Source organism: Oreochromis niloticus, linkage group LG3 (genome assembly GCF_001858045.2).
Source record: "Oreochromis niloticus isolate F11D_XX linkage group LG3, O_niloticus_UMD_NMBU, whole genome shotgun sequence".
Classification (NCBI taxonomy): Eukaryota; Metazoa; Chordata; class Actinopteri; order Cichliformes; family Cichlidae; genus Oreochromis; species Oreochromis niloticus.
In genome coordinates this window covers 8,440,053-8,584,231 of record NC_031967.2, presented here as the reverse complement: position 1 = coordinate 8,584,231, position 144,179 = coordinate 8,440,053, and the positions used below count along the sequence as shown (strand labels likewise).

Below are 144,179 nucleotides of genomic sequence, written 5' to 3'. Positions count from 1 at the left end.
TCCTCACTGTTTGTCTCTTCATCCTCTTTTTCAGCTTTCCAATATGTCTCTTGAGACTGCTATCTCCTTTCCGTCTGCTTTCTCCTTTCTTTTTTCACTGTCTTCATTTTTCCTTCTATAGGGATGGGCTCTACAGATAACTGGGTGCTGATTCACTATGCTCCAAGTCCAACAAAGGAATATTTTAACTTTTCGTGCACGTCGTTACTAGCTGAGAGAAATGCACCGTGCAGGTACCTGGCAATGACTTTCACAAGTCAAGTGGCAAACCCAGGAGGAGCATTATTATTTTCCACATTTAAGAAACAAATTGGAGCAGCTTAAAAAAAAAAAAACAGGATTACTTTATATGTTTTAGTTAAAGATTTTTTTTGTTTTTTGAGTGAAACCTCGTATTTGGTGAGATGTAACAAATTTTGGGGAGGCCTGAGAGGGCAGAAGACCCTAATGCCTCCCGTTAGCATCTTCTTTTCAGCTTCTGTGAAGACTTCAGTTACATTCTGGCTGCTTTGTGAAGCTCACGTCTGTGTCTGAAATCCTGTACTTTCACACTTGCTATTTGGAGTGCATAAGTGCATGCAAACTCACAGCAATGCAAAGCTTGTATGGTAGTAGTAATGTGCAATATTAAAATTTTCCTTCTGATCTGATACCAAGTAAAATTCAGGATGGTATCAAAGATATTGATCTAATACTAATACTTGTGTTTGGAAAATTTTTAAAAAGTTGTGTCTGGGTCAGAAATCTTATTGTTTAATTATCATACAAGAAATAAAAAAGCTGAAAAGTCAATGCCTGCATTTTAAGATATTCAATTACTCACTCACTCAAAATAAATGTGACTAAATATAATTAATAAGCTGAGAAACATTTTATAGATCTATTTATCTTATTTATGGAATATTTTTGAGCTGTATTTTTATTTTTTACAGCCTACAATGTTTTTGTTTTTACTGCAAGTCCTCTACAATCTTACCTGACTAAATCTAGGCCAACTGATGTGAAATGATGTGAGGGACACATAAGCTTAACTCATACACTTATTTATTGTATAATGTATTTATTTCATTATTATTTCATAACCATGTTTTATTATTGCACATTTGAACTAAGGAGAATCTGTAGTTTTAAGGATGCAGGAATTCCCGTTTCAACATCGACATAAAAACCTAAGCCTAGACATAAGTCGCTTTCCAAAATTCAGCAACAGCTCTACATTTGCTTTCTCTGGACCTGGATCGTGCCTGCCTGCAGCACCAAAGGACTTGGTGAGACATCTGTCTTACCCCAGCAGCACCTGTCCCTCTTTCCTCATGAAACCATCATCACATTCAGTGTTACGAGTTACTTTTATTTGTGCTTGACAAGTTTTGTGGCCTTGCAACATGTGTCACAAGCTATTTGTGTCATTTTATAAATGGCTCCACACACACTTTGCTTACGATCAGCCATTACCTTCATGACAGGTTGAAAAAGTTGTTCCTACTAATCATTTAGACGGTCCCAGTAATATATGTACTTTCCACTGTGATCCTGTTAATGATAAACTACAAATTTACCCCCAAATTACTTACCACTGATGGGAAAGTTAGCAGAAGAAGGATACATTTCCAGTTCAGATCATCAGCTAGTAATGCCAGTGCTCACCAGCTGACAGATGCCAATGTTTTGAGGAATTGTGGGTAAAAATCACACATTGCAGGCTTATGTGTTACATTTTAATCTTCCCCACGAGAAGAATTTAATGGTCAAAAATACAAATGATTCAAAATGTTTCCAAAATGCAGTAGATAGCAGGACAGTCACAGTCAAATGTAACTTATAATGTAACTATATTCGATTTCAGGCAACACTATCCTGTCAAAATTCATGCACTACACAAATTTATAGTATACAGTGTGTCCAGATGAACATGGAGTATATATGTAATATACTCCTAATGTTCCTTTATCTGTAGGGATTGGATCAGATAAACTTCAGAACATGGGTGCTGTACAGTGGTATAACAGGTGTGATGGGTTACAAAGTAAAGTGTTACTGTAATTTTTACCTTCTTCAGTAACACAGTACAGTCACTAAATTACTTTAATTTAGTTACTGTCCTAAATTCAGTAATAACGTTACAGTTAAAATGATTTTGTTACTGGTTTTGCAAAGGTCGTTCACTTATCTGCACACCAGGGGGATAGAAAAGGGGTGGGGCATAAATCAAACATATTTTTTTCTATTTCTGTACATTTGTGCTAAAGTGAGCTGATTTCAGTTCAAATGAATGTTCTACAGATTTTCAGGAAAGGGGATACAGACAACAGTTTTAATTTTATTACACAAAAGGACAGATGCACAATGGTAATGTGGAAATTGCATCCAGGACAGAAACAGCTGCATTATGCTGCTAACACAGCTGGCTCTTTGCAACAATCTGCACAGACAGCATGCTAACGCAAAGCTAGCCGAGAACCCTGAGTGATGTTAATGAGGAGTGTGTGCTGACTCCAGCCCAGCAGCCAGAGCCTGATCTTCAACAGGTGGTTTTCAACTTTAGTTTATATTGTTAACTGGTAATTATGAGTAAATGAATTTCAGATCATGTTCAGAGTAATAAGAAAGAAATGTAACAAGCAATGCAAGAAACTTTTCAGTGAGTAATTACATAACATACTGCATTACTTTTCTTAAAAGTAATGAGTGATGTGTAATACAATATGTGTTTGGAGGAACAGCCTCAACAGTGTTTCTGTAGCACTAGCTCATCTCTCTTCTTCTTCTATTTTAAACGTACACGTCTGCATCTCCTGAAGTCTCCCGGTCTTCTGCAGGTAAATCATATTCTCTACACAACCGCTCATCAAATGGACTTCCAAATTCCTACTGTCTGCTTTACTATATGGAAAGAGTAATTCCCACATTTGCACTGAAAGTCAGCACTGAGAATTTATTAGCGCATCAAACGGCACTGTTATACCAGGAGCAGTGTGTGCCTGTTTTGCAGAAGAGGGAGAGTTATGACTCTGAAACATCTGAATGTTAAGCTGATCAACTTCTGAATCATATGCAGCGTTAAAACCATGTAGCCCATGAAACATGGTGTGCAAAATGAAGTGGGCTATGCTTATTCATCCAATGAGTCAAAGTCATATTTAATTACCACGTTACATCTGTTGTTCATCTGACTTTCAGGTTCGTGATGGAGGGAGGAGAGAGGACCCAAACGCAGGACAGCACAGATGGGTAAAAAGCCCGAATTCTGTAGCTTTAATACAAGGCTACTTTCACACATGCAGAGACAGGTGAGCCAAACTGGCGAGGAGCAAGAATGAAGGCAACCGTCCAAATACAAGCAAAAGGTCAAACAGTATGTGTTAGCTAGGAAAAGAAATAAAAATCCAAACTAGAAACAAACACGAGGACAGCTACTCAGAAAATGATATGCCATCAAAGCTCAAAATCAGATCAAATGTGATTGAAAAGTGAAAGTCAGAGGGTCACACTTATTTCTTGCTCCAAAAAATGCAACCACGTGTCTTTGTTTTTCCCTTATACAAAATTTGATTTACATTTTATTTGGTTGTGGAGCGCTTGTGATCAGGCAGTCACGCAATGTCCACTCTAGTTAGACAAGTATTACCAGAGGGCAGCTCTTCAAACCCTATTTCTGCCATTTATAGACATCTACATGTGTATTTTTTCTGTCTCGCTCTGTTGCATGGTGAGCTTATCAGTACAGGACTCTGGACAGTGTAAATGTACATACCAGGGCAATATGTAAGTGGTGCCGTGGTTAGCAGAAGCGTTTAGTTTAATTTTAAAGGTGCTGATTGTCTGAGGGATTTGCTGAGGTGTTGAGGAAGAAGAGATATCTGCTCGCTTTCAACCAAATTTGGACATAAAGAGTTGCATGTCCATGATTTTTTAACAAATCTCAATCTTTTTTAGATGCACTATATTCCCAATAGTATTTGCTCATCTGCCTTCACATGGATATCAGCCATTCTTAATGCACAGGGTTTAATATGATGTTAGCCACCCTTCCAAGTGTTCTAAGAAGACTGACCATTCTTCCATTAGCACATTTGTGAGGTCAGACACTGACTGTGAGAAGGTCTGGCTCACAGTCTCGGCTCTAATTCATTCCAAAGGTGTTCTGTCGGGTTGAGGTCAGCACTCTGTGTAGGTCAGTCAAGTTCTTCCACACCAAACTTGCTTAACTATGTCTATATTGACCTTGCTTTGTGCACAAGTGAAGTCATGTTGGAACAGGAAGGAGGCCATCCCCAAACTGTTCCCACAAAGTTGGGAACAAAATGCTAAAGCATTAAGAGTGCCTTTCACGCTCAGCATCCGCTAACCCCGCTCTGTGATTTTACGTGACCTACCAACTGTTCCCAAACTCTCCCACTCTGTTCTAATACCACCAACAGTTGATTGTGGAATTGCTTGATTTTATAAACCTTTGGCTATAGAAGTGATTGAAGCACCCGAATTCGATGATTTGGATGGGTTAATGATATCTATCAATACAGCGTATCTACGAAAACCATCCATCTTGAAAAGGTTTTTGCAGGGTGGGTAACAGGCTTACCATCTTCTCCACCCCAAATTAGCCTCCTCTCTTTTATACTTCTTTCTTTATTTCTGGTTCCTCTTCCTCTCCTCTCCATACGTAATACACTGACCTTCTTTCCAGGCCTGGGTCTATTGCGGGACTTACCTCACTACCTTCTGTTCCACTCTATCATATCGGCAGCAAGGGGAAGAAATGGGGCAGACACTGCATACATTTACTGCTCTGGCACACAACCATAAATACACACAGGAAGTGACAGACAAGGGAGGCATGGCCACAAGGGATAGGGAGAGAGAGGTGTGTGTGTGACTGTGCAAGGGAGAGCGAGAGGGAAAAGAAGAGGCAGTGAGCTGCTACCAATATGTCTGGCCAATGTGGCAAAAACATCACCTCATCTGACTTTAGCACTGTTCACAGCGACACGCAGAGCGCAATCGTGACACATCGTCCTGCATCTCGTGCCATTTTTTCCCAGCAGCGACCGCATGCACATCGCGTTACGCACACATACATGCAAATCTGTGTACAGACGCATTTCGGCAGAGAACAAAGAGCAAGTGCAGACACAAACACAGACACCCAACTGAACAAACAGACACATGCACGGTGACTCACGCAGACACACACAAGGGTGTCACACTTATCTCGCATTGTGTTTGCTTGCTGGCTTTGTTCCATCCATCACACCATGACAGCCAGTCACTGTGGATTACAGCCACATCAGCCTCAACAGAGAAATCAATGGTGAAATATATAAATAAGAACACAATTAAACCAATTGAGTGGAAGGCAACAAGTGGCCCGCTGAAGTGATGCTTCCCACCAGCAGAGGGAGCGGATGAGCTTCTCAGCCTCGGTGGAGGGAGTGAGGAGGGTGGTGTAATGTTTCCTTTGTTAGTTCTTCATCATTCTCCTCATTCCTTGAAATGCAAGCGTGACTATAGAGAAATATTCTTGTACGTGCACTGGCAGTGCTTTGGCTCGATGGTGACCTCACTCTCTCAAATTATTTTCATCTGAACTTGAAGATAGTTAGAGAACATCCTCTACACACAAAAACACAGGCCGGTTTCTCACCATCGATCACTGCATAGAGCTCAAATGCGCAGTTGGACTCTTGGGCCCCCAGCAGCATCATTCATAGGCCTGCCTGATCATGAATAAAAATGATTCATTTGTTTTTTTGGGAATGGCTAAAGAGGGGGGGAAGAAAGTGAAACGCCTGGCCTTGGAATTCAGACAAGTGGGTGAATTTTTCAAACCTGGGAAAACAGAAAAGAACAAGACGAAGAAAGCGAAAGTCATGGATAGAGCACAAGACAGGCAGACAGTGAGGATATAAACTGAGAAATGCACAAATGACTGCAGGAAACTAAAAATAGAGGAAGAGACTCGTGAAGAGGCATCGAGAGTGGCCTGAAAAGGAGAGAAGAAAAAGGAAAAGGAGAGAAAATGCCGCCAGCTGCTCCCGATTCTTCGGCTGGAGGAGCTGAGTGGCATTTTTATGAAGAAAAGCCGCAAAAGGCAGGACGCCGAACTGCGCCTACTTCACAACAGCCTGGCACACACACACATGGCCTGCACCACTGCACAGACTGCTGGTGTGGCTGTGTGCATGTGTGCGTGTTTTGCAAAACTGGGAGCAGGAATGCACTCAAAAATGCTAATTCAAACCACATCCCCATAGCCTGCGTTTGTGCGTGCTCGTTTCTGGCATTTCAAAGCTCCTTGTTTACGGCTCTTAACAATTTACTTTCAAATCAAATCTCAAACGGTCAAACACACAGACACACACACACACACTCAGTCACTAACACCCCAGCGTGATGTTGCTAATAGCACTAATTAATAGGCTAAATTCTGCTAATTGAACTCGCTTATGCTGAACCTCTCTCTTCCTCCTACTCCTCCACTCCTCTTTCATTCTCTCTGGACTTCAAGACCATGCTGTTAGCTTTAATTTAAATTTGCATGGTGATTACATTACTGTTCCACAGACTAATGCAATCTCCGTTCTTTCATCATTACCGTAAATAATTCCACAACACTAATCCCATATTCGCCTATTTTTAACCTTCTCTTGTTTTCATCATTTGCTCCCCCCTTTCTATGTGACTTACTATGTGACACACACATGCATGCAGACGCACACACACACACACACACCTGCTTCTGTTTGAAGCCTCGAGGAGAAGAGCAACAGCAGCAGCAGAAGAAAAAGATGAAGAAGAAGCAGTGTTCAGTTGAATGAGCATGGTATAGAGGAGAGGACAGGATCTGGGAGGAACGCGGGGAGGGACAGCCATTAGCCACGCCAGCTGTTTCCCTTGCATATTAATGCACAAGCAAGCAGGCAGGCAAACACACACACATTTACATGTACACATGCCCGCAATCATGCAAACTCATGCTAGCGAGACATGCAAAAAGAAAAATCTACTACATTAAACATGAAAGTCATGCGAAATATTTACAATAGAGACACATGCGGGCTGCCTCATGACAGTTATGCTGCACACACACCTGCACACACAAGCTGTAAAGGTGTATGAAAAAAATCTGAAAAGCATAAGAGAGATGGAAAGGCATGCAGTGGATTTAGCACCAATACTTCTACGTTCATAAGAAATTGTCTGGCATGCACGCACACACACACAAACAGTCTGTGAAGACCATCCCAGGAATCAGATGGATGGAAAACAGATGTTTTACAGTGTTGAGACATACGCTTCAGATTCTTAACAGATACAGTGGAAAGCATACATAAACACAGGCGTTAGCATAGATGGATAGCAAAGAGACCAAAGGCACACACTGAAGTGTAAGAGGTGAAATAAAGCGAGCAGTGCCGTATGATGGGCAGAGAAGGAAGAGAAACAAAGACAGGAGGCGAGAGAGAGGGCAGAGGGAGGCACTGACTGTGGCTGTGCCTCAAAGAATTCCCCGAGTGAGCATTATGTATTGAAAGGAGGATAAAGTGCAGAATTCCCTTCCTTCTCCCTCTGTTGTACTTCCAGTAGAACAAACAAATACTGTCACATCTCTGGCTGCTTTCATAGATTCTGTCTACTATATACTACCACTCAGTGTTAGGTGCTAGAAATACCAAAAGGGGGATAACGTTCGTTAAAATTTGATCTCAAACATCACGTTGGTTTGTAGATGTGGGAGTAGCATTCACCGAGAACGGGCTTACAGTTGCGCTTCATATAAAAGAGGGCTTTCCAATATATAATGCTGGTGTAGCATGTTGTGGAAAAGAGCACTAATAATTCATGAATGTTGACTTCAAAAAGTTTATGCAGCAAAGCGGCTCTAGTTCTATTGTTAATTCTATTAATTCTATTGTTTTTGCTGTCTGCAGCACGTACGGCAGAGTCAGCCTGTGTTGAGAAACAAGCGACATTTCTGGAAAGTTAATGAACAATTGCAATATTTAAATATGTACGGTAAATTTACTCCTTAAAATATAGCAACTGATTTACTGATACTGGACTTTTTTTCTCAATAAAACAAAATCAGCATTTACCCCAGAAATCTAACCCTGGCTAAGCACTAACTCACTGTTTTTGTTGCTGTTTTTAACACTGGATCCATTTTTCAGAAGCAAAGTGCCCGGCCACTCAACATATATCTTGGGGTAATACAAGCCATTTTTGTGCATAGGTACAACAAATATTTCTTATGTTTATAAAAGCACAGAGTTTTTAAAACCAATCAAGTGTCCCAGTCACAGTCTGGCAGGATTTGGAGTATTATGCCTTTGAAACTAAAGCTGCAAAATGGAATTTGCCTAAAATTACAGGTGCTGCGTTTCCACCTATGATTTTTCTACTGTGAAAGCTTTTAAAATTTCTGGACAGGAAGGCAGCCCCTAATGGCATTTGCCATATTCGCAGGGAACTACACATATGTCAAGATTTATTATTAAGCTTAACCACGCGTGGCAGCATAACGAGGCTATTAAGGTGCTCGGTGCCATGTTGAAATCTTCTAATCACCATACAGAGATGCTAAATGGTGTGCTTGAGATACTATCACCTTTTATATGGTTTAATTTAATGAGTCTTTGAACGTAAAACGCTCCAAAACAGACTAAATGATTCTCATCAAAAATGCTGAGGTTTTGTGTTGATTTTAATGGATGAAAAAAACACATACAGGTTCAGTCAGACTGGAATATATACATAAAAAGGCGCAAAGGAAAATCAGTAATGTGTTAGTAACATAAAGCTATAGCGAGATATAAAACAGAAGTTTCTGTCAGCCTCCTATCAGACCGTTCCTTGTGACTTCCGACAGCTGAAAAGAGGAAAGCCTGCCTGTTTTCAGGCAGCAGTTACTCGCGAGGATGGCACAAAAAGTGTTGCATTAGCTCAGATGTAATGCAGCAGATAGCATCAAGACCATGGAGACTGTGAACCCTAATGGCACAAATAACAAACAAGAAAAACATCTGGATAAAAGAGCAAAATGGGGAAAGATAGGCTGATAAATATGGTAAAATCACATGTCATCTCACTCCAGACACACACAAAACAAGAAAAAAGCAGCAGGCTTATGAGACAAAGGACAAACAGAGTGACGGAGAGAGGAATTCAAAAGAACACATATTAAGAGGCTTGAAGTATACTGTGTGACAGATGCATGCAAACACACACACACTCAAACATGTACACACATGCTGCAAGAAAGTAATAAGTGTTGCGACACAGGCACTGAAAGACTAAGACAGGCAGAGAGATGATCGTTATGTTAGTAGATATACTCCCACACACACACACACACACACACACACACACACGTCTCTAGTGTTAGCTTGACTTATGAAATCCTAACTGTGGCTCAACACTGCAATATTGTCTGAAAATGTCAAGGCTTAGATGGGAGCCCCACTGGGACAAAATGTACTGTCGACGCACACGGGCCTCAATCTGTTCTCGCAATGACATATGGCTTTCATTTATCACATTCTATGCTGAGACAAATTGTTTTCCCAAACCCTCGATGTGCAACACAACAAGAATGGTAAAGATGAGCTAAAGGACAAATGTCAAAACAATGGAAAGCAGAATGGCGAGCAAAGTCAGGGTTGGCAGATCAATACCTCAGGTACCTTCTTAATGTTGTGTTTAAAGGGGGTCTGTTATGCTTTTCCATAGTTGCTGTCATGTGTTTGCTGTTATTATGCTAGATGATCAAATTAAATGTGGTCAGAGTTTCAAATAATGAGGTCAGTGAGTGTTTTAGTGACATCTAACACCCAGTTTCACAGTTTCTTTTCCTACAGTTGGCTCTATGTGTTGTTGGTGAGGGCGCATGTCTCTGATATGATGGTTCATAGCAACTTGTTAGCCATCTTGAAACAGCTCCAGGTACTTATTTAAGCATGTTTAAGCATGTTTTGATGATCATAGTGACACAGTGGCTCTGCTTGAAGTGTGTGTGTGTGTGGGGGGGGGGGGGGGGGGGGTAGTAAGACTTGCTTCTGTTCATTAAAAAATCTTCAGCTGATTCAAAATGCTGCAGTGAGAATACCGACGGGGACTAGAAAGAAAGAGATTTGATTTGAGATTTTCTTAATTGGCTCCTTGTTGGATCCAGAATCAAATTTAAAGCCCTTTTCCCCACATGCAAGGTCTCATCTCACCTTAAAGATCTCATATTTACCGTATTACCCCAGTACAACACTTTGCTCTCAGGCTGCAGGCTTACTTGTGGTTCCTAGAGCATTAAAAGTAGAATGGGAGGCAGAGCCTTTAGCTTTCAGGCCCCTCTTCTGTGGAACCAGTTTGGATTTGGGACACACTTAAGATTAGACTTAAAACTTTTCTTTTTGATAAAGCTCATAGTTAGGGCTGGGTCAGGTGACTCTGAATCCTCCTTAGTTATGCTGTGATAGGTCTAGGCTGCTGGGCACTTCTCATCCTGCACTGAGCATATCTTCTTCACTCACCTTTTTTTCCACTCTCCGTCTGTTTATACACCACTATTACATTTAACCCTAACCCTCTCTCTTCCACAGTGTGTCCTTTGACCCATTTTCCTCCTCCCACCTGATCTCAGGAGATGGCTGCACCTAACTGACATTTCTTCCTGTTAGAAGTGAGCTTTTCACTGTCACCAAGCATTGGCTCATAGTTTGATTGCTGGGGTTTTCTCTGTATTATTTTAGGGTCTTTACATTACAATATAAAGCATCTTTAGGCAACCGTTGCTGTGATCTTGAGCTATATAAATGAAACTAAACTGGAAATAATCAGAGCAGGTGCCCTTTTGAAGTTTCTCAAGCTTGAATTTATATATACAGCTAAGCAAAAGATACTTTTGGCTGCTCCCATTTTTTTTTTCTCTAGATGGATTTGCTGCAGATGTTAATTCGACAACGATTTTACACCAGATGTCCTTCCTGATGCACCTGGGCATGGGACCAATACTAGGAGGCTGGGTTTGTGTCTCCTCCACATCTCAAATTTGGGATCTTTTGCATTTAAGGCGAATGTGTTGACCACTACAACAGTGCCGCTATGCATACTACTAAGCTATGACCTAATAATTGTTTTAATTGCTTTACTTGTGGAAAGTCGTGTGAGTGCGCTTTTAGGCGGAGAATGAGATTGGTGAAACCAGAAAATTCAAAACAGACCAATTGCACTGTGCTTTTGGCATTTGGCCCTTCAGACTGGGTTGCATATTTGTCCCTAAGGGAACACAAAACAAATGTGATTCTAGCCCAATAAACAGCTTAGCATAATGGTTTTGTGCTCTGGTGTATTAGCCTCCTTTGGTGTACAAACTGGTTAAAAAGTACATACAAAAAATAGAATCTAAGGATCAGCCCAGACTGCAATCTGCCCTTGGTTATTTTTTTTTCTGTTATGCTTTCCAAGCATCAGTGACTTGGCTTTAAGACGTTATAATCTGTCTCCATATTCCCATAAACCCTTGCATTCCGAAGCAATTTCCTGTTCGGATTATGTTCTCACTCCTACCACAACACGCTGCAGTTGTCTGGGACGCAGGGAGCCGCATTTTGAGGTATTTCTGCAAAGCTCGGTCTCACCTGGACAGATGAATAATGCATGAGCGAGTTCAAGAGTTCAGCTAAACTTTTGCACACATACTCGACGTGTGCTGAAATCATCCCTGTGATTCACTGCACCTGAAAAGAAGGCTTTAGGCTTACGCATGCACAGGAAATCTTTTAGTTTATTTCGGAGATGTGAGGTGTGGATAAAACATGTGCGGCACACTCTGACAGCAGTGATAGCTTTACCTGAAACACCGCGGGGATTCAGATATACATACTGTGAGAAAAACCCATCCATGTGTACCATGTGCAATACACACATCTTGATCCCTTACTTTAATTACAGTTGCCTATATTTTTCTACTGTGTTTCACACTAATTAGACAGAAGTGGTCTGTCGCGAGATAAACGATCCCATGTGGCAGCCTTATTTTGACTTTTATCACAGCACCACGCTCACACATGCGCACACAAACACACAGCCACTATTACAGAAGTCAGTTTGTGTGTCTGAGAAAGTGTGAACGCGTGCACGTGCGGACAGACAGCTGCGCACGAGCGTCTACGTAAGCACGGGCGCTCGGATACGCGCGGGGTGGATGCTAATTAGGACTCGCTGGTTTTGATGTTTATAAAAAGAAGGAAAAAAAATCCATCACCAAACCTCAGTTTCCTGTTGCGAAAGGCTGTTGGATTTTTAAAGCGTCTTTACGGGCTCTCGTGGCAGGGAGGTACGACACGCTGGGTGCACGACGCCAAGCTCGTAAGGCTCACCGCGGCGCTGCCACTGTCGCCACCGGCCTGTAACCTGTACCTTCTCTCGCTCCACGCACCACCCGGCACTGACCGCAGGACCGCACCCTATTCCAAGCGCTGCGTGTGTGTGTGTGTGTTTATAAAGGCTTTCACTTTGTCCCCTTAAGGCATAGTCTTACACTCTGACTCCCTGCTTGTGAAAGCCTGCGGTGTGGCAAATAGGACACCGGGGACCCAGAAATGGCCCTGGCACTCAGATTTTATTTGCCCTCAAATTGATCCAAGATGGCAGCACAGATTCCTCGCTAACAATGCAGATGTGGGCCACTGTTGTTCATTAGGAAAGGCCATATTAGCTTAGCCCAGGGTTAAAGCACAGGGGATGACGGGGGGATATTAACTCTGGCCTCCTTTTCAGAGGGGTATTAACCTACCTCCACCTCCTTTCTCCGTGGCGCGTATTCCCTTCTTTCCTCTCTCCTGACCTCGCCCTCTGCCCGTTTCACTTCACTCGACCTCTGACCTATCAGCTCCGACCAAGCCAACCACGGGGTCCTCCGTGTCAAACACCGTCTGTGAAAACACTGCTGTTCAGATAAGCTGAAGACAGAGCTGGGCCAAACAAGACACTGGGTTCAGAGACCCAACAGCCTTTTTTTGCTGCGGACAGCAGCGTAAGATAACGCTGCGGCAAAACCGATCCGATGTTGAGAAAACACTGCAGTAAGATAAGAGGAATAAAGTACAACACATTATGACTTTATTTTCACGTTGGAGATAACAAGATGCTGCTGGCTGGAAGATAAGCTAGTGCAAGTAGTCAGGCAAACATATAGCTCTGAGCGTGTGCGCAATACGAGCGGAGTACAACTGCAGGAGGAGCTCTGGGCCAGTCACATGACACGATACGCTTCATTACAGGGATTAATTAATACTTTCAATTTTACTCTCCTAATCTGAATTTTGCCAAAATGGGATGTGGAAATGTTGCCCGCTGTTGGCTATAGCGTTGCAAAGTGCCATCATGAAACGCTCTCGTTGTGGTTGTGCAGCACTAAACTGTTAAAGCTCTCTTCCTCCGTAGGAGACGTTTGCCCATTTGTGAGGGCTTCTGTTCTCTTGAGCATCCCAAGGGCATCCAATCTCCCCCTCAGAGATGGTCTTTTGATAATAATTTAGTCCTCAAGATATCAGAAAATGTTATGAAAATGCTCATCACAAATTCCGAGAAACCCAAGGCAATGGCCTCAAAATGCTCAAGGACCAAATTCCAAAAAATATTCAGAAATAATTACGAGGAAAAGCGGCACATCTTTACATTTGAGAAGCTGAAATAAGAGGATCTGACGCTCCGGCTTGTTAAACGCTTAAAATGATTAATACGTTAAAACTCTTTCGATCAATCTCCGATTGATCTGCTAATCTCCTAACAGACTCTTTGGGCACTGGTAATGCGTCTCAGCTGTTCGCTGATACAGGATTACTTTCACTGAACTAATATTAGATATCAGACCGAGGCTTAAATACAAATCAAACTCCTCTGGGTCGGGCAGTGTGGTATTAGAGTGTCATTTCATTAAGAGTCCATGGTAACCTTTCAACATGTTATACTCTGAGTGCTGCAAAGAGAAAGTCCTGGTCCTGGTTTCAGGCTTTAGAAACTAACCTGTGATATGAAGCCAATCAGGTGTGCGGGATGTGAGAAAATGCGTTGATATGATGCATTAAGCGACCTTCGAACCCTGCCAGTGCTCAGCACTTCACACCCATGCTTATTTGGTGGAGGGGCTGGGAGGGGAGGCTTCTCTCCTTTCAAATGTCTCATTTTGTTTGCTTACCTTGTCTAGATTTCTGCCTACCGCAGCCTTTAAGTTATAATAGAAATATTGCTGCTATGTTGCGTTGTGGAAAGAAATATTATCCCCGCTGAAATGAACAAACAGAACGAGTCGTGTGTCACTTTTTCAGCTTTACAAGCCCGACGCGGCTTCCAGCTATCCCCTTTAAAAAGGCAAAAACGTCCCACTCTTTCATTCTGAATAAGGAGGCTCCAACAGGTTTCTGTCACTGGGATGAAAAACCAAAGCTCAGACACTCGCTGCTCTCAAATAGAGAGCCTTTTAAATCCTCTGACAATGAGCGGGACAGATAAGGAGAGGGAGAAGAGAGGGGGGAGAAAGGGAGACGCACACAAACAGACAGAGAGAGAGAGACAGATAGAAAGGTGTAAAATAGAGAGGATAACGAATGAGTGCGCCGCTGAGAGGGAGCCTTAATGATGTCAATGTGATAAGTCTAAAACGAGGTGAAAATTGAAATGAGTGCTGCCACGGTGGTGGTCGGCGGGAAGAGTGAATAGGAGTTGCGCCCGAAGCCGCTGCCGGCGCCCGCCGCTGCATTCATTCGTTTAGATTAGCTGGGGGAGAAAATAGAGGAGAGGTGAGAATGGAGTGAGAAGGAGGAGAGAGGAGGTGGAGAGATCTGTGAAGCTGTAAACCGGGGGGAAAAAGAAAAAAAGAAAAAAAAAATTTTTTTTAAAAAGCAAGTGTCATGGAGGGGACAGAGCAAGGGCCAGAAAGCAGGCAAGAAGGAAAGTAAGAAAAGGGAAATGGAGGCAAAGGGAGAGTTGGAGCTAAGTTCAAGCCAAAGTCAATTGAACAACTAATGTGAATCGATTTGTTGCCTCTGCTTTTGCTCTTTCGGGAGCGAGTGACATTTTAAAGGCATATTTTATTATTGGGAGGAGGTGGGGCTGTTTGCCTGGCAACTGAACACACTGACAGCCCGCTGACAGCTGGACAGAATACACTGAATAGAAGAAATACTGCAAATGGCCCGTGTGTGCTTGGAGAGCCATTGTGCGTCTGGTGAAGTGTGAGCGCGTGCACGTGTGTGCGCGCGATACGTCAGATAACGTACAGCAGGAGTGAAAACGTGTCAACGCGCGCACTTGCTTCTGTACATTCATGCACGCATGCTTACATAATAAATACTCCATTAGGATTTATTTTAGCGGTGTGCAATGCGTTATGATATTTTTTTAATGCATGTGCAATGGTCATATTTCCTCAGGCCGGCGAGTGCATGTACTTCCATATGCCTACTGTGGCTTTCACATTGTTCTTGCATGCATGTGCCTGTGTACAGACGTGTATGTGAGTGTGAGAATAATTCATGGCAGTGAGTGAGTGAAATGTGGTGGCTGTCCACTGGCAGCCTGGAGTTGTGCCAGTTTGGAGGGCCAGCATTAATAATTAAAAACACTTTTACAGGGAGGATTTCTGCTGCAGCGTCTGTTGTCGGCTGCTCTCTTCAAGGGCACATTCGGGACAATCACACAGAGAAAAAGTTTGGAAACGTTGCAAAGGAGGGAAAAAAAAGCCAAAGATAGCAGTGTTCTAAAAAAAACCCAAATAAAAGGGTCATCACTGGGCAAGGCTACAAATCATCCCCCAAAAAACACTATTTGTGGCTTTTTTCTCCACAGCTATCTGGCTAACTGGGTAATCCAACTCCTGTATTTTGACTGTAGCTCGTTCAAGGTGCTTTTCTCTTCATATAATCATTTGTGCTTAAGGACAATGAAAACTAAAAGAGGCTCGTCTTCTCGGGATTTCTCTCAGTCGCACAGCCCACATCCAAAAGCAGCGCCAGAATAAATAATTGAATCAGAGTAGTCTTAGCAGACCTCAGCAGACCTCATCTCTCAGCAGTCTTTGGTTGGAATCCAGTGAGTGTAGTAATCTACTTTTCATGGTATATGTAATCCTGGGGAAAGTCTTCCAAACAGCATGCTGTGCAAAGGAGTGGATCAAAACAAACAAACCAACATAGCTGTTCACCAGCGTGGCCATGTTCCAACCCAAAGGAGTCATCCTTAAGCCCAAATGGCTGGCCAAGTATCAGCACTGGGCCAATCCGCGCTTTATTGGAAACGCTAATGACTAGCAAGGGAAATCAGCTTTTGCATATTACAAATTCTCAACCACACACATTATCACACATTGCGGATGCCGGCACATTATTATTTGATATGTAGCTAATCAAAAATGAGGACATATTCTCGTTAAAGTCATAAACAAACTGCATTTTAGTAGCGTCTCGCTTTTTTGATTCACCATACCTGCCTGCGGAACAAGATGGGGATTTAGCTTTGTTACAAGTAGATATAAGGGACACATAATGATGATCTTTAGTCAATTTCTACACCTTCTAAGTTAATTGAAAGATCAGGATCAATAAACCAAAACGCTTAAAATTTTGGATCGTACCAATCCTTCTCTTATAAAGTTCTCTAGCAGGTGATCATGAAACTCACGCGGCTTCCATCGGTACGATGTCTTTTCCAGGGAAGGCTTTGCTTATTTCAGCAGACCAATGTAGTGTAACAGCCCTGAGGGTCGTACTACGAAGCGTGATTAATGGATATGTCGGGTAAGTCAGGTATGCTGAGCCTAAAGCTAGAGTTGTCAATGTCATGAAGATAGCTTTCTTTTTACCCGGCTAGATCACCAAGGTTACTTATGCTGAACACACAACCTGCTCTACACAAGGTTAATGTGTCCAGCATAGATCAGACATTAGAGGTTAAAATAATCTATAAGAATGCTCTCAGACATGCTCAAAGTGGGCTATCAAGTCTCTGCATTTTATACTAATACTGCAAAACGAAGCCCTGCAGTAAAGTTATACCAGCGCAAACTGTGCGGTTTTTCTCGAGCCAGCTAGCACTGAACATCACCCTTCTGATGCTGAACTGGCCTTCCTGCCTTGTTTTCAGAGCTCTGACCCAACACAGTTGACTCAAATTCAAATCGTGCATGTATCTTTCAGCCAACAATAAAATGTGTCACTTTCCAAATCTGATATATTATCTTTGTGCCATTTTCTCCTAAACACGGGCTTTGAATTGTTCACCGGCTACCGCATTCTGTTTTATTAAGATTTTTACACAAGTCCCCAAACTTTTTGGCCACAGCGTTGTAAACTGCAGGCGGACTTTTACCTGCTTCTTGGCATCAGATCTTGAGAGCCCACCGAGGCATATTAACCTTCTGCGACCACGCTCACACTCGGGGCATAAAACTCAGGTCATGTTTAGCAGCTATTGACCACAGTTAAAGTTCAATTCATCAGAATTTAATGACGGGTCTTCTGTGACATTTTATACAGAACAGAGAGGTCAAGAGTCCAAAAGAACAAAAGAAAGCTAGTAGCCAAAAAGTTGAGAGCACTTTATGCAGCTAAACTTGTTTGCATTCTAAGTAGACAAGCTGCTAAAAATGGAGCTCATAACACAGTCGGGCAGGAACATGAGGCCATTAGTGCCACTCACAGGAGTTGATCAACAGCTGTTCATCATTAGCTTCACTCTTTGTACAGGGCCAACTATGCACCTACAATACACACACACATTAGCAAAACAGAGTGATGTATTTTACACATTAATCTCTGTGCATACACCGTTCGCTACTGCCGTTAGTATGACCTATTGATGCTGCTAACCGCAGTTATTCACCAGTGGCTGCCACGGCGCTATAAGCTGAAACACACTATCCATCATCCAGGACTTTAGTCATACTGCATATTACTCAGTTTAAAGTATTACTGCTGCAAATCACGTTTGCTGATAAATACACACTAGCCACCGGCTAGAAAACATAGCTGCCCCGCACTGAAAGTGGAGAAAAATCCAGCCACCACCCAAACCTCGAGTCATCGTATTCAATTTATGGCAGCGCCCCTCTTGCTAGCTGTTATTGTTGTTGCCAACCTTCTTTCAGCAGTGCACCGAAAGCTGATTCACATAACTCTGTCTGACCTTATCAGTAGATTTTATATTCCAGACATGTGGAGGAATATTTCATCAACTACTATGATGAGCAGCATATTAGCACAGAAGAAGCTCTATCACATCACAGTGCACAATGCAGTTCACTTTCTATATACACATATAGATAAATAGGTGCAGCTAATAATCATTTGAATTCTGTTTTGCACTTATCACTTCTCCGTCTTCTATGTTGTCTTACGACAAGCTGCGACATTCAGATGGATACTAGGATGCTCTGAAGCACATTTATTGGGCCTCATTCACTGCTATCCGTGTAGACTTGTTCTTACCCTGCACACAAAATAGGGCAGAAGAAGGCATAACAATAAAATCAAAGCACAAGCTCAATATCAATAATATGATATGGATGAAAACTCAAAGTTGGAATGACAACAAAACCCAAACAAGATACAAAGTAAAAAATATATCAAAAGCTCAACGTTAGTCGACTCCATCCATCCATTCGCATCCACTTATCCTTTTCAGGGTCCTTTTCAGGGTCGCAGAGGGCGGTGGAGCCTATCCCAGCTGTCATACAGCAAGAGTCAGGGTACACCCTGGACAGGTCGCCAGTCTATCGCAGGGCTAACACCCTGGAACCTGTTAAATCTCTTTTCCACTAGCACCCACTCGACTCGACTCAACTACACTTAGTTTCGGCTGTTTTCCATTAAGTTTTAGTTCCTGGTACCAGGCTCCAAAAAAGCTGACGGAAATGTGACATCAGCAGACTACGTGCCACCGATTGGCCCGGGAGTGACATCACTGGATGAGTCGTGAGAGCGACTCCTTCACAAGAATCAAACCTGTCAGTTTTGAAACCCAGCAACGAGGGAAATGGCCACACACACAACAACACCGCGGTCCAACGAAACGCACACATTTACCATCAGTCCAGCAGCAGGTATAACATCGCCTCGCTGTCCTCCATTGTTGTGTTGTCTTTGTGTCACATACAAGAGAAGTCATGGGACTTGCTATTTAATTGTAATGGAAAACGACCAAAACTGCGTCGAGTCATGTCACGTCAAGCCGAGTAGGTGGTAACGGGGAACTAGAACAGACCTATGTTATGCAAAGAGGGTAAGTATACTGAGTTAAAGCAAAGACAGTCTAAACTTTTTCTCATTAATACTTGTGTTGCACCCAAATTTAACTTATTTTTTCTAATGTTTTTGAAAACTTGAAGCAGGCTCACTCGTCCACGTGAACAACGGCTTCCCTAATATTGTTCGTAAAGATTGTATTGTTTGTTATCACAAAATGAAATCTCCTACAGCAGACTCCTTGGGCTTATTACTGCTCAGAGAAGAAATCTTTGCTCTTCTGGACGTCTGACCTTTATCATTTGTGCATATGTGCGTTCTGAAGTGGTTTGAAGCAGCGGCGGACGGTCTCCGCTGTTTTCTACCTGCTTCTTCTGCTTTATATTCACCGGAGGTCTTTGAGGTGAACTGGAGGAGTGGCTACATCAGCTTAACTTCATATTAACTTATTGTTATCAACACAAACTGAATTAAAGAAAATTTACATGCACCAACATCGTGGTTCATCATAATTAATGAAGAAACCGCCTCTGTCGGGTATCTATAGCTGTGTGTTGTCAATAACAGGCGCAGATGTTGATCTTGGAAAAAGAAAAAAAAACATGCAAACATGTCAGCGCTCAGAAGGGTGTGATATAAAAAAAACCCTTAAAATGAATCCTTTTGCTCCCTCTCTCTCTCACACACACACATACATGAACACGAGCACTCACATCCATTACCCGCCACCCAGTCCTCCCTCCTCCCATTCTCGTGGGTGTTGGAGTGAGAAATTAAATTTTTCTGATGAGAAAGTTTTTCCTGCCCCCATTCCTCTCCTCCCATTCTCTCCTCCCATCCATTCTTTAATTTATTCGCTTATTTATGAACTATTAATTTATTCACTGAGAGAGAAATTAACAGTTGTGCAGTTGAGTGTTCGGGCTGCTGCCGTGTTCGCGATGAAAGATCATCAGCGACGGACCGGCCTCGGTCTCACACTCGCGCAAACACAAACATGACACCACGGAGTCGCTCAAAGCGAGAGGAAGGCAGGCGATGCATATCAGCCGGTGCTGCAGTGACTGTCCATCAGCTTTGCGTAGGAAGCAGTGAAGTTTCATTTGGTTTTAATTGTTGCTTCTAGGTCTGATAACTCCCCGCTGTTATTCTGACAGCGCGAGAGCAGGAAGTGGGTAGCATTGTTATTGCGAGGAAAATTAAGTGAGCAGACAGATGTGTTACATTCTGCCAGTGTTAGCATTCACCATCACACTTAAAAACACTGCTATGCCAACATCTCCTATAGATAATTAAAGAGCAGGGAAACGGAGCAAACGCTGCTTTTCTTTGGTTTTGTAATCATTATTTTCTGAAAACAAACAAAAAAAAGATCTTTGAAACCTGTTGAACAGAATAAATCAGACATTTTCGCACCAAACCGCCAAAGGAGTGTGGAAGAAACGCCAACAGGGTGTTGAAGAATGCATACGCAGCAGCCACAAAGTACTCAGCAGTTGTTAGAAGATGCAGAAAAACAAATGATTCTGCATATAAAAATGTAAATGTTTTAGTGATGTGTGTTTGCCCAGTCTTTTAGCGATTGTGCTATCCATCCATTCACACTCCGGTCTACATCCCCCATGCTTTGCTTAAAGTTCCCACGCCCACGCCATCCCAGCATGCTACGTGTTTACCCAGTCAGTCATCCAGACGATCAGTCAGTCGGTAATTCAGGCCGACAATTAGGTGAAGAGGTCCATCGGGCAGTCAGCGTGGGCGGGAATAAAGCCAACGCGCCGACAGGTTGACCATCCCTAAGGAACGGGTGGGTGGATGTAGGGGGGACAGCAGAACACAACACCACCCGTGCCGCCTCATTAGAGGGTTAACTGGCACGTGTGGGTGGCCAATGACTGTGTTTGTGTGCGCGTGGGAATGAAAAGTAGCCGGGCGGAGCTACAAGTGAGTGACAGCGGCGTAGGCGGTGGGCTGTGTTTCCGTATCGGGGCACGTTGGCTGAAGAGCACCCTGGGGAAGGTGACAACGTACGTTTAAGTGTGTGTCTTGTGTGAAATTGAGTGTGCAGGGTTTAGTCCAGCTGCTGCGGCGTCTGCCACGAGGTTGTTGGTACAAACGCCCGTGGGTGGACAGGCTGTTTGTCGAACACTCTATTTCTATTTAGCTTGGACAGGAAGGCCACACAGAGCAGCAAAAGGGCAATTAGGAATGATGCCCACCCCTGTGACATGCTTAGGCCTGATGTGGGTTTCCGTTGGGATGACGTTTTAGTTTGAATTTGAATCTGACTGTATTGAAAAAAATAAATAAATAAAATGTGTGTGACGCCGATTGTCCCAAACTGCTGCAAACTGTCACAAACACAAATTTGTCACTGGTTATGAAAATCAGTCTTTAACGATTCCCAGATATTATCCAATTTCTCCTGTTAGATTTGGCTTTGTAAAGGATCCTTTTCCTTAGGCTCTTTCTCTCTAAGCAGAACTTCTTTACCATACAATTCATTTTGTTGAAATTATAGACCTTAAAGGGGTAGATATTATTAAAGCGACAGTGATGTGAAAAATACATTTTTCAAAGGAAAAAGACTGCAGTTGTGTGAAAAACACCCTTATTGCTTCAGGTAAGTAGCAGTCAAGTGCTAACTAATCAAAGTAATTGATCATCAGCAAGAGCGAGCACCACTGTAACAGAAGAAGTTTTGACTTTTTGTGGGACTGGAGGAAATTCACCCCTGCAATACTCATACATACTACATCTGAGACTCTACAGGCCTGTTACTATGTTAAATTTGTTACATTGCATGACAACACAATGAGAAAAAGACTGAAAAATTATGGTTTGTTCTGATGTGTTGCAAAGAGAAAGCCACTTTTTTCAGAGTTGCATCTGAATAAACCAGCATAGCACAAACATCTCAAGCCAACTGTCAAGCACAGTGGTGGAGGGATCATGATTTGGGCTTGTTTTTCAACCAGGATACTTGGGTACCTTGCAATCAGTAAGGAGTCAAAAAGAGTCAAATAAGAGGCCACATTTGGTTAAAACTAGGTAACAAAAGACCTCAACCTGGTTCAGATACTGTGGTGTGACCTGGAAAGAGCTGCGCATAAATGAATGCAAGCAAATCTCAGTGAACGAAGCAATATTGTATGGAAGCGTGGACTAAAATTACTAAAATTCCAAGCTATGAGATCATGGGTAGTTTTTCACAGCCCTGAAGAAATTTCTTTCTGACATGACAGTAAAAGCTCCTTTTAATTGTCACATATTTAGTCGTTCAGGTACAATAACCTAGTAACCTTTCATTCAGCTCCCGTTTTACACTAACATTGATACTTTCCATCACAAAACATGAAGGTACTGCTTATCTGCCTCACTGCTGCTCAACCCTGACCTTATTTTGAAGAGCCAAAATAAGGACTGGAGACAATAACAGCTCTGCAACCGCTAATAATGAATATGAAGTCAACATGGTCCCAGCGGAAATCAAAAAGTGGGATCATTTTTTTTATTTTGCAACTTGTCACAAAATGTGTCTCAATTAGTTATTTTAGGGTAAAATATTAGACTTTGTATTGCAAACTACTCTAAAAGCGGACAGCGTGGAATAATTAAAACACAAGCCTTTGTTGTGTTTATTTAAGTACGCAACGTGTAAAAAGCTGCTGTTTTTTTATTATTTAATATTTTTTATACACTTCATCAAGCTGCAGGTGGTCGCCTAATGGTTCCTTTGTTCCAACCATTCCAATTACTGGACCACATGGGAAAATCTGGATGATAAAATGCTCCAACTTCCCTCCACAATTAATGTCAAAGTGCCCTTGAGCACAGCAGTTAGCCTACAATTCACTGGTGAGGGATTGTATAGTTCCACTGGATAGTGACATTATCCAGTCTATCGCAGTGGTTGACCTATGTACAAACTCTGATAGATGTTTTTCGGGTTTTATTTCCCAGTTAAATGAGATTTGAATGGTCAAGAAAAACCTTTCTGATGTCAGACTTATTAATATTGACCCACCAGCTCAAATTGACTTGCCGTTATTGACAGGCACAACTAGAAGCATGAATTAATTGATAGGTGCATGGATGAGACAGATGGATGAGGCAGACACATAATATGCACACCAACCTAACCCCCATCCAGCGTCCTAGAGAGGCAAGGCCAGAGTGGACCCTTCCACACTATGATGATTGACGGTTCGGCCTAAATGAACTGCTGCAGAGCGCTGTGCATGTGTGTGTGTGTGTGTGTGTGTGTGTGTTTGAGTGTGCTCGTGTGCAGAGCTTAAGGGGGCTACCAAAGTATGTTATTGATCCGCAGGACCCCTTAAGGCCACTAATCAAATGAGGTAGATAGTGAGGGGACACAAGAGGCACTTGAAAGTTTCTCAAGTTTCCTAGACTTACATCACCCGCACACACACACACAGTCTCGCACACACACACACACATGCACGCACACAGGGACAGTCTGTAGTCTGTCAATCTGTTCTTCGGTTTGCTTTCGTACACGCTTGCCTGTGTGGGTTTGTGTGTGTCTACATGTACCCCAACAACCTCTCTGTCTGTCTGGCCCATCCATCAGCCACAGTGACTGATGGGTTAACTCTGGTAGGTCCAGCTCTGCAGATGGACTTTTCCCTCTGCTGAAGCCCAGAGGGAGAGGCCGTCACTGGGCCAGGCCTCTTAAAGAGGCTGAGAGTCTGGACAGACACCCTGGAGCTTTGGAGGGTGACAGCGAGAAGGATCAATTGCAGACTCTAAGGATCTCGGGCCAAACAGAATAAATGCGATGTGCATTTGTGGATTAACGTGTGTGTGTTTGTGTTTGTGACAGACAGCTGATGATAAATGTGAATGTATTATGGATCGGAGGTCAGACGGATAGACAGATAAGTATAATTCTGACAGCAAATCTATCAGACGCAAAGATTAGCGTGACTTTAAATTCAGCAGGTTAAGCCTATGGCGATAAAGGCAACAATAAACAGTAGCTAACAGAATAGCAGAAAACTACAGTACATTCCAAACATAAGTACATCGCAAGATCGAATTTATATCAGGACTCGTTTTGGTGTCATTCCATTTCTTCCAGCCTCTCGGCTGCAGAATGAAGAAGAAAAGATTCACAATAATCCACAGAAAGAATAGCAAATTGCACCCATTGGGTAAAGGCTACCCAGTGTGTCGCAATAATCCAGAGTGCAGACCAACAATGCGGCACAATCACTGTTCCCACATTTGTTCCTGGGGTTAATCAATGACTATACAGTGACAGCGAATAGAGTGCTGATTCCATATACCCGGCAAAGAATAGACAATCATTGACTAATCAGAACCTGACAGAAGCCACATAGGGTGGAGAGCAGCTGCTGTGCCCAGTGAGCTCAACTGTAATCACATTATATGTTATTGATCTGCTAAACCGAGGATTATGGGTCCTGATACTTCTGCCGGGAATGAGAACAGTCGTGGCTTTCAAGGTTGCGTCGCGCCAGGACTGTACCCGTGACCTTCGGGACTATTGACACCAATCAAAGTTGCAATCGAGAAACCAAATGTAAAAGGCATCTGCACTGGTCTCTGTGTCCTGTTGAAAGGAGAGCTAATTCTAATAGCTTCAGAATCACGCTCTCGCATATATTCAAGCACCACCCTCTGCGTCAAGCACACACACACGCGCACAACGTTTACACACGCGCAAAGACAGACACTCTGCCACTCAGATATTAGAGGTGGTGCTTCAGGCATTAGAAGTGTAGCTGCAAACTGTCCACACTGCACTGCAGAGATATTGATGTCTTAATACAATAAAAAGCAAAATAAACATTATTATCCTGATCGTTATAATTATCTTCAGCCCAGAGGCTCAAACTGAATTATTCATAGAGTGCTTAATTAAATGGGTAGACTAGACTGCGTGTGTGTGTGCGTGTGTGAAGATTCGCGAGTTTGTGTATATGTGTCTCGGCTGCCTGTTGTCTTTTGGACAGTAACATTAAATGAGAGTAAATATTCAATCATTCCGGGACTTAGAAAGAGAGAGATGATGCTGTGACAGAAATAAAGGGGGAAGGGGGGGGATTACAAACGCATCCTCGTTTGCCCTTCACTGGGGGCTCCGTCAAGGAAAAGGAAGACAGACAGCCGTTTAACGTGCGATGGGGATATTTTTTCATACACTTCTTACATTTAACAGCTGCCACAATAAGCAACTACTCACAGCTCTCCACAGAACGGCTCATAACACACACAAACGCGCACACACACACACACACACAAGAGCATAAGGAAGCTAAATGCAACACTTCTAATGCAGTCAATAGTGAAGTCAAGGCCGCAGTAGTTAAATGGTGCCATATTCAACAGTTATTACTTCTCCCTCTCTATGATTACTGTATCAACCACTGAACCAAAGCACTTTCTTTGGCTCTGATACTGATATCACTCGTGGAAAACGCGGACGGAGTCATGAAGCTGAGACACAGACGCATATCCGAGCACAGCTGCACGTACACATGCACACGAATAAAGGCAAAGACGAACGCACAAACCTTTTAGCAGATTCACCAAGTTTTCAGTCGAAAAACCGCAAGTTCATTCAACATAGATTTGCATTAAAAGCTCAGACTAACTGGGAATTCTGGATATGCCGCTGACCCTGTTTAGCTGGAAAACTGCGGGGTTGTGTTTTAGTTTGTATTTGATCTTATCAGACACTGGGTGTCCTTCACTGTAGTGTTCCTGAGCAAAACAAAGACATAAGTCTTGAATAGTAGTGGTTAGGGTTTTTTGTGCCGTCTTGTGTATGACAGCAGCTGTTGTGCGGTAAATTCTACAGTTCAACTGAGCCACCAAACCTCCACCTGCGTGTACCTGCATTGACATGGTCATGCATGAATCTTCAAGCCCGGTAATATGGCTGGAGACTTTACAAAAAACCACATTAGTGTGGCTGTAGTGTGAAAGCCCGACTCAGCCTTTCCCTTCTCTCTCGTTTTCTTCCCCTCTCTCTCTCTCTCTCACGCTAATGTTGGCGTGCTTTCAGCGCTCACTCTGTTTCCGTCATCTTTTCCTCAGATATTTGATGTGGGCTTCCTGCGCACACATTCGCCAGCAAACCAATGAAGTGCTGATGTGCCAACAGGCGTGGTCTGGACGCTGCGGTAATGTAACAGCCCATTCACTTTATTATGCATTAGCACCAGGGCTGCTTTTTCATTACATCCTAATGACATTTTGTAGGGTCCGCTAATCAGCCTCGCGGGATCCCTGCTGAATCCCCAAAGATATTACACATGCTCATACACACATAACACACACTGCACTTTCACACACATATATTTATATTGCTGCACAGACAGGCATATACTTAAAGATTTGCCACCAGAGCCTATACTTTATGCACACATTAGGACAGGCAATTGAAGCATTTACATTGCGCATGCACTGTAAAACATATATTTATGTAGTTAGCTGGAAATGTACAGGACATTTTAATGGTCAAAGATGTCATTATTCACACCCTAACAGCACTGTTTCAAGCATGGGATGCTACTTTATAACTCCTCCGTAGAATAAATGTCATGCCAAAGAGAAATTTGCAAAATCTATATGTGTAACCATACAGACAAACTCTCAGTCATTAACAGTCCACCACACAAGTGGAAAGAGTGGACGGGACAAGTGTGAAAAACTCTTCAGAAGGCAGTGTTTTTAACAGGGTTGCAAAAATCACACTTCTGTGTATAGTTTCACCTTCAGTCTTACAACCAAACAAATCTCACAATAAAGGAAAGTTTACTAGACCAATGTTTATTAGATCAACAGGCAAGTCTGTAAGTCTTAGTCAAAGGCCTTGTTTCACATTTTGAACCCAATTTCTTTCTAAACAGAGAGGAAGGGGACGCCTGTCTTAAAGGGGTTATTAATTAGACTTACCTAACGCAGGTTAAGGGCAAGGATAGCTCAGTAGGTAGCGTGTTCGCCCCCCCCCCCCCCGATCGGAAGGTCGGGGGTTCGAATCCATTGAATGGCTCCCGTGAGGTACCCTGAGCAACGTACCGTCCCTACACACTGCTCCCCTGGCACCTGATTAGTGGCTGCCCACTAAGTGAATGGGTCAAATGCAGAGAGAGTAATTTCCCCATGGGGATCAATAAAGTATACATTATTATTATTTAGTAAAAAAAAATCAATCATAAGCACTAAAGTTCTGTTTGTTCTTTATACATTTCTCTGTCTGATACTTTCTCGTGAATCTATTAAATACCTACAGCTTCTTGGGTTTACTTAAAACAGCATGATCCATATGAGTGTCCCCTAAATGAGAAATTTGGGTGTATATAAGCATTTATCATATCAGCTGTGGCTTAATCTACAAGCACAATCCGAAAAAAAGTTGGGAGGCTTTTTAAAAAATCTAAATAAAAACAGATGATTTTCAAATCTCCATCTATTCTCGCCACTTGTCCACTTACAGTTGCTGTAGCCTGTACCAGCTGCCATAGGGTCAGAGGTAGGGTACAACCTGGAAAGGTCACCAGACCAATAACCACCGACACCTATGGACAATTTAGAAACACCAATTAACCTTTTCGGGAGAAAGCCATTGGACCTGGAGAGAACATACAAACTAAACATAGAAGCACAGCTAAATGGTGGAGTTGAACCCAGGACCTTTTTGCTGTGAGGTAATAGTGCTAACCACTGTATCACAGTGCTGTTCAACAGGCCTGGGCCTTCTTTGTCATAACTGTAATTCCATCATGCGCCAAATGTTTTCAGATGGTGAAAGGTCTGAACTGCACACAGGCCAGTTTTTCACCCAGACTGTTCTATTATACAGACATGCTGTTGGAATAGATGCAGTTTAAGATCGTCTTGATGGGGAAAAAAGGATGTAATCTGATTATTTTTATTAATATTGATGGTTATGATTCAAAGTGTTACCAGTTTTACACTGAGGAACAATATTCTGAATCATGTCGACGGTTAGTAGACATTGGTTTGTTTGCAGACCGGTGGACCTCTTCCCATCTTTACATGTGAGAAACTCTGCCTCTCTAAGATGCTCTTTTTTACACCCAATCACTGACCTGTTGCCACTTAACTTACCTACAAAATGTTCCTCAAGCTGTTTCTGTTTCCAGCCTTTTGTTGCGTCCATCCGAACTTTTTTCAGACTTGTTGCTGCAGTCAAATTGAAAATGAACTAATCATTGTGATTTAATAGTGAACCATCTGCATTTAAACGTTTGATATGTTTTCCATATTTTCATTTTAAACAAAATCTCAACTTTTGGGGGAATGCATTGAGTGCATCAGAGGTACAGCTCCAGTTGAGCAGTTTGGAGACTAATTTTGAGAGACAAGTTAGGGCAGGGATAGTGGGTATACTGGACAAAGGGTGTTGAAGATGGAGCTGCCAGGCTGGAGGACAACGGGAAGTTTTCAGAGAAGACTCATGGATGTAGTAAAGCAGGATAGTTGGACAAAGGAGGGCGCTAGGGATAGGGTGAGATGGAGGCAGATGATCCACTGTGGCAAAGCAACTGAAATAAGAAGACGATCTATTAATTATTCCCAACACACTACAGGAGACAGCATTGATCAGTACTGGTAAACCACACTCCTAAACCACAGACAGGTGAGCTGTCACACTCAAAGCCAGCCGTGCACTTAATGAGTTTGTAAAACAGCAGCGGCCCTGTTAGTAAAAGTTTGATTAATGGAGTGAAATCAGTTTTTGTCATTTTTAATATTTTTTTTAGCTTTAATTTATCATGTACTGCGCAAACATATGCATATTATTTTCATCTTCATCAGATATGTAAATTTCACATCAACATGCCGCGCCGTTTGCTCTGATAACAACATTTAGCAAAAGAATGGCTTTAACGGTTGGATAATGATTATTTTATGATTAATGGTTTTCTGTTTAAAAATGTGGATAACATCCCGGGGCACATTGGGCACATCTCAGATTGGCCTGTGCTCAACTCCAGCCCGGCACTTATGTACCGTATAAACAGAGATGCGCGCCGTAAACAGAGACAAACACTGCAAGTTTTACCCACAGGAAAAACACATGCACTAACACCCACTCCGGCAGTTTACTTTGATGCTGCTCTACACCACAGGATTAATATCTTCACACAAGAGTGGGAGTTGAAAAAGAAATGAAAAACACATGCAACCCTACTGTGCATACAAAGGTGCAGGGCATCTGCTTATATGCAAACATCCACACAAACACAACCCTCCACACACACACACACACACACACACACACAAGAAAGAAAAGTGTGGAGAGATTAGCTGGCTGAGTGCAGGAGTGTTGCCTCCAGTGAGTACCTGGTGATTAGGTTTAGCGTTTCAACCTTGGGGCATCAGGAGGCAGGGAACACAGGAGTGTATGTTTGTGTGTGTTTATGTCAGTGTGTGTGTTGGGCTGGGGTGGGGGGCTGCCTGAGGCCAGAAGCATTATTGTATCAGGGCTGGGTGTGTTGTTTCAACCCTGAAGTGTTTCGGTACACAGCGATCTGCTGACCCCTGCGTGAATGCTCCTAAAATTGTTTTCACAGCCGAAGCTTTGACACACTTTCCAGTAATCACCCAGAGAAAATGCGTCAGTTTGAGGGCAATTTCACCAACAGAGACGATCAAGGACATTCTTTTATTGCACTTTTATTTCTCTTCTGCCCCCTTTGTTGTTGTCATTAATTTTCGTCGCCGTTAGCATTACCTGAGCCGGCTGACAGCAGCGTTGGCGCTCTGTAGCGTGTCGCCTTTATTGTCGCCGTTATTTATTTTAAACGTTAACTTAACTGCCAATTACCTCTATCATCTCTTAACTTTATTACCTACTCCCAGTAACAGAATGGTAAATAAAAGGAGAGATAATGAACAGCCTTTAGTTTAGAATCACAAGGACAAAAAAAAACACACAGTTTCAAACTAATATGCCCCCACCTTCCCAAAAACAAAAAAAGCTTCAGTGCTTTGTAGATTTTTACAATATTACAGATCACAGTAAATCCATCAAAATAGATTGTATTTCAGCCAAAATATGCCATTACATTTTTCTGCAACTGTAATAGTGGATTAACCAGGCTTTTGCAGGGCTTTACGGTCCTGAAATCCTTTATTGTTGCATTTTTTAAAACTGAAATGTTCTCTGAAAAACATAAATCAAAGCTCTAAATTCAGTTGTGTTTCAAGCGGAGCAAAAAAAACCCAGCAGCCTCTCCAAAGTCAATATAATATCTTCCTCTGTCTCTCCAGAATGCTTTTTTTCTCCTTCTTTTCAAACTCACATACTGCTGCGGACCTAATTTAATATTAGCTCTGCTCGATGGAGGTAGATGACCTTTAAGTCAGGGGTACTTTTAAGTCTACCACGGCCTGTACAACTAATGGTGTATGTACAGTCTAAGCAAGCTGGCACAAAGAGCTTCATTGGCGACTTAATGGTGGCTATTTAAACGAACCCCCCTCCACCTTCTGCCTCCGCTGCCCTCCTCTCTTTGCCATCACTTCTTAATTCCTTTTGTCTTTTTTTTATTGATAATGTTTTTCTGTTTTTTTCCCAAAAAGGAAGAATCCACTGGCGAAGAGGACGGGGGTCGGAACCAGATGTACAGTCTGCGAGTTTGTGTGTGTTTGTGTATGAGCCCCCGTGGCTCAAAGAGGATAAGACAATGGTGTTTGCTTCTGGCAGGATCCTCTGCTGACGCGCACAAACACAAGCCCGTACACGCAGCGAAACACACACTCCAGCTGGGACGGTACCCAGTGACAGGCACTAGGACTCGCAGATGCCCAGGTGGTGCAGGAAACCCTGGAGCTACGCCCAGACTGGCATAGGAGAGACTGCCTACACACTTAAAATAAATGATCTCACATATACGCACTCACACTCACACATATAGCCACGCATACAGTTGCAAAGGCCCGCGCACACCTATAAAGCTCATGTTCCTGAAGACTGACATACGCACACACATATATATATATATATATAAGCACACGCACACCCATGTTCACTCCCCACCTTCGCGCAATTAACACTGCTCCTATAGCTTGAGGCACAGAGGAAATGAGGTTTTGGTTTTGTAACTGTGTGTGTATGTGAGAGAGAGAGTGAGAGAGAGTTGTAAGAGGTAGAAGGATTAAGGAGGAGGTGGGTGGAGGGTTATGGTTGGTGGAGGAAATATAATGTGTGGCATGGAACTATGTACTCAGGGCACGGTAATGACTGTGCACGAGAGGCTTCGTGTGGCAGTTGCACATCCGTGCCCGGATGCGTGAGGGCATATGTGCACCCGCATTAAGACGTTCCCACCCGTTCCCTCTGTAAGTATCATGTTCAGAGGCTGCAGTTCATTCCTGTCTGTCTGATTTTGTTGTTGTGCAGTCATGGCTAATTACCTTGATAGTCTGTTGACAGCGCTGAGACAATTAAACAGCCAAATGGAAAACAGGAGGGGGAACTTGTCTGAAATGTCCTCTCTCGGAGTTGAACTAAAGAGTGATTCATCTCCAACATGTGTTTATAATAGGAAATCGTTTACAGGCCAAAGGGATGGAGTTTGTTTAGCAAATTGTAGGATGCCTGCTCCGATGTTAGCCTCAGAGGTAAAGCAATTACGGTTTTTGTTTGTCTCGCTGTTGAGACGTCTCAGCGTATACATTTTAAAACTGGCGCAAGAACAAAACCGTCAACGTAACCATTAACCTCTGTGCTATATTTGCTGCTATCCGACGCATTATACATTGTAAAGCTAACCAGATGAGTGGATACAAGCTACAACAAGACAAACCACAAATTTATGGAACATACAAAAATTCATGTTTGCTTCAGTAGACTAACATGCACCAGTAATACAAACATTATGACTGAGTATTTAGTAATTTATTTTTAGGCTTCACTCCACTGTGAACTGTACAGTATTCAGGAAAAACCCATTTAGATTCCTCTTTTCATGTTTCATCTAATGAGCTACATGGCTGTACGTAAGGTAATACGTTTTTCTGCTCACTGCTACCAAATGCATTGCACTGGATATTCCCCTAAAGAGGGATCCAGGTGTATTTATGCCGCCCTGAGTTTTCACCTCATGCCAAAAGCACATCAAAGGACTCAATTATCCATTTGAAGGTTGGATCTGCATATTTACATCACCTTTAAAAATCATTTGTAACTGCTCTGGCTTAGTTGTGCAGGGATTTTTGCTCTCGTCATGCTAGTTAGCAGATGTTACCATGCTCATAATGCCCAAGTATCATTTGCAGTCAAAGCATCTTATAGCCCACAACCTTTATATACAAGATGGATGTAGCCCCGTGATACTTGATAGCCACTGGTTTTTGAAATCCCATTCTGGCATTTTGGATTTTTGGACAACATTCAGAGGAGCTTAAGCTAGCAATCGCGATTAATAAGCTAGGAATGTAACGATGCGCTGCAAAAACACAGATAAACTAACTATTAGTGTTTCACTCAGCAAAACTAGAGCACAGATTTCTTGGAAGTGCTGTCCGTAGAAGTAACCACAGCAAGACGTATTGTTTGACTTCCTTAAAAATGCTCCAAAATGCAGTAACACCACATAATTAGCTGAAGTAAATCCTAGCAGACAGCTACTGTCCTAGCCAGCACCTGTCACTCACAGCAGCCCTACAACTAATGATATATATATTTTTAGGAATTTTAATAGATGAGTACCATCTTGTAGTTGTCATGAAGGAATAAATTGGCTAAAGTGACCAAAATAATTTCTGCACCAGGCTGTAAAAATGCTGTTAGGTTGGGCATTTCAGCACAGCGGTCTATGGGGATAGTTGCTTTTGGATCCAGTCTCAAGTGTAGTTTTCGACATTTCTGCATTTCAGCTACTCATGAAGCCACAAGAATAGCTGTAGAACAAGGAATCAAATCCGGCGACCAGAACCGGTCTGGCAAAGACTTCGATCCGGACTACTGGACATCTTTGGAAAATATGAAGGACAGCATTCATTTTGGAGTTTCACAGCTTGTCCTACTGATAAATACTTCCCCTTCAGCAAATCATACTGCGGTAACAAAGTAATAAACAAATGAGAGAAAGTCTAAAGAAATGTGTTTCTTTGGGGGTAATTAGTAAAAAAAAAAGAAAAGAAGAAGAAGAAAAAATAGGATATTTTCGACGAATTAACATAAACTTTGCAATAATGTAATTTTATACATTTATTTCTTACAATTTAAACCCAAAGAGTCACACTGACAGATTTCTTTCATTACTGCGGCATAATTTCATTATCATGTAGAAAACTAAGACATACTGTTCTTATATTATGATATCTCGGGGATTAAATGTGCCAAAAGGTTTTTTCACCAGGCCCGCCCACTTAAGATCAAAGTGGGCTACATGTGAAACTCGGTGTAAAATACATTTGATACCCCTGCTACAGAAGCTTTGTCTGGTGTTGCCTGTTTTTAATTTATGGCTCCACACACTTGTTTTTTTGTCAAACCACCAGTGGAGAAATTTTTGAAAAGTCATTTGATAACCATGGAAAAATTTGTTCGTTTTTTTAAATTAGGGATTTTTTAATTATTATTATTTTTTCCAACTTAAATTCATCTTTTACTATATAAATAGAACAATTTAAATTTCTCCTATCTCCAGACTCTATATAAGCTTTATCAGCCTCCCTGTAATAGAGAAATCCGTACGTCATGTCTGGCCCATACGTGATAGCAGCAACTATTATGTACACATACTACACACAAATGGAATTTACATAAACGTGGTTAGGGAATTAAGACGGTTAGGGGTAAGTGTCACTTGGAGCTAGGGGGGGTTGGGCTGAAGATATATTTACAGTTGTATTATGGGATTTCTAACAATGTGCTTTTGAAGCATTTCTTCCAAGACAGCATGCATTTGATACAAAGCAGAAAACATGAGAGGAAGATGGCACGCAGCAAAGGTTGTGAGCGGAATAAAAAAAATCCCCGACATCAGCTGCAAATGGTACATGTGTCTGCTGAATCCACCACTTCACCTTTGGGAGTGAAAGAATTGCAGGTGTGTACACAAAGGTTCTCCGAGCTAATGCTTGCTCATGGAAAACAATCTCTTCGCCGCTTCCTGCTCCCAGCATTATACAACATCCAGATTGATTTTGCGCCAGTGTTTCAGAAGAATACAAATATTCTCAAACAGTTCACGGCTTCCAAATGTTTTTAAACCTCTGAGCGCTGTGATGTGCGCTCAGTCTTTGTGTCGAGAGCTCAGTCATCCCGTGTCTCTGACACGCTAAAATAATCGAGGGGAGGGCGGCAGCAGGGCAAAGTTGGCATCGGGGTTGTCGCTGTAGACCGATTCCAGATTGGGTCTTCGGGGGTTGTGGGGGTATTGTGGGTTGATGAGTGGTGGTGGTGGAGATGGTGAGAATACAGTTGGCAGGGCTGTTCACACACTTAAGGCCAGGCCTGAGGGTGTGTGTGTGTGTGTGTGTGTGTGTGTGTGTGTGTGTGTCTGGCTCCTGGTGCGTTGGCAGGATGTGCGCTGGCAGAACCCCCCGTCTGACACCACTACAGTTGGTCCCCTCTGGATATCCTCTGCACCCCCCCTGCTCTCCTGTTCCACAACCTGCCTTCCCTCCTCCCTCCTTTCTTCCACAAGGATGGTTTGTGTGCCTTATCCAACTTTTTTTTCCCTTCTTCTCCCTCTCATTTTTTATTGCGAGCCCCTGATCTATTTTCCTTCATCTCTAAACCTGATTCTGCATGAATTTCAAAAGCTGGAACTTTGAGACCAAAGATGTTCCTGCCCAATATTTTGCATGGTTATAGCTGGCATTTAATGCAAAAAATTAATTCACAAAAACTATAACTGAACAGTAAAATAATGAAACATAGCCTGCGCAGAAAATAAAACTTTATTGCAGGTTTTACAGGCTGTTTTCAGGCAGCTGTGGTCAGAGTGGAACTGCCATCATATTGGCAGTGGATGCCAATATATGATATGTAATAAAAAGGCAGTAACGGCTCGATGTAACTGCGGACGATATATCTGCCTAACAGACCCATCGACTCTGTCTTGGTTTCCATTTGCGAGCTGCGCGTGCGCGCCCGAACTTTCCATAAAACTTCCATGAATCCAAATTTCCTTTTGACTGGAACAGATTTCTCTATTAATATTTACAAGTTTCCACTCTATCAACCTCATATCTCTAACTAAGAGTCAGAGCATTCATTTCACATTAAAAGCATAAGAACTGTTTGTTCAGTTTTCATAAGCTTGCAGAATTAAGCCGTTCTAATCCCACACCACAAGTGCAGGTGTACTTTTTCCCTATATTTTGAACTTTTTCCTTCCCCCCCATCAGCCATCCTGTGCTTCTTTGTGATGTCTTTGTTGCCTCTCTGCTCGTCATCTGTTCTACATTCAGTCAGTCAGCAGTACTCAGTAGTCAGTCTGCTCCCTTTATTTTCTTTATTTACCATAGGAGGCCTGAGACAGCTCCGGTTTAAAAGAGACAAGCAGGCAGGAGGTTCTGGATATACCGTCCCCAGGCAACAGGAATATTCTGAGGTGATTGCGTCTGTGTGTGTTGTAATGTTAAGAGAGAAAAAAAGATGGGTGGCGGGGTTCCACACACACACACACAAAGAATAGAAAAGGGTCAAACCCACTAAAACTTCTTGGGGCTCCAAACAGCACATCTGTGCAAAAGTGAACTGAAAATTTACCATGAAGACTGTTTCTTTCTTTCCCCCTGTTCCAGGTTTCTCCTGTGCTTCAACACACCCCCATTTCATTTCCTCACAGCCCTGCCTCCCCCCCTCCAAAATCCAACCTCCCCCTCCCTCAAGACAACCTCTCTCCCCACCCCGTCCCCTCCCTCTGTGCCTCTCTGTGGCAGATGGGCACTGTGTGTGACAGCAGGGTCATCGGGTCACATCCACATGGGGTAGGGGTCTCCTTTGTGTGTGTGTGTGTAATTTGACCTTTCGTGTACACACATGTATTTGTTGGTGTGTGTGTGTGTGTGTATGTGTGCATGCTAAGGTGTACTTTAATGTGCGTTTGTTGTATTTTTCCGTGGGTGTGTTGTTTAGTATTTTTGCATGTGTCACTGTAGATGCAGTGCAGTTGTGCATGTGTGTGTCTGTGTGTTAAGGTATCAGACACAGTCACATAAACCCTGAAACTGTTGTAACCTTAAGCATCCCCTTTTACCCTCACCACACACACACACACACACACACTCACCCGCTGTGCCTCCAGTCTCAGAAATGATATGCGTGACTGTGTCTGTGTGGCACGGTCACGCATGTGTGTCTTAGCATGTGTGTGTGCGCGTTTGTGTGTGTGTGCATGGGTGAAAATACACACAGTCTGCATAGATGAGAGTATTTACATGCAAAAGGGTGTGAGACAGAGTGTTTGTGTGTGTGTGTGAGTGTGAGTAAGTGCCATTGTGTGTGAAACAGAAGCCTGAGGGCATGCTCATCAGCAGAGAGACATAGATTTGCATAATGAAATTCCCTCTATCGCGCTGCCGCAGAGGACAAAATAAAACAAGACCCTTAACAAACCCTTTAAACACTTAGGTGAATACAACAAAAGTACACACACATACACACACTCACTTAACTTTCGGTCTCCGATTGGACCTCGAGCCTGGCGAGGAGCTTTGGGACTCTGTTACTATAGGTACACTTGATGGATGTGTTTCCCTTCCTCTGTAGCACTGCGTCTGTACGGCTTTCATAAAGAGCATGAGCGTGTTTCACTCTTTCAGAGCTCAAACAGGCAAGTAAAATCAGCCGCTCGCCCAGTTGTTCGGTGCTAGGTCGGTCGACGTGGCCCAGTCATGTCTGCTGATCTGTGTGCACGTGAGTGAGAGACAGTCTGCGCTTTGGTGCGCCACAGCGGCAACAGCGTATCTGTCAGGCGAGGTACTAAAGGCAACCCGGGGCTTTCACATGTGCATGCCGGGTAGACAGGAAATCTGCCATCATCACTGCTCTCTGGCTGCCTGTCTGAATGTAATGTGGTACATGCTTCAGGTGCAAGGGGGATCGAACTGGGGCGGAGCAGTGTGTGGTGGGGGTTAACTGGTTGATAGAGGAGAGGAGGTACAGGAGGAGGTGAAAGAGAAGGAGAAAGAGATCAGTTTTGTTGGACACGCATCATTTTTCCTCCAAAGGACACTGGCAGCTGTTGTGTGTAATTGGGGGTGGCTGCTGAAGGGACAGGAGAAAGAGGAATGGGGTGGGGGGGAAGAGGGAATGCCGTCGAAGCATTGGGGAGGAAAAGCCTTCTATTCTGGAGAAAACCTATGGGGAGCAGGAGCCTGTGTGTAAAGCAGGGAGGAGCGGGCTGTGGGATCTACACGGAGACCACCTGTTTCATCAGAGGAAAAAACACAAACACGAGCTGGAGCGTGTCAGCAAACAAGCGCAGAAGCATCAGAGAACTTCACAGGTCTGAAGGATGTTATTCCTCCGTGCGCCCTGACATCACAGGCCTGCATTTAACAGGTCTGTTGAATGAGGCCTTCCATACGCACTCACTTGACATTTTCCAGCTCCTGAAACATTGCTGTTTCCTAAAACGCTCTCCACACTGCACATTTTAGGGGGACTGAAGAAAACAAAGCTTTCTGAAGCTCCGTGCAGCTGTAAAATTTCACAGACGTGATTAGGCACTTGTGGTTTCCTTCGCCTCCAACTCTCTCCATGATTGCTCGTTTTGTATATCAATAACGGCAATCGCGGCGTCTCGACGCAGCAACACAGGAAGCACTATTAGACGGTGTTCAAACCAGCACTGGCCTCTGAATAAAAAGTGCAGCCCCTCATTTATTTGAATAGTCAGGTTTGACTCTGAAACAAAACAAACAAAAGCAAATTTGTTAAGCAAAAAAATGAAAGCGGCGCAGCTCTTACAGCTCTGTCTTTTGAGGTAGCCACTCGCATCGCACGCATGCTGCATAGATTATAAAGCATTTCTGTTTATCTGGCTCATCGCCATGAAATATTAAACGACTTACTGTAGTAAAATCGTTCCATACTACTATATGCTGTTTTGAAAGTATAAGAAACTTCAAGCTCATGAATTTTTCCACACAGCAGATGTAGCATGAGCAAGTTATTGTAAGAGCAGCTTCACTGTTTCTATATATTCAGAGTTGATTTAAAAAAGAAGCTGTTATTTCACAAGTGAGGCTAAGACTTAAAATGCATCTCAAATACCTTATGCTGGCTTTCCTCATATGATTTTATATTTTTAAAGAATATTAAGTTGAGTTCTTCTTGCCAAAGTGTTAGCAGATTTAGCTAATCAATGAATGATGACACTCTGGAACCCAAATTAGTCATTAGATAGTTAGCTAGCTAGCTAGCTAGCAACAATCTAACTAGCTAGCTAGCTAGATATATAGATAGATCAGGAACTCTGCACTTGATTAGGGCATATACAGTTAGGTCCATCATTTGTTTGACCTATAGTACGACAACTTTTGATGGTTTTCCTTTATACACCACCATAGTGGATTTTAAATGAAACAGTCAAACTGTAATTGAAGTGCAGACTTTCAGCGCTAATTCAAGACGATTCCAGATTCAAGTATTGCAATAACTGTGTAGGGACTATGTGTTTACACTTTTTCAGAGGCTCAAAATTACAGGACAGCTGACTGATAACCAGTTTCATAGCCAGGTGAGGCCAAATCTGGTACATTCATGCATATAAAAATGAATGGGCTGACCAGCAGTAATTAAAGGCAAGCAAAGAAAAGCAATTTCATGACATTTAACATGGGGTAAAAATTTATTTTACAGTGAAGAGATCCCTTCATGAATGGAGATACAAAGTTTAAAGCAAGGTGCAAATGCTAAAACAACACATAAAAGAATCCCCACAGTTCTGATGAAATCAGACAGACAGATGAAACCAAAATTAACTTGTACCAGAATGAGAAGAGAGAAGTATGAAGAAGGAGCAGAACCGCTCATGGTCTGGAGCTGTCAAACATTGTCTGTCAGTTGGCAGAGGCAATGTTATGGCATGGGCATGTGTGGCCGCCAGTGGAACCAGGATGCTAGTGTTTATTGATAATGTGACTGCTGATAGAAGCAGCAGGAAGACTTCTGAAGTGTATCGCTGCTCAGATTCAGCCACACTTGGAAAAACTGATTGGACAGTGGAAAACATACAAAACATCTGGATATTCTTCTAAGCAGAAACTAAAGAAAGGAAACACAGCTTTTTGGTGATAGCTTCCACACTTCAGTTATTGACTGCAAAGGATTTTCATCCAAATCTAAAGTTATTACATTTAAAATCTTGTTAGTTTGTCCGTTACTTTTGACCCTCAGAAAGTGAAGAACTGTGCATAAAAATGGCTGTAATTCCTAAACAGTTTCATCTAAACTTTCATCTAAACATGTGCGCTTCAGTCACATCTTTATTGATTCAAAAAGGTATGTGGAGTATGTCTCACTTTAAAATCCATTCCAAGGGTGTAAAATGTATCTGGTCCTGTGTGTGCCTATAGCATCTTGCACATCAAGTGTTTGAGTTTGAGCACACTTTGCCACCATGTTTTAATTTATCTACAAATGCCTGTGTGTAGACAGCATGTGTAGGTCTACGTAATTATGTAAGTTTTTAAGGGTCTGTATAACGTGCTCAGGTTTGCATAATGCGTTTCATTGCACAACATCACAATATTTTGCTGCATCCGTTGTGTAGCATGCGTGCATTTTTACTTAAGTGTATGCCCGTGTGTTCACTCTCATCCAAGTGTACTTGCATGTGCGTTTTGAGCTAAAGTATGCATAAGTACTTTGTGGAGGCATGTATTAGTTTACAAGTGTGCTTGTGCGTGTTGGTGCATAATGTTCTGCATATCTGAATGTATGTATATCCATCTGGACTGCACGCACAAGTGTGTGTGTGTGGAATATGAGCATGCAGATTACTCAAAGTGAGGGTTAACAGTACACGCATGAAATTCCCTGTTTTTCCGGCATCAGTCATACATGCACTTTGTCTGTGTGTGTGTGTGTGTGTGTGTGTGTGTGTGTGTGTGTGTGTGTGTGTGTATAATAAACGTTGCCTTTGTAGATGCTTTATTTCAGTGGTTTTAGTGATTTTCACACCTCTCTTCTCCATTTAGAGACATTGGAGTGTTTTTTGACCCCCACCCATCTCATCCCATCAACGCTGCCCCCATCCCAGAGATAAAAAGTCTACCCAGCAGCCAAACTTCTTAACCTGCACCACTTCACAACACTCTTCTCCTGCTATTACCGACCACTTACCACACCTCACACACCAGCGAGAAAATCAATACTTTTACCGTGTGTGTGTGTGTGTGTGTGTGTGTGTGTGTTAGCAGTGGTGGGGGCTCACCGTCCCCCTAGTTTGCTTTCAAAGCAAAACACCCTATCATGGAACTCCCACCACCACCACCGCCACCCGATCCACACACACACACACACAACACATTCAAAATCTCCACTCAACTACCCACACCCCCGCTCTCTTCCGCCCCTGCAACTGTTCAAACACTCACACGCACTCACGTACACCCGCATCTTTGAAACAAAGCACGGCGAACACCTTTGTCTGCAGCCAGCTGCACGGTGTGTAGTCTGAAATGTGAGCGGTTTGAATGCAGGGCACGCATGCACGATGACACACTCGCTGAGATAAACTTAATGAGGCCTCGGTAAATGTAAAGCGCTAACCATAAGATGTCATTGGTACAGTGAGGCGGAGCAGGGGCCCTTTGGTATGCTGACCACACACACACTGAAATGCACACACATGTCCCAGTACTGGGCCTTGTGTTCTGTTTCCTTTGGCAACGGAAGTTCAGTATTTAAGCGCGCTGGTAGACAAAACAAATACCCCTCTCCACTCTTGTGTCGCTCTCTCCCATCGTTCTCGCTCCCAGACTCTTTCACCCCCGCGTGTCTTTCCATCCTTCATCGTCTTCCCTTCCCCTCCATGCTCCCCTTGCGCAATTTCAATTTCTATCATTTGTCTTCCCCTTCTTCCATCTTCCTCTCTATCTCCCTCTTTCTTATGCCCTCTCTCTGCCCGGTTCACACACTAACACGGCTCAGTGCCTCCCTGGACACACACCATTCTCCATGCTTATTGTTCCCCCTGACAGCTTTTGTAGTGGGGAGAAAAAGCGACTTCTCCCCTCCTCCCCTCTCCCTCCATCTCTTAAATTCACCAACTCTGGCCCCTCCTCTCCTCCCCGCCCGCCTTCACCCTTTTACTCCCCCCTTCACCATCGGCCCTCACAGCCGCTGGTCCACGCACACACATTCCACAGGCGTAAAGGTCAAAGGGTGCAGCTGCCTCAATAAAGAGATGGGGGAGGGAGAAAGGGGGAGAGATGGAGAGGGAGGCGGGTGACTCATTCACTTGCCTCCCTTTTTGCAGTGGGCAGAGGGAGTTCGAGTTTGGGGTGCGGGGGGTATTTTGATGGTTTAGTCAGGGTTTGAGGAAGGGGGGTGATGGCTCGTTTTTTTGGCTTGTCTTACACCGTTTGGAATAGCAGTTGTTGTACTTCTTTCTCACACTCTGTTTACTCTCTTTGGCTGCAGCAGATGTAAACACAAACGGTTGGTTACAGCCATTTACCAGAAAGGAGCCTTCTTTGTATTTATGATGACCAACATGCTGGATCTGCTCTTGGCCACCGGACAAAATCCTCCACCTCTGGGTGTGTGTTTTACGTGCGTCTGATAATACTGGCCTTTTTGTTGAAGAACAGATAGCAGCCTTGTCATCTGCTTCTGATAAGATGAGATGGAGATTTCTGTCTGATTGCAACTCGAGCGGATAAATAAGGAGAGGTGGGAAGATTTTTTCCAAAGGTTTGGCCGACCACCGGAAAATGGTCAGGAGCTTCAGCAGGAAACCACCATGGTGTAACTTGCACCGATGCAGTTTCTTCTACAGCAAATATTTTGACGTGCCGCAACTGGAAACCCCCCCAAACACACACACACACACACACAATTAAAAAAAAAAGAGCATATTCAAATTATCCTCATATGGTGCATACAGACTCACTGTCACAGGGTTACAGCTCACCGGGACAAACTGAGTTCAATTTCTTAGAAGAAAATACTGCACCCTATACATGCATGAACACGTAACACAACACTATAATTTCACTATAATGAATGACATTGGCTACACCAGGCATGAGAGCAGTAGCGGACACTCTTCTCTTATTTATTTATTGTTTTAACATTTATTTGATTTGATTTGATTTTTTGCGACGTGTGTGGTCCTTCGACAAAGACACCCGTGATAAAGGGCCACACATTGGATGGCTTAATTGAAGCATGACACATATACAGACTCGGTAAACATGGCAGATTTTACAATAGGCTGTTTGTCAGCACAGAGTCGTTGTTCCAACAAAAAGACATTTGTGTTTCAGTTTGGTGAACACTGTATCAACTTCTGAACTAACCGAAATCTTCGGCGGTCACTGGTGATCATATTCTGTCTCTTTTACAATCACCAGAGTGTAATATTTACCATAAGAGTGAACCTACATCAGTGAATAAAGAAATGATTAATATTCACACATAACTATGAATAAACACATGTTCATATTCGTGGATATCAAGTAGATCCATTTCTATTCTGTTGCAAATTGTTTAGCATGAAGAAAAGATTATTACTTATAATTTACATTATCTTGCACAAATGCATTAGTAATTGGTTCATTTTGATGGTCACCCGTCTTTGGAATAGGATGGATGTCTGTCCATTGAGATCTATAACATGCTGTAGTTTCATATATTAAAAAAAGACTCGGTTATTCATATTGACATTCATTAGTGTAAAGTTGTATTTTTTGGATGTTGCAGGCCACATAACGAATTTGTCCATCTTTAGTCAAGGTGTTAAAAACTGTCCAAAAACTGAAGATACAACACAATTTAAAAAATAACAATTCAGCCTGTTACAGGTGTAGACAGTAAAAAGACACCTTTAGCCATTTAACTTACAACAAAGATTTACTGCCAGAATCAAACTAGACTTATTATTGTTATATTTGAACTTTTTCAGCTACCACAACACATTAAATACACTGAGGTTCTCTGGGAGAAAAAGCCTCATTTATGACAGAGGTTAGAGGAGAGAGGCCAGACTGCATAGAGCTGATAGGAAGGCAACAGCAGCTCAAATAACCAATAGTTGCAAACAAGGTGTAAAGTAGAGCATCTGTGATAAAAACATGTCAAACCTGGAAACAGCGCTACAGCAACAGAAGACCACTGACTGCCAGTCTCTGATGTCCATGTTAAATAGCCACAGCGTGCACATCTTCAGCAGGAACACACACCACATCATAAAACTCATATCATCATAAAACTCATATCATCTCAAACTGGCTTCTTGAACATGACCAGGAGTTCAATGTACTCAAGTGACCTCCACATTCACCTGGTCTCTGTCCAACAGAGCACCTTTGTCATGACTGAAAGATTCACATCATGTAACAAATCTGTAACTGTGATGCTGTCATGTCAAAATATGAACCTAAATATAAGAGGAACGTTATGAGATTAGCAATACTGAGTTGGACGACATTCAGAACTGCTTTAATCCTTTCCAGATTTTCAGGTTTCCAGACTGACATTATTGAACTAGTGTGGGATCATCTTGACAGATAATGGAACAAAAGGAAACCAACAAGCAAAGAAGAGCTTTGAATGCCCTTCAAGAATCCTGGAGGACCATTCCTGAAGGCTGCTTAAAGAAATGACAATAAAGCTTCGTAAGACAGTGTTGATGAATAAAGGTGGTGACTTTCACTCATCAGAACTGTGCAAACTCTCTTCCTTCCTCACATGATGTATTTCCATTTATGTAAACATGTTTCAATAAGTCTTTGCACTTATTTCGCATTTTCCAAGCAAAATATGAAGAAATGAAACTTGAGGTCAAGAAATGAGGTCAAGACTTTTGCACATGACTGTTTTATTAATAAACCAAACAAGTTTTCTTGCCAGTTCTGCAATGAAACATGAGACGCTTTGGGAAGTTTCGACCACAAACTGCCTCGTGATGGTTCCTGCTTCCTCCTTGAGAACGGGGTTGGATTTTCCCCCTGTGGTGACGGTAGCAGTTTCGCCTGTTTGGACTGTTCTGCCTTTGTCCAGTCTGCTCTTTGTTTAGAATTTGTCATGGGTGAAAGGTTAGATAGCCTAGTGTTCAAATGGTTCTACATTTTAAAACAGCAAATCAAGCTATTCATTCCTTTGGGATCCTCTTACTATGACTCAGCAGCCTGACTGCTGCTCTGTCTGTCTCCCCCAGGTGCGTCACATCGGTGGCTAGTCAAGAATCACATCCATACCCACGAGCGAGGCCTTTCAATCTCTTATACACACGTTTTTAACCAAACTAAAAGTTTCTTCCAAGATTCAAGAAAAGTAATCTCCACTTAATTCTCAGATTTAGGTGCTGTCATCTGGGATCTGTTCATCAGTTTTCATCAGAAACTCTTGAATGTGCGTTTTTTTAGTCGCAGGATTGTGGTATTCCTACTGATATTGACTGCGGTCATTCGAGGATGTCACATTAACCTTCTTTAAATTGCCACAAAGTGTCAGAGGATGATTGATATCTTTAATATCGAAAAACCAGTGGGATGTTGCTGGAAGTAAAGTATATTAGATTTAACATCTTTCAAAACACCTGCCGCTGGATTACAGTCGGTGTCCAAAGACTGTAAGCTCCAAAATCAGGGAATGAGTCAGAGAACTGTGAAGACAGAGAGAGAGAGAGGAGAGAGAGATTTTGCAAAAAAATATTCAACTCTCACTGACTGCTGCTACCTGCAAAAGCAAATGGGAGGCTGCCACGGCACAAGTGGTGTGAAATCCTTCTTGATGGATTGAAAAGTGTCTTTAGGGATCCAAAAGCTCGCCTGCTTGAGCATCTCAAAGGGTGTGGTGCTAACCAGGATGACTTTGGCATGATCACATTTAGACTTGACTGAGTGAAAATTAAATCAGATTTCCTTTGAACAGGATTTGCTTTGAACTCTGCCCAGGCATCATTTAGAGAAAGGTCTCATGACACAATTTGATCGTGGAAATGTGTGCAGGTAGAAATCCGCCTCCCTGTGGTTAGTCCTAAACTTTGAACTTAACATGAAAAACTTCCCAGCTCTTCATGCAACCTCTCATCTTGTTATGCACACACTTCCTCGCGGCAATGATGATGCATTAAAGACTTGAAATAGGTGTGACATGCACAAATTGGTGTGATGAAAACCGTTCTGTATCTTGCCTGTTGCCCCCTTCTTTGCAAAAACACAGCGAGTCTTTCATTGTTAATTAGTTTGGCTTTACAGTGCGTAAAGTCCCAGCACATTCCCAATAAATTCCAGAGATATTCAAGCTGAAATACAGTGACTACAGAGTCAGCTAATGATCCTAGTAGGGAAACTGTCTTTTCTTCCTCCTCTGTAGGAAGACGTCAGTTTGCGCTACAGAACGCTGAACCCAGCTGGTAAAGATTCACATCCAGAATCACCAAGAATGCTTTGTGAGGGCTATCTGCATATTTTCTCTGCTTCAGTTGGTTGAACTGTACTTGAAGGCCTTTTTTTTTCTCCATCTCAATCTTCAAAATTTATGCAAGTTGTAGCACAAACAAGCCCTAGATGATGAGCACAGCTCATCCAAAAAGCCCCCTTCATCACCAATCGCAAGAGCAAATTGCGTGCTTCAGCTGTTAAGACTAATCCAGCAAGTCTGGCACCCGTACACCCTAAAGCCTCGACATAACTGGAGCTTGCTCTGATCTGATTAAAGATTCTAAGATGGAAAACCTTTTTTCCATTGCTTCTCAGGCTGTCACTGATGTAGGTCTTACAGTGAAATGAACGATTAATTATGATTCTTGTTGCCATTTATTCTTTGGGTAGGTGGGTGCTGGGCATTTTGGTAACAAATACACAGAAATAGGGAAGTGCAACTTTTGTTCTAAATTTCCCTGTACCGAGTCCTATGATATTTACCACCAACATTTCCATTCAATTCAGCAGTGGGAAGGAAAAACTCCCTTTGACAGGAAGAAACCTCCAGTTGAACCAGGCTCGGCGAAAGGCGGCCATGTGGATGGGTTGTGGGTTACATAGCATGTCCATACTAAAGTGAAGTAGTATTTCTTTAGTTCTTTAGTTTACGTTAGTGCATTTTTCTGTAAGGCGACCCTGAGAGGTCAAGTTTACTGCAACTTAAAAAAACACCAGCACCGCACTATTGTTTGAGCTTCCATTGTTGTTTTATGTGCTTTTGCAGCACTTTTCTATTTGCTGGTGTTTTCTTCAGTTGCAATACATTTGAACTCTCAGGGCCACCGTATTATTAATCTGCCAGTAAAATAACTTATATGAAACATTATTGGTGTGGAGGAAGAACGACAGCAAGGCGATCAGTTGTGTTAGCTTTAAAGGACTTTTATTTTAATAAGATACTCTCCAGTTATAGTCATTGTTTTATGATAACGTGCCTCTAGCAATAGAAATGTTTATTTTTGTACATTAAATCTTAACTGTGCTCAACACACAGTGATTGTTTCATCACTACTTGACTGGCAGCACCTTGGGCGTTGTGTCCTTTCTTATAAATTTCCTCCTTTTAAAGAGTACAACAGCAGCAGTGTGTGAGGCTGTTAGACCAACTAACAGCTCATAGGATTGTGCAATAGTCATGTAACACTGTGAAAGAAACCAGCTGTCACAACTCATACAAATACCTATATACCTCCAGATTTGATCATTTTGTGTAGTTTCCTACATGCACACGCTCTAAGTCTCTCCAGGTTCCAGTGTCTTGCTTGAGGACACTTCACCAGGGTAGATGTTTGTGAACAAAGAGCTCTCAATCCTTCAGCTGTGGGGCTCTCTGACCACAAGACCACCCTGATGCCAGTAACACAGCTTCTTTGTCAGACAGCAAGGGCATTTCTTCAGTTTTGCCCTGAACTTCAAATGCCAGTAGTTTTATGTGAATTGAAATATATGAATAAGACTGCTGAAATACAGAAAGCAGGAGATGAAACAACGGAAAGGTGTTTAGGAAATAAACTTTGGCCGTGATTCACCAGTATGTAAGGGCTGTTTTTCGAGATCGGAATTTCTTTGAGAATGCGGTTTCTGTGGTGTTTGTCTGCTCTGAGTGTCTAGATGAAAGAGTGGAATGTATTTGCTTACAGTATGTTGCTTTGCTAGAATGGTGTACTGTTCTTGTGCGAGCGTATGTGCATAAAAGCCTCTAAGTCACATTTGTGAAGCACTTTTACAGTATCATTTGTTGAATTAAAACACAATCAGTAATATCTCCTTTTTAAAGACATGAAACTCATTTAAAGAGGGCGTTGTGAATTACTATCATTTGTTGCAATCAATTAAAAAAAACAGCAATTTAATGTTACTTTGGAGAGTTAAGAAGCTGATTAGGCTTTCAGTACAAATTACAGTTATAAAGAAGGATTTTAACAAAAACTTTAACACTTTTTATGAAGGTAGACAAAAGGAAGTGTTTAACAAAGCCACAATGGGGCTGAATCCAACCACTAGGGGTTCACAAGCCAGTGTACTCTTAGTGTCAGTCTCAAACCCAGATAAATGGGTTGCTTCAGGAAGGGCATTCAACGTAAAATCTATGCCAAATCAAGTTAACAATGATGCTGGTGCTGTTGACCAGCAAGGTGCCGGTGGAAACTGGTCTACTGTTAGGCCTCATCTAGACTTCTGCAGTGAACCTTTGTAGAGGCTATGAAAGAGACCAACATCGTTGCTGGCATTTATAGTTGTGTGTGATGCATTACGTATTAATTACCTTGTGGTTGTGTCCCTGTGTTTTATATGCAATGCCAGCCGGTAGAAACAGATAAAATGCTGGGATTTTTTTTTTTGTTGTCATGTTTTTTCAGGGGTAAACATTTTATAGTTTTTGTGGATTTCCTCAGGTCCATTCCAACAGCTTCAGCAATTTATTTCCAGCAATTTCCAGCTGGCATTCATGAGTCCTTATATTGATGTGCACCTCCCTAGTGAAGACAAAAGAAGAGGGGTGGATGTAGTGAGAGAGATGAAAAGGTTGGAGTGTGGATGAGAGGAGGGACTTGATGGATTGTCAGAGCATTGCGGCTGCCGTAGTCAGGAGCCTCGTGGAGTAATCCGGGTCCAAACTCTGCTTCAGGTTCCAAAGTCAAACGAACACTGCGGCATCACAGAGAGTTAAAAACTGTCTAAATTCTTTCATTTTTAATAAAATGATCAGCGTTGCTGCTTCACCAGATGTAACAATTAAGTTTAACCAGCTATTTAACAGAATTTATTCAATTTAACAGAGTTAGAAGTTAGCAGGAAGTTAGCTCGCTAGTTTCCTCCTAAACATGATATAGCATGTTCTGACTAAGACAGTTCTGAAAAAATGAAAACGTACAGCTCTGCTATCTCTTCCAACATAAATGAAGACAGAAAACTAAACAGCAGTGATGTTTGTAGGGTTACTGAAGTTTGGCTAGCTGGTATATAATGATGTGCTAGCGACACAGCTATGTTAGCATAACATAAACAGTGAAGCTGGAGGATGAATGCTAACTTTTTTCCACTCGATAAAAGTTAACCTGAGGTTTCCTGATGGTTAGAGACAAATGCAATCGCATGGCAGGATGCTGTAAATGGACCAAACTTCAGTCAGGAGAACAACTGAGATAATCCATCCACAATATGAGGTTAGTAATTAATATACTGCAACAACATGGGAATAGAGCAGCTGTGAGAGAATTCAACATTAATGAATCAATGGTACGGAAGTGGAGGAAGCAAAAAGAATTAGTGGAGTAAAGTTTGACTTATCTGACTGTTTTGTTTCGCTTATTACACCTTGTAATCCGGTGCGCTTTATGGTCCGAAAATACGGTAGGTAAATACGGTAAGATACCGGACAGGAGGAAAAGCTGAAGGCCACAGAGATTTGCAGTTTATGGATGTAGTTTGGATGCTTTTCAAATGTTGCCATTCTTATTTTTTTCACTCTTTCTAAGTAAAATTTGGAAGTAATCCAATCCTTTTTGAAACTCCGTAGCTTTCTTACTACAGCCTCGTGCACATCAAAGGAATACTAAGCTTGACAAGCATACCATGCTGAGTACCCGCAAATTATAACTGGACAATTGCTGCTCATGCGAGATGTTTACCAAACTGTCACTTTGATACCATTACTCTGCAGAACAGAAGATTACGCTTGTCTTAAAACAATTTGCACGGAGAGAGAAAAATAATAAGTATTCAGACATAATGATGGGATCCTTCTAAAGCAGCTGGGGATCAAATTTAGAGGCAAAGCTTTTTTAATTGAACACAACCTACTTTATTTCCTGCGGCCTTCGGTTGTGTGTATGCATAATGGTGTGTGTCTGTAGCGGAGGTGGTGGGGGACATCGGGGGAGCTGTTTGCGTGACAAGCGGAGGCATTACAAAACTTTAGCTCGTCTGCGACAACAAAGGCTGCAGTGGCTCTATCCACTCAGGAATATTAACAAGTTAATCATCTGAAATTAATGCTGTTATATCCTCCAGCCAAACACATAATGTGTACAACACGTCCCCCCACTGTGCAACCGAGCTATTTTCTAACCGTTTCCCTGCTTCCCTCTCTCATTCTTTCCATCAGCTCTGCATTTGCAGATTGCAGCTGCACTTGTCATCAGGCCTGTTATTAACTGTAACATTTTTCTCACTCTGAGACGCCAGGAATGTTATAGAAAGTGAAAGATAGGAGGAGGTAGGGGCAGACGGAGGGGGGGACACAAAAGATGAGTAGGATTCAGGTGGCAAAAGGGGAGCGAGACTGAGTCAGACAGAGAGCTGTGGAAGGAGGGAGAGGGGCACTGCGAGGAATCCCGAGGCACTGAGGAGAAACTGCCGGCATCAGTACTGTAAAATCATGGATTTTCTACTGATAATTCCTCTTCGGCTGAGGTTTAATTACTCTCCACTGGAGCTTTCTATCCGCCTCCAGATCAGGCCACACAGAGAAAAGCTTTTGCATCCAATCAAACAGCTTGACCTTTTAACCCTTCATCTCTTTTCTAATCATGACGTGACATTTCGGGTCTGTCAGGTGCAAACCATCCCTGCACTCTGTGCAGCTCTCCTCCTCCGGGTGCTAAGGTGCTACACTACATTAATCACAGTGACATTGTAATCACAGCACTTTTTTTTTTTACCCTGATTCGGTATGCAGATTCCTCGGTATATTTCTTTGATTTAAAGTATTCCTCTATCCCCACTTCTCTCAGACTCTACTCTTATCCTTGACCTTCACTCATTCCCATGGTAAATGCGTCTTACTCGAGGATTGTTTCGTTGGTAAGTCAAGTGGGCCAATCCTTGGGTTTTAAGTTGTGCATCAGCAGCGAAGCTTTTCAAAATCTAATTTAGGGGATTATCTCTCTATTGATTTCACTTAAAACTGATTCTTTTCTCTTTCCTTCCTTCTGCTGCTGTGATAAAGTGCCAGCCAAGGAGGCTTGTGTGTTTCTGTGTGTGCAACGCTTGCAGCTTTCTTCCCTGCACGGAGCCGAAGAGGAGGCTCAGCCGTCTCACTTGGCAACACACGGAGAGCACGCAAGACTGCGCGTGTTCGCCGTTTCTGTACGCGCGCCTGAGTCGTTCGAACTTTTGGTGCCTGTCTGCATCTGTCTGTGTGTGTTCATGCAGCACACACGCACACGGCTATCATCCTCCATGGCATTAATATTCATCTGTGTGTGCATTGAGCAGAACAGATTAGCAGGAGTAATGATGAGCATGTAATGATAAGGAGACCATAGCAGTCTCGATAGTCTAAACAGGCTTCCTTTAAACCAGACTGGAAAGAAGCGAGCAAACTCATTACAGCTTAACAGCCATTAGATTAGCATTAGTTCCTCTTTGAAGAGAATATTGCTGCTGGTTTCCCCTGCATTAGCAACAACAGTAAGCTATTCACGCAGCGCTATTACTACTGGTTTGGTATTAAAGTTAGCAATATGTTGGCAGCTGCTGTGTTCTTTAGTGTTAGCCATTTCCTGGCCGGTTCCTTCAGATGAGAAATACCTACTAACCATCCACGAAGGCTACATGTGGAACTAATCGACTAAACCAGCGGCATAATTTCTGATTTTAAGGCTATGGCAACATAACAGCACAGCTGTAATGGTGCTACATGTGGTATATATAAGTGGTCTAAGCTCTAAGTAACAGCCTTGCTATGAAGCTTCAAACACAGCAGCGTGTCCCTACAGTATACTCTAAATACATCTCTTTTTAATTTCTGTTTGTGTGAAGTCAAATTCATTTTTAACAAATAACTAGAGTAACATGAGTTTTATGCTATATTCTCATTTTGTGTCCCTACGGTGAACTAAACTTGCTTATGGTCACTTACAGTAGATAAAATAGCAAATGTGTCTCTCTTGTTAGGTTTTGTATGTTCCGTAATTGATTTCAAGTACAAATTGGTTCGATAAACCCTCACACTGGTGTATTCACTTACCGTGGCCTTTTAGACAGCATTGCTCTGAGTTGAGCTCAGGTGCTGGCTCTTCCTAACAAGTAGATCAAACCTGTTTTTAAGAATGTTGTCTGGTTCCTGAGCTGAGGTGAAATCAGGCAACATAGTCCAGTCAGCCACAACATTAAAACCCCTGGCAGGTGTATTGGATAATGATCATCGGGTCCTGGATGTTACTTTGACATGTATCTGAACATTGTTGTGGACACTGTGGCTATCACTGATGGCAGCAGCCTCCCTCAGCAGGTTAGCTAGACACTCCAGTAAGTGGTTCTGGTCTAAGAGGGACCATGACAATCTTAGAAAGGTGACTGTAATGTTTTGGTTTATCAGCATAAGTGAAATCCCCGTCATAGGTTATTTGTAAGAGCATCATTCCTCTGTCATAGTTTTCAGGTATTATGCAGTGTGGCCTACTAAAACACTGACTTATTGCTAAAATGTGCTACGACAGGAATTTTGGGGATTTAAAAAAAAGCAAAGAAAACAACCCCTGAAACTGCTGAACCAGGTCTCATTTGAAAACACTTCAAAATTTTGTTTATCAGTCCCAGTAAACACCATTTGTGTTTCCAAGCAGGTTATGCTCAAGGTTTATAAGATTACTACCTGCTGGACTGCATATGAACGGAGCGAAGTGAAAGTGACAAAATGCGGCGCCGACTGCTGCTGTGCCATCGATAAGAAGTCTTAGCAGATCGCCCCCGACTGAATGTTTACTTCTTGCCAAACCTTCTTTGTACTTGGCCTCAGGTTGTCATGGCAGAGGCAATGACAAGTGTCTTTCAGGATCAATGCCGGTGTGTGACAGTGAGGTTGTGTTTGTGTAGGTGGGCTCAGTGTGTGTGTGTGTGTTGCTTGTAATCTACTCACACACATCACAGATCAAAGGGCAAAGGCAGCTGCCTGGTCACCTAGACTTAGGCCACCCTGGTGGCACATCGAGCCCGGTAGGGGCTTTAAAAACGCACACACTGACACAAACCCACATCCGGATGAATTTTGTACAAGAGAGAAAGACGCTAACGGTTGCCATAGAAATGTTCCACGGGGCTAGAAGGAGCCAGGGGGAAATAGAGGAGGAGGAGGAGGAAGAGGGGTATAGAGAGGGGTGATGGAGAATGGAATCAGCTCTGTCAATACGTTGCCAAGCAACGCTCAACACTAACGAAGCTGGGTTTGATAACTTGTTGATAACACCGATGGGAGAACATGTGTGTGTGTGTGTGTGTTATTAGCAGAGGCAGTGAAAGAGCCCCTGCTGAGACGAGCCCAGAGCAGAGATAAGGGGAGAGACCTTCTATTACAGGCAGGGTTAGCAGGCCTCAGGAACTCTCTCTCTCTCTCACACACAGGCAGAACAAAAGCTCTCAGCCAGACCCTCACACAATAATGAATCACACAACGGGACAAAAAGAGTGGTGCTTAAACATTTTTGTTTGTTTTTTTGTTTTTTTATTCAACCTGTTTTTTTTTCCAAACCAGGAATGTACTAGTTTTTTCCTCTCTTTAGAGGTGTGTTGGAGGGGCAGGGGGGGGGGGGGGGGCGGGGCGAGGGGAATGTGGAAGGAAGGGGAGCAGGGCTCAGGGGTCGCCGTGATGAGTAAGACAAGGAGGGCAAAGGAGGAAAGAGGAAGAGGAGGAGGAGAGGACACGCACACACACACAAAAAAACCCTTCTCACATGGAGGTGTCCCAAATACAAAGTCTCAACACGTCACATATGAGAGCCACCTTTGCTCCGTGGCCTCCGCTCGCTGGCTATTGGCACAAAGAAACACACATACTCACACACATTTACACACACACACACACACACACACACACGTACACTTTCACCAGCGGAGAGGTGAGGGAGCTAGGCAGTGGCTGCTTATTTTTTTTTTTATTATTATTATTATTATTATTTTCCCCCCCTTCTCACCCCGGTTCCATAGAAACAGCGTTTTCTTCTTTCTCTTTTCAAAACAACCAATGGCGGCTGTGTCCGTGTTGTTTTTTTCTCCTCTTTTCTTTCGTTTTTTTTTTTTAGAAAAGCCAACACGTCGAGTCGACCAGTCAAACACAAACGGTGAAAGCCAGAGACACAACTTTGAAATAACATCGACATGAAAACCAAACAATAATAATAAAAAAAAAAGGAGAAGAAGGAAAAAGTCCAAGAGATACTTGACATTCTGCTGAGAGGGAGCGGGAGAGGGAGCGCAGCGGGCTGAAAACAGGCCAGCGGCTTCCTCGTCAGAGTCGACGGCGTGAAAGTCCGCAAAGTTTACTTCCCCCCCCACCCCGCCCCGCCCTCGTGGACACAAAAAATAAAACAATGAGTCGCAGAAGCTGCTGAAGGGAGAGTAACAGACACTTCATTTGGCTTGGAGGATACTTTTAGGTATTCTGAGCATGTTTCAACTTTAAACAGACATTGACTTAACAGCGTACATAAAGAAAAACACAACACATGTTGGCAGTTGTACAAAAAGAAGAACTTGAGTCATTTCATCTTTGTCATCAATTTTCATACAGTCAAATACAAACTCCTCCACTGGGTTAAAAAAAACAAAAACGAAAAAACAAAACATATCCGAATATCATCGTGTGCCCAACAAAGTCAGTTTAAGACGAGTGTGACACTTAAGCGTGAAACGTATCTCATTGTATGACGTCAGGTACAAAAACACGGCTGAGAAATGTCAGAAGGTCCAGATTAAACACTGGCTTCACACAGAAAAACATGGCTACAGCATTGGAGGCTTTGCGTGTATGTGTGTGTGTGTGTGTGTGTTTGGGAAAAGCTCTCCACTGCCATCCAGTTTACACATAAGCCATAAGCATGTTTGAGCAACACAAAATAGCTTTATTAGTATGCACATGTGAACACATTGCACCTCTGAACACAGCGATGTTATTGCCCTCTGAGGTCGAGGTGCTGGGCACTAGTGTGTTTGTGCGCGAGAGAGAGAGAGAGAGAGAGAGACAGTGTGAGTGTGTATGTGTGTATTTGTGAAAGCGTGGGAGCATCTAAAAGCAGAGGAGGAGAAAACACACACAGTCGCTCTGTTCATCCCTCCCGTGTCCGTTGGGTCAGTCTTAATCACAGAAACACAGAGTCATATGAAAGTAATCAGCATTTTTGTTGAGCGTGTGTGTGTGTGCAAGTGTGTGTGTTGGGAGTGCAAGCGGGTGTGAGAGACAATGTACGCCATTCAATGCAATCAAGAGGCATTTGTGACAGTCATTAAAAGGTGTGAAATTTGCGTTAGGTTGTGTTGGGAGGGCGTCAGAGTGTGTCAGAGAGAAACAAGGTGGGATTTTCTTTTGCGTGTGTGTGTGAGCGTGTGTGATACACAGAGATGCATTTCAACACAAATTTTGGCGGAAAAGAGGAACAAATCCAAAATGCGAGTCACAGTAGGTGTGTGTGTTTGTGTGTGTGGGGGTGTGTGTGTGATGAGATCTCTCTTTGTCGTGGTTAAGAGTTCAACTCCTCCAAAAAAATCCATTTTTGGCTGTAGGTCCGTCACCTCATACGGGAGACTCTCCATTTAAAGAAGAGGTTTCTCTGCTTCACCGGCCACTCTTCCATCCCTCCTTTCCTCGGGATCCTTCATCTCGCGCTCCTGCCTCTCCCGTCCTCTTCTTCCCTCAGCCTCTTTTTCTTAAGTGTGCAATTCCTTCAGTCTTTCCCTCCCTCCCTCCCCACTAGCTTTCTTTTTTTTTTTTAAATTCTGCATTCAGACGCCGCTTTTCTCCTCCACCCCAGACACCTCTCCTCTCTCTCTCTCACCCCTGTTCTTCCTTTATTCTTCATCCCCACCTCTACCCCGCCCCTAACTTCTTTTCACTTCCGAAAATAAAAAAACATTTGAAAGGAAAAGAAAAAACTTTCATAGATGGTTCTACCTCAACACTTCCACAAACGAGGTCTAAACTTCAAAACTACGGCATAGTACAAGGAGCTATAAAAATATACACAGAGTTCAGAGACCCTAGAGGGAAGGAGGGAAAGGAGGAGGAAGGAGGGAGGGAGTGAATGAGAGAGGGAAGAGAGGAAGAGAGAAACGACCTCTGTTCACCGGAAAAATTAAACAGAAAACAAAAAAGGGATTAAATTAATATACAAAGGGGAGGTGGGGGTGGGTGGGGGGTAAACAAGGTCATTCTAAGTTGTGAAAAAGAAAAATAGATAAAAACAAAAAAATGTCTAGCAACAGAAGTGTAGTTTAAACAGAGTGGGTAAAACAAAACAATAGAAAACGGAAAAAAAAACATCTAGAAATTATTTACTGGATATTCATATATATAATCTATAAGTGTCAATAGCGATAAAAAATCTCACTTTTTTTTGATATTCGCTCACTATTTTGTGTTTTGGTATTTAAGACAAGTCTAAAGAACGCACACATTCGCACAGTCACTCACGCACAAAGCGTGCGCACGCACACAGACTAAACCCCACGCGCGCATATGCAAACTTGCCGTACTTGAAGCACACTAACTGCACGCACACGTCTAATGTGGAGCAGCAGCACCGCCATGATTATTGACCGAGTTCGTAGCTCGCTCTCACAGTCACACGCATTATTAAAATATACAAGATTCTGAGAGTCACCGATTGGTCAGACCTTGCGTAGAGGCCCTGGCTCGGTCATGTGACCGCCGCTCGGACGGTGCTGATCGGGCGAGTCCGAGGCCCCCTCTTCCCCCGCGTTTTCTCAGGAGAAACAAACACATACAAACTAGCATCCTATTATTGAGTTAGTGGTAGGGGCCGGACTCTGATTGGCTGATGGAGTTCTGCGGTGCTAAGTGGGGGTCAGGGGACTAGTTTTTCTTGCTGTTCTTGTCCTTTGCTTTCTCCTTTTTCCTTTTTACTTCTTCAAAACATCACATTTCCCAGCGGCAGGTCCCTACCCCTTTAAAAAAAAAAACAGTGTGTGCTGCACATGCACACTGGCGTTTAGGGGAGGACTCTTCAATTCAACATGTGTGGGGGGGGGCTCATTTAGCTCTGAGTTAACAAGAAGGGGGGCACTCAGAGCCTCTTGCCTATTCGCGAGGGCCTTGTTAACAAAGGCTATGCACGGTTACGACATTGCCCTTTACACACACTTGGTTGTGTGAGAATGGGGTGGGGAGGCTTACTCGGCTAGAAACACAACTGTGGCCAGGGGTGCAGGCTCACAGGGTAGTGAGTTGGGGGTGTGAGGGGGTCGGAGGGGCAATACTGGCAGTATTGAGGGGATCAGGGTTGGAGCTGTGATGGAAAGCTTTGCTGTGGCTTCATTTGGAGCAGGGATGTGGGGAGGAGGGATTGGTCGGTAACGGGTGGAGGGAGGCGGGTGCGTCCAGTTGGCCGGAGCAAAGGCCACCTCATACTTTGTAGTAGATGTTGGCTGGGCTCTGAGGCGGCATCTCCTGGACAATGTAGACAGGGTGTCCGTAGTCCCCGCTCACCTTCTCGTAGTGCGGGCAGTAGGCCGAGTCTGACGTCCGCAGAGGGATGATGATGTCGCTGGGCTCGGAGCCGTTGTTGTTGGAGCTGGTGATGCCCCCGCCGCCTCCCCGTTTGGGGCTGGTGAGGGAGGACAGCGACAGCGGAGGGTGGTGGGTGTCCGAGTGCTTGGCGTGCCGCCTCCTGTAGCACACGACGCAGATCACGGCGGTGACCAGCAGGAGGAAGGCAGAGCCTCCCGCGGCGCCGGCGATGAGAGCGATGTTGGAGGGTTGGAGAGGCCCGTTCTCACCTCTGCCTTCTTCCCCGAAGGGTCCTCGAGGCTGGCTGGAGTTCCCCGTGCCGCCTGAAACGAATCACAGAACAATCTTTACTTCCGGTAGCACAAGCTGCTCCCGGCGCCGCACAATTCATCACGACCAATGCACCGGAGCAATAACACAGCTTGCTCTCACAACTTGCGTTTTCACGAGCTTTTAAATAAGCATACCATTCCTTATGGCTGCGAACCACAATAGCATGAGTAATGGCGATGGTTCAGCCCAAACTAGCAGGCATAAACCAGTGGAATGCAGCAGCTCTCACAGAAGCTTATATGTGGTCTCTTTATTGATGTGATGGAGTGGACAGCAGTCCCTATAAAGCAGCGAGGAATGTCCGCAGTGAGTGCGAGTGTACTGAGCAGTATATACTCCTGCGGACAGCCTGGCTGAGCCGCAGTGTGTATCAAGGTAATACACTCTATTTCCCTAACCTTAACAACTGTATTTACTTAGCATTACAGCCAGCCACATAAAGAGATCCTCCCCCCTCCGCCGCCACCACCAGACCACACACTCGGCCTGCCCGCTGGCCTCCCTGCCCGCCCGTCTGTCTTTTTTATCTGTCTGTCTGTTTATCAAACTGTCTGTCACACTCGGGTCCCGTTGCTCCCTCTGTCCGCCCCGCGTCTCGCCTGAAACCTAAGATCTTCACAGCCTCGGAGCTCGCTGTCTTGCCCGCGGGAGGTCGGGTCAGAACTCAGCAGGTGAATGATGGTGTGGAGGTGTGCGAGTGTGCGTGTGCATTTATAAAAACAGGGCTGATACGGACTGCTCTGGCACCGGGCATGTGTATGTGAGTTGCGAACTGGTTAAGGCAGGTAATGTGAGTCTCTGCTATATAGGGCCTCTGGATTGGTCTATCATTATTCTTGGCACACATCCCTCTCTGTTCTCCCCGTCTGTCTCTCTCCGGCGTCTCCTCCGTTTCCTCGCCCTCCCCTCGCTCCGTGGTTCTTTCTATCTTCGGGTTATTGTAGCTGTAATGACCCACCTTGCTCTGAGCTCAGCACCTTGCAGCACAAACACACACAAAGGCGCACACACAAGCGATACTGACGTACACATCCAAGCAAACACACCTCATCCCCTTTCCTCCCCCCTGCTGCGAGGCCCCCTGCCGCGCTGGACTGACTGGGAGCAGAGCACTAATGCCAGAAGTCGATTACACTCCCTGCTCCTCCTCCCTCTTTCTTCCTCCCACCATTAACCCAACATCCCTCATTCTCCGTCTCCATTATGACTGCCGCCTCTCACCTGCTCTCCTTATTATATCCTCTTCCTTCACCTCTCCTTCTCCGCCTCTCACTCCCCTTATTTTTGCACGTCTCCTTCCTTTCTTCTGTGTTAATTTTTTTTTTTCTAAATCACACAAGTTCAGACTCCGAGGCCTTATTTTCCTTTTTTGCTTCCATCTATTTCATATCATTAGCGGATTCCACCTCGGAGAGAAACACGCAACAGGTCAGAAATGAAAGAACGGGTCAAGGTGTCGTCTCATCCTTGCTTCTGAGCCAGCTGTCACATTTCAGAGAGGAGTAATTGGTCTTATATTCGGTTTTTTAACATATTTTTTGGAGCTGTTTTCGAACACTCGCCACATTAGTTATGTTTCCACCGGGCTGCCGCACAAATGCAAATTTCAGGCATTTTGTCAAAATAAAGTGTGAATGAGCGCGTGCTTCCATCAGAAACCTTTTATATGAATACATTCAAGAGGATGTGACAAAATTACATAATTCCTAGAGCAGCAGTAACTCATGCATTATGGCATCTCATTGCTGCTCCCCACATAAAATGCTCTTCTTTTTTTTTTTTAAACAGAATTAATTTGTCTCTTTCGATCCATTTGTACTTGGAGGATGTGCACCAGAGCCCTTCGTATAGAATCACATCAGGAACTTTGAGGTGTCACAAAACAAAGAGAAAAGCAGGTGAAAGGAAAAGCGAAAGCTTGCGGCTTGGCAACAGGAGCGGAAATTCAAATCATGTCCTTGTCATAATCAGTGGCTTAGATGGGTGCACATTAGGACTGTAATGCAAAGCTATAATCTGAATCTTTACTCGTATTTTGTTTATTTCGTGCAAATAACTGGAATGGGTGAGTCTTAGCTTCTCTCTGCTTTGCAAAACAAATTTGGTAAAAAAAAAAAAAAAATGTGTTAGCCCTGCAACAGACTGGCGACCTGTCCAGAGTGTACCCCGCCTCTCGCCCTATGACAGCTGGGATAGGCTCCAGTGCCCCCCGCGACCCTGAAAAGGATAAGCGGAAGCGAATGGATGGATGGAAAAAAAAAAATAGAAAAAGTTGGGTTGCTGTGTTAAATGTAAATAGAAACGGAATATATTGTTTTGCAAGTCAGTCAAACAATATAATATTATATAAATATATATTAATATAATTGACTGAAAATGATATCCATCCATCTATTATCTTCCACTCATGTAATTCAGGGTCGTGGGGGAGGAGCCTATCCGAGCTACTGGGGGTGAAATGCGAAACGTATCAAATACTGAAACTGATTAATCTCATTTAAAAAAATAAAAATTGCTCATAGTTAATTTGATGCCAGTAAAACATTTACAACAAGTCAAACAGGAGCACGTTCCCCACACTGTCCACATCTTCTCACAGTCTGGGAATCCTCTGGGCAACCGAAAGGTTTCCCATTCTCACACGACATTGAATTATTTGAGCCTCCTTTATATTTAATCAGTAAATTTAACTTTTTTCAATGCCATGTAATATGAGCAGAATGTGGGATGGCCTTGTCGTAAAAAAAACAAAATAAAAAAATGGTGATGTTGCTCAGCACTGACGGAGCCTACACAGATGTGCAAGTTACCCCGTCCATTTGCACTAATTCTCCTCACATCATCACGGATCTGATAACACGTGCTCCTCTTTAGCCTAAAGGCATCATCAACTTCAAAAACAATGGTCGCCCTTTGAGCCATCAGATCACGGGACAGTTTCTCAACACCTTAATCCACCTTAAGTGGGCTCAGGCTGAGAGAAGGTGTATTTTTTACCCCTCTTCTATCCTGTCTTCCTCACCCTCACCTCCAACCAGTGGTGGCAGATGGCTACCTCTCCTTGAATCTGGTTCTGCAGGTTTCTTCCTGTTAACAGGGAGTTTTTCCTCCCCACTGTCGCCAATTGCTTACACACAGGGGGTCGTCTGATTGTTGGGTTTTACTCTGCACTATTGTAGCGTCAGCGCTCAGTGGACTGCTGTTGTGATTTGATGCTATATAAATAAAACTGAACTAGATTGTTGTTTTCACACCAACCATGATACTGACCTTTTTTTTTCAAGGTAGCTGCTCCATGAGGTGTTTACTGTTACACAACTGTTCCTGTTTTTTATGCCTCAATTTTTTTCCAAACATGTTGCTGGTTTCAGTTTCTAAATGAGCATTTTTCTTTATATCTGTTGTCCTCGTACTATTTTCACATACAAAATATTATATATATTTTTTTCATTTTTGAACATTTCAGCACTTTGCATCAACAGGAATCATGATTCATTTGGTTCCTCTTCAAACTACCTAGAAAATAACGATTTTAAGTCTCCCGTTCTCTGACTTGGAATCCATTTATAGACGTTTATCCTCAGCGGACATCAGTAATGAGTGATGGTTTTGATTCGAGTGAGTTGAGTTTGTGGGTGACAGAAAAAAAACAACAATCCTTTCGTATCTATTCAGAGAGCATTTCTTGTTCATATCCCAATAATGTATTTCTATTTGTTTACATCCCAAGAGAGCCACGCAAACACAATGAGAAACTGTGAATAAGCAACAGTATTCCAATTATTAGCTGAGATGATTTCGAGCGTATTCACACGAGGATTAGAAATTCTGGCATAACTGCTGTGTCGAATGTCAGAACAATCATTTTTAGATATGCGGTTAAGTGCGTGTTAATATGTCCTTGCCTGAAAGTCAAAAATGTGTAAAATCCCTCTTAGGTGTGCGATTAAATCATCCTCGCCGTCGTGCTTCACCGCTCTCATTCTAGCACAAACAATGCATACTATTGTTGCTGATTCACACATACAGTTCTCACCTATATGAGGTATGGACAAGTGATTGGGAAATGTGTGAATGGTCCAATTCACACATCTGGTATAGTACGCAAATTCGCCCAAAAAAGAAAATAAGAGAGAGAGAAGGAGAAATGAACACAGCTGAGAGTGAATCGTGTTCTTTCCCCTTCACTGAATAACTTTGAGGTGAAGCATGAATCTTGCCTCTCTCCATTTTCATCTCCTTGTTCTGTTCCCCTCTCCTCTTTGCTTTTCAATTATTCCTTTCTTTCTCCTCCTTATGTGCCTCCCATTTCTACCCACTCCGTTCTATCACTCCCCTGCCTCCTCTTCTCTCTTCACTCCATCTCTCATTCTTTCTAGACAGAACTACAGTGCACAATACCCCCCCCTCACCCCCAAACTAATGACAATAATAACTCTGAAATGTCGTCGCTGCTCTCTCTCCCTCTGTCTCTCTTCCTCCTCTTGCCTCTTTCTTCCTCCCTCACTTTTTCTTGTCCTTCTCCCAAGGTAGCTATTAGCCATCCATTCCCCGCCCGCAGCACTTAGCTCGAAGGGCCGGGTGCAGAGACGAGGAGGAGAGGGACAGAGAGTAGGGGGGAGAAGGAGAGAGTGAGAGAGAAATATGGAATTAAACAGAGAGATCCGCAGATGTCACCGCTGCACATTCTCCATCTGTCGCCTCCACCCTCCCCTCTCCCTGCTGCTTTTCTTTTTTATCTAGCAGTCTTTGCTTATTCCCTCCATCCATTTTGTGGATGGATCTGCTGTGGATTATCTCTATTTGATTTCCTGCTTACCTGGGTTTTTGCTGGTGGTGCGTCCCGCTGCCGGCTCCTTCTTTGGAGGCAGTCCATATGGGCCTTGGGAGGAAAAATAAGCGAGGAATTACAGAAATACCGAGACAGCCTCCATCTTCTGGAACAGCCAAAGCTCTCTGATTCGGAACCAATAAGCGACATTAGCAAAGAGAGAGACAGCCAGCCAGAGAAATAAGAGACAGAAGAGGTTTAATAAAGGACCCCCTTCCCTTCCCATTATAGGGGAGCACATATTGACTGGGCTTCGACGTGCTGCGTATGAGCACTTTTCCATTTGTTTGAATGGGAAACTAAAGAGAGGTCGTTTGTTGTTTTGGCCTGAGCGAATTTACACAAGGCCATAACGGCTTGTAATCTGTAGTCGCTAAATCAGGCCATCTGTCTCGCAAGCCCTCAGTAATGGTGATGGCATTAAAGTGAGTTTATGTGACACATGCAAACACGGGCACAAGCGTGCACACACATCTACACGCTAATGCGGCCATTGTGGGTATAAGTGCTACTCCTCGAAGCTGAAAGAGATGGTTCAGAAAATACTAATTTTGTTAGCTTCTGAGCCATCTGTCCAACAGTGGGCTGCAAGAACAGAGCTGCACTGGGCTGTTGAGTTCAACATTTCGTGCAACATAAAGTGACCACAAACTTACAGTTAATCAAGCGCGGCATTAAATCAGGCACCCCACCAAGTCGAGCTCAGCTGCAATCCCAGCAGGTCAGCTGATTGTGCCGGGCCCCATCAGCTGATAGCTCTGCTGATACACTTCTACACGCCCAGCTGGCTGTCATATGTAGGGCTTGCTATTGAAGCTTCCTTAGCTTACTCACAATTACATCTGCAAGCTGCTTTGCAACCCACCCCCACCCCAGTTCCTGCTTTTGTGCTGTGTCTGATTTAATCATTGTCGTATCTATTGTCTCTCAGCTGGGGGTCTACTTTCCAGCACGCTCTAACACACAAAGTATACACATTTGATTGACGAGGGAAAGACTGATAATTCAATTCAATTCCACCCAGGGACACAAATTCCCGTTGGGCTTGTGTCAAGAAGGGCATCTGGTGTAAAACTCATATCAAGACGTGTTGCGCTATCTGCTAAAAACTTGTGGTGAATTCTGATGCACAGTCTCAATATCATAATTAATGTTGCTCTGGGATGACATTGCAACCGTCCAATAATGCTGTAGTGATGTCATAGCTTTGGGACTGGGAAATACAATAACGAGAGCTATCCACTTTACTGTAGATGGAAATAACAACCTGCTTTTGAGTATAGTAGTCCTGACTGTACAGTGGTCAAGCACAGCCATCAACCCATATGTGCTGACATTTAGAGAAGGGTAAGGATATTGGCTGGCGGCTCCCTCTTGACAATCAACCAAACAGAGGTTCGGGGTGGTGCCGGCTGGATCAATAGGAACTGCTGTTTGGTCAGCAGGGGCTCGTAGAAGGAAGTTCAGGCTGTGTGTGTGTGAGAAAGTGTGCATGTGACAGATTCAGAGAGCAAGCAAGATATATAAAGAAAAAAATACGAGGCGACAGCTCAATGTATATGTGTGGTTTTTTGCAAGTGTGGGTCCCTCGAAGCGGAGCAGAGCGCCATATCTCATCAGAGATCACCATGAGGCGGCACGCCGCTTATTTAGACGACAAACAACACGGACGTGACCTTTCAGCCACACAGCAGATAAGATGAGGAAGACAGAGGAAAAGAGTGAAAGTAAGGAGGGGGGGGGGCACGTAAGGAGAGATGGCCGGCATGCAAAGCGGAATGGGGTGATGAAGACAGGGAAAAAGGGGAATTTGAAAGGAAAGGAGGCAAGGAGCGTTGCAGGGAGTAGTTTGAGTGAGGAAAGGAGCGAGGTGGGAAAAATTATTTTTAAAAAATGAAGAAGAACAAAGAAAAAGGTGTGTGTGCATCTTCTTCACAGAGCTGTGGTTTGTATGTGTGTCAAAAGGAAGGTAGTTTTTTTTCATCGCCTGTGTGGTGAAAGAGCCAGGGGAAATAAAGTGTGTGTGTGTGTGTGTGTGTGTGTGTGTGTGTGGTGGTATTTCTATTGAGCCAAGCTGACTATGCTGATGTTACGGGCTGATAGAGCCACAACAGCGCCACTTGGCTCTTTGCTGAAGAGCACCTACAATACACAAGTCCTGATAACACAGCATAGATCAAGGAAATAGAAATGGCTGGCCGTGTTTGTACGTGTGTACATGAGGGGGGTCGTGTGAAGGACAGGTGCCTATTATGTGCAGAAGTGTGCAGGCCAGTGAAAATGCTTAAATTAGCCTTTTTTTCCTCTGCTGCTTAAAAAAAAACCTCCGTGTGAGGGTCATTAGCTGTGAATATTTTCCAAACAAATTAGAAGTGTGTGCAGCTACGAGTCATTAAAAATCACTGACTGTGTGCTTTAACACAGAATGGAGTCATTTTGTTATCATGCTGTAGCTGGGGGGACTGCTGTGCGTGTGTCTGTGTGTGTTCGTTTCCCGGCCGTGGACATCTCAGGTGCATGCGTGTCCGTGTCCACTTAATGTGCACGTGTGAGCTGATGATTATGCAGACTGGTGTGTGCATTGTGTGTGCGTGCGCGCATGTGCGTCTAAGTTTCAGTGTGTGTTTAAGTGTGTGTCCAGCATGAGTCAGTAGCAGTTAAAAGGCAGAGTGAGAAGGGAGTCAACAGGGCTCATTAGAGCTGACTGATCCCACACTTCTTCGCTGTTCTTACCACTTAACGAGACCTAATATGCTCAGCAAGAACACACGCATTAAGAAAGGTACGTGTGTGTGTGTGTGTGTGTGTGTGTGTGTGTGTGAGACTATATGGTACGTGTGTGTGTAAGGAAGAGGAAGATTAGAGAGACAGTTTAAAAGTGGAAGAGGCTGCATGCAAGATAAGGCGCACTAATGTGTGCTGCTGTGTACTACACAGATGTGAGATGATGGGAGATGTGGAGCTAATGCGTGCTAATATCACAGTGTGTTAAGTGATTTGTGTGTGTGTGTGTGTGTGTGTGTAAGAGTCCATCACACATGCAGTGCACATGAGATAGCTCACATGTAGAGCGGATGTGTGTGAGAGAAAGCAGAAAGAGAGTTGAGAGGACTTACTCTGCCCCACTTTTAGGACCACCTTCATGCCTTGCGTGGCACACACTCCACCCTTCATGCTGTCCAGGCCTTGACGCGTCCCATCTGACGTAGCTGGAAAGATGGAAACACAGAAATGTGCAATTAAAAAAAGGAACAGTGTGCTATACGGACCCACTGAAACACCCCCATCCATTACAGCCACACAAACTCACACTCTCTCACAATCTATAGCCAAGACTAGCTTCTATTCATATGGTCAGCCCTTCCAGAGAGTCAGCGAGTGACATTTGCAGAGGCAGCGATTTAAAACTCCACCAGAAGCTCTGAAATGTCAAACTATGAGGCGGCAGCACTTTAATAAGTCCTCATTTAGCAGTCTGCTGGAATTCATTAACACCCCCGCTGCGGCGCATGGACTCAACCGACTGCAGTCAACTGCAATTGCTGCTTGGGCTGGAGAAATAGCGTTGGAGGGGGTGGGGAGGGGGTGCAATTTGGAGAAGCGGAGACTGACGGATGGGGGGGGGAAAGTGATGGTAATCCAATCAAGAGCGTATATGAAAAATAATGGGAGCCCTTGAGACACAAATCAGTGTGATTTGACTCAGAAACTGGACGTGATTGGTTAGAAAAGAAACTGTGGAATGTGTTAAAGCTCCAGTTGGTAATACCCCATCAATACACCAACACTATCACCGCTTATGTTTTAATTAATAGAATTAAGGGGATTTTTTTCCATTTAAAATGAGGGAGGGGATGTGTTAATACAGGCAATGGGGGAATTTATTATGTGTTATCAGGATGTAAAAGCTTTTCTTACGCTGGAAAAAATGCAACAGTTCAATCAGCACAATACAGCGATCCAGAGTCAGATTTTAATCAGCGATGTAACGTCATGTAAATCACATTTTTTATCTAGTGAAGCTACAAAGGAAGCTAAAGAAGGTCAAACAGTGCTGACAAAATATGCACACAAGAACTGTGTGTGTGTGCATGCATGCATACGTATAAAATCCTGCTCAAAGAGCTCTTTTTACTTCTCTGTCTGTTCCAACTTGTCTGTCTGTGACCCGGAAATTGATCTCACCGGTGTCTCGCTCTCAAAGGATTTTGTAGTTCCTAAAAATGTAAGTTTTGGGTAAAAAAAAAAGACTCAGTAGAGGAGCTATGGGCAAGGATGCGCAGGAACAAAGGCCCTTCGTGGGACCTGTGATGTATATACAATATGTGACAAACAGCTGAATTGCTAACACGACGAGAACAGGGCTCTACAAAGTGTTCCTTTGTATTCATAAGCTGTGGTTGTTGCAATTATACTTAGATAAAACTAGACAAAAATGTGACATCTGCACATTTATGTCATATTATTCCTCATTTATGTGCATCATGCTGGTCAAAGATCGTTTTAGCATTGGAAACACAGATAATAATGAGGTCAGTGTACGCGGATGTGATCCCTATGAGCCAAAAGATCTGCTTTCAGGCTGCTCTAAATGCTGTTTCCAGCAGTTTTTTTCTACTTGTGTCTCTGCATGATGTCAGTGAGAGCAGATGTACCTCATATGCAGGCCCACAGCTGTAAGCCTGTCTGTTTATTAGGGGCAACCAATCAGAAGAAAGCTGGCTTTAAGGCGGCTAAAAAGGTTTCTTTGACACAATGAATGAACTCAGGGTCTGCCCAAGGGTGAGTTTAAGTAAACATAATAAATTCTTAATTGTGCATCTTACCAAGGAACTGCAGTAGAGTTCAAGACTGAAAATGCAAAGCTGCAAATGAACAAGATAAGTTCCTTTTAACATAACACATTAGACTGAACTGGCATCACTTTAAAGTGACAGTTCCTAATCAAGCCTGTTCTTTTGACTCTTGTCCTGTCCTTACCTCCTCCTCCTTCACTAGTATCACAAGTGCGAGGGGCTAAGATGGCAAAAGAGGAGGCAGGAAAGGAACCGAGAATGTAAACAAAGAGAGAGGAGCAAGTGAACGACGACTAGCCTCCAGGTCACCGAAGGTGGAAAAGGATTAAGGGACGCGGAGCGGCAGACTGAGGATAGAGGGAAATCAGCATGAAGATGCAGACACAGTGAGAAAAGAGAGAACGGGAAGAGAGAAGCAGTGAGGGGTGAAAAGAAGAGAGAGACGCTCCTGGTGAGAATCACACCTTTGCAGCCGGTGTACCATTAGCTGTGCAGCTGGTCTCAATCATTAGCACACAGATGATCCTACAGATCCTACTCGCAGCAACAAATCAAAAGCTATTAAAAGACACCGAGTTCAATGTCTGCCTTTGAACTTGCTAGCTGATGGAGGAACAGATGTGGTGGCTACTAAAAAATACAGTAGGCATATTCTTTCTCCTTCCCCCATGCATACACCACCCGTCTACACTCATTTTCCCTGGCTAACCTTCGATGTCATCATTCTTCCTTTATAAAAAATTATATACATCATATATATATATATATATATTCCCGCCGCCACTTCCCCTTCAGGCTATAGATTAGCCAGTCTGAAGCGAAGCAGAGAGGGATGAATGGCGGATGGCTCAGGAGAGAGAGTGAGAGAGAGAGAGGAAAGTGTGAAAAAGAGGCAGCTTTACTTCTAACACCTCCCTCTGTCTTTCCCTCCATCGCTGCAGGATGCAGAGTGTGAAAGCAGGAGGAGGAGAGAAAGCAGGCGGAGGTCAAGGCGAACAGCAGTATGGTAGGGAAGCCAGGAGACAGGGATGGATGAAGGGATGGATAAATAAGGTTTAGATAAAAGGCTGTGAAAAAAACTTTGAGCATTCCTCGAGTGTTTTCACTATTTGCTGTCTTTCGAGATCATCTTAAATCGTAGTATTCTTTTTTTTTTCTCCACCTGAGACCTGTGAAATTTTTTTTCGTTTGCAATAATGGAAGAAGACACTATCATTGATTTCAGTGAGGTTCAAATAAACCGAATGAGTGTGCCAAATTAGGTACAGCTCTTTGATCAGGGCTGTCTTTCTTTTTCTACATCCTTTGCTCAGACGTCATGTTCAGGTTGTGATTTAACACGTGAGGTGTGTTCTGATGCAGAGCCACATATCACTATGTTGATTTTCTTACGATAATAATTCAAGTCTATCTACACAAACTATTGCAACTGACCAGCTGTTAGTAAAGTGTTACTTCAGGGCGGCACTAAAATCAAGCTCAGCTGCCTTACCAGCAGATCAGCTGATCTCATTGTCAGCCCCCCTGATACCCTGCTGATCCGTTGGTCAGTTGATACCCATCCAAGACATTATTTATGTATGCTTCACCCTGCTCACAGTTGCTGTGCATGTGCAAGCCACTTTGCAACCCACCTCCACCCCATTTCCTGCTTTATGATAAATCTCTTGTCACTGATGTCTGCCCGTCTCTATACCAGGTCTTTTCTGTCTCAAACGTTCCACTGGGGAGGTCATGGAGGTGCGCTCTCCCAGGACGGAGCCATGCCTCCAAATATAAATCACTGCAAATGGAAAAAAGCAGTCTCCTCATGACTGCATTACTTTTAAGTGATTTTGTTGTGAAGTAATAGCTTTGGAACTGGGAGTAAGTCAGAAGAAATAAAGAAATAAGGTGGTGGGAGAATTTTTCCTTCAGGGCTTTCTGGCAGAAAAGCTTTCTAAGAAATGGTTAAGGTTGTGAAAGTCTATTTTAACACCAAGCATGATCTTCTTCTGAACCTAAACAAACAGCAGACTGAAAATAATACGTCAGTACTGAATTTTGCTTTCAGTGTGTTTTACTTTGAATATTCTTTTAAGACCTCATCCAAATTCCTAATGGGTATACTTTATAAACTTTACATATATAACACCATGACTGACAAACTGATAGTTAAGTAGTCCTTAACTAATAGTTATGCACTCCTGCAAAATTATAGTATTACGACATACATCATAATGAATTAAAAAATTCATATAAAGTCCTGAATAACAGATAATATGTTTATTTAATACACACAGTCATCGCAACATCTATTTTTTTAAATCATTAATAACATATTCTTACCACGGGGCATGCTGTAGCTGAAAATCTCATTATTAAAATGAAAGATATAAAACATACTTGAAAACAAAAATGGGGGAAAATATGTTGAGAACCAATTTTTTAAACTTGTTTTCCACTGTTTCTTAGAAACTTTGCTCCCAACATACCGTAAAAAACCACGCTCTAACAGAAATGTAAGTACATGACATATGAAGGGATTACACAAGCTTCTCCTCATTCCAGTATAACCCATTACAGCGGTCACTGGGAGACGTAAGACTGGGCAGCAGTACTAACCATAGGAATGGATAAAGGATTGAGAAAATACCCTTTTAACTGGCCTGAGAGAGAGGGGCCCGACAAATTTCTGAGCGTAATAACTACTGACACATGAAGGAGGAAAAGAAGGTGACGGGAGACGAGGGAGGTGAGGAAGATGAGGAGAGAAAAGAGGAGGAGGAGAGGCTCGTGCGGGGAGTTGAGGCAGGCAGGCTGATTGCCTGTGACAAGCTGTTGGTGATATGATGGGGACAAGAGACGCTGTGTGACGACAGAGATGACCCAGAGCGCGGTGGACAGAGGGAGGAGGCAAGATTTGAGGAAAGAGGGAAGGGGAAAGGGAAAAAGTTAAAAACAGAAAGTAAGGAAAGAGTTTAAATGACATGATAGATAGTGGAGAGGTAAAAGACTCTAATGTCTCCATTATGGAAAAGTGGAACAGTAATGGATACAAAGAAGAGGGAGAAACAAAGAGAGACAGAGACTGAGAGCCGCAGAGCCAAATTGAACCAGGAGAGCTTCCACAAATGTGATTTTGCAAATGCAGGCTATTTTTTTTTAAACCTCCTAATCAACAGGTCACAAATATCACAAAGGCAATTTTGTTTAAAACCGTGAACTGTATCATGGCAAATCCTTTTAAATCCATTAGACATGTTACAGGTGGCACCATTTTTGTGAATCTCCATTTCACAGGAACAAAGTGAGCAGAAGGATCACAGCCGCTTTGGCCTCGGTTCGAAAATAGTTCCCTCTGAATCTTGGTTGCTAAACACTAAAAATGCTCCAAATGCCTCGATGGGAGGAAAATATCACCAAATCAAGGCAGAAATAATCATAGAACATCTGTGAAATCCTGATGAGAGACACAGATGAGAGCGGGAGAGATGGGGAGATGTTAGACTTGGCGTGCTACAAATCTTTCCCACCTCACTTTGGGAGGATCTGGAGAAGAGAAAAAGAAAAAGAGAGACTGGTGAAGAGTGTACAGCGCAATTTAGGATTAGATAAGAGGAGAAAGGGGAGTGAGAGGAGGGATGAGTAATTGAGACAATGATCAGCAGTGATGGGGGGATGTGAAGCGCCGGAGGACCGAATGGAGGAAGGGCGTCGCTCCACCACCCTCGTTTGACAGGAAGACGAGCAGGACAGGCGGAAGGAGTGGAAAAACTTAATTAATGAAATAATACCGCAGTCAACCTCGATCAGATCGCACAGCACCGTAGCCCTGCACAAGGAGGAGGCAGGGGGCCACGCAGGAGGGCGGGAGGTGGGGAGGAGTGTGTATGTAGCCCATAGAGAAGATCACAGAGTAGATGAGAGTCTTTTTCCAGTGTCTCTGTTGTTATTACCAAGGTCAGTGTAGGGCCAAGCCATTTCTCTGCCTCCATTATCGCTCCTCAAGCTTACCCGCTGTTATGGAAAAGTGGACAGTGAGATTCCACTCAAAGCATATCTCAGATTGTCCATTCATTCAGGGGCTTAAACACCGGGTCTGCCTCGCGCTCAGCCTCTGCGCCGGCCGATACTTGCAGCGGTCGACGATGGAAAGCTACGTTATTTGAATTAATACAGACATTAGATGTCAGCGTTTGCCCTCCCCCGCTCCTCGTGCATTTTGCAGTCCTGGTTATATATTCCACACATGCTGAGTGGCAGCTCGCCTTCTGCAGCAAAACACTTGCTTCTGCACAAGTTTTGTGAATTTGTGCACATGCTGATGTTTATTTCCATCACGTTCATCTGTCTAGTTCGGGACTCGTCTCGCATTTCAGCCTGTTCAAAAGTCATGAGAAGTGCTGTTTTGTTGCCTGATTTCACATATTTCTGGTTGAAATTAGATTTTGCTCTAGGACATACTGACGGTTGGGAAATTAAAGGGGAAAAAAACCCTGACCTCTACAGTGAAGGGATCCAGTGGCTCTGTTGCAGTGTGGGTGGCACTCCACTTGTCCACCTGTGGGAAAAGATGGACCAGCACCAAAACATCAAATGAGGGAACATCTTTTCCCTCAGAAGAATTTCAGGGAAATGGAGGATCACTACGGAGGAGCACTGACGGTGCTCCAACACCTTAACACTTTAGAAGGATTTTATGCGTTCTACCTCTATGTGCAATATGCAGTGCTAGCAAATTGGCACTTTAGGTTTAAACCTAAAATGCATCCCTAAATCCAAATTGGGTAACTGACCAGACAAAGAGGGGCCACTTTAAGGCCACGAAAGTCCCAGAATTTAGTCTAATAAAAGATCGTACAAACAGAACAACAAAGACATACCTTAATTGGTTTATGTTAAAATATCTTTGCTACTGTTGAAAGCATTTTTAGATTCAGAGTAGTTTAATTGTATGATCTTAATCTCCTGTCACAACAACAAAGTGCTTTATATTAAGAAGCAAGCACTTGGCGATGGTGGGGAGGAAGAAGTTCCGTTTAAAAGGAAGACTCTTCTTGCAGAACCAATGAAAACGACCATGAACAAGACACAGGGCGAAACACAAAGTACAAGAGAGAACAGATGCAATTTAATGACTCTGCAGCTCAAACACCCATGGGGAGTGAGAGGGGAGTGATGGGAAATAAAATAAATATTTTTGTTGGCAAGTCCTTTTCAGTCCAGAGTAGTGTCTGCTTTCTCTCTTACAAGAAAGATAAAGAAAAGCTGCAAAGCGTTCACTGCTGCCTGCAAAACTTAAAGCTGTGATCCACCTAAAATGACAGACATGAGCAAAGCAGCATTTTCATCAGCTGCTCTTTTCTCTCAACCGAGTGATGGCGGTTTTATATAGCAAGAATTATTTTTACATAAATTTGCATCAAATAAAATAAAAAAATAATCATGTAAAACATCCCTGGGTGAAACCCTCTCTATCTACGCCGATCTACTTCCGTGCAAATAAGACTGTTTCATTTGAGAATGTGAGAATTAGGACACAGAGGAAGACGGAGTCAACAGGGTTGGGTTTTTCCCGTAAGCCTTCAGTTGAAAACCGCTTGCATCACTTGAAGTTATAAAGTTACTCTGGGGGTTTTTTTCTTATGACTGAATAGATTGAGGTGACGTCCTTTATGTGCTACTGTTGTGTATTAATAATATTATATATGTGGCAAAGCTATTGCAACAGTCTAACCTAGCTAGTGTGCCACACTCTGAAATTCCACATGTGCTCTGAGCATGAAGTGGCTACATGCTTTCCACTGACAGCAGATTAAAGGGAGCAAAACTGGGAATGTGGTGCCGGGCCAAAGAGCAGATTACACAACAAACGGAATAAATAAGCAAGAAAACAAGAGCCACGAGGAACAAAGCTCACTGGTTCCGCGTTGCCGCACAGTCCACGGGCAAAGCAGCTTCTCCCCCCGTTAGCTTCTGGTGTGTTTGCAGCGTCATGCGTGTGTCACATTGACAGTCATCACAAATGCAAATGCAACATGAAAGACACGAATCAAAGTGGGAGTTTCTCTGCCCCGGGCACACGGGCGCGCGCTGAGGCTGGAGTGGCACGAGTGTGTAAACGTATCCGTGCGCGTTTGTGTGCACAAAGTGTTGCCATCTGTGCAAATCAACTTAAAACCAATGTGTTGCTTCACAGCAGCTTTGGCTTTAAAATCCTCCTTTTAGTTCCACTTGTTTAGCTTTTGGACCACGCTCTCTGCAAAGAGCCATGAAACTAAGTTTGTCACTCGGGTGGACTGGCAAGTGTGTGTGTGTGTGGGTGCATAAAGGTCTCGGGGGTGGGATTTACTGATAGCTTCCCGTTTAAATTTGTACTTCTGCACCTCTAAATACTCTGTGAGCTTCATGTGTCTCAGCTAAATGATGGAGAACATGCCATGTTGTGGAGCTGTGGAGTCAAGTCGTCCCCCCCCCCAAAAGAAAAAATATCTTGGATCTCGCCGTGAAAATTTCCTGTAACTAAAAACTCCTTCATAAATCTCCAATGGCACTTTTACAACCTGGCTATGACACATTAACAAAGCCATCGCAAACCATTACCCCGCTGCGGTGGCAAAAGCATTAATTTGCGTACTAAAACAGAACAGTCATTATTTTAGCTCCCCCTTAAAAAAAACACGCAGGGCCCGTATTACTTTCACTCGCATTCCACCTCCAAACACAAAACACGCCATTACTTCCAATACGGCGCAAGGTTTTTCCAAACTTGTTTCCCTGCAAAGGGTGCAAGCTTTCTTGTTCTTATTGTTGCACACAAAGGCGCCGTTGTTGTGTTGCGGTGTAGCGCTTGATCCACAAATGGGATCAGCTACAAACAAGGACAACACAAAGACGTCTGCATGTTTGGCGCCTCAGTCGCACAGTGACATGATGGTATGTGAGTGGTGTGGAGACGGGATAAGTATATGTCTGTGTCACATGAGGTATTTTGAGAAAAGGAAGAGATTTGTGCTGATAAAAACTTGCATTGCAAAAAAATCTTGGCTCTGAAACTCTGTATTCTGTCATGAGTGATGTTCCCCTCTGATGCATGATGCTAGCTGAAGTGGAAAGTACTATTATGACTAAAAAGTAAATCTTCTACTCCTATTAGAGAAGACCTTACATGACCCATGCCATATTGGATAAGATAAATCAAATTACTTTACCAGTGCATGAAAAATTTAAAGTGGACCTACATAATTTGCTCATTTTCAGCTCCATATTTTTTTTATTCCTGAACGCCACTAGAGTAGCTCTGCATGATTCATAGCTCAAAATAATCCTTAGTTATCATTCTGGGCCTGGCTGCAGGCCCCCGGGTCATCGTCTGAGTTATGGCCACCTTCCTCTTAAGTCAAATTTCTTCTGATGTTCTGCCCTTGTAAACAACAGCAGGTGGGAGGGGCTTATGAGCTCAAAAAAGGGACTCAAACCAAACTCAGTTTCACACACATGCCTCAAAGCACAGGGATCCAGGGGCGTGTCCAGAAGGGTGGCATGGGGTGGCACTAGCCCCCCTCTTAAAATATGATTGCCCCCCCTTTGTGTACTATTAAAATCACAATCATGCACTTTGTATGAGTGCACGGGTATGAGTAGTAGGAAGAATACATTTACTCAAGTACTTTTACTAGTACTGTGCTGCTTTCTGATTTTGGTTCGCTATATTGTGAATGCAATTATTGCATTTGGTACTTATTTTACAGAATTAGTTACTTATCATTTTGCAGATTAATTGTTTTATTATAGCTCAAGTTACTGAGCAACATACAACTAATTAAATTCATCAACAGCTGCAACATTGAAGAGATACACACATCAATAATTCAATAATTATAATCCACTAATATCAAGTATATGATTCTGAAGTGTAGTTACAAATGAGTACATTTACATTAGGTACTTAAATATATCTGAATGTAAAATATGTAAACTATCAAGCTACTTACTATAACTTTTGCTTACTAAAAATAAAATGTATATAATATATATAATATACAGTTACTAACTAAAAAGTCTTTCATGTTATTAAATAGTAAAAATACTTCTTTGCACTTTGCACAGCAACTATCACACGATTTTTTTTTAAATTCTTATGCAGCTCCACTTTTCACATAATAAGTCTGCAATACTAACCCGGCCCCCCTGTTTTTAAGAATTCATGGGAATGCACATGCAGGTATCTGTTCATGCACACACATGCAGTCCACCAAGGGAATATGATCTCAGTGTCTTCCCTTGCGTGCGGTTGATCTCTCCTCTGTGCTGTGTGACATTTTAATTCTCAGCGGTTATTCTCTTCCCATCAATCCCGTTCTATTACAATCACATACCCCCCCCACACACACACCCACCTTGGTATTCGCCCTCTCTCTCCTCTACCCCTCTCTCCCTCTGCGTCTGTGCCTTTCAATGTCCTGTGCGCTCAGAGGGTGGGCGACTTAGAATCACATCGTATTAACCTCCAGCACCAAAACACACACACACACAAGCAACAAACTGGGCCACGGCACAGCGGCGTCCATCCTCAAAAGTCTCCCTCCTACTGCCCATCATAGTTCCAAAAATGGAGGACTAAAAGTGAGGAGAGCACCTGATCACTACATCTGACAAACACACGCATGCACACGCGGCGCTGACAGGGAAAGGCTGATTACTTGTGACAGACCCGCTGCCATTTTTATGTCTTACTTCTGAGGGACTCAGGGGGGGAAAAGCAAAGTCGGAGGCCTGAAAATACCGCTGTCTGCTGTCACACTGTAGCTCGCCTTTGACTAAACGCACATCAGAATTTATTAGACAGTACGGCCTGAGCCATACTGATAATCCAGTTGGGTATTGTCACGCCGGATGTGTGCGTAACGCGCGTCATGTGTGCAAAGGTCAGACGTGTTTACCGACATCAGCGTGCGTCGAAAAACAATCAATACACGGCCTCTCAAAGCCGCTTAGAGAGATATATAAGGGTGTGAGGAGGGGCGGGGGCGCGGGCATAAATAAGGTCATCAGCGGGCATAAACGCAGAAGTTGATTTCTTCCAATTCTTTCTCACGTTAATTAAATGACGGGAAACAAATCGTGGCCGAGCAAACGTAATAAGTCTGTCTGCTCAGTTCAGAAAATAATCAGCGCCAAATAAATGTGACCGCCAGAGCATAGACGTGCATAATGGACCAAAGGAAAGACAGGCAGGGGACAAAGCCAGAGAGGGAGGGGGGGCGGAAAGCTAAAGCAAAAAGAAAAGAGAGAGCAGGGTCATTAAAAAAAGAGAGGCTGAAAGACTGGGTTGGATGAGCCTTGTGTAACGTCAGTAAAGTGCTAGCCATGTAGGACAGTCACGACCAATGTTCCTTACAACTGGGTCAATGTTCCCGTCCCGGGGCAGCGAGGGCATCCTGTGTGGCTCTCTGTATGTGTGACTATCTATCTGCTAAACTTCCACCAAGCTGCTAGAAACTGCCATCCCTGCAATCCCAGTCAAGTGCACCTCTGAGTGGACCTCCATGCATATTGAATGAATACTTCAATGACTACTTATCAATACTTAATGAATACTTATCAGTGAATCCCTGAGTGACTTCTACAGCACTGATTTTTTTTAAAGCTCTTTAAAAGGCACGCAGAGACCCCTTTTTTTTAGATGCGGCTCAGTATGTAACACGCTCCGCCGCTGCCGAGCCAGAAGAGAAGAGCTGGCAGAGCAGGCCGGCGGGTTCACGGTCACGTTTGAAAGTCTGAATGTGATATTTTCCAGTGCCGACTGAGGTGATGCTGGATTTGCTGCAGTCACACAGAAAAAATAAATAAATAAGAAGCAACACTCGAAGCTATCGTGGGGGAAATCTAGCCGGACACCGGTGTGGGTGTATATGTCTGCCTCTGCGTGTCCTTGTCTGCTGGTGTGTCTGGCGGCGTGTGTCCGTCTTTAAGGTTCTCGTGTGCGTGTGGGTAGCCGTTTTTCTATTATATCAGCCACAAGATTGGAGGCCTGGAGAAATGGGTCAGCGCCAGCCTTGTCGTTTCTTCTCACTGTCTCTTCTGCTCTTTGCTCGTGTTTTTTTTTTTTTCCCAGCCTCTCTTATTCCCAAGTCGCTCCCAGAATAAAAACGAAACACCTCCGGTTGTCCACTCCTCCTTTGCGGATGCTTGGATCTGGGTTAAACAAGTGAAGTCCATCACTCACTTCTTCCTTCTCCTGGTGCTGTGTGATACTGCAAATTTTGGTATCAATCGGATACCAAGTAAATACAGCGCGAGTACTGTCGATATCAATAAGTGATACTTTTACCTCATAAAGGCGGCTTATGTAGGGGAGAGCAGCGTGTCATGGCTTATGAAGTTTTGAACACATTTTGATGACCTCTAATCACTGAGATTTTTACTTTCCACATAAATAGATAACACAACAAAAACACATTTCAGCTGTCTCTAAAGCTCTGTGGGTCAGCTTCTGTTGTTTAAATGTGCTGTAGGCTATAAATAAATAGACGTCAAAGTCAACACAAAAAGGTTCAGACAGTTTCCATAGAGCATGTTTGAGGTATCGTTTTAAAAAAATAATTAATTTACAGTATGGGCTACACACTGAATTAGTAGGCAATTACGTCACAGCGACACGACGAAGGCCAAATTCTAAGACTCCTCCAAATGTGGCCGACAGACGCATCCTCCTTTTCCCCAGATTTGAAGGATGGGTCGGGTGTATCCTTCTTGGCCCAACCTATCCCAGAATTCATAGCACAGCTCAGCCAATTGCAGTTTCCAACAATGGCAGCAGCTACTTAGTTTTAATATTACTCTTATTACTCTTTCTGGGTGACAAAATAAACTTTTTCGATATTTTCAGGCGAGAATGTAGCTGTGTAAACTTCAAATATCTGCTCGATTTATTAAAACATCACATATTTGCAAAAGTGCTCCAACGTTTGTGGAGACGTCTGTTACCCACCAGCTTGATAGCTGACTGGAAGGTCGCGGCTCACTAGAGACGGCGAGAACAGCAAACTCTGGGCACACATTTTCAAACCCGCCGCGGTCTTTCGCTGCTCAGGTTAAACATGATATATGAGTCACTTAGATAACTTAAAAATGTTATATTTTGGCTTTTTTCAGTGTTTTATTTGTTCCTGAGTAAATCGGTTGGCTGAGATTTAAGTTATAGTTTTCACACAGCTGAATAAACGTCAAACAGAAAACTGATTAAACAGAAGTTTGAGATGGTCGAGAATTTACTCCAGTGTCCTGTTATATTCTATCGAGTTCTCCACTGAGACAGCGGTGACGCAAATCTGAAGTCTAGACCGTCCAATTTCACAGCCGCTCACTTTTGGCCTACCCGGCCTTCGAAGGACCCGCCCTACGTGGACCGGGTAGGTCGGGTCCTTCAAAGCATGCTAACCCTGAATTTGGACATAGCTAGAGTATTCCTATCCTATTCTATCCTATCACACTACTATCAATCTGATATCAGTACCAGCATTTTATCGATACTATAGATACTTGGATTGATCCGCCCACCTCCATTTTCCCCTCTTTCCCTTCTTCCTGCGTCTTTCTCTCTTCTTTGGACTCGAGCAAGTCTTCATCCAAGTATCTTGTCTGAGGATAAAGACATCCTCACAGGGTAATGATACAGAGGCTTCTGAACACAAAATAAGACGGCCAATTTGCGAAGCAAACAAGCCGAGCTTCGGCGTGCGGTGAGACACTCGCCGTCTCCTGACATTTACATCACAGAGGTCGTGGGCGCAAGCGGTTTGAGCACGAGCAAATCTGCAAGATCTGATGATCAACAAAGGCTCTGATTAAAACAAATCTCCTCATCTCATTGCTGAGCAGACCTCTTTGTTTCAGCTTCTTTGCAATGCACTAAAAATGAGACACACTGAAAGTGTTAGCGCTCTTTTCCTTCTGGATCTTGTAATTTTTGTTTTTTTCTAGGCCAGGCTCACAGGGGGCTCGAGCAGGATGAAGCGGCGCGTCAGGGTGGTTTCGTTCGCACGCACCTGTTGCAGAGAGTAGGGCTGGGCGATTAATTGAAGCCATGGAAACGAGGTAATCAGTTCTTGTGTTATAAATCAATGCTTTCCGCCCCTTTGTAAAACCCAAATTTAACTCACATCTTAGCTGAACTCGAGCCAGAATGTGGAAGCAGGAGGAAGTAAAAGTCACATCAGGCCACTCTTAGGTGAGCCTGTATCTAAAAGCCTCTGAGGGTCACCTGGTCCATTTCCACCTACACAAAACTCATGTGTCAGTTTAGCCACTGGCTGCAGGTGTCCATCGCTCTCCCCAGGTGTCTCTGGGCTTGCATTGCTGTCTGAGCCTCTTTCCATAATGGACACTCCAGGCAGGCAGGGACTGGACTTCAAAATAAAAGCACGTACCAATCAGGGCCTTAATCCCTTCTGGGCAACACCTCTGACTCTTTTTCTTTCTCTATTTAACACTTCATTTTAATTTGAACTGTATTTAAAGTTCAAGGCAAACCAGAGCAGAAGGATAGAGTTTTTAAAAGAGTAAATAAATGGATGAAGTTTCTTCTATTTACCGACAAAAACAATCATTATCAAGCAGCACTAAGAAGCAGTAAGACACAACACAGGCAACGAGATTGTGTTGAAGCAGAGCGGCGCGTCCCTCTTCCCCTCCTTAGATTAACGCCTCCATCATTCATCGTGTTATCTTTTTTTGGGTACACCAAGTCACCCTCTTAGCCCTCCCCCTTCGCTCTCCACTCTCAGAGCCACATAAATGCAGGAGATTGCACATTCGCACACCTGCGTAAGAACACAATCGCCACATAAAAGCCCGCAGTCTCACATTAGTCTGATTTACTGGCTCAATTTAAGCATGAATTCTGTGCAGCGAAGAGGAAAACAAGATACAACTGCAGCTAACTCGTCCCTTCCACGTCTCCTGTCACTTTGTCGTATTTTCGTCATATTTTCAGAAACACGGCCGACGACGACCGCACCCCCCTCGTAACGTTTCCCCTCTCCTTTCAATTACTGCCTCTCTGTGTTTGCAGCCTCCCTGCCGTCCCCTCCTTTGTAGGGAGCATCCTCTCAGGCAGAACCTAGCTGTGACATTGTTTGTCATTGGAGGATTACAGCGTTTGGCGCCTTGCCACAAATACGCCGAAGACGCGAAGGAGGCGACCCTCGCCGCGTGGCTTCTGCTCTGCCACGGGGTGCAAAGCCTACGACAATAAAAAAAAAACAACTCTTGAAACAGTGTAAGAATCTGAAGCCAAAACTTCCCTCTGGGACACTCAGCAGTCAGATTTCCTTATTGTAAGTGACTTTGACTCAACTTTGTAGCTGGTGCTGACTGCACTCATAGACACTGCTGGGAGTGCTGAGAACAGAGCTTCATCCTCATGATTATTAAAGACATATATATGACTATTTTGGAGTATATTTGGGCCATGTTTTTATGAGACTACTGCATGTATTTTCTATTTCTTTTCAGGTTTTCCCTTGAAATCTTGTGGCTGTGACAGCCATTTGAAACAGCACTTTGAACTGCTTCCTTTCTATCCAACTCAATAGCTGATGTTCACTTTTAATAACATCAATCATAGAAAAATATAGAAAAAAACTCAAAAAAAATCACAATGATGAAACACTACCAGCCAAGATCATTTAGAAATTCTGAGGAACAGACAGTCAAATAATGCCGGGCCTATTTTTTTTTGTCTTTGCTTTTGGGCTCGTTATGTAGGTTATGAGACTTTTTGATAAAATAGATTTTTTTTGGGGGGGGGGGCAGATAGGAAGCAAAGTTGTTCGAGTGAAGGACAAACGTCTGGTAAAACACGAAGCTCGGAATGATGCTGAAAAGAGGGAAGTGGGTCAACGGTCTGAAGGGAGGAATGTGACAGCGATCTGTGACATGTAGCAGGAGAGAAAGAAAGTGCGAGCAAGTGGGAAGATGGCGGCGGAGGGAAGGGAGGGGTTTCTAAATTAAGAAGAAGGGAAGCAGAAGGGTGTGAACGAAGAGGAGAAAGGAGTGAGGGCGAAAATGTGAGAGAGAAGGGAGAGGAAAACGACCGAATCTGTGGGGTGGAAGGAGGCTGGGAGGGGCCTCAGAAATGTCGCTGGGGTGATTTTTAATGGCAAACCAGAGCCTAAGAACTCAGAGGTTAGGGTTCGGAAACACGCACCAACACTTTCTCAGAGTTTCTCCCTTCAAACAATGACTTTTGAAAGGAGGCAGTGACAGAGTGGGCCTGCAGAGGAGCTGTACATCTTAAAGACTGTAATTACACATAACTGTCAGTCTAATTAAGGCTTTTAATGAACTCCACGAGAGCTCGGAAAGGACAAAAGCCGCCAGCCACTGGAACACAACACTGTTTGTTTGTGTGTGTGTGTGTGTGTGATAAATGATGCGCTCCAGGAAGAACATGCACATAAACACCAACGCAATCAAACATTTTAATGAGCCCGAGTGCAACTTTGAAGTCCACCATCTAATAAACACGCATACCTTTAAGATTCTCTCATCTCTCCAAAATCTACCGAAACACACACACACTCTCTCTCTCTCTCACAAACACACAGCACTAATTATTCCCATCTCTTCCTACACTGATGAACTGTTCAAGTCCGGCCCACTGCCGAAGCGTGACTGAACCTATAGGAAAGACCTTTGAAACGATTGGATTTGCCATTAAGGAAAACTTTATTTAGGCTTTAGCTAAAGTGCCTCACAACAGAGGTTTAATCTACATTATACATCATTAAGCTCGGCTGCTAAAACTCCCGGGTGCAGTCTCTCGTTGGCCGGCCCACCGCTGGAAAATAGAGCGCCGTCGCAGACCAGAAAAACGCCACGTCTTGATTTAGCGTCAGATAGAGAGCAATAACAAAAATCAAACAGCATTTGCTTGTGGGTGGGCAAGCTCAATTACATGTAATGATGGCGTAGAGTTCACCAGTTTAGCTTGTTCCATCTTTGAAGTTGTTAAAGGAGCTGTTAAAATATATTTAAGTAAAACGTATTATTTATGCCATGTCATGGGTAGTTTTCTGTTTTCTTTGCCCGAGTTTGGAAACAGCGTTCCTGAGGTTGCTGCCAACATCTCGACACAAAGTCAGCGTGCAGGATTTTGTTGTGCTCGCAGCATTAAAAGTTGGATCTGAAAAATTAAACAGTTACATCTCATCTCAGTAAATGGAAAATGCAGAACATGCAGTCACCAGTGTTCCCCTGACAAAAGATAATTGAGTTTTTTTTCTGTTCCCTGGAATTCATGTGAAGTGTTGCTGGTCAAGGAGGAAAACTGGAGTTAAATGCCTACTGTGTTCTCCGGTGATTAAAACGGAGCCACTTAAGATTGTTTTGGTTTTTAATTTGAAGATCTGTGGATATGATCTGCTTTTTGGAGGATTTGTGCGCCTCGCATTATTTAATCGCAGTAATTTACAGTGCTGTCCAACCTGTAAATTTACAAATGTGGTCACGTTAGCACGTTAGCTCACCTGGCCAAACAAACTGCAACTAAAGAAAACAAGAGAAAGCACACAAAAGACAACAAAAGTGCTTTTGGGGAGACAACAACGTGAAGGACCAGACATGACAGAAGTAAAAAGAACGTTAAGGATCGCACTGACGAACGGTTAAAAGAAGCAGAGGATTCATTGGTGCTGTAAGGTATGAAAAGATGCAAGTTAACAGGCTCATATAAATAATTCATATAAAGCTACAGATACAAGTTTGCTATTAGCTGTTTCCTGTTAGCTTTGGTACTCTCCAGCACATAAGGAACCTTTGAGGGACATAAGCATCACCAGCAACCCCCTTATTTAAAAAAGGAATTAAAAAATAACTAAAAATGTATTAGCTGAGACATTGCAGAGGTACTTTGGCAACAGCTGTGCAAACCAGAGCTAGTTCTAAAAATGAAACACCAAACAGAGAACTGGACTGACATTAAAGTCCACGCTTTATAAAGCCTACGTGCAACGGAGGAAATATAACCCGATTTTTACTCATCAAGTCAAATATATCAATTTGCTCCCTCAGGCCTCCCACACAGCAAAGCAAAGTGGTGAGACTGATGATGAAGCTGAATTACAAGAAAGTCAAAGCCCACACGCGCCAAAGTGGATCTGGACTTTTACTGTTTTCTATGCTTTGCCACAGAAGGATAGGTTAGTCCGGCTCTTTGAGGTTATCATCACCTGCTCTGCAGGATCTGCAGGACGCTGGCATAAGCTTCGGGCTAAGGTCTGTGACTCCTGTTCTACCTAACAACATATAAAGAGAACAGTGTGTTGCAATGGTATGTTATCTAACTTCAAATAGCATACAATGGGTGCTTTCAACACTAACAGTTGGACACATAACAAACTCAAAGGTCTAACCTTCAACTTGTTGTTGGTATAGTCAAGTTGTTGTTATGCCAACCACCCAACTGTTTAATACATTACATTAGCTTTCCTATTGGTGTGCAAATACAAACAGAAATGCCCTTATAGCTACCGACTTACCTCCAGGGCATCCTCAGAACTGTTTTGCCCACAGATTCCTCCACTTAATGCATCTTCTAGTAGCTCTGGAGTACCCGGGCCAATTTGGCCATTCTATTTCCAGTAGCAAGCTGTTTATTAAACTCAGTAAATGGGTTATGCAACCAAATGCTATATTGCTGCATTTTATTTTCTAGAGAAAAAAAAATGCTTAGAAACCATGGGAATTATTAGGGGCATATTGTGCCTTTATTAGATAGCAACAGCACAGAGAATGAGGTTAGAGAGAGATGAGGAATGATAATGATCATGATTGGCATATTAACCCTTAGGCCACAAAGGGCAGCCCCAGAATCAGTGCATTAGGCTGCTTTTTCTGACTTACTCACTTAGTTTTGACTTCTCTGCTTTCAGCGCGCAGTGTCGTAGCTTCAGGACCAGTCTGCCGCTGATTAATGGGCTTTGCTGCTTAGCTACAACTCGATTTTCTTCACATAAAAGCCATAGTTTGACTATCCCTACATTATTCCATTTATTTTTTCATTACTATTATGATTTCTTTTCATTTGAGGGGCCACCGTGACTCTCCATTTTAATGCCTCAACTCATAGGTAAGCTTGCAGGACAAAGAAAAACATTCTTTTCTTTTCTCCCTCAAGTTTCCTTTTCTCATTGCATGCCATCCTTTCAACCAGGCTGGCTATGTCATGCACTGTAGACACTGTCTACACACACACACACAGAAGCACTTCAAACCTGGCTCAGCTTTAGTGTTTAAATGCACCAGCCAAGACTCGGCCATAACGCAATCCCGACGAGCAGGGAGGTCCTTCTAATGGATCGACACAGATTCAATACAAAGCGCCAGTGTGTGCTTGCCTTAAATGTCCTTGAACCATGACTGCAATACCAGAACAGTGAGATGTGCATCTGCGCGTGTGTGCGTGCTCTTTTGGTAATGTAAACTTTAGCGCATTTTGCTGGAATTCTGAAATAATCTTTACCAGTACGGTACCCTTCCTCTTTCTCGCCAGGCCGTCTCCCCCCTCACCACCACCACCGACATTATTCCCGTTTCCAAAAGAGGAAAGCAGGAAAAAGACACACACACTTATACAAAACATGAGAGCCGGCCAGCCAGAAATAATACATCTTGACATCTGTGCCTGCGTGCCGCTCGAGGGAGAGATTGGACAGAGAGAAAGTGGAAAGAAGGGTGAGATATGAAGGGGAAGATGATGGACAGCAGAAAGCATAGGGCAATTATATACTGTTTGCGTGCATGTGTGTGTGTGTGTGTGTGAGTGGGTTTCGATATGTGTGTAACAATGTGAGGAAGAGCATGATGACAGTTGGGTTTGTTTAGCTCCTCTGTGATTAAAGCAGCCTGCTAAAAAGTGTGTGTTTAGCTGTACAGCAGTCTGTCTGGTTTTTTTGTTGTTGTCTTTTTCTTTAAAACTGAATGTGTGTGTGTGTTTGTGTCTGTGTGTGTTTGCGTGTGCAAATTCCCGCTTGTGCTTGTCTCTGCTTTTTTTGCAGAAACGTGGGTGTATTTGCACTCTGCATGTGTCACTCTGTCCTCAGTTTAAGTGTGTTTACATTTGTGCATTTAATCTTATTTGCACGTCACGAGCATGTCCTGGGGTGGATGCATAACATTGTGTGTGTGTGTGAGATGGTGCATCCACACCACCACCACCCTTCCCCACCCTTCCCCTCAAATGCATGTTTTAGCATCTAGTCTCCAGGTCTAGTTTACTTAAGTGAAATCATCCACGGTTGTCTGCTGTAGGGCTGGAAAAACCTGTGTGTGTGTGTGTGTGTGTGTGTGTGCTCATTAGTACTCAGCGCTGTCCTAAGGTTTGTTTGCATTCTTGCCTGTTTGGTGCACGGTTTATTTTATCTGACAGCTGAAAGATAGCCGTCTGCCTCTTCCTGTCACCTTAGTTTTCAAGTTCAACAAGCTTTATTAACCCGATAAGATCGCGCTCATGCTGCAGAAATAAAGTACACAACGCCAGGTTCGTTGAGGTGGATTAAAAACAAGTGTGCAAAATAAACCCGTGTGGCAACTGTAGCTGTAAGAGAACCACCTCAGAACATTCCTACATGCCAAAACAATTTCACGGAGACGTGATTGTTAAAAAATTGCTCCAGAGTTGCAGAGAGATATTAAAGACCTCGATAAAAATCGATATCTGTCGCTGACCCTTAAAATGAAGGGTCGCGGGATGGATCCATTGTTCAGTCAAAGTGCCCTTAAGGGAAATACTGTACTGTACCCACTCACTATGAAGATAAAAAAAACCATCCCTGAAAATATATGATATGATATCAAACTGGTTATCGTGCTTTTATTTTGTTAGTAAAGACTCGCCGTCTTGCTTAAGTGCTCTTTTGCAGGACGGATGCTTGCATTTAGTTTCCCTTTTGGAGTTTGTGCTGCTTTTTATTTTGTGACTCGTGCATTCTGAAATGGCCCAGAGTTTCATAGTGATAAGATCAGGCCATGTACAACTAACCCCTTTGACAGTGCTCTCAGTGAGAGCAGAGAAGCCCCGCCCACCTGCCATTCAATCCCGGGGCCTCCGATCAGCTTTTTTTTAGTGTCTGAACTGAAGATCTGAACAAGATAACCAGTTTGAACTTGAATTTGAATCATGCAAAGCTACTCGAGTAGAGTGCAACACTAAAATTAGCACAACATGTACTTTGTGTACTTTTCAAAGAGCTCAGTCTATCCAACCTATAGAAAAGATTTGGATTTTCTCATGGAGACAAAAAAATGCACACGTCTCTGCTCTGCTCGCTTTTTCGTGCAGCTTTTCGACTTGCTGCAGAGACCTGAAAGACGGGGAGAGGGAGCGTCTAAAAGAGTAATGGGGGTTTCGTGCAGAAAAAGAGCTGGCGACAGAGTGACAGACATACAAAATGACAGAGCTAGAGAAGACTGAGCAGAGAAAGAGTTTCCCACCTGAGTTAAACTTTTAACGGGGTCAAGTGCCAGGTTCTAGTGTAAAAACGGCTAAGGCTAATTCATATTTTAAACGTGCCATTCACACACACAGCACTGACAGCACAGAACACCAAGCTCCCGCAGGATCACAAGCCCACTACTCTTACCTCCAAGGACTGCTAGCAGCTCTTTTAAAGGCCTGTATTTTTTTTTTAAGCTGCCAAAGTATGCCAAAACATGACAGATGGAAGATATTTTCCACTCACCAAGTGACTGACAAAAAACCTCACATAACAAGAACTGATTAGCTGGTATAAGGATTGATATAAGTGGGATGTACTCTCTGCAGTCAGGGAGCAAAGAGAGTGCACTTCAACATCAATGTCTTCAAACGAGGGGTACTTAGCTAAAAATATCAGTTCCACAGGACTGCTAAGTGGTTAAAAAAGAAAAAAACAGGCAACCCAAATCCCAGCAAATGCGCAGAATGGTGTAAGCATTTCATATAAAGCGCAGACCCTAAATAAACTATGACTAATTTGTCACTCGGTGTCATATTTGTGGGTTGAGCGACCTTTTTCTTCCCGAGCGCTGTCGCCAGAACTTCTTCGATTACTTTATCAGTAATCCATTTAAAACAGCGCGCTGTAAATCTGTCCCGCTCCTCTAATCTTCAATTCATCACACATTTCCTAATCACACTCCAAAAATAACAAACCTGGAATTACTTTGCCTCTTCTTTCTGTACAGCAAGAGCCGAGCCAAATGCAAGCTATCAAAGGTTTATGGCGTGCATATGAATCACCGAAGACTAACAAACCACCCCGCCTGCCTTGTTATACTGTAAAATAAAATAAAATAAATAGGTCTTTTCTCTTAATTAAGGCTTGAAATAATTTGAACAGGATCTGTAATAATGTAATGGTGCTTTCTTGGCGAGGTCACGGTAGTAAAAGCAGTGCTTAAATCTTCAGACGGACAAACCCGGATAAATAAAGGTTAAACCAATAAAAAACAGGCCGGGGTATTCTCCGTTAAGGCGAGCCGACCTCCTGAAGCGGCGGCGGCAGCGGAACTGTTGCTAAATGATGAGGTAAGACGCTATTCTGTCACAACGGGGCCCTCTTCCCTCGCAGCGCCACCAAGAGAGCAGCCGAGCACGGCTGGAGGTGCCAATGAATTAGTTCACTGTTTTCACTCATTACAGCGGACTGACTGCCTCACTTTTCCTCTGTCTTTATTTACGCCCTTTTCTTCATCTCCGACTTCTCTGGCACCGCACACACACAGCTAACAAAGACCCCGCTCATAATGAGGGCATAGCAGCGTCTGAGTGTGTGTTATTCTTTGTGTGGTTAGTATGTGTGTGTGTGTGTGCAGAGGGAGGAGGATTATGGCAGTTCCAAAGCTGTGAATAGGGGCCAGGCTGGGCCTTGGCCCTGGCTGAATTAATTACTCTAATTAGCTTCTTAATTGCATATATTAAACCAGTGGTTAGCAGGGCTGGAGCCGTGGTTAGGGCCCGGATCTGAAGCTGGAGCCGGGGGGGTTGCAGGCGGACAAAAGGGTGCAGACAAATGGGCACACACACACACACACACATATATGTGTGCACACACAGAGGTAAAAAACTAGCTCCCCCCATCTACTTGAGATAGTCTGAAGTGGAGAAATGACGAGGGTATTCAATTATCCACCCCCAACCCCCTCAACATCAATATATAATCAGCACATACTGCAGGAGCAGATGTGTGGTACTAATATGGAAGATAAGCCCCCCCCCACACCCTCCCAGAGGGAACAGAGAGGATTAATACTGGAACTACGGGGACTACTTCAAGTCGTCTTCATCTCAAACTCTCCACTGTATCGCTTACTCAGTGCTCTGCTGCCTGTGACATTCAAGACGCCAAACCCTGCTGCTGATTTGCGACCACTGCGCCTCGCCCTGTCTGGCCTCGCGGCGCATCACAAAGACTTACACGGACCGTGACAACATCAGGACCATTAGTTCCACCGCCCGTTCCAATACCCCGGCTTTTTTGGCTCGCACGTTCGGCGCATTCTAAACAATTATCAAACCCTTGGCTCTCCAGAGCGGACAGCATGCATCAAATTAAGCTGTTTTTTGGCTTCGGTTGAACCTCGAGTAAAGTATAAGCCACCCTGAGGGCGAGAGAGAGCAAGCGAGAGAGAGAGAGAGATCCTCTGACCAATAAAGGTGGAGGGTTTCTGACTGGGGATCTGGTGGGGGCTCTGATGGTAAGAGGCGGGGGGGGTGCAAAAACAAAAAAAATCTGCAGCAAATGGCTTGTTGTATTTGTGAAATTCACCCAAAGTATCTCACAACAATGACGATTAGTCGAGAACAAGTAAACATCCAGTCCGCTAATGAATCTCTCTTCAATAAACAAGTGGAGAACACGTGCATGCACGCACACAACGCGCACACGCACGAGCGCAGCGTGATAATGATGTTCTTTGTGGAGTTTTTGGGGTAATTAGGGCTGCTTAAATGGTGGTTAAAAAGGATTTGCAGCTGATTGTTTGTCCTTGTGTCTTTGAGCCGTGGGCGCTCTTGCTCCTCTGAGTGTCAACAAAGTCTTCTTCAACTGTCTCGTCACAGAGCACAAAAAATCCCTTCTTTCACCACGCCGTCCGCCGCAGACCCTTCCTCTGCTTCTCCCAGTCCCTCCCTTTCTTCTTGTGTGTGCTCAAATTCTTCTTGCTTGTCTGTTTCCCTATAATTTGCTCTCTCGCTCTCCCTCGCTCCCTTACTTTTTCTCCTCCCTCTCTACGTCTTCCTCTCCATCTTCTTCAACTGAACAGCTGCTGGGTCCGATCACGCTCCAAGAACACGGTAATCTGCTTCACACGTGCCAGAGACAAACTCCTCTCCTCAAAAACAGCACCGGCAGTGTGTCTGCGCTCTTTTGTTCTTGTAAAGGAATGATTGGATATTTTGGGGAAACACGAATATAAGTTTTTCTTTCCTGAGACTTTGATAAGAGATTAACCTCAAAATTCCGTCTGTGTAGAGTAAATATATTGCTGAAGTCCAGACAAGGCAACTTTGCGTTAACCTTAGCTTAAACGAACACCATTAAACACCTTTGACGTCTAATTCCAATTCCAACTCTATTTGATTTATTTTTTAAATTTGTCTGTGTATAAGCTTCCAGTCAGGTCTGTCAAAACAAGTTTGTAATGAATATTGTGAAAAAATTATCTGATGTAACCACTGTATGAAAAATGTATAATATATAGAAACGCTGAGAAAAAAAAATAATGCTACTAGCCAAATCTTTAACTTTATTTGATGAGTGTTTTGTACATTTTTAGCAAATTAATTACACTCGAAATACAAATTGAGGCTCAGAAAGAATTTTTTAAGTAAAACAAAAAACATCTCTCCGTCATGTTTTGTCTAGGGGTAGTAGATACACAATACACTAGTTAGCTGGCTTTTTAGCTACTACCTTATAGCTAACTTGTTAACTGGAAGGTTAAGGTGCTGGATATTTTATATACATGTTATTGAATATGTATTAATGACATCATATGGTTATTCAGTTGCCTTTAAAATGTCATGGTTATTGTCAAAATGTCATCACACCCACACTTCCTTCCGTTATGCAAAGCTAGGCTAAACACATGCTAACGCCAGGCAAGAATTTAAACATTTAATTACAAAATTGATTTAAATTTGACTTTTTTAAAAATTCAATTAAAACAAACAATTAGAGGTCCTTTCTTTCTGCTTTGAGTAGAGTCAACCAAGCAGTTTTTTACTGTTTGCAGTTGTTATGTTAAGCTAGGTCAACCGTGCCCTTGCTCAAGGCAATTTTTAGCCCACACTGAGAAAAAGAATAACTGTATGTTCCCAAAATGGTGAGGGGAGGACAGACGGGTTATCGTAAAACGTTTCAACACAAATGTCATTAGCGTGTGTGCAAGCAAATGCACACACACACACACACACGTTTGTGTACGCGGCTACACATCTGTCTCTGTGAACATGTTCATTATGTTGATCAGAGGTCATGTTTGCGTGAACCTAGGCACTAAATCAAGGCTATATTAGCGGGGTAATACGTTCTACTGATGGCAGAGGTCAGCTGAGAGGTGTGCTTGTTTAAACCCCCCTTCACCACCTCCGCAGTGCCTGATTGCCAGGAAACACATCCTTCTGCCTCAGCAGAAGGTAGCAGCACAATGATGCCTTTGTTCATCAAGTCGCGACGGGGAACGAGAAATGTATGCGTATTTGTGTGTGTATTTGTGTATGTCTGAGACATACAGTGTAGGAAGGTTAAATGAATCATACAACGTTAACCAGGCCCAGTCCAATTAGGGAAGGATTTTTCTTGTCTGACCTTTAACAGGAAAGACGTATTCACACTCACTCATGCAATCAACCCCTACCCCAGTACACAAACGTACACACACAGCAGCATCAGCCCTCCGCACAAAATCACGCAATCCCACACAAACACCCACAAATGCACCCGCCGCCCACACACACATAAGCTCTGAACCAACGTCACACACATACCAAAACACACACGCAGAGCCAATCTCGCAGACAGTAGCGCAGCTCTGATTGCTGACCTAAATCGGCCAGGCGATCTGTCACTTTCTCTTACTCACACTCAGCACACATCTTTTTTTCTCTTTTTTTCCCTCCCCTTTCTCTTCTGTCTCTCCTCTTTTTTTCTTGCCCAAATATCCCTCGCTCTCTCCCAGTGTCACTTCACATCAGCTCATTCTGGTCCCTCTCCTCGTTTTACTTTACCAGAAATGTCTTTGTCCTATTTGTACCACCGGTATAGGTGTCAGCATATGGTGCATGTTTACAGTGGTTTTGTGCACCCCGACATACTGAGCACACTGTATTTAATTGTGTTTAGATATTTCCGGGAATACACTAAAGACCCATGCAGAGAACCTCCGAGGAATATCAAGCATAATCCTTTAAAACACTTGAGTTGACTGCTATTATTTTTAATAAAGTCATTCTTCCTTCTATCCACTTTCTCTTATCCATTTAGAGATGCAGATAAACTTTATCTCTTGGGCGGAAATTAGTTGGATCCATTGCACCAAACCCCTGCTGGCCTATTCTATTCCATTTTCCACTTTTGCACTTTATTTGAGGCTATTTTCACACATGAGAGTTTAACTGAGGCTGTTCGCCCCAAGAATTCGATGTGTTTAGTAGAGTGTGAAAAATGTGTTGCAGGCTAGAAAAGCAGTCTCGGGTCCACCTCAAAATAGTTGTCGAGGGCTGGCTCGGAGCGAACTGGAGGCATGTCCCCCGAGGGCCACAAAAGATGTGAAAGCATAAACACACTTGAGGTTGAAAAATGTACAACACGGTTTTATTCTGTGTGGTCGGAATGGCAGAGAGCGCTTGTGTGCAGGTTCCTATTTTTAATTTCTAAGGAAAAAAATTAAATAGGTGAAGAGTTCAGCTGAGTTTTCGCACACCAGCGAGTCGCAGGACTTAAGTCGAAAAATGCAATTAACTGAGAATGAACCAGATATCCTCTTTACTCACTTTATTTGCTTACCGTCTTTTATAAAGCTTCATATACATTAGGATTCATGAGGAAATCGACTCGGTGAAGCTCTGACAGCCATAACTAAATAAAGTAAGTGCTGATCAGAGATGGGAAACATCTACTTACACGCTGCTCAAGGCCTGAATGGGATGAGATGGACACCAGGTCAGTTGTCACCTGTTTTAAGCCTAATGGGGCTTTGACAAACAGACATCATACCGTTTCTGTGACTCTGCTTCAGTTCTCAGCTAAGCCGATTCAGTTTTTCTACTAAACTACCGAAGATTACTCTTTTAAAAAGAAACTGTGTAACAAATTGGGGTTGAAAGTTTGATTGTTACCGTAGTTTCTCAGCAGGTCGGTAAAGTAGACCTATGATGCTTTTCAATTTGTTTTATCATCAAGACATGATACTGTTCCAATGGTGGACGCTTATATTAAATGGTCAAATTTTTGAATAATGGAGCTCAGAGGGCTTTAATTGCTTAATGTTTTCTACTTAGACCTCAGTCACACAGGTTGGTTGGTTGGCAACCACGTGGCAAACACTGCCCACTATGGCAAAATGAGCAGACTATGCCCAACAGGTTACTGGACATCGCTGCTAAAGGCTGTGAAATCGATTGCTCAAACTACATTCACGCAGACCTAGAGACCAGTCAGTGGCCCCTGGTAACCACTGGTTGCTATGGAAAAATGTGCATTCCTTGACTGGTTGGCAAGTGGTTGCAGAGGTTGGTTGCTGTTGTTAGGTGAAACTGGTACAGTATACAGCGCTGCACTGAAAACTTAATTAAAACTGCTTTGGTCACCAGATTACTGAGTTGCCTAAAGCCTGCATGGAAAACTCGTGTGAAAGGGTGCAACACAAACCAAAAATAGAGACAGTTGTTGTGCACACAGTCGTGGTTTTGAAATGTGCTTCATCAGTAAGCACAACTATTGTTTAAAGGCAAATTCTCTCTATTTCCCGTTTGCATCAAACTTTTTGAAGTTGAACTACTGAATGGTGGTGAGATAGTGAGTGTACTGGAACTACTAGCAGTCTGATGGGTGACAAAATGTACAGCACCCTCTTTGTTGCCGATTCCACCCAACAACAGCCAGCAACCACTCGCCAACTCGGGGAATACACATCCTTTAGAGAGAGACGCATTTACATTCCAGGTCTCCAAAAAAACCTAGTTTCAAAAATCATGAAAAGGTGAAAGGGGTGTTCAGTTGTGTTAACTAATTACTGTGGAAAGTAAAAATAATAGCGATTTAGTGGTCATTAAAACATTTTCAGAATTTGCAGTCTTGAGCACTGTTCTCCCCGGCATAACCTGCCTGTATATGATAAAAGTATTGGTATTAATATCTGTATCAGCAATACTAGCCCCGTACCAAAATTTGCAGTATCGCCTAGAACTACTGGAAATGATGACGGTAGGTCCTCTCTAAGTTTATTCCTTCTTCTGCCCTTTGACAGAAGTAAAGACGGCATATACAGAGCTGTATTTGCATGCCAGCGGGATATCTGTATAAAAACAACCCCTACCCTAGCCGAAAGCCCCTCACTGTGGTCATCTTGTTTCTCGCTCCTTCCTGCAGCTCTTCCTCTCCTCTCTCCCGTGTCTTTGGTTGCTTTAGTGCCTGGCAGGAGGCTCAAATCAGAGGGCTTAAACTTGATCAAATATTCAACAGATATAGATTTCTCACAGTCCCTGGATTCCCCACCTCTTCCACCCAGCTGCGTTCCATCCTTCCATTATTTTCCTTGAATCTTTCACTCTCCCGACTGCAGTCACAAACAAACTTGCGCGCCGCACACTCGCACAGCCACGCACGTATGCACACGGGGAATCATAAAGTAATGTCGAGTGGCAGAGAGGTGCAGCTCATTTAGGCTGCAGTGCAGCGTTTCTCTCTGCTTCCTCTCCCCTCCGTTGTCTCTTCTCTCCTCTCTATTTCACTCTCCGCTTCGCTGTCACTCTCCATCTTTCTCTCTCTTCGTCTGTCTCTCACTCTTCCACTTTAACCCCCCCTCCTCCCCAACCCCGCCCCACGTCCCCCTTTTTTCTGTCGCCCCTCCCTTCCCCATCTCGATTCTGTGTCATTTATTTCAGCTTAACCCTGATAAATAAACCAGCGAGTACGTCTGCATTATTGAACACTTTGACGTTCCTGTCTGCACGCGGTACCCAGTGCTGTCCAACAATTAGACCACACAAACACACACACACTGCCCCACCCTGTCCAAAACTTTCCATTAAAGGCTAAAAGTCTGACATATGCTTAAGAACATATAAAAAATCACAAAATGATAGAGAGCAGAAACCACGACCGATGGATAGAGAAAAGGAATACAACAGAGAGCGGGAGAGAGAAACTCAAATTTGCAGAGTGAGAAGCTGTGACATTTAAATAGCTACCAAATAAACACATGCACCAACATATCAGTAAACTTCCCACAAAAAAAAAATCAGAACCGACACGTGGGCGCGCACACACACACACACACACACACACACACACACACACACACAAATATGCACAAACACATTTTTTTCTCGGTTTGCAGGCTCCAGTCAGCTCTTCTATTATTCATATTAGTGGGGTGAGGTTGTTTATCTCGGCCATTGTGCAAATGCAAGCACCGTGCTCTGGGGGCCCTGCTCCGTAACCACACCACTGGGAGTCATTCATGCTCTTGCGCAAACACAGAAAAATATGCCTATGCTACATATCCATACATGCACCTGCTAACCGCGCAGTCACACACACACAAAACGTCCACATGCTTTCATACCTGTACCTGCCACGAATGTGCGCACACTCATACACGATCTGCCATCTGTCTCGGCGTGCAACAACAACACCGCAGTCCCACGGCGACTGACCCGTTCCCCACCGCGGATCTGACTAAACTTTGTGCGTACTTGTGCATATGTTCCTGTGTCTCTTCGGGTGTGGGTGGGTGCGCGGGAGCTATTTCGAGCTATTTTGTGTGTGTTTATGACCACGGCTTTGCGCGTAGTGCCGAAGTGTGTGACTGCATACATTTTTGAAAAAGCCCCTGTGTACGCTGATGTGAGCGTGCATATGTTAGAGTGGGTACCGAGGAGGATTACTGGCATTTGTGGGTGTCTGTGCGTGCGTGTGGGTGGGTGTGTTAGACGGCGCGAGACAGAAAGAGTTCGCTCACATGCAAGGTCATATGCATATCAACTGCATGAGTGCGATTATTCACTGTAAGTCAGTGTGTGTTCAAACATGCATGCGTGTGCGCGCGCGTGTGTTGCCATGTCCTTGACAGCAGCAGCAGTGATTGGAAGTGACCGAGCTGTTTCAGTGTCGCACTCCAGATGAGTGGTGTGCTCTGGTGGTGTATCAGCTGACACTCACATCCCATTCACATACGGCACGCACATCAGGACCGGCCCACATCTGTCTGACATCTTCTTACTATTTGCTCTGTCCCTTCAGCTTTGATCCCTCAGCATGCACAACATATTCATACTCTTTCAAAGTCTCTTCCGACACCATCCCTCTTTTGTCTCCCTTGTTCTGAGTTAGCTATCTTTCCCAGTCGCTTTCATCACTCACCAGTCATGCCTGGTACTTGAAATGAGCTCTAGCCAGCTTTATTGTGAAGAAGGGCGGTGCCCGTTTTGATATAAAATCAAGCACAGCATTACTTCAGGCTGGCCACAAAAGTCAAGCTGGGCCTGAAGATCAGGTTATCTGAATGCCAGCCCACATCAGCTGATGGCTCATCTGATACCTTTCAACACATCCAGTTGGCAAATTTCATACTGGTGATGTCATTTTGCGTGCTGCAAGCTGCTTTGCAATCCACTTCAGCCTCAGCCTCTTCTTTCACGCTGTGTCTGTTGTGGCTGACGCCTGCTCTGTTCTATTTTTTGATCTTACTGTCGCCGTCCTCGCTTCTGGCGTTCCATTTATCCGTGTGGGAGGACAGAGTGCGGTCCCAGGACCAGGGCCATATTGAATTACAAGACAATAAAGAATTACAGGAAAGCACATTTAAGTGAGATCAATGTACAAGTTTTGAAAGTGAACATTTTTGACAAGTGCCAACCTCAGATTAGAAATACAGCTAATGCAGACATACCAAAAACTGCATTTCTTCCAGTGACCACTTAAGGCTTCCTCTAAAGGTGAGTGAGTCCTTAAAAACTTCTGTGTTTACAGCCTGATACAAAAAACTCATAACAACTGCACTGGGGTTGATTGATTGAGTGATTGACTGATTGAATTTTTAAATAATTAATCCTTTTGAATTTTGTTAAGGGTTAAAGTCGATTGAGAGGTGTACTAAGACAGGGGGCGCTTTACCTCCACTGATCTGAGATCTAAGTCACATAATATTTGCTAGCATTAGCTGATGGATTGACGATCCACTCAATAATCCAATCTCATTGTGACTTCTGGTTCCAGAAAATGAAGCTAAACTAGAAGCTCAAATGTTCTCAAGTTTAAAAACCAACAGGTCAAAGCATCGGGCTCATCCTTCTTTGATATACAGCCCATGATCATTTTCCGTCCTCGTCCTTCTTCTGCAAATGCATTTCAATATCGCATAAGGCTTATCTGTAAACAAACAATCCCAAGATAATACAGCGTGCACCTTTGTCACTTTGAATTAATCTGTAAGAAGCCGGGTGCTTAAGGATATGTTCGCCAAAATTACAAAAAGCTCTGGCTAATCCATAATACACACTGTCCTCAGATTTTATTGGGACTGTCGCTTCAGATAAAAGCAGTTCACAGTGAGGTCTGCGGATTATCCAGCAAAGCACAGCAACCGGTCTGGAGATCACGTTGATTTATTTTTAAACAGAAAAGTCCAAATGCAGATAAATAAAAGAGGAACAATCAACATAACTTGGGTTCGCCAGAGTGAAGTGAAAAAAAGGAAGTTTCTTAATAATTTCCCTAAAGTGTCTTTTAAGTTGTAAATCCAATAAGCTGTGTGGAGATGGCTTCCTCCTGAAGTTCTCATTAGGATACACGTCATCCAGACCGCACTTTAACTGTGCAGACTTTCTATGTCTGCTCATGCATGCATGCATAAAGTGTGCGTTACACAAGGCTTTGGCGCCTGATTTCAAAGGATTCATTAAAAGCAGTGAAAGGCTTGATCTGCAGTCTGGGGTTGATGCACTGAGTACGTCTGTCATTGTGTGTGTGTGTGTGTGTGTGTGTGTGTGTGTGTGTGTGTGTGTGTGTGTGTAAAAGGGGTTAAGACAAGCTAAAACGGTGGAGAAGACGAGCAAGCGGCAAAACACAAGACAGGAGAGCGTGACAGAGAAATGGGCTTACATAAACTCTGACCTCATGTTATGAATGCAAACATCAATCAATAAGTATGACAAATCAATTTCCCCGCTGCTTCGCTCCTCTCCCCAGGATACGGAAGTGAAGAATAACATTTAACAGGATTCAAGTAATTTGATTACAAAGCAGCAGCATCTGTGACGCGTTAGACACTGCAAAAACAAAGAAAAGTTTCCCCTTTTTCGAGATTCCTTGTGAGATTTCCGTCGACACGTAAGGCTTATTTTCCCGTGCGGCGATCGGTGACGGCACTTGTCGACGACTGCAATGTGAAAATGAAATCACGGAGCTTCTGCTTTGATTCACCGCGTGTTTACTCGAGAGCCAAACTGCAGGGGAAACTAATCACCCAGTGGGCTTTAAGCAAGTTACAGGTAATCTGTAATAGGTTTAACTTTAAATTAACCTCTGCTGCCGTGTTTCCTCCTGCTGTTCCACCAGCCAGCAACTCCGCATTACCACGCATACGCTTTTCGCTTGTGCCCAGTCTGCAGTGTGCAAATTAAATCACACTATGCTATAGGTTAATTAAAACCAGATTTCCCTGAGGCTTCTGCATACATCGGTGCCTTTACACACGCCCGCAAACATACATTTAACTAAATTCAGGGACAAGCCATAGTTCACGCTGTGTTCAGCGTGTGCAATATCCTCCCTATAGGGTTAGCACACAGGCGACAGCAGATATGTGGCACTAAATTAGCAGCAGGATTAGCAGTTATTAATTATCTCACAACCTCATTAAGTACACACAAGCTCTGGTAAGAGACTCGGTGCGATTCTTCATTAAGGACACATGATCAAAGCCCGGTTGCTCACTAAACACAAGCGATCTCTCGATGTCGTCAATAAGTTATCAGGACCGAATGCTCTCTACGATCGGCTACTCCCCTTCCTCCTCACCCATCCGAGTGTCTCTACTAATCTGGGAGTAAACCTCTGCGTGTGCGTATGAGAGCGAGAGTGCGCGCGTGACCTTGTGCTGCAGCCGTCATCGATCGGGCTGGAGCTGTCAATCGATCAGTCTGGGCTGTGAGTGGAGATAAAGGTGTTTCTATCTCTGGACACCTGGTTGTCAGGTTGGGGTACAGAAGAGAGGGGGAGCGAAATAAAAGGTCGGAGGAAAAGATGTGAACCCTACACCTACGCGGCCCCGCAAAACGTTTCATGTCAACAACTAAATTCTACTTTGACTCTTCTTATGTGGCGGGAACTGGGCGTGTTCGACATCTTTAACTGTTCAGTCGTGTAAGTATGGCGGGGAACAACAGTCAAGATAGAAAGACATCAAAATGGGAACACATTTCAGGTCGTGTTTTGTCTACATTTCTATAAAAAAAATTAAACGTAATTAAAACTACAGTTCCTCTAAAGACCACTTGTGGCAGTCTACAACAGAGAGTCAATCTCTATAGACTTTCATGTTAAAATTTGCAACTTTCTGTGAGAAATAAAACAGTTTGCAGCCTGACTTTAGTCTCTATAAATAAACCCCCCTCAGGACAACAGCAAGAGGGGATTTTTTTATATGACTGATCTGTTTAAATTGTATTATAAAAAGGCGTGCCCCTTGTAAAGTTATGTATTACATAGGACACGCCCACTTTGACTATCAGGTGGATATCAGTATCTGTCTACTAGTTACTGCATTTGATTTCTTTATCTGCATTTGTGGTGTTAGTGACGTTCTGCTGTTGCATTTGTTTGTTACTTGGCACTAACTCGCCATGCAATGCATGCATACAGTCTTTGAATTGTGTTTTTCCTATTAAGGCTTTCTAAGGTTAGCTAATAACTTAGCGTGCACCTTCTTCTACAAATATGGTCACTTGTGGCTACAAAAACAAAGATGCTGCGAGTCGGAATACCAAACTCAAGGCTTCAAAACCGGATTAGTGAAACCACAGGGCAGCATTCCTGTGATACTTGATGGCTGCGCGGGTTCTCTCAATATTGTGTCCGTTACTGATTCATCTAACAGGAAGTGAGGCTTGAATTCATTTTCCTCCCTACTTATCAGGGCGAGATTCTGGGCGCACATACGCCAATACACACGTCCCTACAGTACATACAGTACACGATGGCTTACTGCACCACGACACGCTATCTCGCTCCCTCACATCTAATCAGAGAGAGACACTTGTGAGCTGATATCGACGCAGGGTAAAGGAGAAATGTGCCCAGAGCCTCGCCTCTCTTCACAAACACGCCGCTTTTGTGGACTGATAGTAAAAAACCGAGCACACCTGAAACAGGTGACCAAATATGGAACACCAAAAGGCACGAGGGACTTCACAGACTTGGAAAAATCTTACATTCTCTTTGTCTCTTGCGTACTCTCTCTCTCTCTCTCTCTCTCTCTCTGTCTGCCTTTCTAGCTCTGTCCCAGCTTCCTCCTCCTCCTCCTGGCTCTCCTCGTTCTGTCGTTTTTAGGTTTTTATTTTCCACCGGCAGACGAAAAGAAATGAAAAGAGCATTTGCACACCTGAGTGAATAGACCTCGCAGGTGCGTGGGAGGGGAGCTATGGGAATCAGGGTCTCTCTCGCTCTCTCGCTCACTCTTTCTTTGTCTATCCTGCTCGCTGTCTCACTCCCGAGGTGTTTTTACAGCGCCTGTGTTTGTACTGAAAACTCGTGGGCGTGTGTGTGTGTGTGTGTGTGTGTGTATACATGCACTTGAGCGTGATCCCTATGTGGTGCGTGCATTGCTCCAGTTGGCCCCAGGTCCGCATTTAAAAACAACCCACGTTTCAGTTGACGCAAACTTTACCCGCAGATCGTTCCGTCTGATACAGACACTTGGCCTCGCTCGCCTCGGTGACCTCATCGGGACATCCGCACGGCTAAACTCCAAACAAACCTTTCGAATAAACCAAAACAAACTGCGCCTCAGCATCTGTGGTCACCGTCTAAGGCTGGCAGTTACAATAAACAGGCCCGAGCCCGGCGCAGTGGGACAAAGAGGGCGTCGCAACGGCCGACAGCATCTCGATACGAATCTAACCGCTAAGCACAAAATCCCACACATGCGGCAAACCTAGGGCCGCTGCAAGAGGAGACAAGAAAACACAGATTGCATTTGAAGCGTGGTTAATCCCACAGAGGTGAAACTTTAGGTGACGTAAATAGTTAGTTAAAAAATCAACATCTTACTTTATTTGGGGGAAAAAAACCTCAAATGTCATGAATGTTTTGTTTTATTGTGTTTCTGGTTTTTAGTGCAGTGCATGTCCTGTACTGTATCTCCGCCTGTGGGCTGGATCACACGCAATTCTCAAACCTAATTATTGTAAACACACCCGCCCAATCAGCGCTATCATCTCTGAAATAAACAAACACACTCAGGCACAATCAGAAATCAACCATGCAATCATAACAACCCCCCGCCCTCCAACCGACACCGACCGCACACTGCAAATAAGCTCAACACACACGGCCGTAAGCGCACGTACACACATCGACCCAGCGTTTGGTCAGGGTCCTTCACTCACCGATGATGTAGTAGTCTTGCATGCTCTTGAACTCGTGGCCCCAGAGGTTGGGCGAGAACTCCTGGAACTTGATGGTGAAGCGGCGTTCGCGGGTGGGCTCGTCGCAAGTGAGCACGATGTTGGGGGGTCCCATCACTTCGCAGCGGTCCGCCTGCTCCCGCGTCGACACGAGGTAGAGCTTGTAGAACTCGTACTCCGGCGTGGACCTGGCGGTGTCCAGAGGAGGGCAGATGAGGTCCAGCCGGTCCCCGATCTGAGGGTACAGAACGTAGCCCTTGTCGTCTCTGAATCTAAAGGAAGGAGAGGCGAAGATGAAAAAACAGAAAGGAGGCAACGGAGGGAGAGAAAGGCAGAGAATCATTAATTAAAGTCTTTATAAACAGTTCAGAGCCACCTGTCCTTGCTGCTGAATGAGCAACAGATGGGTCCTTTAGCGCTCCCGTTTCTCCTTCTTCTATCCTGTTTTTTGTGTCCTTCACAGGGAACAGGTGCCTTTGCAGAGGAACTGCTGTGCAGTCAACTGCACAAATAAATTTTTACCACACAAGCTCACGCAATCCCCCGCTGACCCCATAAGGTGGTGGAGAAAAACGCAGGAAATATAACCACAAATTGATGATTCACGTGGGGAAAATAACCACCGCTAAAGCCAAAAAGGATTCAGTTATTAGAAAACCACTCATTTTCTTTTGTAAACTAATCCCCATGAGTTCACAGATATTTGTAACTAATCAAAATCTGGTGCCTTTGAGACTAAGCAGATATTAAAATAATCAAAAGTATTAAAAAGGAAGCTTTTTCACTTAAAAAAATTACTTATTTTGGCCAAAGTTATCTCATCTACTTGAATGGGCCAGCTGTGACAGAGAAAAGAAACATGTCCTTGATTCTTACACATCTTTTTAACAGGAAGTGTGCTTTTTCTGATCATTTGTAGCATGACTTTATTCATATGTGGCTCTATTTTAAGCTTTATATAATAAATATTATATTCTTTTATACTTTCTCATAGAGGGGCGGTTGTTCCTTTAGCTAATTATTCTTGCTAACCTTGTCACAAATATTAGCATGTGCTGATCAGGTATATTAATGGCTGCCTAGAGTTGATCTCATGCTTTCTCCATCGGTCCCTTAGTTGTGCTGTCATACGCCTAGGCTGCTGAGGATTCCCATGATGCACTGAGTGTTTATTCTCCACTCAGTGTGTGCTTACACACCACTCTGCACTTAATCATTAGTTATTATTAATCTCTGGCTCTCTTCCACAGTGTGTTTTTTGTCCTGTCTTCCTCCCCTCACCCCCAGCCAGTCCCAGCAGATGGCTGCCCCTCTCACCCCCTGGTTCTGCTGGAGCTTTCTTCCTGTTAAAAGGGAGTTCTTCCTTCCCATTTCACCAAGTACTTGCTCATAGAGGGTCGCCTGGTTGTTGGAGTTTATTTCCATATTATTATAGGGTATTTACCTTACAATATAAAGCACCTTGAGGCAAATGCTGCTGTGATTTGGTGCTATATAAATAAAACTGAACTGAATTATACTGCACTTGACAATGGTGGTTTTTTTAGCCAGAACTTGCAGCAGGCAGAGAGTTTATGCACCACTACCTTAAGGTCACAGATTCTGCAGAGCAGAAAAAACATCCACAAGATGTGGAACTCACTGCAGAGACAGATGGCTATATTGCTGTTATTTATCTGTGACAAAGTACGAGTAAAATATTTGAAGAGGAAACGCTCATGAACTGAATTACTTAATTATTCATTTAAGAGAGAGCATGTGTACAAGAAGATTTTTCACTCTATGCACAGCGTGTGAAACTACGCATGAAAAATGTAGTACAAGCATAATGTTACTATCAAAACTGTAGAAAAACATTTAGATTTTTGTTTCCCTCTTCATCTGCAATGCACATTTTCTCTCCGACTTCATTTTTCCGCAGCTCTTGATGTGAGAACTGAGGCATGTCCACTGAGGAAGAACCAGGCAGACAACTTTCACTGTAGATCAACAAAGCTGCCAAAGCCAGTTCTCAGGTATGTACAGTTAATTAGTTTGCTAATTAGCTGTTTCTGTATCACTCCCTCATCTGCTTTGGTATGAACGGCGTGCCGCTTCTTCTTCGTCTGATGAGTTGACACCTGTCATCTATGGAAAACCTTCAGCCTGATGCGATTCTAATCCAGCAGGCTGACTAAATTCCACCAAAGTAGAAGCGGGTGAGGTTGATTATCACTACCATGACACTTTTGTGGCTTTCTGTGTGCAGCTATGTGTTTAATTTAGTTAAATAGTTTTCCTGGGGTAAACGCTGAGCAGGTTTTGAGGAAAGATTTATAAACGAAAATTGAAATTAATTCAGCCTACATGAAAAGAGCTGCTGCAGTTTGAAGGCTGGTGGGCTTACTGTGACTGCATAGCTTCCAGAGGTCTTTGCGGAGCAGAGAACATGAAACGCAGCAGTCACAAGGGCATAAACTTAACAAATGACTAAGTCTGTGTCATCCCCCCCTCAAAGCACAGGGCCATCTCTTGCTGATAAGGCCAAATACTATGAGTTATCAACTTAGCTCCGAGGCCCGAGGCCTGCGATGACTTTAACGCACCATGCTAGCATGACTGGCTAACAGTGGGAAAACAGAACTATGCACCATCTACCTCGGGTTAAAATAAATGTCACCACTGACAGGAAGAAGGAAAGTGTTTATAGTAGTAAAAGTTCAAATGGAGGGGTGGGGGGGGGATTTGCTGGATTTATTCTACTGTTAGCATTCTCACAGAATCTTACGTGACACTTTGATGTGGATGTGGGAGGAAGCAAATGCCTGTAATGTTAAAGAGCCCATTTTCTGTTACCTCTGACTCAAACGCTGTTTTCTGTTTCCAGCAAATCCACAAGAACACTGGGGAGTCACAGCACTAAAACCTGCTTAATTATTCTCTCTGTTCTGCTGTCAGACAACCGTTTGAGTATTAAAAATAAACAATACAGGATCACAAAGCACACAAAGACAATGAAGCATGTTACATAACTGCTCTGTCAAAGGGAGACAGGCTACATACTGCTGCTCTCACATAAACATCAAGTGACAGTTTCGTTTGTTAATTAAAAAAAAATATTGTTCACACTTTTCACTAACGCATAAATCGTTTGCTTATCAAGGATTTTCCTTTCATAGCCTCCTTTAAAAGACAACAAAGAGATCATACCAGTCCATAATGATATTAGGTAGGACTGAAAATGGTTTGACTTTTGGTAATAAAATTATCTAGCATGACTTTTTTTTCACTTACAATATGCTTCTTATTAGCTCAGTTGTAGGGATTAAATGAGTATCCCAGCAAATTAATACTGCCTGTTGTTCTGCAGCTGTGGGCTCGCCAAAGTCATACTAATGAAATCCAGTCGCAGTAAAGACTATAGAGAAAGTATAATGATTTTTAGTGTCAATTGTGGGTTAAGCTCCGAAAAACGCTCAAGTCTACGCATCTCACGTGATTTGGTTGAAGTGTTGGTAGAGCTACATATTTCCGAGGCTACACCAAGGCTCAGATGGCCTAAACTTGATTTCTGTTGAGACAAAACAAGTAAAGCGGTGGCTTTCCTGATATTTTTCCAGGAACCTTAAAAGTAAACAAGTATTGTTGCTAATCTGAGTTTTCTTAGCTTTAGTAGAATAACATTATCTGGTCTCTACATTGGACACTACCTGCTGAAGAAGCAAAAATCCCATTTATGTTTTCCATAAGGGTTTTGATTATGGGCCATAATGCTGCACCATGCAAAGAAGACTTATTACAAGCTCTGGCACCAAGAAATGCTGACATGCGCTTCTTTAGAAACCACAACCCTGTATGATATCTTTGTTTAAAGAGAAAAGCTTCAACAAACTACTCTGCAAACAATCCCAAACTGAAACATCTCTGATTGGTGAATGTCTCTAGTTCTAACAAAACGTGATTAAACCTGCAAATGTCAGGTGACTGAGTTAGCGCCAAACTTCAGAAACCACAAGAGTGGTGACTGCAGTCAGGAACAAACCATTATTATCATGCAAAAATACAAAAATTGATTAAATTCTACATACATAGAAGTCACATGCTGTGTAATCTAGGATGTGTAATGCATTATGGGATAAGTAGTTCCTTCGCCACTAAACTACAAATGGACCCTAAAACTAGCTTCCACAAGTGAGACCACTACACAATGTTTGCATCGGTATGCTTATGTTATGTTTTCACCATTTGAGGTTAGCATTTTAGCATGCTAACACTGTTAGCTGTAATTGAAGAGTGTTTCACTGTCGTTGTCAAGTAAGTATGACCAACAGATAACATTGTGATGTTAGCACAGCTAAACAAAGATAGTGAAGAAAAGATAAAACATGTTACACAGTCCTGCTGGCTGTTTTGAGCAACGAGTTGTTCCGATAAAATTCATGACACGCAGCTATGTAACAAAGTAAAAAAAACATGGGTGCACATGCAAATTATTATACTTTCCAAACGATAAGGATTTCTTTTATTTGGTTGTATGGTTTTTCTTTCACAATCACACAATGCAAGCTAGCAGGCTACAGCTACCTCTTAGCAATGTGATCTAAACAGCCTTAGACTTTCTAAAAATTGAGATGTAAGCTCTTCTGTCTGTCGGTGTATTTGGCTAGCGGGCGTACACTGGAGGGAAGCTTCATAATGCAGGCTGAGCGGCGGAGGAGCTTTAGCTGAGGCGGGCCCAGAGGCCTGCTGGGAAGCCACTGTTCCACTTCTCATTACCCAGGTCACTCGGGGTTATCAGGCAATACTTAGACAGGAGAGGCAGGCACTCAGCTTCACTCAACGCGTACACGCACACATTTATTTCACCTTCCTGTCGGCTTCAGACTGGTGAGCACATGTACTCATGCCATTTATAGAGCGAGAACTGTAAACATGGTGTTAGTTCCTGAGGCTTGTGTAGCACAGCCTAATCAGAAAAATCTATTCAACACATACACAAACCCATACAAATGCCCTTCTGCTCAACACAAAAGGTTTGCCCAAGCACATCCACCCACATCCAAACACACACAGACACACTTGGGCCTGTTTTTTCCTAGACATGAACACTAGCACACACATGAACACACCTTAACAGCAACAAGCACCTTTAGCTTCCTGCGTGACGCATTCTTTGAGTGCTACCTGATGGTACCCTGAGTCAGAGCTGAGCTGCATTGCAGAGTGGCTGAGAAAACGCACACAGACACACACAGAATGCTCTGAGAGGTAAAATGCCACCGGGCAGGTGCGGTGCTTTAAAAGAACGGCAGGAAGAAAGACGGAGAAATCAGTGAAGTGAACGAGAGAGAGGAAGGAGTGCGGACAAAAAACTAAAAAAAAATATCGAACACGTTAAGCGAGGTATGTAGCGACAACAAAGAGACGTGGAGAACAAGCAGAAAGGAAACACGGCCACAAACAGCCCACAGAGGATGAGAACAAGGTCCTAAAATACAACGTGGAAGAGGAGGCCAAAACAAATGGGGGGAAATAGAAAGGGTGGAGGAAAAGAGGGCAGAAAGATGGAGAGTGATGGTGAATTCCAGCCCATTCCTGCAACAGAACTCAATTTTCTGATAGGCTCCATGCTCAGGGTGTCAGATTTGCCGAGTTAACCCGGGTTAACCCTGCGTTTGTGAGTGAATGATAGTGTCTATGTGCAGTGTAAACAGGATGGAGTTAGGGAGACCTTGTCCCAATCTAATCATGCGGTAAGGGGAAAAATACTGTGTATTTATCTCAGAGGCATGCTTTCCATGCCCTCCGTGTGAGGCCTTCAGTGTCAACAAACCTGGGCTGCATTCAAACATCACTTAAACTCTGCTTTTTTTTTTCTTTTTTCTTTTTTTATAAGGTGGATGTGTTTAAATCCGCCTTTGAAGAAAAAAAAAAGTCTAGCCAGAGAGTGCCATTTAATTTTTAGAGCCCTCAGAATCTCCGAGGTGCCACAAGGCTGTTAAACTTCCAGAGGAAAAAAAGGGAAGCAGGCACAAGAGGGGAGGATGGAGAGCCGGAGAGGGAAAAGTGAAGTGAGGTGAACTTATAAACAACTTTATAGAGTTCATCTGTGACCACATCTAAATAAATCATCCCATTCAAAGACAGCCCTGAGCAACATTACGTTTTCCCTTTACTCTTTTCTTTTTGGCCACATTTCGCTCTGACAGAGACTCTCCCTCTCTCTCTCTCTCTCTCTCTGAGTGTCTGCTTCTATTTTTTTAAATCCTCTCTCGCTCGTTCTCATCTCTTTTGCCGTCCAGTCTCTCTCCTTCCCCTTTCTCTCGGCCATTAACAATAGAGCCATTCATGTGGCCACACTTTGAAACATGGCGTGGGAGGTTGGAGGGGGCCAGAGGTGACACCGAGGGGGGTGGGGGAGGAGAAAGGAGAAGGCTGTGAGTAGAGGAGATGGAGAGGAGGGGAGGGAGGAGGGGGATGTGAGCATTACAATCTTTTCTTCTTTGGAGCTCTTTTATGAGGGCAGAAACATCATTTTCTCAACCCAAGCGTCCCCCTGCCACGACTCCCGAGTCGAGCTGAGAAGACTCAAGTGTCAGTCTCCCTGACCCCTCCCTCCCTCCCTCCCAACTCCTCCGACCTCTCACACCTCCTGCTTCCCATTCTCCCACTCCTCCCTGTCCCACTCTCTACCACTATTTTAATGCAGTAGCCACTTTTTTTTTACATTTTAAACCGAGAGGAGATGGTTCAAAATCAACCAAAAAGGACTTTTGAGCGGCGTCCCCGCCTCCGTCTATCTGCCTGCTCTAGGTGGCATATCGGACAGCTCGAACATTTCCCAGATTCCACAGAGGCAACCTGAGCCGTGTCCAGACCAAAGCCGGGCGCACAGGTGCAGTCGGAGGAGGGGGAGGGATGGGACGTGTTTGAAATGTATGTCTGTGTGAACTTGAGGAATATGCTAGGGGAGGTGAGGTTTGGGGGATGTTGGAAGGGCATAGGAGTGTGAGCGCCGAGTCCACGAGAGGGGAAAAAATCAGACTGGATGCTGGAAAAAACCAGAAAAAAACAAGGCGAGAGACAAAAGAGAGAGGTGGGATTCCAAGTGATAAAGCATCAGAGCAAACACATAAGGACAAAGAGAAAGCAAGGGAGTTGGACAGATTGCAACTGCAACAAATGTGGAAAAATAAAAGGCTAGGGCGAAGAAAAAAAAGAAGGAGAAGAAAAGAAATGGGAGCGGACACTGGAGTTGGCGGAGAACACAAAACACACCAAAATGAAATCAGTCTGGAGGATTTACTCGAAACTCTTCTAAACTTTAACCTCCTACCGTCCTCTGAGGCGGTTTTGTCCTTGAGCTAACCACAACCTGGTGTGAGCGGGAAGCCAAGGAGAGACAGCAAAGGACCGATCTATTAGAGAATAATAAACGACGGCGGTATTGGGTTCTGTGGCGTTGGAGAGTTGGAGAGGGGGGAAGATTTATGGCGGCCCCTGCGCATAAAGCTGTCTGCACTAATCTCATGGTATACACAGTGTAATCACACACACAGGGGCCCTCAGTGCAGCCCCCCCCCCCGCACCTAAACCCACCATTAATGTACACACGCTGTCAGACGCACGGCGGGGGGCATGCACACTAAAGAGTAGCAAACCGATCGGCTACGGGAGGAATATACACTCTACAGGACGAGCGCGCACGTACACAGGCCCGCTGAGCTGCTGCAACACCTGCAGGCCATCTAGTAGCTGTCTAAAGTAAATCCACTGGGTCTCATTTGCTGGAGAGGTGCTTTCCAAAGTATGCCACAATGAGCAAACACACACACACACACACACACACAGAGCGGAAAACGTCCATTTTGAACATGTCACTCGAGCCTTCACGGAATCTTTAAACCCGATGAAAACACGTGGAGCTTCGCGCGGTGAATCCCGCGCCATAATTAATTTTCTTCCAGTGCACTTTAATGAATTTTCTATCAAATAAGCATTAAAGTCTTGAAAGAATAAATAATTACTCCTCAGGTATGAATAAAATGATTTAAAAGATTTGGAAATGCAAAATTATCTCACTCCGCTGACAGACTGCATTACCCACTTTAGGGAAAATATTATTTCAAGCCTCAATGCTGGATTAAATCACTTGCTACGGTGAAGCGATTTTTTCTTCTTCTTCTTTTTTTTCCTGCTCTGCAGAGAACCCACACAGAGTAGGATCAGCTATCATTTTCCACTCTTCTGCTGCAGCAATCAGAACCCCAGAAACACCAACAACACGTAATGTAAAACACATGGTCGGGAGTATATGGAACATGAATTCGGCCCAATGCGCAATCTTTCTTTTATACTTGTTCGCGGGAGCCGCGCCTTCGTCCAATTGACCTGTTGTCCTCTTCACGTCTCACCTACATCCCTTTTGCCCGCCGCTCCGTCTGATAGGCGTGCGATAAATGATTCAGGAGCTTTTAAATGTTACTCGTGTTGTGCTCTTTTATCTTGACCTCATCTTTGATCACTTCTGCAACTGAAAAGGGGGCTTTTTCAGAGCATGTCTGAAAACCGTTTTGCAGGTTGAACTCGAGGCCTTGCTTCAAAAAATTGCTATTATCATCTTCAGCGGCACCCGTGTGCAGAGTCATCTTATGATATATTAATACCGTGCTCGTGGTTTTCACACAGACACAAACATCAGCCTGACACGTTTATATTAAAGCAAAAAAAAACCCCAGTGGCTGCAGCTTCTCAAGTAAAGGAAATCATTGAATTCCTGAACTTTTGACACGTTATTTGTCATCTTAAGCTGTTGTTAGGAAATAATGGCCGATGATTATGATTTAGCTGTTTGAAATTCTGCATCATCTGACAGGACCTTTTGCATGCAGACACCGCAGCTTCTGCTCCCATCAGTGCGCGGGGCAGACAGACGGTTTTAAAATATCCATAATCATTATTACTGTCTTCATTAAAGAACCATATACCCTGGAGAAGAGCTGCAGAAAGTGGTCTTTGACTGTGTGTATAGAGCTGGAGAGAGATAGAGACGCATTTGTACGAGGTGGAGGGAGACAGAGAAGGGTTCGGAAGAGACAGAGGGGGAGAAGAGAGAGCTATAATGTAAATTGATGAGAGTTTGAGTCTCTCTAGAAGGCATGGCCCAGATACCTCTGAACATTTCTATTATGGATGAAATGGTGAAATGGATGTGAGTTTGACGGGGGAGTAGGGGGGGAGGCGGGGGGAGGAGAGGGAGAATGAATCTCCCATGCTCGCTTTCCTTCCAAGAACTTGTGTTTTATCTTTAGCGGTATATATCACATACATAGCAGGGAGTAATTTCAACATTGTAAAACGAGCTCATCGTCTTCATCTCGCAGCGTCCCACAGGATGGCCGAAGATTTATGATGGGCAGTAAATCAAGTCGGCAAAATAACGCATTTCTTTCTTTAATTCTAGTGGACGTCGCAAAGTTTCCAAAGATAGCAAACACGTCTGACAGAGTTTGATTTGGGAATATATTTTACAAAAGAAACATGAGAAATGCTGGAAAAAATACTGCATCTTTGAGCTCTGAGTGTCGTACAAAGAAGCACCAATGAGGATGCTTTATGTTAGTCATTTTCAGCCACAGCAAGAGGCTGCTTTCTGTAGATCAAACCGACGATTGAACGTGGGCATCAAATACGGCAGCGCTGTCAAAGTCGCCGGCGTCTCAAAGAAGGTACGCTTAAAGGTCGGGGCTGTGATGCAATGTGTTTACGGCAACAGGGAAAGGCTCTCGCTACCAACTTGTCACACGAAAACGCTTGTAAACGACTTCTTTGCACCAAATTAAAATTTATATGGGTAAGCATCCTTTTATAAGCAAGTACTTTTGTTGTTAATCTCTATGGTGCCTCCCTACAGGTGTGGCTACCCTGTGATTTCCACTCCTCTGTAAGCCGGTGCATCGATCCACTTATCACTTACCTGCAGTATATGAGGACCAGCTCTCCCGCCCACTCTCCTACAGACCGCTGCTGTTGCAGCGGTCTTTATAGCCGGTGATATTGTTCAGGCTCTCTAGTGAAACTTGCCTTCTCTCTAAATATGTTTTCCAAGTTACTAACCCCGATTCTTGTTCTGCTCCAGATTCCCTACGCGTGCCAGCCAGCAGCTCAGACTCTTGATGTCCGATCTGGTTTTCCTGCCTGCCCACTCTCCAGCAAAACAACCTCGCTCACGGATCTCCTGTCTGCGCTCACCTCTGGGGCCTCCACCGCACACTCTGAGCTTGTGAATGCAACTTTTGAAAGGATTCTCCCGCCAGACGGAAGATTTTAAGTGCCTAAGCCTTGTGAGTCCAAATGAGCTTCATCAGCAAATCAAAATTAATCCAACTTGACTTCATCACTCCTGAAAAGCGTACCGTTAAACACTGCCACATCGAGCCACCAGTGTGAGAGGAGCGCATGACAGAAGGCCGGTATTCCTTTAGGAATTGGAGGAGGCCAAAACAGAGCTAAAAGGGCAGGTTTTAACTTAAACGTGTAAATCTGTAAAATTTTAAAAAAATGTGTCAACACCGGGGCACAGTGAATGTTTTCTTGGTCCAGAAGTGGAAAATCACATACATTTTACCTACACGTAGGGAAATAAAAGAGGGGAACTGGATATTGAAAGGTTAAAAAGAAAACGAGGAGAGAAATGACAAAAGATAAGCCGACTATGAAGAACAGCGTGAACAAGGAAAGAGGAGCACAAGGTTGATGTAAAGTCAGTGAGTGGTGGAAAGCCCTCAGGAATGTCGGTGGTGAGAAACGACAACGGTTGTAATGGGTTCCGTATGGCAAGAGAGGGAGGGAGGGCGAAACGGGAGGGGACGAGAGAAGAAGAGGTGGTGAAGGGAAAGGTAAAGCAGCACCGAGGAGGCTTACAGGGGAGAGAAAAGAGAGGCAGAGGGAGGCGGGAGGTAGCAGTAGGCAGGTAGAGATGCAGAGCCTTGTTTGAATAGTTAGCTGGCATCGTGGGACTTTGAAGGTAACTCCGTCCTTGTCATCTCTTACACACGCGCGCGCGCACTCGTACACACTCATTCTGCTGTCCGGAGGCGGTCCAGAATGCTGCAGCGTCGGTGTCACATCCAGTACATATCACAACCCGGATAACCACAGAGACACAGGATGGAGGCACGCTGGATGCCTTGGCATTTGCAAAGAGCACGTACACACACACAGAGGCGCTCGCTATGTTTGTCTCCCTCATAAACACACACACACACACACCCCCTTCATCTCCCATGCTGCTGTGCTCCTGCTGCGCTCAATACCATCCCATACGATACAATGCAGCAGACGAGCGTATCGCATTAAGTTGAAACTTGTAGCTGCATCATAAAGAGAAGCGAGAACTAACTAAGCAGCTATGGAAAAAGATTCTTTTCCCTCTTTGAACAGAGCTGAACAACGCAGCCATATCCAGGTCAACAGAAACTTTTCTCAAGCAAACATCTCCTTCCCTTCTCCTTCGTCATCTCTCCCTCTCATTTGCATCCTTGTTCCTGTATTTTTTATGTTTCTGCTCCCGCATCTTTGGCTCAGAACTTTTGTTCGTGGCGTCTTTTGACTCCTCCAAACATTCGCTAAAAGTGAGCTCTAGACGCCGTACTGCACTCCATCTCTCATGCCTCAAAGAGCCTCCCCTCCTTGCTCTGCCTCTCCACCTCTCTATACCTTTCTTCATTAAAATCTTGTTTTCTCTCTCCCTCTCTTCACCCAGGTATATATCACCTAATACGTTTGCAGCTTTACAACGATTGCTGTTTCCTCTAAAGTGTCTCCCTAGAACAAAAATGGAACAATGAAAAACATCCACACATAATTATCAACCAAGAAAAATGTCACTTTTAGTGGTGGATGTAAATATTACACATGGCCAAAGCTTTATATTAGATTTCTACGCATGTACAAGACGGGAAGGAGACGGGGAAAGATTAGCCAAAAGCTAAAGCTGCTGCTCTTCTAGGGCCAGATTTATCAACTCGTTACGCCAACACAAACTGGGTTTTGGCGTAAGAAAAGTACTGTTGGCGTTTTCAAAAGAGAACACAGTGGCAAGATTACGTGTAAGAGGCGGTCACTTACTGCGGCTGCGTATGTATCTCTAGAAGTTCCTTTCTCAAGGTGCAAAAATACCGGGAGAAGAATAATTAAATCAAACGCGCAAACTGATTCAATAACTTTTGCATCACTCGGTTTACTGCTAACTGTGATGATATTTAATGCCAAAAAACAAAATTGACCTAATTGTTTTGCAGTTGATATTTAAATGAAGCAGCTGCGCCTGTGTTTGCAAAAACTTTTTGTAAATCAAAACTAAACCACATCTATCAGCGCTGTTTCAGGATTGCACTCACGCAGTTTTGTCCAGTTAAAATAAATCTGAGGCCAAGTTTTCTGTTTTTGAGGGGCAGCCAATCAGAAGAAAGTTGCTTTAAGAGGAGGGTAATGGAGTTACGATACCTTGTTTCAGAAAATGCAAGAACTGAGGTTGTATGAGACCCAGTGTAACACAAATAAGGATGATTTTGAGCCGTGAATCATGCAAAGCTAGTCTAGTGGTGCCCAAGAGTAAAAACATGGTTCCTCTTTAAAACACTAACATGTCATGCTAATTTTTGTTAGATTTACATTTAATTTCATTGCATGTGTGTGTGTGTGTGTGTGTGTTTTTAATAAACCGTGTTTTCCTAATATCATTCAAGATTCCTCACTACAGTCTGTGAAATCACCGAGACCCAATCGAGGCACTGACCGACCTGTAAAAGTCGCCTATCTCTCAAGCATTAACTCTATAAAAACAGGCTCAGTTTCAGCTTTACGATTGCTTGAGAAAATCTAACAGGTTATAAAACGGTTTGTTTGGTTTAAGAAACTGGAGATTATTCTCATCCCATAAAGAAAGGCGCAATTTCCCCCCAAGTGTTTCGTTTCTCTCTGAAAATGAACTCGATGACTAACCAGCAACCGTAAAGCCACAGACAGGTTTTTTTGGGGGGTCCAAAAGCTTTCGAACTGTTCCACAAAGAAACCTAACCATCCCTGTGGGTGATCATGTGAGCCTAAAATCATACTCTACTCCTTTTTTTTACTTCCTTCCTCAGATATTCTCCATCTTCTTGGCTTTTTTCTGTCTCCGCCCTGCTAAACTGTCTCAAACCACCATTTCTTCCCGCTCCTATATCTCTTTTCCTCTCACCTCCCCTCCCCACTTCCCCTTTCTCTTCCATTTTCAGCGTATACTCCGGATGATTTGCAGCAGTCTGGATTGGTCCCATTAAGGTGGTCTAGTGGAGGTGTGCGGTGACAGAGTGCTGCGGGCCCTGACAGCTCTGTGTGCGCGCACACGAGTGTATCAGAAAGAGAGAAAAAGAGTGTGAGAGAGGAAGCGATCGCGAGTGCCCCTATAGTCCACAAATGGATACACCTACGCCTACCCCTCGACGAGGCTGGAGAGTACCCTTGAGACACGCACACACCGACACTACAGAAGCTGATACTTCCCAGTGAAGTCTTGTTGTGTTTAAGTGTAAAGCTTATGACGATATCTACACACACATATACGTGGACAGCAGCAGCTGCAGGTGGAGCAGTCTTTGAGCTTCAGCTCTTTCACTCCATCCACCTCACTAATTTAATTAGGTCAATCGGTGCTCTGGAGGAATGAAGGTTATAATGCATGCAGTGGCTCTCATTCACATTCTCTGCGCTTCGCACACACAGAGAAAGAGAAGCACGCACCACGACCTGCCACAATCGCCCAAATTTCCAAACTCCAGGGAAAACATGACATAAATTGGCCCATGGGCAAGTGCGGGTTTGTACTATAAAGGTGGGTGAAAAAGGGGTAAGGGTCTCAGGAAACAGGGCAGGGCAGCTCACAGCCCGGCATAGACGCCAGGTGTTGTTCTGAACGTCCACTTACTTGTTTGACTTATTTGTGGGGTTTTTAACAAATATGGACGCCATAGTAAGAAGTGTTTTGCTAGTAATAGCATACATGCTTGCACAGCGACAGTTAAGACAGGATGTACTCAGCATGTGTCATTTACTATTATAAGACTCATAATGAGAACAACAGGAAACAGGTGGGGGTGAAAGGCAGTTAATATAGATTTCTGAGTAATTGTAGAAGATCACCAAAAAAGGAATCGTGTCTAGCTAACAGTAAGTGATGCGTGTTATGTTATCTGCTTATGCATGAAGGGGCGTGGACCCTGACATATAAAACTGTGTATCAAAGTGCTTCCTCTTTGAGATCTACCGGACTGCGCTTTGGGTGGTGTCGTGTGGATCTACCACATATATGTGCTTAATAAATAATTGTTGTTGACTGGACCTGCTCTGAGTATTGTTTTTTTATTCTCAGCACATCATAAAAGAATCTGGACACCTGCATGCGTGTGTGTGTGTGTATGTGTCTGAGCGCATCCACATGCACTCATGCATGTAGCCATTCTCCCGAGGGTCCCTTCTCCCCATCTGTGACCTGTGAGGCCACTCTTCTGTGTGTGCGTGCCTCTGTGTGCCTGTGTGTGTGTGTCGAGGTTCGACTTTACTCCAAAGAGGCCACAGGGTGCAGGGAGTCTGAAACTTTAGCTAAAGGCGACTCAACTTAAGCTCAGTCAGGCCATAGTGTCAGGAGTGCATGGTAATCCATAGGGGCCCCCGAGGGGCCACCAAGCATGCAAAGCCTCATGGGACATATCCCCCTCACCCCCACCCCCAAGTCTTTTCTTCACAGAACGAGCAAAGGAATGGAAATAATGCATGTGCCCAACTCAATAGTAGTATATTTCATTTACACAGGACTGGTTTTTTTAGGTTTGGATTAATACATTTGGAGTCCCCAGGTTTTGTACTGTAACATAATGAGTGAAAAAAAAAAAAAAGAAAAGAAAAAAAAAGCCGAAATCCGATCTTTTGATTTGATTTGGCAGAGCGTTGACTTCCTGGAGTTTTGTTGTCACTGAGAGATTGTGAGGCTGTCAGCAGAGACCCTGAAAAACCCATGGCCCAGATCAAGAAGTCATCTGGTTACCTCTTGTAAAACCACAGTGTGACATTTTGACATTTCAGTTTCACAATTTGGCATAAAATCTTAAAATAATAGAAATAAGGTCAAGGGAAGTAGTTATGGTATGTAGACTCTAATATTCTAAAGGAGTGCCCCAAGGATATGTGTGTTTGTTGTGTGCACCCCAAAGGGGCCTTGTGTATCTGCAGCAGCGCTTAATCCACCATTGGAAATGGGAACCTGGCTTCCAGTCGGTTTTCCCCAAAGGCTACGAGCAGCGCTACCCCAACTCCCAGATTCTCAGCTACTCCAACTCCACTGGAACGCATCTTGAAGCGATTTGGGGCTCAAACCCTTCTGTTGCTCCCTCTCTCTCTCTCTTTTTTCACCCTCATCCTTGGCTCTCCTAACCTCGCCATCATTCCCTCCCCCCGTTCTCAGCTGAAGGAAGATTTAAGGGCTTAGGGGAAAGCGCTGGAGCGGCAGTCCCGGCTCGACCCAGGGGTTGTAGAGCCCCGCGGTAAAATCAACAGTTAGCCTGCTGCAAGAGGCGAGACTCTGAGCAGTCAGGGAGGGATGAAAGTAGGACAGGCATGGGCGTAGGGATAGCTGATGACTGGCTGAATTGCAAACAGACGCACATAAGTGCAAGAAGATGCGCACACATGCCCGCACACCAACTGAAAGAGAAAGCCTCCAGGTCATCAAAAAAAAAATTTAAAAAAAAATACCATTCACTGCCGTCGGGATATTGAAGACTGTTATGCCAATATTTCAGTGCTGATAGCTCTGCGAGAGTGTGTGTGTGTGTGTGTGTGTGTGTGTGTGTGTCAGTGGCTGCATGTGGGCGTGTGCTTGAGCACGTCCGTGTGCGTACCTCGCCACTTCTCCTCCTCTTTACTTTCTAAAGAGTGGCTTTTTCAAAAAGTCACCCGGGTATTTTCAAGGGGCCTGTCTAATTCATGCGGGTGAAGTGTTTTAAAAGTTCCATTCCCCGTTTACCTGCGGGGCCCGAAAAACACACACAACAGAGGTGTTGAAACCGTCACCTCCCCTCCTTCTCCCTCCACTTTTATCACAACTTCTATCCTTTTGTCCTTCACTTTCCCCCCCATCCCTCCACACCTGCCTCCTCCTTCACTTTCTTTCCATCTTTTTTCTTATCCCTCGTTCTCTTCTTTGCTCCTTCGCTTCCCACCCTCCCCTCCTGCCTCCCGTTTTTACCTCCTCCATCCCTCATCCTCTCTCTCTCTCTCTGCCTCTCATAGTGTTTGAAGCAGAGTGTTTGTCTCTGGGGCTGGATGATTGACAGCTGAGAGAGAGCCAGGCAGCTCTCTGGTGACAGATAAGGACTTTGGCTCTATTACTCACTGGGTCCCACAGACACACACACACATACAAACTCTCACCCATCCTTCCCGCGCACACACGGATTCACTTACTCTCTTGCAAGCGTACACACACACACACACACACACACACACAGAAACACACACTCCCAGTCCCATGCTGCTCCCACAGTTCAGCGGGGAGCAGACAAACCTATTTGCATTAGGAAGCAGCGTGTAAAATAAATAAAGAATCGGATGAATCGAGGAATAAATAGACAGGAGGCACGGCTGGGGATGAGTATGACTGATTTGCAGAGTGTGTGTGTGTGTGTGTGTGAGAGGGAGAGAGAGAGTGTGTGTGCTCTCTTTTTCAACCTCTGGGCTCCCGAGTGGGGAGAGCGGCAGTGCAGCAAAAAAGAAACACCCTGCACACCCTGTTGAACACACACACACACAAACACACAGTCAAATATAAATGAAAAGATTCTACAAAGCCTGAATCATTATGGTAATGAAAAATGAAAGGGGTCTAAAAATACTGTTTTATTTCTCCCTTTGTTTTGTGGGAACTCCAGAGAGACCACTGGCTGACAATGAAAAGGAGAAGAGTGAGAAGGAAAAAGAGTTTTGGGGGTTTTTTTTGCTTTTCTATGCACATCTCCCTGCACAGCCACCCAAATCTCTGGATTGCAACACTCTGCTTTAGCTTCAAAGACAAAAATTGGATTGAGTGCAACTGGTTCAAATTGAGTACATGTTTATGTTCTTGGCAACCAAAAAAAAGAGGGAGAGAGAAGCCTTAGCGACTTGTTGATTGACAGCTAAAAGTGGTAAGATGGTGAGAAAAGGAGAGCAGCCGGTGCATAAACAGGTGCAAAATCAGAGAAGAGGAAAGGAGAGAGGGGGGAAAACAGAACGGGAACAGGAAAAGAAGAGCAAACATGGAATTAGACAAGAGAAGCAGAGAGCTCGAACTTACATAAGTTTGCGCAAGATTGAAAAATGGAGGGGGGGTGAAAATCTAGCAAGGAGATAGGATGGATGAAAAGGAAAAGACGCGTGCTGGGCTACAGGTGTGTGAGTCGAGGAGACGGTGGTTGAGTAAAACGATGGGAAAGATGAGGAATAATTAGGCCGACCCCCAGCAGAGAAGTGTGGCAGGTGAGAGGACGAATGGCAGGGCGGGGGGGAAAGATGGATGGAAGAGTTGAAGGCGGTGACGGGCGACATAGGAGAGGGGGGAAAGGCGAAGAAGAAAGGAAAGGGTTAAGGCATGACTAAAGAGGTGGCAGGCTCAGCGTGAGAGAAAGAAGGAAGAAAGGAAAAGGAGGACAGAGGTTTAAAAGCGAGAGGAGGAAAAAGAGGAGAAAGAAGAGGAGGAGGAGGTGACAGAGACAGACGCTTGAGCATGAAAATGGCCTTTGTCATCCCTTCTCAAGCGCAGAGCTGGGAGACAAAGGAAGCGTGAGCGCGAGTCGCTTTTTCCAGCATCTCTTAGATGACAATAGCTATTTGTCTCCTCATCAGAGAAAGGAGAGAGAAGAAAGTGCAGAACATACTGTTCTTCATGTCTGTTTCTCCTCATTCGCTTCTTATCGCCGGCCTCCTTACTCTCGCTTTTTCCCCCCCTCCCTCCCAGCCTCCCTTCCTTCCCCAACACATTTCTTTCTCCGGCGCACAGACACGCAAACACCCTCAAACGCCGTTTCCCTCGGATCTTATATCGCTCTAACTCTCACCCTCCCCCCTTTATTTGAGGTTGGAGGTTAAGGGTCATGCTTGAGTGCTGATGGTGCATGCAGCCAGACAAAGCAGATTAACACGCACACATACGGGGCGAGCTGTGGTATGTCACCCCTCTGGGAAGCTGGGGAACAAGCCTCCCCTCTCATTGGGTGACATAGTATCATATGTTGCCGGTTGCACCAATGGGAGGTCAAAACCCTGATTGTCCTTGCGGTCAGTGGTCATCCACCTCTCGCCTGTCAGGTTTGTATTCATTGCAAACAAATTGCACAAGGATACTTTGGTTCGTCGTGCGTTTTTCCCAGACAGACATGTTTACTGAATTGCACAACTCTTGTCCTTCACTGAAGATCAACTTGCTTCTGCTTCTAAACTTAGCAATAATCTGAAGTATGTCGTCTAAGAAAGTGTTTGATCTACTCGTCTAAAACGCTTCCTCTCTGGTGACAAATTTAGAGGTTACATTAGTTGTTTCTCCTCACCAACCTGTGATCTCCTCCGCACGAGGATAGTTTCTGTTGACGTGAGGAATCAGTGTTGTTCCTCAGAAATGTTCTGATGTGTTATTAGTTCATTTGCAAACATCTTTTTTTCCTTTCTTTTTTTATTGTTGACTATTGAGACAAATTAGTCGCTGTTCTGAGGCTTTTGATCGTAGCAAAACCCAGTTGTCAAGCAAAAGTAGATGTTCAAATTTCCATTTCTGGATATTTCAAGGACTTCTGGTCCACATGGGCTTAAAAACTAGGCTATTTTTTTTGTCCTTCAGTTACTGTTTGAGGTTGTTGTGGAAACTCCACAAATCCCCCATGCAATCTGAATCAGATACAGTAATTTCTGTCTGCATTAGTGCAGAAAAAATCTTATTGTCTCAAAGGCTGAACATCTGCCAGTGCACCAAAAGCAAATTCAGCTCCTTTCCAGGGGTAATAAACTACTTTTCCATGAGTTGGTATATGTTTGAAATCAACAAAAATGACTTGATTTGGAGGAAATAATTCAAACAAGCTGATCTGTATTGGAAACAGCGTGGAATATTTCTGCAGCACTGGCAAATTTTAAAGAATTGACTGCAGACACAAAAGGATTTGATGGAGAGGTTTTTGCAAACAAAACAATTGTCTACTCAAAAAAAAAGAAAGAAAAAGTAAAACACCAGATCAATTTTGATGTCCTTCATTTCAGTGTTGATCTGAGTGTGAGGTCCTCCTTCTGATCTGGCATCAGTGGTCAGCTCTGCCAGTGTGTTTAGAAGTGTTAAATGCCCCCCTGACCTGCTGCAGTCTGTTATTAGGCCTACCCACTGCCAGGCCTGCTAACTCATACTGGCATCAGTGCCCACGCCTGGCAGCGCACACAAATCGGTCAGATACACAAACTCACATGTGCAAACACTTAGAAGCAAACATGTTTCCCGCACACGCAGGCACACAAACCTGACGGGCACTCAGCAGAGGGTGAATAGCCAGTGATCCTCCTCCTCCTCCTTCCGCCTTATCAGTGAGTCGCGTTCCGCCTTAGCCATGCATACTGTACAGTCATTAATCATGATTCTCATTAATTATCTATGCACCCGGCTGGCTAATTAACACATCAGCTCAAGCAGAACTAATGCTGCATGCTAGTTCACCTCCCACTCTCACCCAACACTCCCAAACACACACACACATATATGTATATATACAGACACACCCGATAAACAGTACTACTCTGCTTTAGTTTGTGTCCACTGCAAGGAGGAGACAGGACACACAAGAAAGCTTTAATCTGACAGCACGGTTCGGGGCGAGGAGGAGGGCATCAACATGAACCACCAGCTGCAGATTAAAGGAACATTTTTGTTAATTATGCTGAGGCTCTCACGTTTAATGTCTGATGTTGTGATTTAAATTTCTGGTAATGCTCTTCTTGTCTTTTTAGCGGTCTGTTGCAGTCCACTTACACATTTGCCAGTTTTGCATTGGTTAGAAGTGTAAAAGATGTGTCGATGGCACACGGACTGGGCTCAAATCTGATTAAATTTGGTTCAACATAAAGCTTTGGTGGAGACAAAGATCTGCATTAGGAGCAGCTATAAATTCAAATACAAATGCAAAGACATGCAAATTTTAGGCTCTGGGTTCACCAAGCTCACCGTGATGAGACATGGAAATAAGTTGCATGCAGACATTCAGTTACTATTTATTATTTGAAAGTGCTGGATGGATGAATTCAGTTGCCCTTGTTTTTGTTTGGTTTTTAACTTTTTTTGCTTAGTCTGTATTAACCTGACAAATTCTGTCTATGCCTACAACATCTAGCCAAAAATCTCAACCATCTCACTATCGCAAACTTTTTGACCAATTAGTAGATTGTGGCATCTATGTGACAGCTACGATTTAACCCCAACAGCAGATTCTGGTCTAAATCTCAGTTGCAAACATCCAGAAATGAATAACCAGAAACTGAATTTGTCACAAAATGTAAGTGAGGCTCAAGCACATTAGAGTTTGAATCAAAAGGTCAACTTCTCTTTAAATACACTGAAGAGTTTCTGCCTAATTTGTAGTCCAAAACCCAAATATATGCAGTTTATCATCTAAAATAAAAAAACAAACAGATCCTTTTAGATTAAAGATTACAGTTACACTCTGTAAATGAAAACAATGTCGATACCTAATTTAAAGCAGTGCATTTAACTGCTTAATTTGCATAACTTCCTGAAGCTTAACTACATATACTGTCTCACTTAAATATTAAGTAGTATAGTTATTGGTATTTTCATTGTCTGCAGAACACTACTGTATTGCAAATACTACCAGTTCAAATCCACAATTTAGTAGTATTGTGATCTTGCTTCAGTTATTTTGTGTTTAGACTTTGTGATGTTCAAAAGTTGATAAAATCCCTGTTCCTCTAAAAAAGTGCGGTGTATGGGGCACACACACGCTGTGTCCTGCAAACTCTTAATATAGCTCAACAGGAAAGGTACATTTTATAAATTTTATATACTAAAATAAAATCTAATAAAAAAGGTGCAACTGGAGTGCATTTACCCTCAAATCACGTAGCAATCATTTACTGTGGCACCCTATTTTGAGACAATGTAACTTCTCAAATTCAACAGTGCATAAAGTCTTGCTGTATGCTCAGAGACACACTGTGAAGCAAAAATAAATACTGAAATGTCTCAGAATTGATCTAATACCTGCTCAATTTTCCTCCATAAATAATAAATGGTTAATTTACCACTAAAGCACAAATAAGATCTCAGTGGGGAGAAGGCTGCATAGCACACAAAACAGCAGAAAGTGAAACTTTTGCAGTCTTGACCTTGTAGTTAAGTTAAAGTTTTAACCACCTGACGATTTTTGTTTTTGGCGCGTTTCTTCTCGTTAAGGATACGCGGAAGCATAAAGAGATAACAAGCAGACAGATTGATTCAAACCAACTTCATTGAGCGTACAGGAGAAGTGCCACATCCCGCTGGGATATCTGGCCACTCCATGTGGCTTTATATGCTGGTCCAGCTTTCACAGTATTTCCTCCCTTTAATCTCCCATGAGGCCTTGGGCAAGAGTGAGATATGTGCCTGGGGGTAAAATGGAGGGTAATTCACACTCAGACATGGAATTATAATGTTTCCATGCATGAAGCCTCTGAATAATTTACAGCATTCAATGGCTTAGCATTACTCATCCCTGCGTGCACACACACACACACACAGGTCTCCAACTGCCCAGGCTGTGGCACAGATTTAGTCGTCGCCCTCGCCTCACCGATCTCTCACTGGTGCATCACTAAATACAGCCCCCTCATCTCATTCTTTCTGACAGGCTGTGCAGCATATAATTATGTCCCCCCTGAAACCAGGGCAGTAATCTCACACACTTGTCTGGCCATTATTACGCCGGGCTCTGGCTCCGCTCTGCCCACACCTCGTGCCTTCTCTCAGCCTCTCTCTCTCATCTGCAGCTTGTTCTTTTCAGCTCGCCTCTGATTTCTCTATCTCCACTTCTTCATATCGCCCTTCTCTTTTCCTCCCTCTATGGGCCAAAAAAGCCTGAATGAGAGACAGAATGAGAAAAGGAACGAGGCGCTCTGACATTAACGAGATTGCTCGTTAAGAAAGGGAGTAGGGGGGGTGTAGAAGGAGAGCGGATGGGAGGTGGAAAATGGAGTGGCTATAATTGGGAGGTTTTTGAAAAGAAGAGAAAGAAAAAGACAGAATTAGGTTTCTGTCCAGGGGCCTGTCTGTGTGCGTGCGTGTTAGTGTGTGTGTGGGGGGGAGCAGATACGTAGGGGACTAAATATAAGGTGAGAGAATGACTTGTTGGATTTCTCAAGAGGTGCTAAAGGTCACACACACCTATCAATCAGGTTCATACAAAGAGCCCGGCCTGCTCCCCTCCATCCCCTCTCTCCCAGTTTCCCCCCTCCATCTCTATACCGAGACAAAGAAACACTTTACAGTAACAGGCTTCTGGAGACTATTTCCTCTCTGCGCTCGTAGCTGCTGCACTGTCAGCAGGCCCATTACAGAAATGCATTCCATTGGCATTTCACTTCTTGTCGGGCAGGGAGGCTAGAAAGGCTGCTTCACAACACCAGACACATCCCTGCAGAGACAGCTTGGTTTATAGCAACATAAAGAAGCGTCAAGATCTCTCTGCATGTGGGTAAAAATATTTACTCTCCCTTCAAAACATTAAGCCTCCAGGAGTCGTGCACAGTGCATTTATATGTTCTCTCTTCAAGGCCCTGGACTCCTCTCCAAACTTTTCCAGCTCATAATACTTGCTAATCAATTCACGGAAACCGATATCCCGATGTCTGAATGAGCGAGACCACCTCGAATGAGTCTGTGTGTGGCGGAAAGCATGTTTTTTTTTGTTTTTTTTGGATTTCTTAATGTGCAAAATACATGCCAACAAATGCGGGCATGTGCACGTGTATGCTCGTGTAAGTCAGTGTAATCCCTCGCTATGGGACGCCCTCTCTTCTTCCTGTGCCAGATGAGGAGATATTCTGCCAAATCCGACGGGCGAGTGGGCTGCCAACCGCAAACATACACTCGCAACCGCACGGCAAAATCATACACTGGCATGCGACGCACGCATATGGGACACGAAGAGTTTCTGTATGTCTTGTGCATGTGCGTGTCGGGTGTGTGTGCTGAGATACAAACACACACTGTTCCCGGGTGTGGGCAGGTTTATTCTCATCTGTAGGTCTGGAGGAGATGTAGGGGGGGCGATCGCAAAGAGGTAAATGGAGGAACTCCGAAATAAATAAAGAAGAAGAAGAAGATGATAATAAAAATGTGAATTAATACATTTTTAGATCAAGGGAACAATATGAGGAAATTAGGCCCATAGTCATGATGGCGGAGGAATAAAGGCAGGCCAAGTTGGTGCTGTGAAACAGTAAACTCCACGGCTTATACAGCTGGATGGATTATCTATACCTCTGTTTCTCCCCCCTCCTGTTTCAATCTCTCCATTGTGCACCACTATAGAGCTTTATGGAGGCAGCGGGGTGTGTGAATGTGTGTTGGAGGGAGGGGGCTGAAATTCCTACTCTTTCTCCAGCTAAATTAATAATATGAGGCTCTCTATCCCTCTCAGTCTGCTTTATCCCTCTATTGCCCCCCCTCGCTGCTTTATCTCCGACTATTCCTTGATTCTATTATTCCCTTGGAGTTACAGAAGTATCTGCTGGCGTGCATGTGTATTCAAAGCAAGCTTGACAGGCTCCGCACCAAACTGAGCATGAGAAGTTTTTGTGCTGGTGAGAGACTGCAGGGTATGAAAGAGGAAAAGAGTGAGAAATGGCGAGAGGTAGATACGACAAAGGGAATGCTGAGTTGGGGGGGAGAGAGAGAAGAGCGACGTGCAAAGGCGGAGGTGTGAGATGAGACTGAACAGATCAGAGTCACAGTTTCTAATAAGGGCTATGACACATTCTCAACTTTTACCTTTTCTTCTTCTTTCCCTTTTTTATTCGTAACCCTATTTCTTCCCTCTTTCTCCCCCACCTTCCCTTTGTTCCTACATCTCTCCCCTGCCTTTGTTTTTCATGCAGACTTAAACAGGAGCAAAAAAAATAATGCGTGCATATATAACGCAGGAGAATTATTTATTTCACATGAGTGCGCAAATTAACAAGCAGCGCTCGCTCGTGTGCACAAATCCAGCTGCTTCTGTACAGGTTATTTATGGATTTTCGAGGACCTCACACCTCCTCTGACCTTTAACCTGTTGCGGTCTGTTTAAGCAAGCAGTATTTGTATTGTGGCATTTTAATTGGGCCGAAGCACGCCAAGCTGTGAGCGTGTTTCAACTCTGGCTTTCTGTAGCAGCGGATAGCTGCCCCGAGCCATATTGTTGCGGTCAAGCTGTGAAAATCCACTGAAAAAGTGAAAGCCTCTCCATTCTAACCAAATTTCAGTTTCATCATCACTTTCGTGTGTTTTTGCCAGATATAAACCTTTACTCTGTACTATAAACCGTGATTACGTTCAATGGAGTCAAATCGGACATTAGCTGGTCTTTAGCCTGCCAGTGGTAAAATGTGCAGACGAGCCGTTAGCGCAGGCTAGCAAGTGGGTGTAATGTGACCCTCACTTAAACCACATGGAACGTTTCATTTCCAGCAGCGCATTTAAAGCGCTAATGGAAATTGCCTTTAGTTTTTGTAGTCTTGGTGTTTTGAAACCAGAAACGATGCATAAATGGTGGATCCGACCGAGAAACCGAGGACGCTGCACGCCTACACGTTAGCGTTTCCATTAAAGTAGCCACGTCCTAAATCATACCCGGGATTATCTTTTACTCTACATGGAAATATGATTATGAATCTCACATTTTACTGAAGATTACTTAAAGCTGGTAGATGAGACAGACACTTCTTCACAATCAGACTTGTTTTTATAACCAGTGGAATCACACCCTGCTGACCATTAAGTGGAATTTAAGGTTCAGTGTGGGTGGTGCGTTCGCTGTCTGCTGGCATCCCGGGGATGGCCTGTCTGCCTGCAGTGAGCTCTGTTGCCAGATTGAGGCGGTGTGCTGTTGTTGGTCCGTCATCCAGCCGTGGAGAAGAGCAAAGTTTTAAAATACAAGGAGCTGAAGTGTTAAAAACAATGAAGTATCCACTGCAGTCACTGTTTGTGCTTTTTTTTTTGGCACTTCTTCTCTTGTTCGTGATGAACCCCACTGTCACTCTGTTTCCTGTTTTGGCCCACTTATCAACCAATCTCAACACGACCTACCTATAGTGTCATAGGAGTCACTGCAACAACTACTCACGAGTATGGTTGCGTAGGTTGCAAACCCCTCTGTGTAGGCAAACATGTGCACAGATGCATTAGTGTAAATACCTCATAAGACTGTGCAAACAGTCTTCTTACTGTTTTTTCACACTAAACGTTTGATAACCGCAAACCAACGGGAGGCTGAAGCAGCAGCAGGAGATACAATGTAATGCTATTTGTATTTGTCACAAGGTAGCGAGACACCTGTTTAAACCTGATTTTTTTTATTATTATTATTTGGTTTGGGTTTTTTATCTGGAGCTCCTGTGGAAGTGGCACCCCTGCTGCATTGTCAGCTCTATTTAATTGGATGTTTTTTCGACACAGTGGTGAAATCGGGCTGGAGTTGGCTCTACTCTTTGATAAAAAGGAATAAAAAAACAAGTCTACAAAACAAGATATGGACATATTCTGTGCTGTGTGATCAGAACCATTTTTATATTGTAGGGAGCAATGGTACAAGCAGAAACTGCCAAATTGAGATGTTAGGCTGCAGGCAACAGGCTCGATGGCAGCTTGTGCAAACCAGCACATGTCCAACACCTTTTTTTTTCTTCTTTTTCTACTTGCAATGCAACAAGGTGAAAAAATACCACATTCGCCCAGCAGAAATTGGGAAATTGGTTGTTTTTACTGATAAGTAGTGACTTTCGCTAGTGCACAGTATAAGTGGGCACCAGCCCAGTTCAAGCACCGCTCCTCACCCTCTTCCTCACCCATCTTTTGTCTCTCTCCTTTCTTTCAGTTCCTCTGTCAGTGGAAGTCTTTAATCAGAGCGTCAATCAAAGAACGACATGTGTAAGAGAATGAAGTTAAATCCAATATGAGATACACAAGATAACAGAGCTGTTAAAACCATCAGCTGCCTGCTAGATAACAACCCTGTCGCCTGCATTAAGTCTCCTCTCCCTGACTTTCGCTCCCTGTCGTTGTCTAATCTCTCTGTCTTAATGGCAAAATGAATGGTTGTTAAATCTCAGCTTCTCTCCATCGCTTCATCATTTCTTTTTTTTTTTCCTAAATTGAAGTCTCTTTGCATCATAGTCTCCTTCGGGGTCATTGTTGTTAACAAGAAGTCAAAATCTAGCCATGGAATAAAATCACTTTCAGATCAGCTGAAATGAGATATAAATCACGTTACAGAGAAATCAACACGGGAAAACTAAAAGTAATCTCTGTGAGGCAAAAGTTTAGGCTTAAACTGCTTTGCTAAAACCTTTAGTTTCAGAGAGGTTTTTTTCTATAGTGGAATCTGCATGATGTCAATACAGTGAGCACAGAAGCCCCGCCCACCTGCTTTTCAAACTTTCTGTTTATAACGGGCAGCCAATCAGAGTAAAAGTTAGCTCAAAGGAATGTAACCTTTAACTGCGTGAAATTTTTTTGAACTGTGATTTAAGCAAAGTTACTCTCGTGGAGTCAAAGATGGCTGCTGGAAACAAGCATGGTTACCCTGTGAAAAAAAACTAAACTTACATTAAACAGATGATACCAGGTTAAGATACCATCCTGTAATTAAATTGAATTTTTAAATTCATTTCAGTGAAATTGAGAAAGCCCTTTTGCACAGCTAGCAGAAGGACAAACCTTCATTTCTCCCATGCACCGCTGTCCCCACCCCGATCTTCATTAAAGCTGCAAGATTACTCGCAGGATTGAGGCAGATTAACCAGAAGAGATCCAGAAACTCACCATGACCCGCTGCTTGCCAAACCTCAGAGATTATCAGAGAAGCGAACAGGAGACAGTGCTTGCAAAACACAGAGCCCCTTTAAAAAAAAACAAAAAAACTAAAGGAGACAGCAGGAAATAAAACAGGACAACAGAGGTGGTCGAACCGGTTAAAAGAGGTGAGGAGTGAAAGCTCGTCTGGGCGCAGACAGCCGTTTAAACTAAACAGACATTTTTAACAGACGGGTAGATGGGGGAGATAGTCGGCGGGGAAAAGCGATGGATTAATGGAGGGTGACTGTGGGAGGAGAGGCTGTCACCACCTGCAGCAGCCGATGGAAGCGGCGCTTGGGTTTAAAACGGCACCGTTAAGGACAGAGAGATAAGATAGGACTGCGAGCCATTCATCACATTTATAGGAAAGGTGACATTTAGCCAGACGACAGCTTGGTGTGTCTATATTATGAGGGTGCACAGGCCACAAAAAACTTGTGAAAAGGTGTGAAAATGGGCTTACATGTGAATGGATTCATGTTCTTAAAGCTCATTTTTAAGTATGAAATATTTTTGCTCTTGGATGCTTGACCTGATATGACCATATTAGGGACATCCACTCTTAGTGATGTCATACAGAGCCAAGAAAAAATAAAAAAATAAAAATTCTGAAACACTTTACAGGAGGCTTAATTTAAATTTTTCTCTCATTAGGATTGAAACTTTGTTCATTTTCAGAACGATCGCCCACCAGTGACAGCACGTGCACTGATCTTTTGCAACTTTTTCCTCTGCAGTTTGTGCTGCCAAACTTGCTATTCTTGCGCAGGTGCGCACCAGACACACATCCACATAACACACTAACAAGCACCTGTCACTTGTCCAGGTGAGAAATAAAACACGGGTGGGACGAAGAGATAGAGGAAGAGTGCAAAGGGCTTTGGAGAGGAGAGAAATGGGGCTTATGGAGGACAGAGGAGGACCGGATGGAAAGCTGGTGATAAACTAAGCTTCACACAGCAAAGCAAAACGTGTGTTGGGAGAAAGGCGCACTTTGTTGTGAGAGGACACCGGACAAGCAAACTGACAGGCCGGTTTGAAGGTAGGGAACCAGAGGGGCAGGATGCAAGAGATGGCGATGGGAGAAAGAGGAATAAATGAATGAAGGGGGGGCAAAAAGGAGGAAAAAAAGAAAGGGGTGATGAGGAGGAGGAGGGACGGTCCGTGGGTTCATAATCCCCTTACAGACAGCTTTGTTGAGTGATTGACAGCCCAGCACGCCACGTTATAGAGTAAGCGCAGAGGGGGCCCGCAATGACTGGAGGGATTATCGCTCCCCTTGGCTTACAAATCCCCTCCCACACCACCTCATCACCACCTCATCACACCCCCCACCCCCCTCCCTTTCCATTGGGTCAAGTGGTACAGGCCAGTTTCTGTTGTTTCCCTGCTCTCTCTTTAATGCTCGCCCAGAAGCCTCGCTTTGTCTCACATGATTGTGTTGTTTTGCAAATAATGCTTAATGTGGTGATGGAGGGGAAGGGGGGGTACCGAGCATCACGGGGGTTTGGGGAAGAGGAGGGGGGGGTTGTACACAAACCCACGCAGGGCATGTACACAAGCGCGCATACACACCTACGCATGACGCATGCCTGACATCCACACAATCACACTTTCTGCACACAGGCAGAAACGCACGCACACACACATTTAAAAAAAAAAAACTCTCCCTCTGTTCAGCATGCAAGGGCATCATGAGGGTACAGAAGCACTTAAACGAGACCTTGAGTGAATTCTTTTGTTCTAGCTAAGTACCGCCATAATAGAGTTAGCTTGCCCGTCACAAGAGTGATTAAATTTAAGAGGAAACATAAGGAGAAAGCAAAGGTTTTGATTAAAAAGAGATAACATTAAAAATACAGTTGAAGTGCGCCACTTATGCATGATAGTGCCGATGTTTGGCTGCTCTACAGCAGCTGCATTAAGGATTTGGGAAATCAGATAATGTGTACGATTTACCAAGTGCCAGAATACACCTCATAGACTGGACGTGTTGCAATATTCAGCTGTGTACACACACTGCACAAACACACACACACACACACACACACACACACACACACATATATATATATAACGGCCACCCAGGACTAAGGCTCCAGATGGGCTAGGCCTAACTGGTACTGGTGGCTTTGCTGAAGCTCACAGAATAGGGAACCAAACACAAACACCACAGCAGCTGTGTGCGTTAGCCAGCAAAACCCAAGACCACACAGCCAGGGGGTTATCGGCGCCACGTAACCGAAATAAGGAGCCCGTACGTGTAAGCATGCGTGCACCCAAGGTACGGACACGATGACCCGCTCGGCTAAAGAGAGATTGTGGAAGAGAGAGGCTTTCGCCCCCCCCCACCACCATTGTGCACTAGCATTCTTCTGGCTTGATTTTCTTTGTAGGGAAGGAGGGAGAGACGGAAGAATCAAGAAAGGGTAAAAAAAAAAAAATAGAAAGGAGGGCGTTCCATCTGTTTTTCCCCCTCCTGTGGCTGGGGACCTGCAGTACAGCTGCACTCCAAAGGAGAGCAAGGCTGATAAAGAAGAGGAAAGATTTTTAGAAGGGGAGGTTTCAAGATAGGGTTGCTAATGAGGGAATGGCTTCCTGATTTGCAATGAATTTTAAGGGAGTTGTACATCGTGTGTGTGTGTGTGTGTGTGTGTGTGTGTGTGTGTGTGTGTGTGTGTGTGCGCTAGCCACGCTCTGGTTGGTTCACAGTCACCCCCGAATTACTCTGACACTGCAGTGATAGGCAATCATGATCACTCATTCTGTCTTTACTACAGAGGGCCTATTTACTGCCGGACAATGATGAGCGAATGAGGAGAAGCAGAGACTACAGATCAAAAAAACCACCCACAAAGAAGAAGAGACACAAAAGGAGCTGTTGGGAGGAAAAAGAGAAATAAGAGGAGGAAGAAATGAGAGCAATTTAAAACAAAAAAAGAGAGAGGGGGAATAAATTTTACTGTCTGCCAACCGGCTGTAACATGATAACGGCTTGGATATGTAGCGGAGGGAACTTACACTGATGGCGAGCCAAGCAATGAGTAAAAAGTTAAAAAAAAAAAAAAAAAAAGGAAAGACAAAAGAAATGAAAGGGGGATTAGCGCGGAGAAGTGGACTGGTTTTCGCAGACGACGAGAGGGCTGAGAGTGCGTGTGGGAGAGTGCGAAGCCAGAGTGTGTGTGAGGGCTTTCAGTGGGGAGCTCTGCGAGGGGAGCTCTTTTGTTCACAGAGGAGCAGAGGGAGGTGGAAGAAGTGAGGGAGAGAGAGAGAAGGAGGACTGGAAGAAGAAGGGAGTGAGGGATATGCCACTGATAGAAAGAGGAGGGGCGGTGGAGTGTACCTCAGAAGAAACTCAACCCCTCCACTTGGACTTTTTCCAGGACTGGGAGCAATAACATTTTTCATCTGTGCATACATGAGTTTGTGTGTGTGTGTACAAGCTCGCCACTGTGCATGCCTGGATGTGTGTAAGCCAGTGTATATAAATGAATGCCGGAGTGTGTTAAGGTTGACTGCGAGACATGAGGACAAAAGCAAGACGAGAGAGAGGGAGTTAAAAAACGCTAGAAAGCAGCTCGCACACACAGCGGTGTATTAAAGCCAGAGCTGGGGTATCAGATGATGGGATGTGGAAGGGGCAACAACAATCCACTTCACCACTCTGTCTGTAACAAGATGGATCTTGTTAGAGTTACTTGTCCTAGACAACAAAGCGCCGCAGTGCACTCCATATGCCGCTGCTGCAAAAAAGAAAAAAGAGCATTTGGAGGCAGTCAGCTAGTTTACTTTAGTACACGGCCTTAAATCATTGCTTCAGGGTGGAATACTTCTATCGGGAAAATGTCTGCTTTTCAGGAAGTGGGAGAAGCCACCTTGTTTTCGTTTGACAGCCATGCATTTTTGAGTTTATTCATTGCAGGTCTGAAAGGGGTTCATAAACCTGAGACTCTGAATCATCTTTTTTTTCAGTCTCAGTGAACAATGCAGCGCTTCAACTGATGACAAACCAAAAAAAAAAAAAGGTAACACATTCTTCCTTTTGCAAATTAAAACTAGAACATATAAGCAATTATATGAACCGTTGCACAGCTAAATACACTTTGGGATTTTGCTGCTACAGCTTTTCTAGATCTGGTATAACCAGTTATGACTGCAACTAATTGTTCCAGTCTTCTGAATCACACAAACAGGATCCGTGGTGTGAATTACTGAGCTTTTGGAGGATTTAGCAGGAAGTCGACACAGACTTATTGCTTCTCTTTAATATCCCTTTGCGTACCTCTCCGACTACGCAGGGAAAAGGATTATGGGAAAAACGTTGCCCTGCAACATCCAAGTACGTGGCCTGTAATACGTTATGGGGAGCGTGGTTGTTTTAGTTAAATAAAACAAAATTAGCTGGGACAAAAACACTAAAAAAAATAGCTAGCAAATGAACTCAACATTGTGCACATGTGCGGGAACTGTCTTCAGTTTTGCTCTTTGACCATTTGGTCTAATGTGTCAACACTGCAACCCAAAGGAGATTTAGCATGTCTGTTTTCTGTTAAGACTGGGACGTCTGCGCAACTGTGTCAACTGACTTAACAAAGCAGTCTGTTTGTGTTTGTGTTAACTATTTATAACCTTTTACATTTTTGCCCCTGACAAACCAAATCATATTGCTTTAAAACTAAAAGTAAAGTAACATCTCAACTAAAACTTTGCATTTTTAGATAAAAACTGAGTAAACCCCTTTCTGGAAACACATTGAAGTTAGTTAAATGAGTTCATTTAAAACTAATGAAAAGACAAAACAAAGCTATGATAACTTTGTTGCATCGGCTCAATGCTGAGTGGCTCGAGCGGGGAAAAAAAATAATGAGCATCAGAGTTCGCCACAGAAAGCGCAAAAGATCAGCAAAGATCAAAGAAGCACAGATGAGAAGCGCAGACAAAGGTTGCAGTGGACACTTATTTGTCGAACACTCTGCTTCGCTCTGCTGCAAAGAAGCTTTTGTACCTCTGACTCCTTGCTTTTTCCCATGGCAGGAGGATAACTAAAGAAAAGCAACACAAACAAGCAGAGAGTAGCTCACGTTACCGGTTAATCCACATATTTTTGACGCTGCCCCCAAGTGGCAGCAGACTGCTACACATGTGCAGAATGAAGAAAACAGCAGCAAGTTTTAAGAGGTTTCCAATTATGACTCTGTACACACAGGTTTTATGTCTGATGACCACTGAAGTTACAGCTCAGCCTCTCTTTATATATTTATATGAAGTAACAGCCCAAAGGACGGGGTCAGCAGGATGGCCCCTGAGAGCTGAGACATGCCTATATGGACTTCCATCTCAGCATGTGATTTCTATAAACTGAGATACACTGATAACATTCAGTGGCTGCTAAGCTTCCCTCACGTGAGGCCCGTGTGCATCTGAAAGCAGAGGAGTTCAACCTAATCTTACATTTCCATCATAACGATGCATTTTTAATGTCAGTCCCACTTAAATTAAATGTTCTACAGAACCCAGGAAATGGAGCGTGATTTTTTCCCCCTCGCGCTGCTCGCCAAGGTCAGTTTCCCCATAGACTATAGCAACAATGGGCTAATGCCAAAGCCAGATGGACTACGCTTACTGTATGGTCTTTTAACTCCTAATTAGAAGTATGCATATGTGCGCACACACGCACAAGCATCCGAGGAGGAAGAAAGCGTGAAGGCTGGAAAAATCATCAAGGTGGTGGGAGTCAGCCGTGGAGAATATTGCAAAAGATCTGAGGTAGGAGAAGCAGGACTGTGCATATGTGGAGTAATAAATGTGGCCGTTTATTACTGGGCCGGGTTTCAAGATGACTGGCTGTTATTGCAGAGGGCCATACCAGCACGCAGGGTTCCCCCACCAAAGCCTCTTAGCATGAAGATCATCTCTGACCTATTGTGAGTGAAGAGGGTAAAGATTATCTTAAAGCTAAGATGCTTTGGAGTAACAAGTCCCTACATCTCTCACACACGAGACCAAACATCTCTCCACACCCCCGTCATCGCCCTCCTCCCTACACACACACACAAATAAAAGCCATGCATCATTTTGTAGCTCAGCACTGAATAGCTGTTCTGCTTTGTAACCGGGCTCCTTGCAGGCAGAGTGATTCATGTCTGCTTACTTTTGCGGCTCCGTGTGCTTTCTGCAAATCTCCGGATAACAGCTTCTTATGCCAAAAATATAAATGTAAAATGAGATATTTAAAGAAAACTCCACCTGTAGCCACTTCATCATTTACAACTGCAGCTACTGGCTGGCTGTATCGCATTTCTGGGTCCATTTCGCCGTTCGACTGTGTACTTTTTGTTATCCCCCGACATGATTTGGCGAGATTGCGTTCCACCTAAGCTATCCTGGAGTACAATGAAAAGGAAAGGGTCCCGGTAAATGTCAGGTTTCCGAGTACAGTTCACTCAATCAAAGAATGGGAACGATTGCGGGGGATGAAATCCATCAAAGACAAGGCAGAGACATCATTTGACTGAAGCCTCAAAAGACCAGAATGCAAGTTGACTTTTGAATACGAAGCATGACTCTTACAACGGCTAAGAAAATCTTTGCCGTATTATTATCCCTGTTTTCGCCCACACACGGCACTGAAAGCAACGCGTGTGTGTAAAATGGTGAAAATCAGAAAGTCGGCGAAAGAAGATGAGACAAAGCGGGTTCACCACTAAATGTAAATTACAGCGCTTTATCCTGGAGTAAAGTGAACTTCAAGTATTGATTGTACGGTGGAAAAGTAGCTTTATTTTAAAAGGAATTGATTTAGCTTTTGGCAAATTAACTCCATCAACACGTTCTGCTACGAAGCATTTGGCATCATTTCTGCCTCCGTGAGCATGCTTTATGTGAAGTTTAACCACTGCGTGTGTTTGCATCTTATCATATAAACTGTAGAAGTAAATACCAGGAGGGGAAACAGCTGCCAGTCTCTTAATCGCTCCGTGCTAAGTTGATCAAAGAGCTTATTCTGCTCAAAAAGTCAATGAATTCCTTTAAAGCTTACCAGGTTTCACGCTGGACTTCACAGGGATAAATATTATGGGACGTGTCAGTAATGAGAAATGAGGGCCTGGCTCGGTTGAAGTTGAGCAGGAAGCAGCTAGTCATGGTGGTGACCTATAGATCATCAGTCACTCTCGCTAGCTGGGACATGTCACATCATCCAGTACCTCTGTCAGACCTGGTCGTGCTGCCAAATAATCCATCTCCCTCTTCGCTGTCTTTCATGCCTGTTTTTTGTTTTTTTTTGTTTCCCTCTCCGAGCCTGTCAGCTCTCTGCTCTCGTCCTGTCTCCTCTATCTTTGCCTCATCTCACCCTGACAACACCCACTTCTTCTATTTTTGCCCTCCTGCTCATATCGGTCGAAGATGTTTGGCAAAACCTCAGCTGTGACAAGGCACAGCTGTCCGCTGACAAACCCCGCTCATTTGTCTCTCTTGTGTGCAGGAGCACACACGCGCGCTCTCTCTTAGCATTCAGTTACAAAACCATTTTGAGCCTGCGACCAATCGAAGCGCCGCGCTGACGTCCACCGGGAGATGGCGAGGGCAGAGTGATGGAGTTGCGGCGTTGATGAAAGTGACAGGATGTAAAGCCCGAAACTGGAATGCATTCTGGCTGTTGAGAGAGCAAGATAAGGGAAAAGAAAACATTTGTCTTTTGCTTTGCATTTTACAAGCTCTGCGTAACTGTATAGGTCTATGCAAAAGAGGACTCCACCTCAACTGCCTGAGGGGAGAACAGTTGTAAAAGCACCAAACGGGTGTTGCAAAAATGTTTTTCCTACCAGTTAATTTTAGTGCTAACAATCTAGCCTTAAAACATGGAAATGAAGTCAGCCGGCGCGCTGAGAATAACTCAGTTTGGTGTCAACAGAAATCAAGACTTGAAACATGTTGTAAACAATGCTGTGGTATTTTGTGGGTGGCAGGTGTAGCTACATCAATTACCTGGACGGGCTACTCTTAACTGTTAAAAAGCAGAGACTAGCCAAAAATAGAAAGAGGAAGTATTGTCAGCTCCTACAGCGATTCAAATGCTAGCTAGCTAGCTAGTTAACCAGCTAACAGAGTAACATATCTTTTTCAGGTAAAACCACACACACGTGTAGCTAGTGTGACATAGCCGACACTAATTTGAGACTACACTAGTATCTAGAAATTATTTTTTGAGGAAACAAAGATTTCAGCACCACCGTAATCCGCTTGATAGGAAGCGGATTTGTGCATGCCATCCACAGAGCAGCCTAGAGCTCGGGAATCTCAACACACAGTTTAGTATTCAGGGCACAAACGCACACATGCCACCACATCCTCTCTGTCACACGGCAGAATCCCGGCACACAAAATGACAAGTGTCAGCTGCCTCTCTGCCGCTATAGTGTTTAGCTAGCTGTAGCTGCAGCAACGTGAGCCCAACCCAAATGTTGTGAGGATGCAGCCGCAGAGCTGGAAGACTCTAAACTGAAGAGCAAAGGAGTTGGGGGGGGAGGCGGAGTAAAGAGAAGACGGGGGCTCGAGGAAGACTCAAGGGCAAGAAAAAGGCAGGATATAGGAGTTGCTCAACACAGTGACAGAGGTTGCCCTTATACTGCACACCCCTCTGGCGTCTAAAATCCACACACACTTTGGTACTGGCTTCCCAATCCACCAGCCTGCTCCCTCTGTGTCACCCGGGGGAGGGAGAGGGGGATTGACCTGGCCCAGTCCAAATGCTGCCAGGAGGATTGGATGATCCTGCTTAGAAGGGTGTGCTGTGAAGCAAGCTAATGAGAAGGCCTGTGTGTGTGTGCGTGTGTGTGTTGGCGGGCCTCGCTCAGGGGTTCTGGGTTCAGCCACCCAGGGCACTCTGCCCGGTGATGTTGGGGACACATGTGACCCCATCAGACCTCCGGCCTGGATTACTGTTACCACCACTATGCCTGTGAGCGTGTGTGTGTATGTCTGTGTGTTTTGGTGCATGCTTGCAGGGAAGAAAGTTGCTTGTTTTCTCATGTGTTCCAACATTTTTCAACCAGCCCAGCCAGCCGCACGCTTTTAATCTCCTTCATCCCAATCATCAGCACTTTTAACAATTACCAAAAATCCCAAAGTCACTTCGAAAAGCCCAAGGGACCGGGGAAGTAAATTAGTTCTTTAGCTAACCCCAGCATATTTACAACAGCGCTTTATAGCTGTTATGATGTTGATGAATGTGCACTGCCCCTGCCAAATAAACTTATAATCGAGTGATAAAATAATGAATGAATTCCGAGTGGAACAACAGCCCGTGACGCGTGCCAATTTCCTCACCTCTACTCTGTGTGTGTGTGCGCACATCTGCCCTCCTGTCTACTATCTAGTGGTAAAGGTGTGTGTTTATTGCTCACTAGCACACGCTACAAAGGAGATAGATTAGGACCACACACTCTTTACACATGTGTCCAACAGTGATGGGGGGAGGAGGAGGTCGAGCCTCCCGAGGCTCATTTGTGTATGTGCGTGTGTGTGTGTGTGTGTGTGTGTGTGTGTGTGTGTGCATGCAGACGCAATAGATCCGTATGTTTGCATGTCTGTGTTTTCATAGTCAAACCCCTTACCTGTTTGTCCATCTGCCCGAACAAAGGAAGAAGGAAAGAAGAAAAAGGAGAAAAGATTGCTGCCTCTGGTCGGATTGGCTGCCTCCTTTTTCTCCTTCCCCTGGCCTTTCCATTCTGCCACATCAGCTGAAAGCTCTTTTCACAGCTCCTGTTGCTCTCAGCTCGTAAACTTACACACACTCCTCTTTTTCACCGAGGGGGAAGAGTGACGGTAGGAAGAGAGAGAGAGAGAGAGAGAGAGAGCAAGGGAGGGAGGAAACAAGGAGGTGGGGGGGAAAGGGGGCTGCTGCCCCGTTGCTTTAACAGGCGGCTCGAGCAATACGGTCCATATTATTTTAATCTCGCCTCCTCTCTCTGCCACATTCCTTTTTTTTCTGCACTTCTTCCTAAAAATAAGAAAAATTAAAAAAAACGCTATACCCAGTGGATACTGTCTAATCATTTCGCCCAAGGATACGTGTAGGCTTACCAGGCTCCTGCTTCCTTACCCACACAGCCCGGAAAAAAGCCTCCGAGCATGAATTATTCATGAAGTCAAAACCTACAGGATGGGTGTAAACGGGTGTGGGCTTTTAAATATACAAACAATCTGTAAACGGGTGCTGGAATGCTGCTCCTGTGATATGACCCACTAACACCTATTCCATAATAAGAATAACCTCCTCAACCAAAAACACATTTGTGGTGGTGACTCCACCAGTCTCTCTCTCTCTGGCGGCTTTTTTTTTTTTTTTTTTTTTTTGCAGTTGAAACACTTAGCCTAGTTAGCTAGTCTTTTATCCGGCGCCAATTAGCCAACGATTAATGAATTATTGAGAAACGGGAAGGGTGGCGGTGGTGGGGTGGTGGGGTGGAGGGGGATTAAATTTTAATGTGGATCTTAGGGGGAATAGTTGTATTACAAGTCACCGCAAGCAGCAAACCGGGAGACGCCCACCCTCAGCAGCCGTTTACAATAATCTACAGCCGTTTACGAAAGCGTGGAAAGAGGAGAGGAAAAAAGGGAGAGAGTGCGAGTAAAGGAGGGGTGAATGAGCGCTTTTTTTTTTTTTTTTTTGGCATTAAGAACAGACGCTGAAATCAGACTTGCAAAAAGGTTCCAGAAACTACAAAAGTCCATATGTCAAGATCAGACGAGTGACCGAAGCCAGCATCCTCTTCTCTCTCTCTCTCTGTTTGTGTGTGTTTGGGTCACCTGCCACCCTCCTGCCACCCACGCCATCTTCGCCCCTCCCCCCACCCAAACTCCCAAGCAGTAATGTAAGTTTCGATCTTTCATTAGTGTGGCCGTGTAAGGCCGATAATACGAGATGCTGAGATAAGGATAATATATGTCTGAGGAGGAGCTCTTCCCAAGGTGATCGTTCTGGTTCAGTTCCCTCTTCCTCGAGCAGAACCTGTATTGGCACTTGAGACTTAACTGGTATTGATTTACTTAGGGTTAGGACCGTCTCCACCCCCCGCTCTGCTCTCCCCGCCGCTCGGTGTTTCTCTTTCACCTCCCAGCACCTGTCTCTGTTTATATTCCTCCGCGAACGCTTCTTGTCAGGCTGTGGTACCATCAACCCGTGGAGGGGTCTATAAAAAAAGGTGGATGTCCTGGTGCATTCTGATATTATATTTAAGGAATTAATCTGGCAGCTGAGCACCCACCCCCCTCCCATCCTCCCTCAAAAGCACCCACAGATGCCTGCTTTTCCTCCTCACCTCTGTCATCCCTCACACATTTTTTGGGTGCGTCTGTGGCTGCTGTAGCGTCATAATTAGCGGCTGGATGTGACACATGTTTCCAATTTGCTACGTCTGGTCACTGCACCGAGGTGGTGGTGGTGGGGCGGGGGTGCAAGAGATAGAGACAGACGGAGAGTGACAGTAGGGAAAAGAGGGAGAGAATAATAGAGGGACAGAGGAGGGGGAAATAAGAAGAGATGCTTTGATTGTAAAATTCCAGGCCAATATGGATGTTTAAAACAATCCACCATGTTTTTCCCTGTTAGTTTACCTCGTTGTTTATTCCAAGGGAAACACCAAAATTGCACCGGCAGAAAATAACTGCCCTGCTTTAAAGCTTTCAGCTGGAACACTTAGCCAGCTCACAAAAGATGTGGCACAGATGATAATTGCAAAAAAACAATGTGCCAATATCACAGTTCGCTAGGCTGGTATCAGTCCATACCTGCAATACTGATATTAGGCCGATATTAGAATTTATGCATCCCTGCAGGAAAAAAGAGAAGCAGTGGATATTGAGGCGTGAGAAGGAGAGAATATAAGAGGATGGAAGAAAAGATGGGAGGAGAGGTGGAGGGGAAGCTGCAAGTGGATGGTCCAAACTTCAAAGCGGCATACGCAGCAAAGGTCCAGAGGTTAACAATGTGACACCCCATTTACTACACAGACAAGATGTGAACCATACGTGTGCTCTGATTGCTGCAGCTTCTGCTTACTTTTCACCTCATTTCTGAAACCACCTGTGTGTGTGTGTGTGGAGTGTATGTGGCTTCCAGAAGCGTGTCCTTGGAAGAAGCAGACTATTTAGACAAGCAGTGGGCTCTTAACATATTTCAGCCCAGGGCCAAAACCTATTCTGCCCCGAGGCAGCTGATACTAGAGTACTGCTCATGTCACGTAGAGAGCAAGGAGAAACAAGTACACGACAGCATGAAAAAGGGCCAAGAAAATAAACTGGAGGAATGACTAAGCTGATTAACTATGAATAGTAAGCTTCGTGAATAAGCTTCATAGTATACAAAGAAAAGGGCTTTTTGTATTTCGGATGGATATATGAGCGAGCAAATCTGTGGAAATGACAGCAGAGTGTGGCGTCAAAGCCACCGCCCGTCTAATTGCGAGCCGGGCCCATTCACTGAGCCCTGACACCCACCTAACACTAAACTCCATTAGGAGACAATAGCGTGGAATCACCTGTAAGGCTTGAAAAGCCCAGGCTGTTAGCTTCTCTGTGGAAATTACCCTCCCGTGTCCAACTCTACTCCCTGTTGGGCGAATCCACCCACTGCTGACAAAAAGCCCTCATTAAGGGCTTCATGCCTGGCTCCACAGCAGGGGCCCACGCACAGTCACATCTGTGGAGAGGTGGAGAAACTGGGCAGGACGTAGCCTCCAGCACACGGACGCATTAAAAACCTGTTAGTCTCTGAAAAAGCCCCTGGCACGGGTGTGAGTTAAAGCTGTCTCGGGGGGGCCCGGTTGGCATAAGTGAGTCAATTTTCTCTTGTGTTTTTTTTTTCTCCCTTCTATAAAGTGTACTTAGAAGAAATGGGAGCTATTCTGGAGCGGTGCTCCATGCTGATAGCCTGCACAGAAGTGTTTATCAAGCTGCAAAATATCATTGTTCCAATTTGCCAACAGAAATGTAGCTAGGATTTGCAGAAATGAATCCTTGTGTCACTGAAGGAAAAAAAAAAACTCCCCTCTTTTCCCTTCCATACAAGCCGCCTTGTTATTCTCCACCTCCCCTCTTCCACCACCACCTCCTCCTCCTCACAGCCAGCAGGTCCATTCAGACACAGGGAAATTGGCAGAGGTGTGAGAAAAGTGGTGTCAGTCATTAAGGCTGGACAGCAGAGAGGTGTTTAAAATGGCATTTCCTCAGCTAATGCCTGACACCTTCTCCGTGAGGAAAAGGAGGAGGAAAGAAAATGTAAATGAGCTCGGGCAAAGTGTGCAGACTGGGTGTTTGACAGGCCTGAGGTCCAAGAGGAGGAAGGGAGTGCTACCCTGGACTTTACTCAAGGTCATCCAGCAACAGCAATTAGAGCATCACACAAGTCTTTATCATCGTACACACACAGCTTCCATCTACGGCCTTAGAGCTCACGGGGACTTTTAGAGGAGCTGCAGCTGGACCAGGAACAATAATCAGTGTGACAAATGCAGAGCAGCAGCATTTATCAGATCACAGTTTAGACTGAGCAAACAATACTGAGAGTGAATGCAACAATGACGGAATAGTCTTATTTTTTTTCTTCTTTAGTTGCCGCAAAAAACTGTCCAAAAAGAACCCTGACTGAGAAAAATCAGCAGTGTCGGTAAGAGGGGCAGTCTGCTGTAGGCCTGCACTCTGTAACGAATTTCTGACCTTATCCAACAGACAGTGATGAAGGTGCTTTTTTAAAGACACTCCAACAAGCTGTCAGAATGGGAGCCTTCACAGAAAAAAAAAATCAATATTCCGAGTTAGGCCTGCACTTTGAGGTGAATTTCTGCCTTTATCCAACTTTATTTTCTTCTTTATCGCCTGTGTCATGTCGCATTACCGCTCAGCAGTGCACTCAGTTTCTTGCATTCATAAAACGTTTCATGAGTCTCCCGTCCCATGCAATGAAACCACAAAAAAATCAGTTTCCCCCAAGCATGGCTTGGAGAACTTCGAGATCAACCCTACAATTAAGTCAGCCAGTGAAACTGTGAGGTCTGCGAGCGCTCTTACCTTTCGTTCAGGGAATTCCAGTAGATGGGCTCCAGGTTGCTGGCTGTCGTCCCCAGTAAATCCAGTAAGAATACCAGCAGGATCCCCAATCCATTCCCACTTCTTCGACACGCCATCTCAACCCTGACACCCAGCATATGCGGCCCCATTTAAAAGCGCGATCTTTTCTGCGGTTTCGATGCTGTTGCACACGAGGGGGGACTCTCTCAAAACAATAGATGTGCGGCTACAGCCGATCAGGCTATAGGTAGGAGACAGTCAAAGTGTGAAGCCAAAGCCCGCTCTGCACAACCTCATGGATCCGAAATGTGGCAGATTGTAAGCGATCACAGCACACGCACTGAAATGTGCGAGGGGAAAAAAGAAACTTGTTCAATCCGCGCGTCTGGGTGTCCAAAAAACGATTTCTGCGCGTCCACAGTTGCACTAATTCTGTGCCAATCCCATGGCTTTCCTCGTTAATCTGTCCTTCCCTTTTATTTCTCCAAAAACAGCGCTCCTCGGCTCAAAGGTAACTCCACGGAATCAAAAATATTTAAAAGAAAAAATGATTGCCACCCAGCCTCTAACTCTGTAGCCTGTCGGTGCGCCCTGATTGTCTTTTTTCCCCGAACAATGTTCCCTTGTTCTCTGTGCAGACTCTGTGCGATTTCTCTCCCATTACCTTGTTTCCTCGCAAGAATATCTCGCTTCCAGCATATCAGAGAGGAACCGGGGGAAAGAAATACTGTCAGTGTGGCAGAAGGGCGCAATCAAAACCAGGTCAAAAGTGTGAGGGTGAAACGTTTAAAATGGAAAAGATGTTACTCGTGTCAGCAGCTCCATCCTCATAAAGACGTGTTGATGCTCGGCGGGTTCAGTCAGTGCGCGTTACAATCCTTAGTGGCCTCTTTATGGAATCAAAAACAAACACACTGGTTGTAAATCCTTAATAGACACGCTGAAAAATAATAATCATAAAAAAGATCCGAAATCGACGGTAAATCCAAGAATTAATTCAAAGAAACTGAGAGGAATAAATCAAAGCGCTACAAAAGCATCTCCACTCTAATAATGTCACACACAGGCCAACGTGAAAGTTGTGAAGTGATAGAAAGGAAAAAATAATATTAATAATAATAAGATGCGAGTTGTGAGCATCAGTCCCGGCTGGAAATTATCTGATGCGGCGCATCATTTGGAGAGCAGGACGCGTCGCTTCTCGGTCATGGAAAAGCGCTTCATTCGTTATCTCCTCCGTCTCTCTGCCTCAAAATCCCACTGCTTTGACTTGTCCTAACGCTCGCAGCACATTGACAGACCGACTGGCTTGTTTGAGAGGAGGAGGAGGAGGAGGGAAAAAAGGGGCATGGATGAATGGAAAGGAGAAAAAAAATCCCCATCCTCCGACTGGCAGGCAGGGCGCACTGACGGAGCGCAATTCTTCCAGGCTTTTTCGGTGGGGGCGGTATCGAGTCCCTTTCAGCACCTCCTCTTTCCTCCTCCTTTTAGAGTCTCAGCCCCCCTTCTCCCCTCTCTAACTCGGACCTTTGGACTCCCTGGCACTCTATTCTGCCTCCTTTCAAACGCCGAACAAGAACCCCCTCCACCACCACTAGCTCTCTAAATGCTCACCAACGTGCGCCCCTGAAAGTGATGAAAGAGCAAGAGCGCCCTCAATGTATTGACTAAGCATCACATGTGGCACTGAGGCAGGATTGTATTGGAAAAACACAATCCAGATGCAGTTTTACAAGGATTTTTCATTCAAATGTCCCCGCAAAGCTACTTCCTACAGGAGTGATTACTCCAGAC

General features: G+C 43.9%; 1 protein-coding gene and 2 long non-coding RNA genes across 3 annotated transcripts; 2 read left to right on the top strand and 1 right to left on the bottom strand.

Annotated features, from left to right (window-relative positions):
- Positions 1–35,162: 35,162 nt before the first annotated feature.
- Positions 35,163–44,142, top strand: LOC112842885 (uncharacterized). The gene is made up of 3 exons (XR_003214925.1): positions 35,163–35,827; positions 36,021–36,206; positions 43,908–44,142. It is a non-coding gene; the product is annotated as an uncharacterized LOC112842885 (long non-coding RNA).
- A 10,066-nt stretch (positions 44,143–54,208) lies between these two features.
- efnb3b (ephrin-B3b) lies at positions 54,209–143,949 on the bottom strand. The gene is made up of 5 exons (XM_003457641.5): positions 142,386–143,949; positions 101,165–101,454; positions 65,626–65,718; positions 62,498–62,560; positions 54,209–57,668 (listed from the first exon to the last, which is right to left on the bottom strand). Exons 1-5 carry the CDS (start codon positions 142,532–142,534, stop codon positions 57,241–57,243), a joined length of 1,023 nt encoding a protein of 340 aa, XP_003457689.2. The 5' UTR covers positions 142,535–143,949; the 3' UTR covers positions 54,209–57,240.
- On the top strand, positions 88,601–113,451 carry LOC112842882 (uncharacterized). Its single transcript, XR_003214921.1, has 3 exons — positions 88,601–89,626; positions 103,104–103,197; positions 111,075–113,451. It is a non-coding gene; the product is annotated as an uncharacterized LOC112842882 (long non-coding RNA).
- Positions 143,950–144,179: the final 230 nt, after the last annotated feature.

Excerpts from the sequence above, each read along its gene's own strand:
- efnb3b (XM_003457641.5), bottom strand. The coding sequence starts at position 142,534 with ATGGGGCCGCATATGCTGGGTGTCAGGGTTGAGATGGCGTGTCGAAGA. Across the intron at positions 101,455-142,385 it reads TGGAATTCCCTGAACGAAAG|ATTCAGAGACGACAAGGGCT; the intron begins GTAAGAGCGCTC and ends TCCTTCCTTTAG. Across the intron at positions 65,719-101,164 it reads GCAAGACTACTACATCATCG|CTACGTCAGATGGGACGCGT; the intron begins GTGAGTGAAGGA and ends CCATCTTTCCAG.